The sequence below is a fragment of the Schistocerca cancellata genome, chromosome 9 (genome assembly GCF_023864275.1).
Source record: "Schistocerca cancellata isolate TAMUIC-IGC-003103 chromosome 9, iqSchCanc2.1, whole genome shotgun sequence".
NCBI lineage: Eukaryota > Metazoa > Arthropoda > Insecta > Orthoptera > Acrididae > Schistocerca > Schistocerca cancellata.
This window is the reverse complement of record NC_064634.1, coordinates 109,336,942-109,481,120: the sequence shown is the minus strand read 5'-3', so window position 1 is coordinate 109,481,120 and position 144,179 is coordinate 109,336,942.

Genomic DNA, 144,179 nt, shown 5'->3' with positions numbered 1-144,179 from the left:
GTGAAGCTTCGCTGCGTGAAACAACCGTAGAATTCAGTGAGGGACGTACGACGAATGTATCATTTATGACAGTGCGGCGAAATTTGGCGTTAATTGCCTATGGCAGCAGACGACCATCGGAGTGTCTTTCCTGAAACAACGACATCGCCCGCAGTGCGTCTCTTGGGCTCGTGACCATATTGGTTGGACCCGAGACGACTGGAAAACCTAAGCCTGGTCAGATTCCAGTCACAATTCCAAATGCTAAGTGCTGATGGTAAGGTTCGCGTGTGGCCAGATCCTACGAAGCCATGGGCCCAGATTTTCAACAAGGCACTGCGCAAGCTGGTGGTGGCTACATAATCATGTAGGCTGTGTTTATTTGGAATGGACTGGGTCCTCTTGTCCAACTGAACCGATAATTAACTGTAAATTATTCTTGGAGACATTTTCTGCCATTCATCGACTACACGTTCTGTAGTGTAACGACGTATAGATTTGTTTATAAATGATTTTCTTTCGACATATGACCATGTGTAGACTTCGTCACCTACGTCAGTTACAACCCACTTCAAAATTATTTATATTCTTTTTAAATTGTCTCAGAATGGTTCTTGAACGAAACTGTAAAACATCATTTGAGTCGTATGCACAGAATTACGTCACTCGGGCCAATTGGTTTGCGTAAACTTTTTCAATTTTAGATGTCGTTTATTTCTTCTCAGAAATTATATTGATACACGTAATCTGATTTAATCGATATTAGAACCACATTGAATAAACTTTCGAGATTCAAAGTCGCGATGAACGCAGTCAAAATTCAATAATCTTGTCAAATATATTATTAATTCATTCACATAATTCTTCATTAATAAATCCTCGGAACACGTATTTCAACTTTAGTAGCATCCACTAGTTTATTATCTTCCTACATACTGACGTGAACCTGAGCCTTGACGAGACAAAACTAACATTTTCAATAAGATTAAACTTCCTATGATATCATTGTTGTACAAAACATTACAAATTCTCAATTATTTGATTTTTAGAAGCACGACGCAACAACTCGGTTTCAGGGTCTTCCGTTGCTCTTTGGCTGTCGACCCGCGACGTATAGTGGCCAGCAATGTTCTCTCTGGTCCCGGCAGCGAAGATGCTGTCTCCGTTCGTTGCGCCGCCCTCTCCGTACATGAAACATAAAAAAATAAATACAAAAACTTTAGACAATTCACAACCATTACAAATATTACAAAAATACAAAAGCAAAACTAAATTAAACCTATATTCACCTGCTAACTGGGCTGACACTGGTGGAGGGGTGACGCTTCAATTTCGCGTCACACTACAGTTCCCAAACAACCACGTGCCATGTCACCGGGCTGCAATTGTTCGCCATTGCTTTGGAGAACATTCTGAACAATTCGAATAAATGATTTGGCCTCCCAGATCGCTCGCCATAAATAATATCGAGCATTTATGGGACATAATCTAGAGGTCAGTTCGAGCACAAAGTCCTGCACCGGCAATACTTTCGCAGTTATGGACGGCTATAGATGCAGCATGGCTCAATATTTCTGCAGGGGACTTCCAACGACTTGCTGAGTCCAGCCAAATCGAGTTGTTGCACTACACCGAGCAAAGAAAGATCGAACTCGAAATTCGGAGTTATTCCTCAACTTCTGTCACCCCACTGTGGACTGTCCATTGTTTGCTTTGGCCTCATGCCGCAACTATTCATTATTCACAGTGTTGAGAATGGCTGTGATGTGGGGTCTGAGTGGGGTACAGTCAGAAGGGGAGGTGGGGATGCCCCAGGGATCAGTGTTGGGGCTACTCCTGTTCCTCATTTATATAAATGATATGCCCTCTAGTATTACGGATAATTCTAAAATACTTCTGTTTGCTGATGACACTAGTTTGATAGCAAAGGATGTTCTGTGAAGCATTGGCACTGTTCAAATAGTGCCGTTCATTACATAAGTTCATGGCTTGTAGACAATAAACTAAAGCTAAATCACAGTAAGACTCAGTTTTTACAGTTTGTAACACACAAATCGACAAAAGCCGACGTTTTAACTTCACAGAATGTGCATATGATTAGCGAAACTGAACAGGTGTTCAGATAGATAGTAAACTGTCGTGGAAAGCCAACGTTCAGGATCTTTCTCGGAGACTTAAAGCTGCCATTTTTACTATTCGAACGGTATCTGAAGTAAGTGATCGGTCGGCTCGAAAATTAGTCACAGTTCGAGCAATAAGTTGTTTAAGTACGCGAACCTCTTGTCGACCTCTGTTCTCTGGTCTGGGAATTTTGACATTGCCCTCTCAGTATATACACTCCTGGAAATTGAAATAAGAACACCGTGAATCCATTGTCCCAGGAAGGGGAAACTTTATTGACACATTCCTGGGGTCAGATACATCACATGATCACACTGACAGAACCACAGGCACATAGACACAGGCAACAGAGCATGCACAATGTCGGCACTAGTACAGTGTATATCCACCTTTCGCAGCAATGCAGACTGCTATTCTCCCATGGAGACGATCGTAGAGATGCTGGATGTAGTCCTGTGGAACGGCTTGCCATGCCATTTCCACCTGGCGCCTCAGTTGGACCAGCGTTCGTGCTGGACGTGCAGACCGCGTGAGACGACGCTTCATCCAGTCCCAAACATGCTCAATGGGGGACAGATCCGGAGATCTTGCTGGCCAGGGTAGTTGACTTACACCTTCTAGAGCACGTTGGGTGGCACGGGATACATGCGGACGTGCATTGTCCTGTTGGAACAGCAAGTTCCTTTGCCGGTCTAGGAATGGTAGAACGATGGGTTCGATGACGGTTTGGATGTACCGTGCACTATTCAGTGTCCCCTCGACGATCACCAGTGGTGTACGGCCAGTGTAGGAGATCGCTCCCCACACCATGATGCCGGGTGTTCGCCCTGTGTGCCTCGGTCGTATGCAGTCCTGATTGTGGCGCTCACCTGCACGGCGCCAAACACGCATACGACCATCATTGGCACCAAGGCAGAAGCGACTCTCATCGCTGAAGACGACACGTCTCCATTCGTCCCTCCATTCACGCCTGGAGGCGGGCTGCACGATGTTGGGGCGTGAGCGGAAGACGGCCTAACGGTGTGCGGGACCGTAGCCCAGCTTCATGGAGACGGTTGCGAATGGTCCTCGCCGATACCCCAGGAGCAACAGTGTCCCTAATTTGCTGGGATGTGGCGGTGCGGTCCCCTACGGCACTGCGTAGGATCCTACGGTCTTGGCGTGCATCCGTGCGTCGCTGCGGTCCGGTCCCAGGTCGACGGGCACGTGCACCTTCCGCCGACCACTGGCGACAACATCGATGTACTGTGGAGACCTCACGCCCCACGTGTTGAGCAATTCGGCGGTACGTCCATCCGGCCTCCCGCATGCCCACTATACGCCCTCGCTCAAAGTCCGTCAACTGCACATACGGTTCACGTCCACGCTGTCGCGGCATGCTACCAGTGTTAAAGACTGCGATGGAGCTCCGTATGCCACGGCAAACTGGCTGACACTGACGGCGGCGGTGCACAAATGCTGCGCAGCTAGCGCCATTCGACGGCCAACACCGCGGTTCCTGGTGTGTCCGCTGTGCCGTGCGTGTGATCATTGCTTGTACAGCCCTCTCGCAGTGTCCGGAGCAAGTATGGTGGGTCTGACACACCGGTGTCAATGTGTTCTTTTTTCCATTTCCAGGAGTGTATATTCTTTACTGTTGTTTCTTGTTAACAATATCAGCTTATTCCCAAGAATTAGCAGCTTTCACTCAGTAAATACTCGGCAGAAATCCAATCTGCAGCTGGGTCGCACTTACTTAACTCTTGTGTAGAAAGGTGTGCTATATACTGCTGCATCAATTTTCAGTAAGGTGCTACAAGGATTAAAAGATGTTAGCAATAACAAAAGCGCTTTCCAATCGAAACCGAAGAGTTTCCTCATGGGTCACTACTTCTATTCTGTTGAGGAGTTCCTTGAAAAATGAAGCTGACTCGTATGTTATATTGTTGATTGGGTTTACTTAAAGTTATGGCTTGACTTTTTTGGGTTCATAAAGATTTTAATATATCTGTTATTAATTTTACGTTGTAATTTCATGTACTGACACGTTCCATGACCTTCGAGACTTACTCCTCAATTTGGTCCTACGGAACTATACGTGTAAATAAATCAAACAAAAATCATTGTTTTCAAGTGTTGGTCGGTATTCGTGCGACAACCCCTCTTCCCTGCGTCTAAGCCTAGGTTTTCGCCTTCACTTGTTTCACTTATCCGCCAACTCCCTACGCTATACACAATGGACGCAGCTGAGAGCTCGCACGATATTCCTCCAGTACAGGTCCTCTGAGTTCATGCAACAGGGAGTTTCGGGAACTACATTGCATTTCGTCCAAAGATTCCAGTTTTAAGATCCCCTAGCACTTCTCTTAGGCCGTGTCCTACGTGAGCGACTTCTTGTTATGCGACACTCCATCAACAAGCAGCAGCGTCGGGCGAAAAGCACGGGTTTCCTGAGTGAGGGCGACCATGTCGTGCTACAAGATGGCTGCTTAGAGCCAACCAGCTGTTTCTATAAAACAGCGTCTAACCTGTAGAATACTGTAGTTGGAGAATAAGGCTACAGAATTAGGTTTACTTGAGAAAATAAAGCGAAATGGAATGCTGTGCATGAAATTTACAAAGGGAGGAATCTCCATGGAAAATTTCATAAATATCATCAACTATGAAGATCACCAGACAAATTCTTCGAGTACACGTGAATGAGCAGAGGAGCATTCGACTATCTCATCAATAAATTAAATACGAATGTTTTTTTTACATGATCAAGAACTTTTAACAGCCAATATATGTGGAGGAATACTACTACATGACTAACTACGCTGAACAAAAACGTAAGTACACAGATTGATACCAGTGAACAAAAGCTAGCTGTGGTGTGGGACGCTGGTATGGTAGCTCAGCGTGTTCGGTTAGATGACTGTTCGCCCTCTGTAATAAAAAAACTGAGTAAAATAATCGACGATCAACTTGAATGGATGTCTTGTGACGTCCGCCAGACCCTATATATATATATAAAGTAGGGGTCAGCGCACACAGTTCGTGATTAAGTGGTAATGAAAGGGTCCTTGGTTCGATTTGGACCGTTCTTATATTTTTGAAAAGAATGTCAAATGTTTTGTGTAATGATTTGTTTAAAGTATGAAATAAAAAATATTAGGGAAACGTTTGGTGCACCTCATTTTCTGTTCATAATTTCGAGCATCATTCAGAGGCACGTAGAACGTTTCTCTGATTTACTTTTTATTTTTTACACGAATCATTTCATAAAATATTTGGCTGATTTCTTTCATTTTTTAATTTCAAGTTTTATTCAGAAAGCATGATCTATCTTTCTGACTCCTCATTTGCCTTCCTAACAAACTTGATTCGAAGGAAGCCTTTTTGACATTTAAATACTCCACCAATGTATCTTTTTATGTGCAAAATAGCTAGGTCCTAAACAGATGAAATTTTTACACTTCATTTACAGCAGCTTTTCGTGAAATTTTTTCAACTTTTCCTCAGGTTATTAATTAAGTTTTTGTTAATTATCCAGATTACTTTCAAGCAGGTAAATATTTTCATGTCAAACTAGACCTCATGCTGGTCACTTTGATACCCAGTTTACCTGTTTCTCTCCCTTTGTCTGGCTATGAATATTTGGACAAAACCTCATGGAGTAAGTTATAGGGAGTCTTGTTTTTGCTCTGCTCACGCGTTTACAAAAACGTATCGAGTGTTAATCATATGATAAAATAGTCCTTTCTGCGTGCTGTCATTTCCAAAATTCGTTGTTTCGACATCTTGAACCTTTTATGAGATACGACGATTTTTACTACCACTTGATTCCCGAAGCGCAGAAAATGTTCGGACGCACCGCGAGCGACCCGTCCGCGGATATAACAACTAATACCTCAAGAATGAAAAGAGATGGTCTCAACTTTAAATACAATTTAGATATATTGGTTACATTTCATTCGCAATAACGTATGCCCTTAAATGAACTATACGGAAAGTCTATACTTTGTGATTTTACCTCCTCAAATTCTTAAAAGTTTCGTACAGCCATGTACTCAATTTTGTGCAGCACAGTAACTATGACGAACAACGAAAACAAATTCAGACCTTTATAGTTTAAAGATATCAAGCTAGAGGTTGTGGAAGAATCAAATGTTTTCACCGAATAGGTTTCTTAAAATCGGATGTTAAGTAATTCATAGCTGTCATCGCGTCCGCTCCATTGCTCTGCCGAGAAGACACGTGGCTGTCGCTCTGTTTCGCGCGTACTGCAGCGGGAAGATTCAAACACGTTTGGATTCAAACGTCGCCAGATGCAGCGGGAGACAGGCAACGACACAGATGTCGCTCAAGTAGGACACTTCCTCAGGTATACCTGTGGTTGTGTTTTGTCGCCTGAAGCTGTTACGCGCTGTCGCTCGCTGCTGTCGCTCACGTAGGACATGACCTTTTACACTTTCGCATGGGCTATAGAGACCTTTCGTGATGCTAGCTCGCGTCTTTGAATTAATTCGATGTCGGCTATCCTGGCCATTAATAAAATACTCCAAACACTGCTAGAGTATCTATGAAGTGGTCGCTATAGCGTGTTAGGAGCGGTATCCTTCGTACAATGTTTACCAGGAGGAAATGCCAATATTGAGAAGTGTGACAGGAACCATCACTCGGAGCACAGTAGTCTAGTGAACAAGGGCTTTAAAATATATACCTTAAGAGCTACGAGCATTTCTTCATCTTTGATGTGAAACAAATCTTTTCTACTGCAACTCTTTGCTTTCCATACTTCGAGAGGTGATAGTGTCGCCTGAAACAAGAAAAAACTATGCAGTATACAAGGGCTCTACGGTGCATACCTTATGAGTGACGAACACTTGCTCACTTTCGCTAGTGTGAGGCACATCTTTTCTACTGAACAAGTGTCAGTAGGTTCTAAAGTATGCATTTAGAGCCCATCTTTACTAGACAAGTATTCTTGTTTAGGTTCATACTACGTCTTTCTAAAATATGGAAAGCAAAGACCTTCTGGAAGAGGAATTTGTTTCACATAATCGACCATGAAGTGCTCGCATCTCTTAGGGGTGTATTTTAGATCCAGTGTTCACTAGACTCTTTCGCTTCGAATGACCGTTCCTATGATATTCCTGAATATTGACTATTTCTCGTATGATAAACTGTACGCACGCTGCTCTTTCCTAGAACGCTCTCGACAAATCCCAGTTTTTCAGTTCTGCTTACGTATTATGAATTTTACATGTTTATCCCGTATCATATTGCGTATTAACATTATCTGTAAATATGTTTAAATAATGTTTACGGAGGCCTGAAGCACTTCAGCCTCAACTGGCTCCCGCTGCTTCAGGCGAAGTGAACGCGAGTGGATGCTGGTATACTCAGGATGTTCTTCAGACATCTCCAGCGGTGCTGTTTATATGAGATGCCTCTGAACCACTTGCGGTCAAATGCCTTTCCTATATGGAGGAACGCAGCTCTAGGGCTTTGTTTAATATCCCCGGCGCTACATATTTCTTCCGCTAAACGCATAGCTCGGCTGGTGGTCCGGTTCGCTACTGAAGCGGACCTTTTCCTGTACGATACTTTTTTTTCTGCTTTGTACTGACTCAGTTGTGTTACCTAATACACCGAGGATGGCTCGCCAATGCCTTTCCTGCGATCAAACGGCCATACTTGAAGCACGGTACTGGCTGTAAGGGTTTACGCAATGGTCACGCTAATGTTCCCATTCCAAAGACAGACGTGTGCTTTTAATTCTGCACATTTTGACAATTTACAATATGTATTGCTGGAAACAACTGATTACAAATCTTTTCAAACCACATGAGTTAAGAAAACCGAGAAAAGTTCAAAAATTATTGTCACAAACATTGGAAAATGCTGTGTCTTTTTCGTTGTCAGGTCATAGCTTTGATCGATTTACAGTTATCTTGCTGCTATGTCGCAGTTTAACAAATAATATCTGATAATTGTTAATTAGTTCTAATTAATTAACATTATGAGTTGTTCGTGCGTGTGTACATACGTGGCTACACTCTACCGCATAGTCCTTCATTTACTGATTCTGAACTCTTAATTCTCGTAATTAATAAAATAATATGTGCAAAAATGGCTGCAGTTCTGGGCATTACAAAACAGCTTATTAATAATCAAAATATCCACGGGTGTGCTGCCGGTCTATAGTGTCCAACAGGCACAATATTTCGGCGATCGTACATGTCGCCATCATCAGGTGAACTGACGGACTGAGCTCCTGTGAAAGTGCCGGCACGGAGATCCGTACGCTATGGCTGCTCAGAGGGAACTGGGTTCGGTCGCGGCGGCGGCCGATTTAAATACCCTCCGCCCGCGGCGCGCTCCCTCCGCCGTCACCGCCCCGCGCCACGGGCACGGGCGGTGGAACAGATTGCGACGGCGTCTGAGATGACGTCGGTGTGATGGCTCTGTCCGCCGTGGTCGTCACAAATATACGTTTGCTAAATTTGCTCTTGATCAACCCAATCGCTGGTTCCCATGCCTTGCTAAGATTATAGCCACAGTCACGGTTTATGAGGTCGTCATTGGTGCAAATTTCGATGGCCTCTCTAACAACGCTGTCCCAGTATCTCGACGTCTGTACCAGAATCCTTGTGCGGTCATACTCCATGGCGTGATTTTCCGACAAACAATGTTCAGCGACCGCCGACTTGCTCGGATACATCAGTCGAGTGTGCCTCTGGTGTTCACAGCATCGATCCTCGACGGTACGCATCGTCTTACCAATATACGACTTGCCTTGACACGGAATCTGGTACACGCCGGCCTTCCTCAAACCGAGGTCATCTTTGGCGCTCCCCACCAGTGCACGAGTTTTATTTGGAGGACAAAACACAGTTCCGACCTGGTGTTTCTTCAGAATGCGGGCGATTTTCCCCGAGAGTGCGCCTGTGTATGGAATAAATGCAGTGCCTACCACCTCCCTCGTGACTTCATCCATCTCAACAGGTTGTGCTGCAGTGGTTGGGCGGAGAGCACGTTGAATCTGCCACTCTGAGTACCCATTTTTTCGAAATACAGTTCTCAGGTGTTCCAATTCCTGGGGAAGACTATCTGCGTCAGAGATAGTGCGCGCCCTATGTACTAGAGTTTTAAGTACCCCGTTCCTCTGTGAAGGGTGGTGGCAGCTGTCTGCGTGCAAATACAGATTAGTGTGCGTTGTCTTCCGATACACCCCATGACCTAGGGTGCCGTCAGCCCTTCTCTTGACCAAGACGTCAAGGAAAGGTAATTTACCCTCCGTTTCAGTCTCCATAGTGAATTTGATGTTGGGGTGTATGGAGTTTAGATGTGCAAGGAAGTCAAGGAGTTTATCCATACCATGTGGCCAGATGACGAACGTGTCGTCCACGTAACGGAAAAAGCAAGTAGGTTTCCATACGGATGACGACAGGGCTTCCTCCTCGAAGTTCTCCATGTACAAATTCGCTACCACTGGTGAGAGTGGGCTACCCATGGCGACTCCCTCCGTTTGTTCGTAGTATTCTCCATTAAAAAAAAATACGTGGAAGTCAAGACATGCCTAAAAAGTTCAGTGGTCTTCTCGTCAAACTTCTGACTAATCAATTCTAGTGACTCTCGAAGGGGTACCCTCGTAAACAAGAAAACGACGTCAAAACTCACCATGATATCTGACTCATCCAACCTGAAGCTATCAAGGCGTTTAACAAAATCCACGGAATTACGGATGTGATGAGGGCATTTACCCACATAAGGACTTAATATTCCCGTCAGGTATTTGGCCAACAAATATGTAGGTGCCCTGATGTTGCTGACAATGGGGCGTAATGGTACCCCCTCTTTGTGAACCTTCAGGAGTCCATATAGTCTAGGCGGTACCGGACCTTGGGGTAACAATTTCTTAGCGTGACCCTCCGGTAAAGCTGCATCCATGAGAAGCCTCGTCTTGTTCTCCACCTTCTTTGTAGGGTCAACGCTGATCTTCCGGTAGGAATCGTCATTTAGCAGGCTCTGCATCTTATCAGTGTAATCCTTATGGGAGACAACAACTGTAGCATTGCCTTTGTCAGCCGGTAAGACAATAATTTCAGAGCACTCCCTCAGATCACGAATGGCCGCCCTCTCTTTACTGCTGATATTTGACTTCATCGACTTGGATTTCGTCAACGCACGACAAGTTTCACAACGTATTTCCTCGGCTGATTCTGGCGGAAGTCGAGCTGCAACCTGTTCAATAGCACTAACAATTTCTGCGACCGGAGTGAACTTGGGGGTGGGAGCGAAGTTGAGACCTTTCTGCAAAACCGAGACATTGTTTGTCGGAAAATCACGCCATGGATTATGACCGCACGAGGATTCTGGTACAGACGTCGAGATACTGGGACAGCGTTGTTAGAGAGGCCATCGAAATTTGCACCAATGACGACCTCATAAACCGTGACTGTGGCTATAATCTTAGCAAGGCTTGGGAACCAGCGATTGGGTTAATCAAGAGTAAATCTAGCAAACGTATAGTTGTGACGACCACGGCGGACAGAGCCATCACACCGACGTCATCTCAGACGCCGTCGCAATCTGTTCCACCGCGCGACCGTGGAGCGGAGCGCAGACGGCGGAGGGAGCGCGCCGCGGGCGGAGGGTATTTAAATCGGCCGCCGCCGCGACCGAACCCAGTTCCCTCTGAGCAGCCATAGCGTACGGATCTCCGTGCCGGCACGTTCACAGGAGCTCAGTCCGTCAGTTCACCTGATGATGGCGACATGTATGATCGCCGAAATATTGTGCCCGTTGGACACTATAGACCGGCAGCACACACGTGGATATTTTGATTATCAAATACGCCGGGAGAAACTCAAGAATCACAGCTTATTAATACTTTTCTCTTATCATTTACGATATTATGATTTAATTTTGTTGATTCTATCGCAAGTATTCGAGCTGCTTCTAATTGGTTGCTCTTTGTTCACCATAGCATAAACTTCGAAAGCCTTCTACTTATTTTGCTTGAACTAACCAGAATACATAAGATATGCGACTCCGACAAAATTGCCACTTAGTGGAATGTTTGTTTAGTACACTTAGTTATAAACTAATTGCTTGCAAATAAACTGTTGATGCCAAGGAATCGTTTTGTAAATCTTATCTCGTGCGACCCTCGTGCACTTGCACGAATAAAAAATTAAATCCAGCTAAAAGTCACTGTTCATAGGGCCTCCAAAAGCAAGGCTGGTATAAATTATATCTCTCTTTAGAAGTCAGATCTGGAAGCTGGAGAGATCTGGAGAGATTGAAAAAGAGTTTCTGACCGTTCTTTGCACCAACTTGTCGTCTTCTGAAGTTGTGTCCCCAGCGAAGAAGACAACTCGTCGGTCGTGGGATCTTCTTCGGCGGAGGCTGCTACGCTCTCATTCTGAACCCGTGATTGTGCTTTTTGCCACTTGCCCAGGTTACTCTTTGTATCTACAGAGGGCAAGATCTATAGTACTGACAGTGATGGTAGGCAACACTTCTCGTTAATGTATTCTGTTTGGTTATTATTCATATATACACACACTTACCGTGTCTTTTGCAACACTCGACATAACTTTCTTAATTGTATGGTAACTCTTCCACCCAACTTCCAAAATATGATACCCATGACCGGCTCTCCGGAACGCACTAGACAAAGTAAGTAATACATATTCACAACTAGCTTACGCCCGATATAGAGTGCAGCATGTCAGGCTCTCAAGGACACACGAAACAGAGTTACGTGTCTGGCCCTCCAGAACGCCCGAACCAGAGACACCAGCGCAGCCGAAGTACTTCGTCTCCCAGGCACAAGGCGACCCGAAGGTGTCCGAAGCACCTCCGTTGCAATATCGTTACTCATATGTTTCTCAAAACTAGTGAAATTTAATAAACAAAAAACGATAGACTCGTAGGGTAACCATGAGAGATTGTCGTACTAAAGACTAGGTTAAATACAATGAAAAGTATATAAATAAGTATTAAGAGGAGTTAGGCTTTTTGGTGCCTAGCACCCGAACGTGCCGACCAATCAGAAGCAAGTTCAGTACAATCGGCGGACTCTCCCACGGGGCTGATACACACTGTACCATCTGCCGCTTGTACCTTACTCCGCTTTTGTACCATATGCTACTTCACGTGTATCAAGCTGCATCAAGGCGAGCTTCTATCAAAATAAGATACTGCCGGTCACTGCCAGGACTATCACACTGGATTTCTGAGAGTTGAGTACACTACATTTTATGAGGCAATCAGTGCATTTGTCGCACTTACTCAAAAAAATCTAATGTAGAATTTCAAAATACATGCAGAAAGGAATTTGCGGTGAAAAATAATGTTCGTAATTCAGAAGTTTTACGATTTCACAAAACTGCATCTATTCACCTTTCTTCATCGTTTCTCACCTTGATATTTGTTTCGCGTTAAATTACAGAGAGAGAGCTTTAACTAAACTGGAGCAGCATCTCACATTATACATAGTGTTCGAAAAATAGTGTCGAATACTTTGAGAAGTGGTAGTCGTTGTCGACGCAAGAAAAATAAGTCCAATAAACAGCGACCGGAAATGTATGCTTCCTGCGATAAACACTTGTTTACAGGAGGTGTTCAACGTAGCGTCCGTGCATGACAATGTACCTCTCTGCCCTCCGGCGTAAGGAATGACGCACCCTTTGAAGTGTAACCGGTTGCCGTTATACCTGCTGGCACGCAATTACGATGCGACCCTGTACTGCCCGCACATCTTCGGTTTGCGTGGTGTAGACCAACTCCTTCAAGTGTCCCCGTACGAAAAGTCTGGGGGACTGAGGTCTGAGGAACGAGCAGGCCAAGGTGTGGGGCCCGCACCTCGACCAATCCAGCGGTCCTGAAAGGTTTGCGTCAGATGTTCGCGCACATTGCGAAGAAAATGTGCTGGTACGCCACTATACGTGAAACTCGTTTGTATTCGTTGCTGCAGTGGCACAGCCTCCAGGGAGCTAGGCAACATATTAATGAGAAAGTCCAGATAATGCACCCCAGTTAATCTCAGCCGTAGCTCATATGGCCAAGTACACCTGCCCATCCGTGATTGAGAACGGGTGTTGGTGCCCTCTTTCCTGATTGACTTGGGAATTTACATCCGTCCGTACATGCTGGTTACGGATATCCACAACACCATCTCTTGTGTACCCTGCCTCATCGGTAAATAAAATCTTGGCTACGAGCAGTGAATCTGCGGCACACTTCTGCAACAGCCATTAACAGTATCGCCATCTGCCGTGATGATCCTGTGCCCCCTTAGGGCGTGAACGCACTGTAGTTGGTACGGGTACAGCAATTGTTCATGAAGTGCCCCCCCCCCCCCAGGTAAGGGAGTTAGACACGCCTTCTGCTGATGCTATCGTCGCACACTGGTCCCATGGCTTTCTTCCACCGGACGTAGCACACGGTCCTCCGTGTAGACGTTTGGACTGTGTGGGGCCTTCCACTGTTAGTATTTCGACGTGTCCCTCACATTTATTTATTATTTATTTATTTATTTATTTATTTATTGTTACATGGGAAGAAATTAAGGAGAAGTCTCCATGGTCATAGAACGAGTCAATACATGAAATTATAACACGATATTAGAAACAGATAAAATGAAATATATATAAAAAAAACATATTCAGGTGACAAGTCGTAAGTTTAAATAAAGAAAATCAACAATGGAACACTAGAATTTGCTTAATTTTTTAGCTCTTCCAGGAGCTCCTCGACAGTATACAAGGAGTGAGCCATGAAGAAACTCTTCAGTTTAGACTTAAAAGAGTTTGGGCTACTGCTAAGATTTTTGAGTTCTTGTGGTAGCTTATAGCAGAATAGTGCACTCCTTTCTGCACAAGAGTCAAGGAATTGCATTCCACATGCAGATTTGATTTCTGCGTAGTATTAACTGAGTGAAACCTGCTAACTCTTGGGAATAGGCTACTGTTCCTAACAACAAACGACATTAAAGAAAATATATACTGTGAGGGCAATGTCAGAATTCCCAAACTATTGAATAGGGGTCGACAAGAGGTTCTCGAGCTTACACGACATATAGCTCGAACAGCCCGTTTTTGAGCCAAAAATACCCTTTTTGAATCAGAAGAATTACCCCAAAAAATAATACCTTACGACATAAGCGTAAGAAATTATGCGAAGTAGACTACTTTTCGTGTTGAAGTGTCACTTATTTCTGATACTGTTCTTATGGTAAATAAAGCAGCATTTAGTTTCTAAACAAGATCCTGAACATGGGCTTTCCACAACAGCTTACTATCTATCCGAACGCCTAAGAACTTGAATTGTTCCGTCTCGCTTATAATATGCCCATTCTGTCTGATCAAAATATCGGTTCTTGTTGAATTCTGAATTAGAAACTGTAAAAACTGAGTCTTACTGTGATTTAGCATTAAATTATTTTCCACAAGCAACGAACTTATTTCATGAACTATATTATTTGATAATGTTTCAATATTTCACACAAGATCCTTCACTACCAAGCTGGTGTCATCAACAAACAGAAATATTTTTGAATCACCTGTAATACTAGAAGGCATATCATTTATATAAATAGGAAACAGCAGTGTCCCCAGCACCGACCCTTGGGGAACGCCCCCACTTAAGAGTACCCCATTGGGACTGAACATCACTACCACTCTCAATATTGCGGAGAATTACCTTCTGCTTTCTGTTCTTAAAGTAAGAGGCGAACCAATTGTAAGCTACTCCCCTTACTCCATAATGGTCCAAATCCTGCAGTAATATTTTGTGGTCAACACAGTCAAAAGCCTTCGTTAATTCAAAGAAAACATGTAGCGTTCGCAACCTTTTCTTTAATCCGTCCAAAACCTCACAGAGAAAACATAATATAGCATTTTCAGTTGCTAAACCATTTCCAAAACCAAACTGTACATTTGACAGCAAATTATGTGAATTTAGATGCTCCAGTAACCTTGTATATACAACCTTCTCGATAACGTTAGCAAACACCGATGGCATAGAAATAGGTCTAAAATTGTCAACATTATCACTTTCTCCCTTTTTATAAAGTGGCTTCACTACCGAGTACTTTAATCGGTCAGGAAACCGACCACTCCTAAAGGAAAAGTTACAGATATGGCTAAGTACTGGGCTTACATACATAGAACAATACTTCAGTATTCTGCTAGATACCCCGTCATATCCAAGAGAGTTCTTGGTCTTTAGTGATTCAATTATTAACTCAATCTCCCTCTTGTCAGTATCATGGAGGAGCATTTCAGGTAACAATCTCGGAACACTTTTTTCTACAAGCGCTATATGATTCCCTGTTGGGACTAGATTTCTATTTAGTTCACCTGCTACATTCAGAAAGTGATTATTAAATACTGTACATACATGCGACTTATCAGTAACACGGACATTCCCACTATGCACTGATTCTATATCCTCGACCTGTCTCTGCAGACCAGCCACTTCCTTTGCGACTGACCAGATGGTTTTAATTTTATCCTGAAAATTGGCTATTCTATCTGCATACCACATACTTTTTGCCTTCCTAATAACTTTTTTAAGCACCTTATAATACTGTTTGTAATTGGCTGCTGCATTGAGATTTTGACTGTTTCTAACGTTTTGATGTAATTGCCACTTTGTTCTACAGGATATTCTTATCCCTATAGTCAGCCACCCAGGCTGCCTGTTTGTGCTAGTACCCTGATTTGAACGTTCTAACGGAAAGCAACTTTCAAAGAGCACGAGAAAAGTCTTGAGGAAAGCATTATATTTATCGTCTACTGTATCAGCACTATAAACATCTTGCCACTCTTGTTCCTTGATAAGGTTTACAAAGGTCTCTACAGCAACTGGATCAGCTTTTCTAAAAAGTTGATAAATATATTTAACATGTGTTGCAGCACAAAAATCTTTTAGAGTTAAAACTTGTGCATCATGATCTGAAAGGCCATTCACCTTTTTGCTAACAGAATGCCCTTCTAGTAATGAGGAATGAACGAAATTTTGTCTATGGGTGTTCAACTGTCGCATACGTATCATAAAGACGAAAATAGCCCTCAACCGAGAACTATTAATCCGGTCTTTCATATCCATTCCTGAACAAAAACCACAATCGAATACACTTAATAACAAACTCAGCCGACGTACAGCAATCATCATTACATTAACCATCACACAAAACCGTTAACTCACTAATACAAATTCCGCTTCAAAAAGACGCACGCAGCACTCACCACTGACCAACTGCAAACTGAGCCCAACACACCAAACAAACGAAAACCATGAACATACCACCAGAGGGCACAACAAACAACAACACGACATCTACAAACACGCCACACTCACAAACCAAACTCCGCGCCGTAATGACGTCACACACCACAACACCCTTACGTCACGGGTCAAAGCCGACGCGTGAGATCGGATGTTTCTGTTGACCCATCAAACGTCTAATGACACAGTAACTAAACTGAAAACAGTTCCCAAAAATTTCTTCTGAAATTATTTCACCAAGAACACCGGTTGAAGACTACTAAAGTTCCTAAATAAACCACTATACACAAACAATTAATTAGTACTTAGCTTTCGATGCGCCGCTACAGCTGCAACTGGTCAGCGCGGAATGTAAACACATGTAAGAGGTTAAGTTTCTCCATACGAAACACTCACAAATATCAGGTCACAACACAAGAAAGGCGGCGGTGAATGAAGAAACCACTAATAAGTCACTTATATAGTATATATTATCACACAAACCGTTAAAATATGTATCTGAAACCTAAAAATATATGAAAACTTAGAGAACGATCTCACACGCAGTCACGCGCTTATGATGTCACACCAAAGATCTAGTCTGCCGAACAGCTTACCAGACGGCATTCTGCGCTGTGGATATTTTTCAGCGTAGAAGGTACAGGCTTGCAAGCTACGTCCATTTGCTAAGCCATAGTAGAATATCATATCCGCCGTTTCACTTCTCGTGTAGTAGACTTCCATTGCTAACAAGTGGTGGAAGAGAGAAAGTGTAAATTTGCTACGCCATTTGTATGTACGAACAGCGCAATGACAGCAAACGTATAAGTTAATACGCGTTTGGAAGAATGTAAAACAGCACGATACGTACCCAGGGTTCAGAGTACTGTACAATAAGGCACTCAAACATGAACCTGCAACACGACTCGAACCACATAACTGACTGTAGACCACCGAAAGGCGGGTAGAGTACTGTGGGTAAGACATTATAATATCCTGTAGACACATCTGACGGAGCGCCAGTGCAAAGATACGTCTTACAACCCTTCCTACAGACACCTGTTTATCTCGGAAAGTATGCGTTTGCGGACCCATGTTTATGGGAATTATTTCTCTTGTTCTGATGTTTACTACCACCTCTCAAAGTACTAGACACTTTTTTTGAACACTATGTATATTGTTTAAACTTGCGGAACGATCTCGGAAAATAAATAAAAGTTCATTTAGGGCAAGTTTGAAGCTAAAGTTCCACAGTGGCGAAATAGTTGAAATTTCAACTTTCAGAGTTCACACTAATTCACCTAATGTAAAATATTCAGTGTTCACGAGCTGGAACTATTTCAGAGTATTCACTAGCGACGTATGCGAACATCATGTCTGTGATACAGCACTAAGAGAAATTTCGACACAATAAAGAAACAACCTACTGTTGCTTGTATGTACTGCACTCTCCCAACAGAGTACCGAGTAACAGGAACAAGAAGTAAGTCGATACAGAGCTTTAAATTAGCGATGGGTGTTTCCTTGCACATCTGAACTAATATTGGTTCCCTTTTGTCCTGCTTACTATTGGATAGGATCAGTTTTAACGATAATTACGAAAACAGGTGTTCAAGCTCGGTACTGCAACAAAAACTGCTAAATCTGCTTTCGGTGTTAATAAAGCATAGCAGGGAAAAAACTGTTTCATGCTCGCCACAAGAAAAGCTTTTCGAGTCATTTAGCTGAAATATGCTGAGTTTTTTTGTTGCTAAATATCCGACATGTTCCGTTTGAAGCCACTGATCAGTTTTAGCAATGCATTAGACGGTTGGGTGCACTTCTTTAATATACAAGGCTAAATACGCTGCAGAATTCAATGTATCTTCAGCAGCGCAGTAGGCCCAAAATGGCGGCCACTGGCAATTTGGCCGTACTTTCCCTATACAGAGCTTCATCGACTAAGACTGTGCACCACCCTCTAGCGTGTGTTTGCTACAGGCGGTGACGACGCTAGGGCTGAGTCCGTACTACAGGGAGGCCCGCAGACAGAAGCGGAGTGTTCTGCCTGGGTGGTCTGACACACTTCACGTATTCGGCCGCTGCCACGGCCACAGCAGACGCTACGAGTCCGTGTATTGTCTGACAATACACTCGACACGCTCGTTGCGATCGCTAGTGCCTGATGTGGGGCGGAGTCCAGCAAATATGTCTCCTTACTAGGCATCCGGACATCACTTGGGCCAAAATAGTGCAAACGGGAAGAATTGTTTGTAGGTGCCGGCGCGAGGCTAACGATAGCGGAATTTCAATAGAATTTAAAATTCTCTGACGCTGCAGCGCTAGAAAATTGGCCACGCAAAAGTGCGCTGTTTCTGTTGCTCCGTATCAAGGCATGGTCCATTTTGTGATTGGCACGGCCCTTATCAAATGGTTAATTTGGCTGTGAGCATTATGCGACTTAACTTCTGAGGTCATCAGTCGCCTAGAACTTAGAACTAATTAAACCTAACTAACCTAAGAACATCACAAACATCCATGCCCCAGGCAGGATTCGAACCTGCGACCGTAGCGGCCACTCGGTTCCAGACTGCAGCGCCTAGAACCGCACGCCCACTCCGGCCGGCACGGCCCTTATCCCACACACCTGCAGCGCGTGTGGCTTTCAGAAAGCAGTCGGTGCATATCAGAGGAAATTTGTTCCTCAGAACACTTCCTTTTGAAGTGCATTAGATACAAGCACTTTTGTAACAATGGAAAACGTGCACTACACTGCGCGAAGCACTAATGAACCCAGATACTTGGAAACAGTTGGGCCGGCCAGGGTGGCCGAGCGGTTCTAGGCGCTACAGTCTGGAACCGCGCGACCGCTACGGTCGCAGGTTCGAATCCTGACTCGTGCATGGATGTGTGGGATGTCCTTAGGTTAGTTAGGTTTAAGTTGTTCTAAGTTCTGGGGGACTGATGACCTCAGAAGTTAAGTCCCAAAGTGCTCAGAGCTATTTGAACCATTTTTGAAACAGTTGAACGCAATCGCTAATAACACTTCAAAAGCCGAACATGACATATACAAACAGACTCGTCAATTCAGAAGCCGCAGAAGCCAAAGACAGGCCGACATAGACAGTTCTAGTAGCTCCTCTACTGACAATAACAACACTGACATAACATAGACACTCAAAACACAAGTAACCTAAAACACATGAAACGTGCACAACAAGTAATACGAACATTAGCCAGACGTCGCCAATTATATCTCATTATGCATGAATGTAATTAAAAGCAGAAGTAATTAGAATAGTTCGTGGATAGATACTGTTGTAGAACGCATGTTAAAATTCTACGCATTCCGAATAATACTGAAGACATTATTCTCCGGACTCACGACCACCGAAGTAGTCACGCAGATTATGGGATGTGTCTCACAACTCCTCACGCAGTTGATGTCGGGCTCGCTGAAGTGGACTAGCATCCAAGCCACTATCAAGCCACTATTGACACCAATACATGGATAATACACCACACCAGTCCCGAAACGCTGACGCCAATACAAACTCACAGATCCTGTCTTGGAATGCCAACGGGATCGCAAACAAAAGAGCCGAAATGGTTGCGTTCATGGAGCGAAAGAGTATCCGAATCGCCCAAGTGAACGGAACACTACGTACGCCTCACAAACAGCTAAACATCCCAGGCTATTGCGCTTATCGTGCAGACCGAGAGGACGGCAGGATTTGAGGCGGCACAGCAATCATCACACACAATGACACAATGACATCGAGCTCCCTGCACTTGAGAGAGTAGATACCACGGCTGTCAGGATCAAATTCAACGGAGCCAACACTGGTATCACTGGTATCTCTACACAGTCCTCCTAGAAACATACTGACACGCAATATCAGCAGAATTCTCAACATAGCACCGCGGGTAATCGCCGCTGGAGATCTAAACGCAAAACACCCCGACTGGAACGTACCGCCAACGGCAAGAAACTATACGAACACAACGTATGCCTAAACTACATTATACACTAATGGCCATTAAAATTGCTACACCACGAAGATGACGTGCTACAGACGCGAAATTTAACCGACAGGAAGTAGATGCTGTGATATGCAAATGATTGGCTTTTCAGAGCATTCACACAAGGTTGGCGCCGGTGGCGACACCTAAAACGTGCTGACATGAGGAAAGTTTCCAACCGATTTCTCACACACAAACAGCAGATAACTGACGTTGCCTGGTGAAACGATGCTGTGATGCCTCGTGTAAGGAGGAGAAATGCGTACCATCACGTTTCCGACTTTGATAAACGTCGGATTGTAGCCTATCGCGATTGCGGTTTATCGTATCGGGACATTGCTGCTCGCGTTGGTAGAGATCCAATGACTGTTAGCAGAATATGGAATCGGTGGCTTCAGGAGGGTAACACGGAACGCCGTGCTGGATCCCAATGGCCTCGTATCACTAGCAGTCGAGATGAAAGGCATTTTATCCGCATGGCTGTAACGGATCGTGCAGCCACGTCTCGATCCCTGAGTCAACAGATGGGAACGTTTGCAAGACAACAACCATCTGCACGAACAGTTCGACGACGTTTGCAGCAGCATGGACTATCAGCTCGGAGACCATGGCTGTGGTGACCCTTAGCGCTGCATCACAGACAGAAGCGCCTGCGATGGTGTACTCAACGACGAACCTGGGTGCACGAATGGCAAAACGTCATTTTTTCGGATGAATCCAGGTTCTGTTTACATCATCATGATGGTCGCATCCGTGTTTGGCGACATCGCGGCATGGGCAACTGTACCTGTACACGCCATCCAAGCTCTGTTTGATTCAATGCCCAGGCGTATCAAGGCCGTTATTACGGCCAGAGGTGGTTGTTCTGGGTACTGATTTCTCAGGATCTGTGCACCCAAATTGCGCGAAAATGTAATCACATGTCACTTCTAGTATAATATATTTGTCCAATGAATACCCGTTTATCATCTGCATTTATTCTTGGTGTAGCAATTTTAATGGCCAGTAGTGTACTTGGGCATGACGTCCCCACGTTCGTGCCTACACAGGCCCGACACAGGCCAAACGTGCTAGACATAACCCTCATCAAGGGCATCACATGCACACTCAGTCTTGTGGTTGAAAACGATCTGGACTCAGACCACATGCTTGTAATACTGCACACGGAAGAAACACTGCAGGACACAACCACGCACGATACTGAACTACAAGCGCGCGAAATGGACACTGTTCAAGGAAACACTTGATAGTTGTGTTCCTGACACCCACGAAATTAACAACACGCAACAAATCGATGAGGCTATGGGGGCTCTTACTACTGCGGTCCAAGACGCAATGACTGATGCCATTCCACGTACAAAACCAAAACAACACTCGACGGCCCTGCCCAGGAAATCCTGGGTTCAAAATGGTTCAAATGGCTCTGAGCACTATGGAACTTAACATCTGTGGTCATCAGTCCCCTAGAACTTAAAACTACTTAAACCTAACTAACCTAAGGACATCTCAAACATCCATGCCCGAGGCAGGATTCGAACCTGCGGCCGTAGCAGTCGCGCGGTTCCGGCCTGAGCGCCTAGAACAGGGAGACCACCACGGCCGGCGGAAATCCTGGGCCTTATGTCAATGAGGAACCACCTCAGGAGATACTGACAACGTACCAGGCACCCGTTCTATAAACTGCACGTCAACAGACTCCAGGGTATAGTACGGGACACACACGTCCTGGCGTGTGGAAGCTAGCCAGACACTTCACGAGGGAGAACCATTACATTCCCACTCTACAAGGACCAGACGGCCCAGATTACTCCCCGACGGAGAAGGCAGAGCTTATGGCCACAACACTTGCAGCGTCTTTCATGCCGAATCTGGCTTCTTCAGATACAGTAGTCACACTTGAAACGGACCAGGAGGTTACATGACTTGTAGCCCAGCGTGACTAAATTAGACTCACTAGCACCAATGAAATTACATGGGTTATCAAGCATACCAACGCTACGAGAGCCCCTGGGCCTGATGGTATTCAAAACCGTGTGCTTCAGGAGTTCACGGATAGAGCCGTAGAATACCTTGCACACATAACGAATGCCATCCTAAAACACCAACACTTCCATGGCCAAAGTCCTGATGTTCAGGACGTCAGGGAAAGACCACTTCCTCCCACGAAATTACCGACCCATCAGTCTGCTGTGCTCGCCCAGCAAGATTGTTGAGAAGGTAATATTAAAACTCATCACTAGGCACTGCATCGCTAATGACACCCTAAGACCGGAATAATTCGGGTTTAGGAATCACCACTCAACAACACAACTCCTCCGCGTATTCGAACATATAACACAATGCTACAAAATGAACAAAGACACAGGGCTCATGTTCCTGGACATCGAAAAAGCTTTCGAACGTCTTTGGCACAATGGCCTTATACGCAAACTAAGCGAAGCTGGTTTCCCGGACGGGCTCGTGAGTCTCATACAATCATATCTCACGAACAGATGTTTCACCACTGACCGCTACGGTCGCAGGTTCGAATCCTGCCTCGGGCATGGATGTGTGTGATGTCTTTAGGTTAGTTAGGTTTAAGTAGTTCTAGGTTCTAGGGGACTGATGACCTCAGAAGTTAAGTCCCATAGTGCTCAGAGCCATTTGTTTCACCACTGACGTGCAGGGCAAACAATCGACACAACACGGTATCCAAGTTGGAGTACCCCAGGGAAGCAGCCTAGGGCCCATCTTGTTCAACCTGTACATTAACGACTTCCGAGCAACACAAAACACGACGATAGCCATCCACGCGGATGACACAGCCATCCTTGGGCAAGATTGAAAACGGTCGAACATTAACTCACGAATACAGACGGTACTCAGAACTGGTTGGAACGATGGCGTATTAAAGTAAACGCCGATAAGTGCGAAGCAGTTGTGTTCACACGCAGACCGAAACTACTGCGCAAACATGAACACTGTAGACAGGTAGCACTACAAACACGCCCAATACATTTCCAAGAGAAAGTGAGATATCCCGGTGCCTGGCTGGACCGGAAACATGCATGGGGCGACTACATCGAATAGGTTGCCAACAGAGAGCACGTGAAGGTCAAACAACTCTATCCATTGCTCAACAGGGAATGTACACTGAAGAGGAGGGTGCCGAGGACTATATGCATGACACTGATTAGACCTCTGATGACGTACGCAGCTCCCGTCTGGTGATATGCAGCTCCTACACGCCTGAGCCACCTGCAGATCATACAGAACAAAGTGCTACGCATCATTAGCAACGCTCCTCGCTACACACGCACCGTGGATCTTCACAATGAATACTGCCTTGAAACCCTCAAGGAAGTATTCAACAAACACGCCACACAACTATATGGGAAATCGAGACACTCGAACAATCCTTTCACCACGCTTGTCCGCCCTATTCTGGAGTCTTGCTGTGCGGTGTGGGATCCGCATCAGGTGGGACTGACGGGTGACACCGAAAAAGTTCAAAGAAGAGCAGCTCGTTTTGTATTATCGCGAAATAGGGGAGATAGCGCGACAGACATTATATGTTAATGGGAATGGCTATCATTAAGACAAAGGCGTTTTTCATTCCGACGCCGGCCGCGGTGGTCTCGCGGTTCTAGGCGCTCTGTCCGGAACCGTGCGACTGCTGCGGTTGCAGGTTCGAATCCTGCCTCGGGTATGGATGTGTGTGATGTCCATAGGTTAGTTAGGTTTAAGTAGTTTTAAGTTCTAGAGGACTGATGACCACAGATGTTGAGTCCCATAGTGCTCAGAGCCATTTGAACCATTTTTTTCATTCCGACGGGATCTTCTCATAAAATTTCAATCACCAGTTTTCTCCTCCTATTGCGAAAATATTCTGTTGGCACCCACTTACACAGGGAGAAGTGGTCATCACAATAAAATAAGAGAAATCAGTGCTCGCACAGAAAAATTTAAGTGCTCGTTTTTCCCGCGCGCCGTTCGAGAGTGGAACGGTAGAGAGAAAGCTTGGAGGTGGTTCATTGAACCCTCTGCCAGGCACTTTATTGTGAATAGCAGAGTAATCAGGTAGATGTAGATGAACGTCACAAGGGTATTAATGTACTTGGAAGCAGTTTTCAGCATTCCGAACCGTTTAAACAGCTTTCTTCAAGAGCTTCTACATTTCACACTACATCTTATCCCCATTACACGCTTCTGTGAACCAAACACTTCTTTCCTCAGTGAAGACTTGTCCTGAAAAGATTCCCTAAGACATTACTGAGTGGGAATAGGACAGCTAAGGAGACTTTTTTTACCGCCTACAACGCTCCAGCTGCCGACCACTTTACTCGACTCCTTGCGTGTCTCGAGGTCTCTGCCCCCTCCTTGTCTCTTGCATTCTTTATGCTGCGAGACACGCCCAGAACATCACTCCCCCACACTTGCCTCGCACAGTTTGCCGACGACACCGACTACTATCTCGCTACCAGCCACTCCCTCCAGCCTTGGCGTGACTTCGTCTCGTAGTACACCCAACTCTGCTAAACAGGTGGTGAAACACGAGGAGAGGCCATGCCACCGTCTTCGACGCCAACATACGATAATTCCATGTGTCATCTATCTAGGAGACAATTTCCTCTATACACACTCTGATGTAAAACTATCACAAGTTGTACATTTTGCTATTATTCTGGTATTACATTCGACGTTAATGGTATCACATGCCATTCCTGAACCTGATCTATAGTAACAGCATACAATTTTATTACGAGAGACACATGATGTGACCTGATAATGAGTGTCATCACCAAGCACTTACTTTCAAAATTTTTGTAGCGTATAGCACACGACTGAAGTTTTAACATACAGAAAATATCTGCTTAGAACAGTGAATATAGGTGCTGCTGTAAACATCAAGAGATACAGCTGAACTCAGATGCTTTACATAAATGACAATTACATTTCGCATTGAGTCACAATGTGCAGTACATGATCGTCAAGCCCAGAGCGGTGAAAAAGAAAACAGTGTCCAAGGGACGAAAATTGGTAGATGTGACGTACATGTACAGGCAGACAAACTATTACAATTTCAGAAAAATAGGATAACTTTTCAATAGAAAGAGCTTCATAAATTAAGCAACTGGTGGTCCACCTCTCGCCCTCATGCAAGCAGTCATTCGGCTTGACGTAGTTGTTCGACGTTTTCCTGAGGGATATCCTGCCGAATCTTGTCTAATTGGCGCCTTAGGTCGTCAAAATCCCGAGGTGGCAAACAATGCTCCAAACGTTCTCAATTGAAGAGAGATCCGGTGGCGTTGTTGGTCAAGGTATGGCTTGGCAAGCACGAAGACAAGCAGTAGAAACTCTCGAGGTGTCCGGGCAGGCAATATCTTGCTGAAATGTAAGCCCAGTATGGTCTGCTACGAAAGGCAACAAAACGGGGCGTAGAATGCCGTCGACGTACCGCTGTGCTGTAAGAGTGCCGCAGATGACAACCGCAGGAGTCCTACTATGAAACGAAAGGGCAGCCCAGACCATTACTCTTGGTCTCTGCGGCGTATGGCGGCCGACATTCAAATTGGTATCCCACCGCTGTCTGGGGCGTCTCGAGACACATCTTAGCTGGTCATTGGGGCTCGTTTCTAAGCGGGACTCATCACTGAATGCAATTTTACTCCAGTCAGTGCGACTCCAGGCGGAATGTGCCCGACATCACTGCAGACTGCTGGCTTGGTGGCGTACTGAGGTCGATTGCAGCCGGCTCAAGGGGCGCTGTGAGCTCAGCACCCATTGTGTGAGTCGCCTTGTGTCCCCTGAAGCACCAGCTGCACGTCGGATCGATTACAATGATGAGACCATGCTGTGAGTGTCTGTCTGCCGATTGGTGTGTTCTCTCGTTCTGTCGTGTCTACAGGTCGACCGCTTCCTTCTTGACGCTGTATTCGGCCGATCCTGTCAACTTCGTCGGATCGTGGCATCGCTCCTGTTCAGATGTCGAGCGACTCGACGAATACTCCGGCCGTCTTCATTGAGCCCAACTACCCGTCCTCTCTCAAATGCTAACATCTGCGTATATTGTTCACTCTCCTATCTGCGAGGCATAGCCACTGTCCAGCTGAGTACGCGGACTGAAATTCGCAAAGACTTCATGCCCTGGTATCGACGCGTCCCCTGTTTACTGACCTTGCAAGCCGCGCGCTTAAATTGCGCTGCAGCATCCCACACTCAACACATTCATGAATTGACCACTAAAGTTTACAATTTTGCATTTTACATAGATACTTGTGTGAATATCAGTTTATCACCAATTTGCATAGATCCTTCGTTGCGCGTCTTTTTTCTGTCTTTGACTGTAAACGAGGACTCTGTACTCAGTCTATAGACCAGACAAGGCACATTTACGCGAATATGTTTCATAGATATGATGGAGAGATGCTAAACGGTCATTCCATTAAAAGTGAAGGTTTCGTTACATTTTCTGTTCCGCTATTTAGTGGCAAATCAAGACAGCTCGTATCATCAAACCTACGCTGTATATCGCGCATATTCAGATCTACCTGTTTTTCACTGGAAGTATGAATTAACAAACGCCTTCAGTCAAAACTTTTCGTGTTTTATTAAGTGTACGATGTATTTCAGACCCTGTAGTGACATCTTATTTATGTGACGTGAAGATGAGGTAGTAATGTTAACAATACTATAGCATGTAAATAAGATATATAGCACCAAGATAGCAGCCATATGTATCAATACCACATGGCACTCGTTTGTAATTGTATCTCATCATCCATTAACAAATATTAGGATATCCCTACTGTTTATATTATGTTAAATTTAAATGTGCTGTTTAACATGATCTTTTGATTCTTTTATTTGCTTAAACACTTTCATGTACATGACATGTTTCACATACCTGTGTTATTTGCACTTATTCCTAAGTAATGTTCCACCACATATAATAGGATTTACACGCCTGATGATATGTACATCATAAATATCACTTCAAACCTCACTGGTTAATTAATGAGTGACTGAAATAAGTAATTGCACTTTATTATATTGATTTTGAATGGAGGCAAAATTACACAACTTAGGCTTCGCCATGTGTTAATTTCACGTACAAAGCTGTATATTCACCTACTAAAATGTACTTTAAACAACATCAATGACTAGCTGGACTACTATACTTATGGATGCAGCAAATATTATCGAGAGGTTTGTTACTGTTTATGTTTATGAGCAGGCAACTTCATAGTATAGTAAGATAAATAGGTACTGCAAAGATGTAACAACAGCCAAAGAAAATAAATTGCTCCTATCCTTTCCTATCCTACCGGACACTGAGTCCAAAGACTATAAAAAAGTCAGCTGCTTGTAACAGGAATTTCTTTGACCAAGACAATTTGACACTTAGCCAACGGTCATTCAGTCAAGATGGTATACTTTGTAATGAAACAAAGCAGTAGACTCTGCCAGAAATATCGACTCTTAGACAATATGTCTAATAGTGTATTTTAATACGACAGTATGTCATTTAGGCAATTTATAACACTTGTTAATAAGCATTACAAACATGGATTCTTATATGGTTATATCACTTGTTATGTGTTTCACTGTTACCTGCTTTCAGAAAACACTTGATACTGTCACTTTCAAGACGAAATCAAGATTGTGTAAGTGTAAATGTAACACTGTAAATAAACAACAGTATAATGGTGTACTGACTTTAAAGAAATATATTATGGCTGTGGCCACGCATTATGAAAAATTATTAAACTTTAGAATAGATCTTTAAAATTACTGAAATAACTGTGGCTTGCGAAATCTGTTTGTTCATTTAGCTCAGATTCTGGTTTTATGACCTTGTGGAAGTATATCTGCAGTTGTTCTAACAGATTTAGTGTGTTACCAAATGTTTCAACATATGTTGTTCAATGACTGATTTTTCGAAGCGGTTGAGCCTCAACTGAACGCTGAAAGGCATAATCAGTCTTAAATGATGATGATGATGATGATGATGATGTTGAGCCTCAAAGCATTTACGTGTTCTTGAAAATGGGTTTTGAAGTTTCTGCCTCGTTTTCCCTACATAGTAGATAGGACAACTGGGGCATGATACTTTGTACACTCCACTGTCGTTGATTTTATATTATGGACGAATAAGTTTCCTAACTTATTAGTTGAGAATGCGACTGTTACATATGTTTTTTTGAAAAGGTTAGCGATTTTTTTTGGTACGGGAACAAGGTATGGGATACTGGCAAATATTTTCTCTTCTTTCACAGTGTGACCATTAGTTGTCTTACTTTTGTGTATTTGTCTGTCTAAATTGTCAATTGTTTTGTCTGCATACAAATTCATAATTAATTGAAGACATCAAGTCTGAAAATGAGCCTGTGATCAAATTTTTTTGGCGCTTTATTTTACAGGTCCGTCTTGATCACCCAAAATTTTACATTTCACTATTACCGGTTTCGGCTGCTGACATCTTCCGATCATGAAATATTCTGATGTAATATCAACATCAAACTAAACATGTAGGTACTTACTACGTGCCTACATATACTTACTATGTACCTACAAGTTTAGTTTGACGTTGATACTACATCAGAATATTTTATGTTCGGAAGCTGGCAGTAGACGAAACCGATAATAGTGAAGTGTAAAAGTCTGTGTGATCAAGATGGACCTGTAAAATAAAGTGCCAAAAGAAATTCATAACCTAACAACAAACCTTTTTATGACAGGAATACGCATTTCACCTCATTCAAGAGAAAAAAAGCATGTATTACGAGAAATTACAACTGATGATGGGCCCACAGGGTCCGAAATGCATCGTGTACTTAATAAAACACGAAACGTTTTGACTGAGGGCGTTTGTTAATTCATACTTCCAGTATATTGAATACAGTCACATTTGAATCTGCCAATATGAATAAAATTTGAAAAGTGTTTCTTCATATTCATCTTGATACTTAAATGTAAATTGTACAAATGTTACGTTTCTAGCCGTGGAATGCCCCTAAAATAGTTTTTCGTCCAGTGCCAGGAGATGTTCCACAAAGAATGAAACCATTATGAAGTCTCAAAAAGTTTATACAGCAGCTGATGGTCTGTATAATCACGTCCTCCATTAAATATGTTATTGCAAGTTAAGCGCGAACCGAGCTATAAAGCACAAGCCTCCGGCTTCTATAAGCATCTGCATCAAATGGGCTACTGAGAGCTATTTAGATCCCTAATTAACTCGGATACTGAATCAAGAACTATCATCGAGATCAAATGGATGGCCCTGGTAAATTATTCCTTGATGTTGGTCTTCACAGAAAGCATCACTGGAAAAATTCACATAACACTGAATTAAAATCGTGGCCGAAGTGAACCTAAGTATATTACAGTCTTCCTCAGTGTGCACAGGTCAAATAGTGACGTTACCATGGATGTTGATTAAGCACACGGCAAAGAAACATCTAATTAGAACAAAGAAATCAGATACACCTAGTACTGATTAACATATCAAAGCTCTGGAGAAGGATGCAATTTTGACATATGATGACATATTGGAGACCGTGGCTGTTTTTGAAGACAAATGTTGATGGTGTTAGGACAGCAAACAGCCACAAATTTACTTTGCGTTCCTTTATTCAAAGGAAACCGTTACCGGTTTCGAATCGTTGCGATTCATCATCAGACGGTTTACATGCTTTCTGTCTGACATTTGGTGTGTTTTTATAGATTAATTGTCCTAAAATATAAATAAAACATAATTACAAACACGCCACACACAGATGGTTGCGTTGCAGATTTTCGTTGCATGTGACTTACGTGAAACGTCGGTTTCGAGTGATTGTTTCCATGACGTTCATCCAATCGATGTAAATGCATTCCCACTGCATCCTTGTTGTTGCACACAACAAGGATGCAGTGGGAATGCATTTACATCGATTGGATGAACGTCATGGAAACAATCACTCGAAACCGACGTTTCACGTAAGTCACATGCAACGAAAATCTGCAACGCAACCATCTGTGTGTGGCGTGTTTGTAATTATGTTTTATTTATATTTTAGGACAATTAATCTATAAAACACACCAAATGTCAGACAGAAAGCATGTAAACCGTCTGATGATGAATCGCAACGATTCGAAACCGGTAACGGTTTCCTTTGAATAAAGGAACGCAAAGTAAATTTGTGGCTGGTTGCTGTCCTAACACCATCTGGAGAAGGAGTCGGAGTTCAGAAATAATAATCGTGCAGAAGCATAAGATATCCCCCTGGATTCGCAGTGATTGTAGTAGGATCGTACCAATTGGTGAAACGAGAACAACCTGCAACTTCTCCTGTTCACCTGGTCATGGAAGAGCCCCCACGAATTTAGGTAAGAGTCGAAAAACGCTTAACTCGTCTCCTTGCTAACCATCTGATGCCGACAGACCTTAATCACTGTGAAGGAATGGTGTAGGAACGTAAGCTGTGTGGGATGCAGATGTCTAGAACCGCTACTGTTCAGTAAAATACAGGCTGCCCCTAAGAGCAGAACGTCCGCTCGCTGTTGCACCGTGTCCTGGAAGACTGAAGTTTCCTGTCTTAACACTGAGCATGTATTCTGTGTCGAATGTCCACTCAGAGTATTCCTTACACTTTCTCTCCTGTCCCTGCACAGGGCTGAGTCTACGTCACAAAGATAATCCCCCAATGAAACATGTGATATTGCAGTGCAAGAGCGTGTCCGAAGGAACAGGCACTTCGCTGAATACAGTTCTTACGACATTGAAAATTTGTGCCAGATTGGGAGTACAACTCTGGTTTCCCGCTTGCGAGCGGTCGCTTTAATCGTTTCGGCTATCCGGATATGCTTCACTGCCAGGTCCATGGACGACGACACATGGATGACGAGACATGAACGACGACATACGGAAGTTGGGGAAGTCTGACTGGCAAGTGTGCTCGTGTTCCAGTCCCGGTCCAACATAAATTTTGAATGTCGTCATTCCATTATACAGATCAATAGTGTCCATATTCGCAACTGCGAATACATTTCGTGGTATTCCAATGAAAAAGGTGCGCCAAGCTCTGGTCAGTGAGGTAATGGTTAAGGTGCTGTCAGTTCTCCCACCAAAGTATCTGTGTAAAATCTTCTTCAATCAATCGGCTTATAACCGACACTGTTTGTAGAGCATTCTATGTCGTGTTCCACTAACATCGATTTGTTTTTTAATCCGTCAGTGTGTGGTCTTTCCCCCACAAAATTACCAGTAAGTTGGCTCGTACCTTCCTCCTCTCCAATATTTTTTTAAGAAACGTCCGATAAGCTCGTCTCCCGTCTTTTGGTGTGGCTGAATTACCGCACTACACTGGTGCGGCGTCTATATGATTAAACTCGCTTTCACCAGGTGACAGAAAACACGTTTAACAAAGCTGAACAGCGTCGCTTCCTCCAGGTGATCAGGGGAGACGGATCGGTTCAAAGTGTCCCCCACTCCACCTGCCTTTCGAGAAGTCACTGGGCTGAGTAGAATGTCTTCTGCATACCGCTCTCTGGCCGACCTGAACTTGATTGTAAAACGCCCGTTTATTTGTTACGGGCCACTCGTCCCCCGATTCATTTACTGAAACGTCGGACACGTGGTGCATGCACTGGCTGCTGCCTATAGCTCATGGGAAAACAGTGCCATGACCGCCGAAACAGCACCCAGCACAACAATGTGGGGTCATCTGCGTACGTGTCCGCCTCCGGTAGCTGAGTGGTCACCGCGACAGAATGTCAGTCCTAAGAGACCGGGTTCGACTCCCCGCTGAGTCGGAGATTTTCTCCGCCCAGGGACTGGGTGTTGTGTTGTCCTAATCATCATCATTTCATCTCCATCGAGGTGCAAGTGGTCGACGTGGCGTCAGATCGAAAGACTTTCACTCGGCGAACGATCTATCCGACGGGAGGCCCTTGTTGTTGTTGTTGTTGTTGTGGTCTTCAGTCCTGAGACTGGTTTGATGCAGCTCTCCATGCTACTCTATCCTGTGCAAGCTTCTTCATCTCCCAGTATCTACTGCAACCTACATCCTTCTGAATCTGCTTAGTGTATTCATCTCTTGGTCTCCCTCTACGATTTTTACCCTCCACACTGCCCTCCAATGCTAAATTTGTGATCCCTTGATGCCTCAAAACATGTCCTACCAACCGATCCCTTCTTCTAGTCAAGTTGTGCCACAAACTTCTCTTCTCCCCAATCCTATTCAATACCTCCTCATTATTTACGTGATCTACCCACCTTATCTTCAGCATTCTTCTGTAGCACCACATTTCGAAAGCTTCTATTCTCTTCTTGTCCAAACTAGTTATCGTCCATGTTTCACTTCCATACATGGCTACACTCCATACAAATACTTTCAGAAACGACTTCCTGACACTTAAATCTATACTCGATGTTAACAAATTCCTCTTCTTGAGAAACGCTTTCCTTGCCATTGCCAGTCTACATTTTATATCCTCTCTACTTCGACCATCATCGGTTATTTTACTCCCTAAATAGCAAAACTCCTTTACTACTTTAAGTGTCTCATTTCCTAATCTAATTCCCTCAGCATCACCCGACTTAATTTGACTACATTCCATTATCCTCGTTTTGCTTTTGTTGATGTTCATCTTATATCCTCCTTTCAAGACACTGTCCATTCCGTTCAACTGCTCTTCCAAGTCCTTTGCTGTCTCTGACAGAATTACAATGTCATCGGCGAACCTCAAAGTTTTTACTTCTTCTCCATGAATTTTAATACCTACTCCGAATTTTTCTTTTGTTTCTTTTACTGCTTGCTCAATATACAGATTGAATAACATCGGGGAGAGGCTACAACCCTGTCTTACTCCTTTCCCAACCACTGCTTCCCTTTCATGCCCCTCGACTCTTATAACTGCCATCTGGTTTCTGTACAAACTGTAAATAGCCTTTCGCTCCCTGTCACACGAAATTTACATTGACATCTGCGTACATGCGACGTGGCTGACCACAGGTACCACCCCTCCTCCTGTTGGCAGATCATCGAAAGTCCCAAGAATAAAAATGGCTTTGAAATAGCTGGGTGGTCGCGAAAAATAATCACAGGATGTTTCTGGACCTTTTTTATTTTCATTACATGGCTGTCCCCTTCAGATGACCTGGTGACAAATGTATGTTTTTTTTAATCTTGCAAAATTACACACGCATATAAATGGAGCCCGTATACTTCTTGTGATTATAATGGTCGCACGCGTCTACCACGACTTTCAGGCACATCTACGATAGACCTCAGAAGGCACTGTCTATCCATTAGAGCGTACAACTGCCGGTATCTCGGCCCTCAGCCCCCCTAGGGCTTACCATTGGCCCCTAAGACAATGGCTCACCAGAAGTGCCCACTATTGCGCATTCAAAATTCCGGATCAGAGTAAAAAAACTTAAGAGGTATGAAAGATGATTTGCCATTTTCGACAGTGATGGACGTCCCTCTTAGGGTGACATGAGCGACCACACTGGCATGCCCGTTCGCTCGACTTAATTTGCTTCGAGCATTTGTTGAATATGTTGGGGACATCTAGCGCATCATATCCACATGCACCAGCGACCAGTTGTCAACATGGGAACACGCTGTAGAGCGTGCGTTACCTACCCTGACGATCACACAAAATACTAGATACAGAGTCCCACTTTTTCTTTTGCGAAGGGTATAACAACCGTTCACAATGGTGTTTCTGACAATAACTGAAAAAAAATGAATCGTGTACTTTAGGGAATCATTGCATTGCTACAAAATTAGAAAAGTCCTCTGAGTGACAATGATAGACAGCATCGATCTCGACTTACAACTTTTTGATAGCTTCAATGATCCAGGAGCTGAAATTCATCCATCGAAAATTTGCAATATGCAAATCTTGGTTTTGCTTTGTAAATGACATAATACTAATTGTTTGTTGTTGCTGATTTATTCCGCTGTTTCCTTGAATTAGAAATAGCCCTTGTCACGTACTCTCTATCTCATGCACTCCAGCACTCCGCTTTCAGGCCAACAAGTGGCCCATCGGGACCATCCGACCGCCGTGTCATCCTTAGTTGAGGATGCGGATAGGAGGGGCGTGTGGTCAGCACACTGCTCTCCCAGACGTTATGATGGTTTTCTTTGACCGGAGCCGCTACTATTCGGTCGAGTAGCTCCTCAATTGGCATCACGAGACTGAGTGCACCCCGAAAAATAGGAACAGCGCATGGCTGCTGGATGGTCACCCATCCAACTGCCAGCCACGCCCGACAGCGCTTAACTTCGGTAATCTCACGGGAACCGGCGTATCCACTGCGGCAGGGCCGTTGCCACTCTATCTCATAGTAACTCGGTAATTCACGTAGCTCTTAACATTAGATTCTTGTCTTCATCAGTCATAACACACAATGCACATACGCCATAAATTGACGCTATAGATAAATAACATGATTTAGCTGAGCAGAGCCATGCCACTTAACAGACTGCCCCACATGGAATCAACTTACGACCAAAGACCATATTACACCAATGATGATTATCAAAAAAGTCGTGCATTTTTATATATTCGCTGTGCAAAGTAAAAGTTAGTTAAAGTTAGGCATAAGTTAGTAAAATTAACACACACATCATTTTAATAGTCAGTTATTACGTTTTTGTACTAGTTTATCATGGAGTTTCAATGCTTAAGACACTAAATTAAAGAGTGTATTTACGAGTTCAGCACACAAATGTGTAACAGTGTATCTTATGAAATCTGGAAAAAAACTATATATTTTTAACCGAAATGTTTTCAGCACATGTGCAAAATCAAACCATAGTCGGGTTGAGGATGAACGTGACTTTTACGTGCCAAGTAACGTAGTTACATGAAACCTAGACCGTATACGCAAAGAACTGCTATACTGCAGTGTAGTACATTACAGTACAGTACAGTACAGCACAGGAGGTAACTGAAAGAAATACGCAATGAGCCAAATAGAAATGTTACTTTTATTCAAAGACTATAATTACACTGAAGCCACCATGATGCATGACGATCGCCTTGTAACAACAAGAGGACGATTTTCTCTTTTCGAAATTGATGCCATTGACGGAGGTCTCATTTTAATGAACTGTCTGATACCATTTTAAGTCGTCGTTCACGTAATTCTTGAATTTTGCTGGGGAGCTGGTTCTTATATCGTGTTTATCCAGTAATTATATTCCTTTATCTTGTTGGATGGTTATGAAAATATTCGATATGTTTTTTATACGAAAATATATGCAGTTTAAAAAACTAGTCATCTAGGTATTTGTGTGGTGTCACCGCCAGACACCACACTTGCTAGGTGGTAGCTTTAAATCGGCCGCGGTCCATTAGTACATGTCGGATCCGCGTGTCGCCACTGTCAGTACTTGCAGACCTAGCGCCACCACATGGCAGGTCTAGAGAGGCGGACTAGCACTCGCCCCAGTTGTACGACGACTTTGCTAGCGATTACACTGACGAAACCTTTCTCTCATTTGCCGAGAGACAGTTAGAATAGCCTTCAGCTAAGTCCATGGCTACGACCTAGCAAGGCGCCATTAGCGTATCGTCAAGAGCGATGTACCACAATGATGGAATAAAGTTAAGTATTCGAGGAGCTGCATACTTTTCTCTATAGCATTCACAAAGTATCCTGTTCCAGACTTCACGCCAGTCGGCGTGTGTGTACGCGTGCCTTCGGGTACTCGTCACTGTGGACTGGCTGTCTTGTCAGTCCACTACAATTTGTACATTTAACTTCAGCAAAGTCGGATACAAATAATTATTAATAGTAGTAGATGTTATATTTTACAATAGTACATGAACCTCTACTTCTCTAAAGTACAAAACTAACATCTTTCAATGTTCCATAAAATTTCTGGCGTTCAGCTGCATTAATTTCACTTGTTCTTCTGATATTTCGGTTGTGTACCGTGCAGCCATCTTCAGAGGAGCAGGTGACCGACGCTCCAGTACTTGCTCCGTGCCGGCTGTTGTGGCCGAGCGGTTCTAAGCCCTTTAGTCCGGAACCGTGCTGCTGCTACAGTGGAAGGTCGAATCCTGCCTCGGGCATGGATGTGTGTGATGGCCTTATGTTAGTTATTTTTAAGTAGTTCTAAGTCTAGTGGACTGATGACCTCAGATGTCAAGTCCCATAGTGTATAGAGCCATTTTGAACTTGCTCCGTCCTTTTAAACCCGCGGGACGCGCCACTGCGCATGTTGCCTGATATTTAAAGCGCCAGAGACGTTGATCGACGGTAAAGATGTGTAACACATACATGAAATTGAAGCAATGGCTGTAAGGTCGATCCACACGGTGATATCAATGTACCACTGCGACCTGCACCGCTGCGACATCTCTGTGGGTTTATTACAGAAAGAGCCGGATTCCATGATTGTCCAAGCTGAAGTCGCTACCTCTATTAATTAAATTGGTCGCCAACCCAATTTCAATTGCTTCTTTCACTACTGAGTCTCAGAAAGATGAAGTCGAGACTAAAATTTCGTCATTACCGTACTCTATAGAGGACCCAGTGTCAAAACAGTGCTCTGCCACCGCAGGTTTTTAGGCTATAGGAGCTGGATGTACCTGCGGTGCTCTGTGCGTCTCTGATGGACTGTACGTAGCGGCTGTCCGATGTATGAACGGTCACAGTCACAATGGATCTTGTAAATCCCAGGCTTCCGAAGCGCAAAATCATCATTAACGGAACCCAGGAGAGCTTCTGTCTTTGCTGAAGTTCGAAAAATCACTTTCACTCTATCTTCGCTGAGGATCCGTCCTATTTTTGACGATAGGCTTATAACGTATGGCAGGAAACCCAGGGATCTAAAACATTCCTTGTGTTTCTCTACGTTCCTTATCCCACTGTTGGTCTCATTTGTAGTGCCTTACTTATCTGCTGTGAGGAATAGCCGATGGCTTCAAAAACTCTTCTCCAGTGTAGAAACTCGTCCTCCAGACTGCCGTGCGGCGTAGCCGCGTGGTCTGAGACACCTTGTCACGGTCCGCGCGGCATTCCCCATCGGAGGTTCTAGTGTAGTGCTCCCTTGGGAATGGGTGTGTGTATTGTCGTTAGCGTAAGTTAGTTTAAGTTAGATTAAGTAGTGCATAAGCTTAGGGACCCATTACCTCAGCAGTTAGGTCCCATAAGACCTTACCACAAATTTCCAAAATTTCCTCCAGACTGCTGTCGTCAGCAATGACGTGTGTAACAGAGTTCTGGGAACACTTTCCATCTGCGAAGGATGGCGGCAGCTATTTACACGTAAATATAAATCCGTAAGTGTCGGTTTCCGATACACTGCATATCCGAAGGTACCAACAGCTTTGCGTCATACCAAAACATCCAAAAATGGGAGGCATCCATTTTTCTGAGTTCCATTGCGAACTAAATTTGTCTGAGTATGGAATTCAGATGATTTAAAAATTCTTTTTATTTATCTTTACCATGCGGCTACACTACAAACGAGTCAATCAACATATCTCCAAAATACTGTGAGCTTCAAGCTAGTAAATTCCTTCGTAAAAAAGTTGGGCACCAAGGGGGCAAAGGACTACCCTTCGCGACACCGTCAGTCTGTTCATAAAATTCGTTATTGAATAAAAAATACGTCGAGGTCAACAAATTTTTAAACAAAAAGGAAATCTCTGTAAAAAAGGTTTTGGGAATGAGGGAGAATGATTGTGAAAGAGGAACCTTTGTGAGTAACGACACTACATAGAAGGTGACTAATGCACTAAAGCGCCAAAGAAGCTGGTATAGGCATGCGTATTCAAATACAGATACATTTAAAGAGGCAGAAGGCGCTCCTGCGGTCGGCAATACCTATAGAAGACAAGTGTCTAGCACAGTTGTTATATAGGTTGCTGCTGCTGCAATGACAGGTTATCAAGATTTAAGTGAGTTTGAACGTGGTTTTATAGTCGGCACACGAGCGATGGGACAAAGCATCTGCGAGGTAGCGATAAAGTGGGGATTTTCCTTTACGACCATTTCACGGGTGTACCGTGAATATCAGGAATCCAGTAAAACATCAAATCTCCGATATCGTTGCGGCGGAAAAAGATCCTGCAAGAACGGGACCAACGATGACAGAAGAGAATCGTTCAACGTGAAACAATTGCAACCCTTCAGCAAATTGCTGCAGATTTCAGTACTGGGCCATCAACAAGTGTCAGCGCGCGACCCATTCAACGAAACATCATCGATATGGGCTTTCGGAGCCGAAGGCCCACTCGTTTACCCTTGATGACTGCACGACAAAAAGCTTTACGTCTCGCCTTGGCCCGTCAACATCGACATTGGACTGTTGATGACTGGAAACATGTTGGTTGCCTGGTCGGACGAGTCTCGATTCAAATTGTATCGAGCAGATGGACGTTTACTTGTATGGATACAACCTCATGAATCCATGGACCCTGCACGTCAGCAGAGGACTGTTCAAGCCGGTGGAGCCTCTCTAACGGCGTGGAGCGTATGCAGTTGGAGTGATATGGGACCCTAATGCGTCTAACAATGACAGATGACACGCACGTAACCATCCTGTCTCGTCACCTGCATCCTTTCATGTCCACTGTGCGTTCCGACGGACTTGGACAATTCCAGTAGGACAATGCGACACCCCACGCGTCCAGAACTACTTCAGAGTGACTCTTCTGAGTTTAAACACTTCCGCTGATCACCAACTCCCAAGACACGAACATTATTGAGCATATCAGGGATGCCTTGCAACGTGCTGTTCAGAAGAGATGTCCCATCCCTCCACCCCCCTCCACCCCCTCCCATCGTACTCTTACGGATTTATGATTATTGGAGTCCATGCAACGTCATGTTGCGACACTTTTACGTGCTCGGGGGGGGGGGGGGGGCCTACACGATATAAGGCAGGTGTGCCAGAACTGTTCAGTTTCAGTGATTTTAGTTTGCCAGTGAAGGGCGCCGAGTTACCTATGGGGTGAGCGCTTTTTCCCACAAGAGATCTCAATAACGGCGCTAAGTGTATGGCGCAGTCATAGGTCGAGAGCCAATGATACTCACTATCGGACGCAGGAAAACAACTTTCTTCAGGAACTTTGTAAGTTCATAAAGCCTCTGAGGAACCGCACTATTTGGTTTCAATCTTCTCACAGCCTCTGGTGGAAGGAGAGGCGTTCAGATGCAAAGCATTCTTAGGTACCATCTGGTTGGGTAGTAAACTGTTCATTTTATCAGTCATCACGAGACATTGAAACAGTGGTATTACCTTTATCATCTGAAAGAACCAACGTCTCTGTATCCTGGCGAAACTTATGCAGTGCACCCCTCTCCGCCACAGAAATGTTTCTCCTTTGTGGGAAAGCATTCATCACTGCTTGGCAAGATTCTCGTCTTATTCCTTCTGCTGAATCCGTGGAAATAGGTCTAACACATTTTCAACGTCGCTAATGAATGCAGGTATTCCTAAAGCCTTTGGCGTGGATGCAAAGTTCAGTCCGTTACTTAAACCCATCATCGTAGCGTCGTCCAGATCTTTATATGTCATATTAATGACGGAGCGTCGAATAACAGTTTCTTTCGAGGAAGATGTCTCAAGCCAGCTGAGCTTTGCCGTCTGTCTCGATGTTGGCCACCGCAAGAAGCCACTCTACCTTGGCCCACATTAAGCCATCTATAGAGTTCCATGAATTGTATGGTTAGTTCACAACTATATTCAGATGCAGACGATAAAGTTCTTCAGAAGCCAGGTCCCAGCACCAGATTTACTTCAGATCTTATTCTTGGCAGTCGATTTTATAAAGTGTGCTAACCTGGCAAATTTCGGAACTATACAATGGTCACGGCACCTTAATAAAAACTTAAAGAGCTCAGTAACCTCGTTCTCAATCGTAACTTATCCAATCGTCGAACACTTAAAACCATGTTCTCCCCGAAGAGGTACTTGATGTGTATTTTCATATATTCGCGTCCCAATGATTGTTCCATATAATTTCGGGCGTGGGAAGCCTATTGTCATAATAGGACGGATCCTCAGCAAACAAAGTGAAAGTGATTTTTCAAAAATGGCTCTGAGCACTATGGGACTTAACATCTATGGTCATCAGAACTACTTAAACGTAACTAACCTAAGGACATCACACAACACCCAGCCATCACGAGGCAGAGAAAATCCCTGACCCCGCCGGGAATCAAACCCGGGAACCCGGGCGTGGGAAGCGAGAACGATACCGCACGACCACGAGATGCGGGCAGTGATTTTTCGACCTACACCAAAGACAGCAGCACTCCTGGGTTCCGTTAATGGTGATTTTGCGCTTCGGAAGCCTGGTATTTACAAGATCCACTGTGACTGTGGCCGTTCATACATGGGGCAGCCGACACGTACAGTCCATGAGAGATGCACTGCAGGTAAACCCGTCTCTTACAACCTAATACATCGCCGGTGGCAAGGCACTATATTGACACTAGGTCCTCTGAAGAGTATGATAACGTCGGAATTTTGGTCTCGACTTCATCTTTCTGAGACTCAGTAGTGAAAGAAGCAATTGAAATTCGGATTGCGACCAATTTAATTAACAGAGATTGCGGCTTCAGCTTGGACAATCATGGAATCTAGTACTTTCTGTAATAAACTCACAGAAATGTCGCAACGGTGCATGTCGCAGTGATACATTCATATCACCGTGTGAATCGGCCGTACAGCCATAGCTTTAATTTCCTGCATATGTTACTCATCTTTGGCGTCGATCAACGTCTCTGGTGCTTTGAATATCTGTGGCAGCATGAGTAGCGGCGCATCCCGCGGGTTTAAAAGGACGGAGGAAGTACTGGAGCATCGGTCACCTGCTCCTCTGAAGGTGGTTGGACTGCACACAGCCGAAATATCAGAAAAACAAGTGAAATTTATGCAGCTGGGCGCCAGAAATTTTATGGAACAATCAAGGAAGTTAGTTTTGTACATTAGAGAAGTAGTGGTTCATGTACTATTGTAAAATATATAATCTACTCAAAGGAATAATTATTTGTATCCGATTTTGCTGAAGTTAAAAGTACCTAGATGACTATTTTTTTTTAAACTGCATATATTATTGTATAAAAACATATCGAATATTTTCAAAACTATCCAATAAGATAAAGGAATATACTGTAGTTAGTGGATAAATACGATATAAAAACCAGCCCTCCAGAAAAGGTCAAGTATTACGTAAACGACGACTTGAAATGGTATCAAGACAATTCATTAACAATGACATCGCCGTCGATGGCATGAATTTTGAAAATAGAAAATCGCCCTTTTGTTGTTACGAGGTGATCGTCATGAGTCATGGTGACTTCAATGTAATTATAGTAATTGAATAAAAGTATCATCTCTATTCGGCTCATTGCGTATTTCTTTCAGTTGCCTTCCGTGCTGTGCTGTGCTGCACTGTACTGCACTGCACTACACTGCAGTATGGCAGTTCTTTGCGTATACGGTCTAGGTTTCATGTAACTACGTTACTTGGCACGTAAAAGTCACGTTCATTCTTAACCCTACTACGGTTTGATTTTGCACATGAACCTAAGACATTTGGGCCAAAATGACAAAGTTTTCTTCCATTTTCCAGAAGATACACTGTTACACACTTATGTATAGAAATCACAAATACAGTTATAAGTTATATATTTTAACGTCTTAAGCATTGAAACTACATGTTCCAATAATACAAAAGTAAAATAACTGAATGTTAAAACGATGTGTGTGTTGATTTTACTACCTTATGCCTGACCTTTACTTACATTTTTTACTTGTGCTTCTTGCAAGTGAAGTTTTTACACTTAACAAACTTCACTGAACTTTTGTTATTAGGTTTTCCATGCAGATGACATATGTATCTCTTCTTATTCCTAGGATTATTTTCTTCCGATGTGAAGAGTGTAGTTTCAGACGATGTTCTCCTACAGCTTTTGTGCCAGAATTTCCTTTATCTTGTCTCTTGATTTCCCCTCATCAGCTACTTGCCAGTCTTCTTCGATGTTGGGTGTTTCTTTTCTGTTGATGCTAACTTGCCTTGAACAGCACTTACCAGTTGTAGATATGTCGAAGGTATATTATACCACAACAATACGCCATCTCTTTGTGTTCCTCTTTGTTGAGTCATGGACAGCCAAATTGTATAATGTGAACACAGCTCCTTTCGTAGCTTTGTAGTTTAAAATAATTTGAGGTTTCATTTTGGAACCATTACTGACTTTTAGACTGTGATGCAGACTCATTTGCGGAAGAACACTTTCTCTTTCCGTTTTTTCTTTTTTTTTGTCGTGTATGATACAAGCATTGTTTCCTTGATCTGCAGTAATTTTGTAGGATGGAAAATGTGATTTTTAAGCACATTTTAATATTTCTCTTCATCAGCATTTATGCTACTTTGTAGGAGGTGAAAACGTAGTCACAGGTAATGTCAGCCTTTTCAAGCCGTAACACAATTCAGTGACAATCTTTAGGTCTTGGCTCGCCCCAAGGATGCTACCGTATCATCTACCCCGATATACGAATGAATATTACACATGTAACTTGTTTTGTATTCAAAACTTGATGCCATACTTAGCTGGTTTACTAGGCGGAAAGGGAATTTTCCCCTGAATGCAACATGTTGCTCATTTACTGTAAAAAAACATATTGGGATTGAATAATTTAGGTAATATCTCCTCCGATTCTTCCCTCAAATCCCTTTTAGGTGCAAACTTATCTTGTTCACATCTTCGTAGTCTTGTCTCACGGTCATCAAATGAAATAATCCTTCACATTTTCTAGCGACGCTATAGCTCTGAGAACTGGAGATCTTCGTATTCATCCTACAAATTTTCAGTAGACTCTAAGTAATTTACGAACTCCTGCTAATAAAAACAGACTTGTCTAAGCACCTAGGCCAACAACATCTATTTTTTTCACTTATCTTCAAATAAACGCAGTCCTTAAACATTAGTGTGGATGAGTATAACGATTCCAAATGATAGAGGAAGGACCAGTATGAAAGCTGAGTATCATTTGTTATGCGAGAAGTAGCATACCTTGTTGGGCGTCAAATCAGGTGTACTACGTTACATGTTGCTTGTCGTCACGTTTGAGGTAGGCGCTCTGCTTTTCATTCAATTGATTTCTCCTCTGAAAACAGTGTTGCACTGTTTTGCACTTGCCGTTCCGGTGAAGATAAAGTGCTGTATTCCGAAACACGATCATCGTCCTTCGAAACTTCTTCATCACTATCAGATTCTTTCAGCAATGTGTATGAAAGAAGAAAACGAGTGACCTCATAGCAGTGAATCACTTTATAAGCTGACTTGCTTACACCAAGAAACAATGACTTGCGCTCTCCCCTTCCTGCTTCCTACAGAATCAAACGTTCTGTTGTTCGAAACAAGAATTAATTCATTTCTTTATACCCATCTTACTGCACAAATAAGCCTTCCATTTATGACAAACGGAATGTTGTAGGAATTTACTGTAATGATGGTTAAAATACGCAGTTTTTGAAAAGACTTGAGCAGCGTGAGAGGTACTATTGCTGTGAAAGCCAAACTAAAACTCTAAAACATTTTTCCCTGTAGGAATATACTTGAATAAAAGACAAATAGCATCATTGAAGAGACAGTCAATAAAATTCTTCTGAGCATGTGACAGTGCTCTGAATATGTAAAACCCTCCGGCGTTTCGGCCACTGTTACAAATGGCCTTCATCAGGGTGCTTTTTAACTGCTGAAAGAGAAACGTTTTGTTTCTTACATACTGGTCAAAGAGGTTGTAATACTAATCTCGTAGTGTATAGAGGATGAGGAAGAGGTGTATTAGTCGTCGTTTATTAGTGTTTACATTATTTCATTTCACTGACGGAAATAGTAAAAAACCCCTGAGGAATAGTGGCCAAAACGTTGGAGAATTTTTCTCATTGACAATGTGGTCACATGCTGGAAGGAATTTAATTGACCGGAAGGAATTTTTATTGACTGTGTCAACGGTCGCTTAAGCCGATACTGACAGTCAATGAATAGAACTTGTTAAAGCCAAATATTCTGGCGGAAAAGAATCGCGACACCAAACAGTAATTAGAGTAATAAAATTTCTGGAATAGATTTGTGTAAAAATTATATCTAAATGACTAACATTGTAAGAATGCGGGCTGATGTAAGCGCGAGATAGGCCAACGTGAAATGCTGGTACATTAATTACCGGCGTAACCGCCAGAATGTTGAATGCAAGCATTCTGTTGCACAGGTGCCGGATGTCAGTTCCTTGGAAGGGCGCCCAATACTGGTCGAGGATGTCACTGAAGTTGTCATCCGATGATGCACGTGTGCTCGATTGGAGACAGATCTGGTGATTCAGCGGGCCAAGGCAGTAAGTCGACACTCTGTAGAGCAGGCTGTTCCAACCGAGCTCCAGGGCGCAGGATGCTCCGGAGCGCTCACTGTGGCAGCTCGGAGCCCGCATGGAGGGGAAAGCGAACTCACTGCCCCCTGGCCGCATACAGCCGCAACAGACGCAATAATCCGTGTTCAGTGACAGCTATGACTAGCCGCGGGAGCCCTGTACTTCTATTGGAGGATACCTTTCTATTCATTGAGAGGGATGGTCGTCGGCAGTGTCTTGTATGTCATAAAGTATTTAATTCTGCGAAGAGGTACAATATACAACGACATTATACGCGTCTTCACGCAGCGCACTACGATCAGGTAGAAGGCGTTTCACGCAGAGAACTTGTAGCCAGGCTTAATAACGACATACCAGGAGACGTAAGTTTAAAAACGGTTTCGTAATACGGAAAGTATCAAAATATGCAACATAGTTCGTGTTCTGTAATGCGTGTATAATTTTCAGGTGAATGAGAGCGGAGAAAACACTACTGAATCTGCAGTTCGAGCAAGCTGCAGGGTCGCTCACATCATTGCGACGAGCGGCAAGCCGTTTTCGGTGGGACAACTCGTAAAATCGTGCATGGTAGCAGTTGCAGAATGTTTGTTTCCAAGGGAGGTGCAGGCAATCGATGGGGTTTGCCTGTCGAAGCAGACAATGTCTCGTCGAATCCTGGAAATGGCAGCGGATTATGAAACACAGATCAGGAAAAAGGCGGATAGCTTTGTTGAATTTTCGCTAGCGCTTGACGAAAGCACCGACATATCGGACTGTGCTCAGCTTGCAGTCTTTTTGCGTGGTGTCGACATGGAGCTGAAAGTAACTGAAGAACTCTTGGATGTGGTACCACTCGATGACACCGCAACAGGACGTGACATTTTTGAAGCTGTTTGTGAATCAGTGGACAATATGAATTTGCCGTGGGATAAGCTCCATTCTGTAGCGACATACGGTGCACCACAAATGATTGGGCGTCACCAAGGATTTGCTTCTCGTTTGAAAAATAAACTCAGGGATGAATTCGGGAAAGACATTTTGACTCTTCATTGTTTTATTCACCGAGAGGCACTGTGTGCTGCAACAGTAGAGCTAGGTGGCGTAATGAAAGATGTCGTGAAATGCGTGAATTTTGTGCGGCGTCACGGTATGAATCATCACCAATTCAAATGATTCCTGAAAGATATGGAAGCGGAGTATGGGGATATACCTTACCACAGTGCAGTTCGTTGGCTAAGTCGGGGAAAAGTTCTTGATGTTTTCTTTGCCATTCGTGAGGAAATATCCCATTTTCTCGAAATGAAAGGGGAAGAAATGCGTTGTCTGAAAGATATAAAATGGATATCTGACCTGGCGTTCCTATCTGACATAACTATGCATCTGAATAAATTAAATCTGTCATTGCAGGGCAAAGGGCAGCTAATCGTTGACATGCACGACGAGATCAAAGCGTTCATGGAAAAGTTACGTTTATTTGAGAGGCAGATGAGTAATGAACATTTAACGTTCTTCAATCGTCTTGCTTCTTTAAAAATACCTGAAGGTACTACTTTCGGCGATTACCAAGCAAAGTTAAAGCAGCTCATCACGTCGTTTGAAACACGATTCCGAGACCTCACTAGTTTGGAAATGGAACTTAAGGTGTTCAGCACTCGTTTTTCAGTTTCCCCCGATGCTTGTCATTGTCACTTCAATTAGAGATTATTGATTTGCAAAGTTCAACTTTGTTGAAAGAGAGGTACTACAACAAGTCGGATCTGTCACGATGGTATCGTTCATTACAGCAAAAAACATTTCCCAAGCTTCACAACAATGCCACTCAGATCATGTGCATGTTGGCACGTATTGTTGTGAGCAGCTTTACTCAGCAATGAGAAGAGTAAATAGTAAGGAAAGATCGTTTCTTTAGGATGTAACAATGAAGCTCATCCTCCGCATTAAATCTGTGAACACTTTGACGCCTGATATTTCCGATCTTGTAATGAAAAGAAAGTATCAAGCTACAGAGGCCCAATAAATTTAGTATGCAATTTCTTATAAAACAGTTGTTTCTTATTTATTTCCCGAACATCGTATTTCCTGGTGTAGCATGTCATCACGTCTTATCAGCTAAGAGTATGAGGTTGTCGATCTTGTAAGACGCAACTGGCACATCAAAACGCTTGCCTTGCCGCCTGCCTCAGGCAGCCGTGCCACGCGCCGGCGTGCCGGCCCACTCGAGTGGCCACAGCGAGCGACGCGGCTCCCTGGAGCAGGGAGCGCTCCGCGGCTCACACCAGAGCCGACCAGCTGGAACAGCCTGCTGTAGAGCATATTGGGTTGCAATAGCCGTATGAGGGCGAGAAATGCTGCTCATGAGCGGCAGCGCAACACGTGGAATCACCAGACTGTCGTACAAGACAGCCGCCAGGGTGTGTGGGGTAAGCACGAGAGTGCTCCTGCTGTCATACGAATTCGCACTCCAGACCATGGCTCCAAGTGTAGGTCCAGTGTGTCCAGCACACGGAGAGGTTGGTTGCAGGGCCTCAACTGGCCTCCTAAACAAAGACGGCCGCTGTGGCCGAGCGGTTCTAGGCGCTCAGTCAGGAACCGCGCTGCTGCTACGGTCGCAGGTTCGAATCCTGCCTCTGGCATGCATGTGTGTGATGTCCTTAGGTTAGTTAGGTTTAAGGGGCTCCGGAACGCCCTATACTTGCAATGTTAAAATAACGCTTATAAATTACATCTTTCCTCACAAAGTATTTGAGCTAGGAAGTTGAACTTTTTACAGATTATTTATTGGAATATGGGCTACAACTTAACACAGGGATTTTACAAAATTTTAGTTCAGTTATTAAAGATGATTTTTTTTCAATTGTAATGAAAATTCACAACATTTTTTTGCAATTTTGATTTATATATTCAAAAATATACAGTTTTTTGGAAAAAGGCTGTGTTAAATTATGCAGAAGGTACTGTGTAACATTTACTGAAAGTTTGAAACAAATATGTTTGGAAGATCCTTAGAAAACATGTAATTAGTATGAGAAAATACAAGTTTTGGGAATCGAGCGACAAAGATTGGATTAACTTTTTAGTGCATTCCAGGTCCATAGGATGGATTATCTTCATCCTCTGCAAACTCCTCCTCCAGCTTCCTCTTGTTCCTCCTCCTGTTTACTCTTGCTTGTATTTCTAGACTCTTTACAGCCCTGTCTGCAGCCCGAAGGCGTTCCTTGTCTAAAGCAAGCATCGCTCGTACCATGTTAGAACCTATCTTCATTGTTTACAGTAATAACACATACCTTTGGCTTTCCAACATTTCTCCTTTTTTTTAAAAGCCTTCAGAGGATTTCTAACAACTTTACTTTTACTCATTATTATACTTCAACAAAACAGAGACTCAAGAAACAGAATTAATTACGAATAATTTCGAGATAACGACAGAGTAAATAAACATGAAACAATCGACAATCACACCAGCGATATATATTGAACCATCACAGGTTAGCCACAACACACACTTTATCTCACATCACTAAAATGTACCTGATGAACACGGACGTTAATAATAACACCATTTGACAGCAGTTTAACAGCGCCACAGTGGGTCACGCCCATGTAGAACACATTTCAAAAAAAAAATTTAAAAATAGTTGTAGTCTTCGGAATTGAATAAATTATATATCTATTAAAAGGTAATAGTCTGCAGATTCAGAAAACGCAAAGAAGTTAAAATAGAACTTTTCATGATTTTGAGCCTTTCCGGAGCCCCTTAAGTAGTTTTGAGTCTAGGGGACTGATGACCTCAGATGTTAAGTCTCATAGTGCTCAGAGACATTTGAATCATTTTTTTTCTATGCAAAACATCGAAACATCGCCATCACTGGAACCGAGGCACAGCATGCTTCCATTAGAAAACACGAAAGACCCCCACCTTACCCTCTAATGAGCTCTCGCTTGACACGACTCAACTAGCCAATGGCGGTGGTTCGGGGTGAGTGGAATGCACGGCGCAGGGCGTCTGGCTCGGAACTGTCCTCGAACTAACCGATTTGTAATAATTCATTGTGTCACTGAGGTACCAAACGCGCTTGAATTGCACCAGAGCCATACGCCGAACTCGATGGTCTTCCCTCTGGGTAGTGCCACGTAGGCATCCGAAGCCCGGTCCTCTTCCGTCTGACATTCTCGTAAACACCGCTGCCAGCAATCATGCACAATGTCTACATTCCTGCCAAGGAACAGACAGCTTGTCGTGGCCCTATTACACGACCTCGTACAAACTAAAAGAGGAGTTAATATTGGTGTCTTCGTTCTCTTAAAGGCATTCTTGACCCACATCATCTCATCACGTCCAGTCTCCAAGGTGACTGACTTTCACGACCGTTACAGCGGGTATTTAGAGCGAACCTCTATAAAAATGAGCATGGATTCCGCAAACAGAGATCCTGCGAAACTCAGCTCGCTCCATTCCTCCACGAGATCCACAGCGCAGTGAACAACGGCGCTCAGGTTGATACCGTGTTCCTTGATTTCAGTAAGGCAAATGAAACAAATACGAGCACACGGAGTATCGGAGCAGATTTGCGATTAGATTCAAGACTTTCTTGCAGATAGAACTCAGCACGTCGCGCTTAACGGAACAAAGTCGACAGGTGTAAAGATAAAACACGGGTTACCACAGGGAAGTGTGACAGGACCGTTGCTGTTTACAATATATATATAAATGATCAAGTAGAGAGCGTCCGATGCTCTTTAAGGCTATTCGCAGATGATGCAGTTGTCTATACCAAAGCAGCAGCGCCAGAAGATAGTAACAATCTACAGAACGACCGGCCGAGAATTGGTGATTGGTGCAGGCACTGGTAATTTACCCTGAATGTAAATAAATGTAACATATTGCGCATACGTAGAAAAAGAAATCCATTACTGTACAGCTACACTATTGACGACAATCAGCTGGAGACTGCGTCCGCCGTAAAATATCTAGGTGTAACTATCCAGATTGGTTCAAATCGCTCTGAGCACTATGGACTTAACTTCTGAGGTCATCAGTCCCGTAGAAATTAGAACTACTTAAACCTAACTAACCTAAAGACATCACACACATCCATGCCCGAGGCAGGATTCGAACCTGCGACCGTAGCAGTCGCGCGGTTCCAGACTGAAGCACCTAGAACCTCTCGGCCACAACGGGCGGCCGTAACTATCCACAGCGAACTAAAATGGAATGATCAAATAAAACAGATAGTGGGAAAAGCTGACACAAGACTCACATTCATGGGAAGGATCTTAAGGAAATGTTGCTCATCCACGAGAGAAGTGACTTATAAGGCCCTTGTTCGCCCGATTCTTGAGTATTGTTCATGTGTCTGGGATCTCTATCAGGTAGAGATAGAGGAGATACAGATTTCCAACAAAGAGGGACGCCTTTCGTCACGGGATCGTTTATTAGCTAGCGAGAGAGCGTTACGAAGATGGTAAACAAACTCCACTGGCAGACGTTACAAGAGAGGCGTTGTGCATCACAGACAGAGTTAGTACTGAAATTCCGGGACAGCATTTTTCAAGAGGAGTCGGGCAACACGTTACTTCCCCCCACATACAGCTCGCGTATTGACCACGAGGGGAAAATTCGAGAATTTAGAGCCAATACAGAGTCTTACACAACAATCATTCCTCTCACGCACTATTCGCAAGTAGAACAGGGTTGGAGGGATCAGATACTGCTACCGAATGTACTCTCCGCCTCACACCATTGGGCGACTTGTTGAGTATGATGTAGATGTAGATGGACGTGATTCGCATCCTCATAGTGTCGCTACTAACGCCACTGTGATGCGGCTGGCGCGCATTCTGAACAGACAACATCTTTTACATTTAGAAACACGCCTGCCAACTTTGGTTTATGTCACAGAACTATTTCTTAGTATTGTGATTTTTTTTCCGTCAGTGAATTTTCAAAACGATAGATTATCAAGGATCCTTGTGGACAAAAATAGACCTGAACACTTAACAAAGGTTAAGTTGAAATATTCAAATGTGTGTGAAATGTTATGGGACTTAGCTGCTAAGATCATGAGTACCTAAGTTTACACACTACTTAACCTAACTTATCCTAAGGACAAACACACACACACACCCATGCCCGAGGGAGGACTCGAACCTCCGCCGGGATCAGCCGCACAGTCCATGACTGCAGCGCCTTATTCCGCTCGGCTAAAAAGGTTAAATTCGCACACCTGTGTATGTTCACCGGCTACGCGATACATGACCAGTCATCATTTTTTTCTGTCCTAGCACCATTTGCGGGTGTCTAACGCCGATAAGTGTGTGGAATTTGTAGCAGTGGCAGATCTAGCTTGAAAAAATTGCCGTCGTCGTCGGTAAAGAAAATAAGAGGTTTGGCAGTTACTTGAAGCGTACTTGCGCTGAGGAGGGGGGGGAGTGGAGGCTGAGAGAGACAGAAAGAGGGAGAGAGAAGAAGACGACGAGAGTGGAAACGAGCGGCCTGGTATTGTGGGGAGTGCCGCCGCGGATTTGGGACAGAATCGAGTAGAGTGGCGGCGGCGCCTGGATCCGCGCGGTGAGTGGCGGAGGGTGCTTCTCGTCGCGGCGGCGGCGGCGGCGGCGGCGGCTCCAGTCTGCCGCAAACTCCATTAGGTGCACGTGGCAAGGCGCGCGCGCAGCGGGACGGAACAGCCATTTCACAGTAAATAAATTTTCTCCGTTTCTTTTCGGTCTCCGCGAGGAGTAAATGCGTCAGACGTCGTCTCCACTCTCGGATTTCGCGTCCGCCCTTCCAAACGCTGCGGTCGCGCCGTCCCCCGTCCCCCGGCACTGCAGTTACTTCGCCACATTTCAACGCTCGCCGAAGAGCCGTGGGTGGACATGCTTCTTTTTCCGTTCTTTCAAAATTAATATGCAACATGGAAAGTACCGAGAACTCTACTGCCAAGAAGGTGACCTTTTGTTTCTTTTGGTTGGCTCTGAGCACTATAGGACTTAACATCTCCGATCATCAGTCCCCTAGAACTTAGAACTACTTACACCTAACTAACCTAAGGACATCACACACATCCATGCCCGAGGCAGGATGCGAACCTGCGACCGTAGCGGTCGCGCAGTTCCAGACGGAAGCGCCTCCGCTCGGTTTTTTTTTTCTATTAAGACATATATATTGGTGGACTGCTACAGGACTAGGTGGAGATGGCCAAACCACGGGCTGCTGTATGCTGATGCTAGACAACTGTAGAGGTGGAAAAGACATACAGAGACTCCACAAAGTATTCCTCGGAGCCGGCCGCCGTGGTCTCGCGGTTCTAGGCGCTCAGTCCGGAATCGCGCGACTGCTACGGTCGCAGGTTCGAATCCTGCCTCGGGCATGGATGTGTGTGGTGTCCTTAGGTTAGTTAGGTTTAAGTAGTTCTAAGTTCTAGGGGACTGATGACCACAGATATTAAGTCCCATAGTGCTCAGAGCCATTTGAACCATTTTTTATTCCTCGGACCATGGCGCATAAACTATAATATGCACAGTCGTACACATATAGCTGCGAAACGAATAATAACTATTTTCTTGCATTGGTTCACTTCTACACTTGTAAATAAAACGCCCTTTATGGTTCATACGTCGCTTAATTTGTGACCAAATACACGTTATGTAAAATCACGCTGTAATTGACACCAAACAAGTATTCGTGCAGTGAGCAATATCTGCGATATTGGGCCACACTGACTTACGCCCCTCTCACGTTCGTTATGCAGTTGTGTTCCAACCAGCACAGTGAATAGTTTTCTCTCCGGTCTGAAAGCCGTTAAGTGATATTTACGTAATATGGGTCGGAAACGTTGCGGAACTACAAAGGAAAAAGAGACAAATCTGCGTCAGGTTGTTTCGACAAGGAAAATGTTTTCAAGAAATCGAAGAAACCGTCGGTGGACCTACGGGCACAGTGAAGAATATTATATACAGGTTTAATCAGACCAAAAAGTACGAAAAGAAATCAACGGTCGTCTTGCAGTTCTGTCTAAAATGGAGAAGCAACAGCTACTTCGAGAAGTCATCAAAAATCCGAAACTGAGCGCTCCACACGTTACTACCGCTTTTCATATGCGTACAGGAAGGTCTGTTTCAGTACAGACTGTAAGAAATATGCTTCGTGGATCTGGGTTTGGAGGCCGAACAGCCAACAGAAATCCGTACATCAGTAAAATCAACAGATGAAAGCGACTTGCATTTGCAAGGGAACATAAATCAGATGGGTTTGATTTCTGGAAGAAGGTTGTATTTACCAACAGGAGTCGATTTGAGCTGTTTAAGTCTAACGGGCACGTAACAGTGTGGAGAAAAAAGAATTGTGAACTTGAAGAGAGAATTATAACAGCCTCAGTTAAACATGGAGGAGGTTCAGTACTTGTGTGGGAGTGCACGAGTGGAAATGGTGTGGGAGATTTGTGTTTTATTGATGGTATTACGTACCTCAAGATCCACATAAATATCCTAAAAACACATCTATCCAGTAGTGTTAATCATATGAGTCTTAATGTGGATTATATTTTTGCACAAGATAATGATTAAAAACATACGCCTCTAGATACAAAGCTGCGACGGTTGTATAACATGCCCCACTGGATGCACAGACCACCGAATCCCCCCAGACATCAATCACATCGAGAATTTGTGGCATTTGCTCGACCTAACCCCATGAATCGTTAGATATCCGGTATAAATGATCAACAGACAGCTCTACAAGAGGAATGGCGTAAAAATGACAGTGCAGACAACAGAATCTCTGGTGAAATCCATGCCAAGAAGAATGCAAGCGATTATAAAGAGGAAAGAAGGCGTTACTAAGTACTAACAACAACATTCTATGTTAAAAGTGTGATTTTCAAAAGAAATTCAAATGGCTCTAATTATTATGGGACCTAAAATCTGAGGTCATCAGTCCCCTAGACTTAGAACTACTTAAACCTAACCAACCTAAGGACGTCACACACATCCATGCCCGAGGCGGGATTCGAATCTGCGACCGTAGAAGCAGCGTGGTTCCGGACTTAAGCGCCTAGAACCGCTCGGTCACAGCGGACGGCTGTGATTTTCAGTACTGTAGAAAATACTTATTTTGCGTCTTACATTGCTTATTTGTACTTCTGAATGCTTGACCATGTTTATTTACATAGCAATCTGTGTTTTTTGATTGTATTCTTATTTTCACTGATCAATAAAGACGTCCTTGTCCCTGCTTTATTTCAGTCCGGCAGTTTTCGACCCTTTATACACCCTTAAACATACAATTATGTATTCTGCGAATACTTTGTGGAGTAACTGTACTTCTGTTTTAGAACCATTAGGTCTAAGTTGCCCTGTCTTAAAAAAATTAAAACAGGAAGCAAGTCAGCATACAGTTGCTATTGAATCTGTGCCTCATTGTGGATCGCCGGCCGCTGTGACCGAGCGTTTCTAGGCGCTTCAGTCCCGAACCGCGCTGCTGCGACGGTCGCAGGCTGGAATCCTGCCTAGGACATGGATGTATGTGATGTACTTAGGTTAGTTAGGTTGAAGTAGTTCTAAGTCTAGGGGACTGATGACCTCAGATTTTAAGTCCCATAGTGCTCAGAGCCATTTGAACCCCATTGTGGATCTAAACTTCAGCTACAGTGTAGCTACCATCAGTGCCTATGAAGTGGGTCTTAGAGGTTCAACAGGCTTCAAAATGCACGAGTTATCACACAACCTTAGCGTGTACGTAGCTTAATTCGGCTACGCACACGTGCTAAGCTCGTGTAATACTGTGTCAATTGACAATCCTGCTGAGTTTATTTAGCTCGCCATTTCCTACGCAGTTGTGGTAGCTACACTGTAGCCGAAGCTCATATCTGCAACAAAGTGCAGATTCAGTCACGACTAATTGCTGACTTTCTCCTGTTTAATTTCATAACAGTCGCTGTGCACATCGGTTCTAAGCAACCTGATCTTGAAAAAATTCATAAAGGTTAGTGAAAATGTTTGTCGGAACTATAAGCCAAAATATCTTGGTGTCACAGTAGACAGAACGCTGACGTGACATAATCTTTCTAACACACTAAGAAGACACAAACACGCCTGAACCTGGTAAAAGCTGGCAACCAGTATGTAGGGAGTAAATACAGGGTGTATAAAAAAATTACCCGATTTAAAAAAATCATAACTATTATGTTATTTGAGATACGTGCGTGAGCAACATACTGTTGGAAAGAGCCAATTATCGAGTTTTACATGGTTCCCGCTAGGTAGCAGCAGTGTGCACCCACTTCAGTTCTGGTAAAAATTATGTCGGGACAACAGAAAGCGTTTTTCATTCTACGTTTTGCGCAGTGCGGCTCAGTAATAACTGTTCAGCGTGACTTTCATACTAGGTTCGACGTGGATCCTCCTACAGCACAGAGCATTAGACGATGGCGTGAAAAATTCCGAGAAACAGGTTGTTTGTGTAAAGTCAAATCGCCGGGCCGTCCTCGAATGTCAGACACAGACGTCGAACGCATCCGCCATAGTTTCACAAGTTATCCGCATAAATTCGTTCGCCGTGCAGCTCGACAGCTCTACATGTCCCCGATGTCCGTCTGGCGTGTGTTGCGTCTACTTTTACACGTGAAACCATACAAAATTCAGCTACTGCAAGTTGTTCGTGAAGGTGACAAACAACAACGTTTGGAGTTCTGTAATTTCGTTTTTAGCAAGATGGAGGATAACAGTTTTCTTCCAAGCTTAGTGTTTAGTGACGAGGCCACATTCCATTTAAATGGAAAGGTGAACAGTCATATGTGAATATGGGATACGGAAAAACCACATGAAGTTGTACAACATGAGATGGACGCTCCAAAATTTAATGTGTTTTGTGAAGTTTCACGGGAAAAGGTGTATGATCCATTTTTCTTTGCCGAGAATACTGTTGCAGGAAGCATGTCTCTTGATATGCTTGAGAACTTTCTTTTCCCACAGGTGGAGACTGATCCGAACGACTTGATTTACCAACAGGATGGGGTAGCGCCACACTGGCATCTGGAAGTGTTGGAATTTTTAAATGGATCGGTCGCACTGGACCAAATGATTCAGCCTTACATCACTGACTTCCAATGTCACCGGACCTGACTATATGTGATTATTTCTTATGGGGGTTTATAAAAGACTGTTTATGTTCCTCCGTTACCAACAACAGTGAATGAACAGACACCTCGTGACAGCAGCTATGGAAATTGTAACTCAACACACGCTCGCTGCAGTGTGGGAACAATTTGAATATCGCATTGACGCATGACTTGCAGCTCAAGGTGGGCATAGTGAACGCCTATGAAAACGTGTAAAAAAGGAACTTATTGAGTTTCCCGTTCATGAACATACAAAATACATTGTATATGTTTAATAGTTTCAGAAATATAGATGTGCCAAATAGTATGATTCTTTGTGATACACCCTGTACATTAGTTCTCCGTGGAACATCCCATGCGTTGGTTTCCTCTGCAGCAGAATAGAGCTCAGTTGTTAGGCTCCACAGTGCTCGCGTGAAGAAAGTTGACCTGAATTTTAACGCAGCTGTGAGAACCATTAGTGACACAATCTGATCTGTACCTACACGCTGGCTGTCAATACCAACAAACATCTGTCCAGCTCAGATTCGTCGGAAGGAGAGACAGGGCCGACCACGGCGTGCCGAACTCCACGCGTGAAGCGTGTGCGGCCCACGTGGGATCCAAGTCAGGCCTGTCACTCGGCTTTGCTCGGTCCTTCTCGGAAGTTCCCGGAACATTTCATTTAGCACTGCGGTGCGGCATTTTTCTAGTCGGTACAAGTTTCTTCAGTTTGGAGAATTCTGCCGTCAGCGCTGTTTAACCTTTACTATTTGTTCGTGGTGTGGAGCACATTCAATGGTCCAGTGCCCTTTTGAACAGAGGAGGCAGTCTAGCAAATCCATGGTCGGAATCCCTGGGGATGACAGAAGAGAGGGATGAGAATTCTCAGTTCACGTAAATGACAGGTAGTGCATATGTGTTATGAAACGACAGAAGAGTACCACTCAGAAAGGGTTTAAAGATGTAGTTGACAATGGAAGAGCAAAATATAGCGAATATAGACAGATGGTATTCATTGTTTTATACATCAAAAAGCACTTTGTCCTAAATTTGCAGTTGTGGAGCACGTGAAGGAATTGGTGGCACGAATAGTAAAATTTTTGAAGTAATACGCATTATTGGAAAGTCAGTTACAACAGTTTCCAATGCAAATGGAAAGAGCATAGAGGCCTCATATCTACATCTACATCATACTCCGCAAGCCACCTAATGGTGTGGGGCGGAGGGTACTTTCCATAGCACTCTCTGATCCCTTCAACCCTTACGAATAGTGCGTGGGAAGAATGATTGTCGGTAAGCCTCTGTGTTGGCTCTAATTTCTCGAATTTTCTTCTCGTGGCCATTCGCGAGATGTATGTGGGTGGAAGTAATGTATTGTCTGACTCCTCCTGAAAAGTGCTGTCCAGAAATTTGAATAATAAACTTCTCCAAGATGCACAACGCCTCTCTTGTAATTTCTGCCAGTGGAGTTTGTTTAACATCTCCGCAACGCTCTCTCACCAGCTAAACGATCCCGTGATGAAACGCGCCGACCTTCGTTGGATATTCTCTATCAGTCCTACCTGACAGGGTCCCAGATAGATGAATCTGGCAAACAAGCGCTTTATAAGCCACTTCTTTCGTGGATGAGCTACATTTCCTTAAGGGTCTTCCGCTGAATCTGAGTCTGGTGTCTGCTTTTCCCACTATCTGCTTTATATGTTCATTCAACTTAAGCTTCCTCTGGATAGATATTTTACCGCAGACGCGCTCTCCAGCTGTTTGTCATCAATAGTGTAGCTCTACGGTAGCGGATTTCTCTTCCTATGTATGCGCATTATGTTTCATTCGTTTACGTTCAGGGTCAACTGTCAGAGCACTAGCCATCAATTCTCTACGTGGCCTTCTGCTAATTCTTACTACTCGTATCGTCTGGCATTGCTACTTTGGTATAGACAACTGCATCATCTGTGAATAGCCTTAAAGAGAATCCGAAGCTTTCTACTAGATCATTTATATATATATCATAAACAGCAACGGTCCTATCACACTTCCCTGTGATACTGTAGATTACGTAGGCTAAGTCAAAGGGCATGACTGGAACGATATTTCGGTTTGAAACTCGCTACTGTTCAATTTATAAAGGAAAAAGGAGTGCAGTAACGAAAATTATAATATCCGGAAGGGAGTGCTGACTTCGCATTTTAAGTGGACTTGACTGCACTCTGCCAACAGTAAGACTTTGCTAGGTAACTTCTTACTGATCTGATGGGGACGCATTTAGAAATTTAATCGCTTTGTAGAGGGGGCACATTCTGACAAAGACAATCCATTTCCCTACCCTCAATGGCGTTAAAGAAAATACGAGGTCTCAATATTTCACATTGACCTAGAAATAATTACGAAGATAGTTTTATACGGCTTTTGAGGATACTGTCAATCTTCCATGTCTTTCCAAGCTGTTTTCGAGACCGTTCGCCTTTTCAGTTGAAAACGCCCCTGTTTATGTACAGATGTAAGTGATTGACCTGCAAGGTAATCCCAGTTATGACAAATATTTTTTCGTTAGAGCTGTCCAGGACGTCTACATTGATTTCCTCAAGTAGAGTTTCCACGTCTTCGTAATGAGACTACAAAAGTGCTGCAATATTCCGATCGAGATATTTGTGTGAAAGACCTTTTTTGGGTTATGATGTAAGGAGGGTGTCAGAACTCTCCATTACATTGATTAAATATTACACTGAGTATCGAGAACAATATAGCCAGCTTAAGACTATTCTTTGCATTGTGTGAGATTCTGCAATTCTCCATGGAAATAAGCACCAGATATCGATAGCAACAATCTGAGGACGAAACGTGAGAACGCGATTCTAAGCATTGCTGTGAGACGAGGTCTGTCTGCGAGAGTGGAAATTCAGTAGTGTTGGTCGAGAGCTCGGAGACAGAAAACGCGTCACGCTACCGTCACGTCGATAATAGCAGATCTTTCCACACTGATGTCCTGATTTAATTTATATGGCCGGGAGAGATTTAGGTAGCTTAACTAACCTTGAAGATGGAATTCAAGGTAAAATTCGCAAGCATAGCGTGAAGCGCAATTGCAGGGTTAGGCTCGTGATTGTTAGTCCGAGTTTGCAATAATCCCATGTTTTGTTTGTCAGTTAAAGAAGCCTCCTTATCCTCCAAATAATGATAATTATTCCCAAAATCTAATTCATAAATATGCTGTGTTTATTAAATGTTAATGTAACTTTGAAATTGAAATAATCTGTCAATCTGGCACTCAGCCATTATTGATAATAAGGTCATTGTCAGGCATTTCGCCATTATCAATACTTGTCAAACTATTATTGGTCATGATGATTTCTGAAGTTTTTAAATAGCCTTAATTTATGAAATTCCCTCTTACGAGTTATTGAGTAGACAACATGACTGAAGCAAACTGCTTTTTATTAAATTCATTATTAGTAGCAATAAGCTTTAGCCTGTGCTGCTGCATGCTGCTTCGAATTGCCGTAAACCACTTGGAAAAAGGCAGTCATCTAAAGAGGTAAATGCAAAACTTAGGGCCAAAACAGAGACACTGACACAGCACAACATGTCATGTACCGTAATCCGGTAAATTCCGTTGCAGAAGCCAGATTCTGTATCACCTGTAAATTTTTATTCAAATACGCAGTCAGATAGATTAGGTGTTCATTGTTGCAGGTTCATTTGTTCCTGTAGTTTTTCATATCCAAATACGCAGTCAGATGGCTTATCCAAATGTTAGTTTTAAGTTTTTCATGTAACGATCTGTTTAGGGCTTAAATGACAATGAAACTGACACTCATACAACGCACGCACAGTGTTATGCAAGTTAAATTCGGATTACTGACAGCTCAGGTTGCTTATCTAGTCCGTTTTCACAGACTAACATAGGCTATATTTATAGTAGGTATGTTACAATGAAATTAAATAAGTTACGATTACGTGGCAACTTGAATGCGAAACTCTGTGAAATTGTGTGCGAGTGTCCGTATGCCGGCAGTTTGTACCAAATAAAAAGTATATTATGGCTTCAGCTCGCAAAAATAATTAAATAACACTGTAAATCTGTTTTGCTTGTGACGTATGTTGTCGAGAAATGTGAAATATAAAACCAAATAACATGCAGTACGACTGCACTGCTATTTAAATTAGGCGCAATCGATATTTGGCCCTCTCCCCCTCCTCATGCTCAGACAAAGTGACATGGTAATGGGTAGTGGGGGAAGCGGTAAGCAAGGCTGAGAGTTTCGGCACTTATGCCCAGGCGTGGCCCGTGAGCCGAAATATTGGTCGTTCCTGCTCTAAAACTTATGCCACCAAGTTTCTAAAAACGAATCAATAACATGTTGCACTACCTCTGGCCCTTATGCAAGCGGTTATTCGGCTTGGCATTGACTGTTAGTGTTGCTGGACGTCTTCCTGATGATATCGTGCAAAATTCTGTCCAATTGGAGAACTACATTGTCAAAATCCTGAGGTAATTAGTGGGTCCTGTCCATTATCCTCAAACATGCTCAACTGGGGAGACATTCGGTGACCTCGCTGGCGAAGGTAATCTTTGGCGAGCAGGAGGACAAGCAGAATAAACTCTCGCTCTATGCAGTTGAGCATTATCTCGCTGAAATGTAAGCCCAAGATGGCTTATCACGAAAGGCAACAAAACGGGGCATAGAATGCGGTCGACGCTCCTCTGTGCTGTAATGGCGCCGCGGATGACAAGCAAAGTGGTCCTGCTACGAAAAGAAATGTCAGCCCAAACTGTCACTCTCGGTTGAAACAGGTAGACAAGAAACGTGCAGTTTTAAATCTGATGGCAGAAATATACATTTTTCAAAACGTTTCTTATTCTCTGTACTTGATTCAAAATAACTTTTTATTAATTTCATGGCTGAGTTGTGTCTATATGCCATTTCCCCAGTTATCCAACACGGGGAAGGGGTCCTCCAGTTTAACGTGGAATCAAAACCACCTTTCCTTTTGGTCTGACGACTCCTCACGTCGTTGGGAAGTGAAGGCGAAATTAAAAGTAGACTGAGAGTTTCCGTGTTTCGACCAGGATTTGATCCTGCGACCTCTCGCTTTCCACATACTCCCTGTGCCGCCAGAGCATCAGGACCGACGTTTATTATTGTCTGAAACAGATATATAACGAATCTGGAACGTTATTTCCAAAGCAGAATCGTCAAATATCAGCATCACGTCTCTCTGTCGCAACATTATCTTTGAATCGTGCAAAGAGGTCAGTTGCAGCTAAAGTGGAAATTTTTGGAACAGACTTTGAATCAGGATTTTCTGTTATGTGTTTTATATTGAAAATAAAATGTTGCTCCACTTGCGTTATTGTCTCACATTGACAGTATTACGATGAATAGCCGCAGCATTCCCGACATGCGGTATAACCTACACAAGTCTTCTCTCAATATGTACAATAGCAGCAGCAACACGTGCTCTCTTTCTTAATTCAGTGCTTTTGCCAGGTTCCGTAGATTATGACTTCGTAATAAGTAATTTAAACTGCGAACAGATAAGCGAACCACCATTATACGGCTTACTCGCAAATGTTTCATATATGTGCTTTATCCAGACAGGTCCAGAACCGCAGTATGCACTGCATTCAAATCTGCAGTGCACATAATGTGACTGAATGGATTTCTGGGTGCATACATACTTGTTATTCAACAATATTGGTCCTGTATACTTTTGCCAATTACATTCAACGCCAGAACATGATGTTTATTTAATGTTATTGTTCCTGCTTTTTTCATACTTGAGTGAAGGTACAAGGCGAGTATATGAATAAGTCTTTATGGATTTTGATTTGTAGAGTAAATTTACATTAATTTCTTTTAGTACAGAATGTCGTAAACGGAATTATTCACTTTTGAGTAACAACTTTAATTTCTTTCAGTGTAATATAAGCGGATGAATCGCTCATTTAAACGACTTACATTTAGCCGGACCATCCAGAAGTATATAGGGTGGAGAAAAACTGTGTCAAGAAATTTTAACCCAGGATAGCTGATGCCAATAGGAACCAAAATTACTAATGTTCTGTAGGTCGAGAACGCACAATCTTTAAACTGCGGAAACTTGGCGCCACGCGCACCCATAGGCCGCGGGATTGCCCTGTTGCCTGATGCTCTGGACAACACATGACCGCTAATGCTTTGCCTGTCGGAGATCGCGATGTATCCATGGCGGTCCGCATGCTCGGTGGTAGCGCGCAACCCCTTTACTCTGGGGGAATGGGGGCGAATCCGCCGAGGTCTCGAAACACCCATTTCATGAACTCGTCAACAGCTGTTAGTTCGCGTACAGAAAGCCTTTACAAATTGTGTCGATCCTAAAAGGGCCTTTTTTGTAGCTAGGACATTGTTTACTTGAAGCGGTTGATCGAACTAGCGACCCTCTGACGTGACACAAGCTTGGGTACTTCGAACGGTGTTTCGCCGAACTCTTTCAAAGATTCCTGGCATTGCCCAGATGTGATTGGCGTCATGTTGAATGCGATCCATTAATTCCTCTTCGTTTCTAGATGGTTCGCGTCTGGTTGGGTGAACTAGAACCTTGGAGAATCCCCACAGGAAAAAGTTTGGTGGCGTGAGGTCTGGTGATCGTGGAGGCCATGTCCTGCGAGCGCCTGACCAACTACCCGCCTGTAGAATTCATTTAAATATCCGCGCACAGCACGACTGTTACGCGCGGGCGCCTCATCATGCTGCAACCACGTACGTAGCCGTATGTTCAGAGGAACATCATCCAGCAGGTCGGGTAGAGTTTCTTGCATAAAGTGAAGGTAATTTGCCCCAGTAAGTCGAGGAAGTAGACGGACCGACCCGATCAGATGGTCACCCACAATGTCTGCCCAAATGTTGAGCAAAAATCGTTCCTGGTGTCCGTGGACGTACGTGACGTGAGGATTTCCCTGGCCCACTAACGAACGTTTCGAGTGTTGTAAAGGCCATACCGATGGAATGTGCACTCCTCGGTAAACAACACAATAGCAGGGAAGTCGGTATCTCGTGCAACAAGTCGCAGAAACCACCGGCAAAACCCTACCCTGCGTTCGTAGTCCGCCACAGGATTTAGGTCTTGGACAGAGTGGAAACTAAATGGATGCTGGTCATCATCATTCAAAACCTCCCAGACTAACCGATGAGACACCCCCAGGTGGTGTCCAACCGCTCGAGTACTTGTCGTAGGTGCTTCCTCGAAGCGCTCGAGAACAGTCTCTTCAAATGCAGCATTTAGTCCTGTTCGAGGTCTTCCAGCATCACCATGATATTCCGCTAAGGAGCCTGTTTCGCCAAGTCGCCGGTGAATTGCTGTAAACGTTTACGGGTGTGGGTGGCGTCTTGCTGGGTACCGTTCCTCATACAACCGTCGAGCTTCATGCGATTTCCTGTCGGCTAGTTCATAAACGAAAACCATATCTCGATGTTCTTCAAATGAATACTGTGCCGCCATACTTACTGTGTGACTAAATCCCAGGTGAACTGTATGCTCCGAAGCGAAACTTACGTGTGAATGAAGACAAACAGCAAGACGTTTTCGACGCCTGTGCGTATCATGTTGGGGGCAGTGACGGCGCTAGGGACGTTGGTATGTGTGAACCGATAACCATAGCGCTGCCCGATAACCGACGAATGGCAACAGGGCAATCCCACGGCCAAACGGAGCGCGTGGCGCCAAGTTTCCGTAGTTTATAAATGGTGCGTTGTCGACCTACAGAACACTAGCAATTTTGGTTATTACTGGCATTAGCTATCTAGGCTTAAAATTTCGTGATACAATTCTTCTCCACCCTGTATAATGGATGGGTCATGCTGGAGGAATACACTCATTCTTGTAGGCAAAGGACAGTGTGAGACTATGCGATAACGCAACAGTCCCAAACAGCTGATTCACTGTCACAAAACACGACAGATTTATAGTATAGCGGTCTTGAAAGTCTGTATCAGCAAAGGCAAGTGGATTTTTGTCGGCCCACAGATGTGAGTTACGGGGGCTACGGGTGATACTCCCACCGTCACAGTCGCTTTATCAGCAAACAGGAATAATGGGATTACTCGGCGATTCGCAATTTGCCAACGACAAAATTCCTATCGTCTACTCTCATCTCGTTCTCGAACTAGCTGAATCCGCTGCAGACGACATTGATAGAAGCCGTGCATACGTAATGTCCGCTACAATCTCGTACGTGGAACACCAATACATGTAGATGGTTTACTTGTGCTTGATGAAGGACTATTTCCTACAAACAGAAAACGCCTTCTACTAAATCCACAAACTCTTCGTTTGCGCTTTCAGATGAAGTAACACTGTAGGGCACGGCAACAGTCTCAAGAACTTTAGCGAAAAAGCGAGCAAACACTCTTGAAATTGGTACTCTGAGGTTAGGAGATCGTCTTCCGTATTCTCTATAAAGCAGAAGCACCATTTACACAATAAAATAATACCACAGTGGCGTACTCCGCAATTGTATATACGTGAAGCATGGTGAAACGGTACAGCAGAACTGTCCAACAAATCACAATCGCTTGACAGCTTGAACTACAAAACAAAAATTACAATCGAGAAACAAGCCCGTAGCAACTGGGGTAGCGACAGGCGAAATGAAACCTTCTTTCTGTATCCAGTTGTATCTCTGTATCCAGTAATAGCTACAGACATGTTATATGGAATTTATTATTCAGATTAGTCTACATTACCACTATCTAAGATATTTACTGTTTCGCCTGAAAGACTCTGCACGTATCAACAAATCATTCACAAGCCAAGAATTCGTGTTTCTACATGTTGGCCTGTTTTCCAAAATCTAATGTACCATATTGTAATAAATACAGATAGGTACACGTAATTTTTTCAGTTTCTTCTGTATACGAATCCCACCGGATCAGTCATATAACGAAAATCCATACCCCACAGATAAAATACCCTAAAGAAACACAGTACTAAGGAATTGTCCGAATAGGGCGGAAATCGGTAGATGTGATGTACATGTACAGACAAACAAAGGATCTATGTTTCAGAAAAAGTCGATGACTTATTCAAGAGAAAGAGCTTCACAAATAGAGTCAGTAAGGCATTGGTCAACCTCTGCCCCATATGTTATTCGGCTTGGCATTGCTTGATAGGAATGTTGAATATCCTCCTGAGTGATACCGTACCAGTTTTCTTTCTATTGGTGCGTTAGACTGTCATAATCCTCAACTGATAGCAGGGTCCTGTCCGTAATCCTCCAAACGATCTCACTTAATCCGGCAAACTTGCTGGCCAAGGTAGGGTGTGGCAAGCAGTAGGAAACTCTCGCAGTGCCGCGCGGGATTAGGCGAGCGGTCTAGGGCACTGCTGTCATGGACTGTGTGGCTGGTCATGGAGGAGGTTCAAGTCCTACCTCGGGCATGGGTGTGTGTGTTTGTCCTTAGGATGATTTAGGTTAAGTAGTGTGTAAGCTTAGGGACAGATGACCTTAGCAGTTAAGTCCCATAAGATTTCACATACATTTATTTTACTCTCGCCGTGTGCAGACGGACATTATCTTGCAGAAATGTAAGCCCAGGATGGCTGGCCACGAAGGGCAACAAAACAGGGCGTGGAATGTGAAAGACGTACCTCTGTGCTGAAAGGCTGGCGCGGATGACAGCCAATTCGGTTCTCCTATGAAATGAAATGGCACCCCAGGCCACACATCCGGGTTGTCGGGCCGTATAGCGGGCTACAGACAGTTTGGTAACCCACCAGCGTCCATTTGCTCTCCTGTCACATCTATGCCCTGGAATCACATTGAATATAGTAGAATTATCTCTTCGGACTGAGCCCCAACAAGCAGCGTAGACGTGTCTCGAGATGGTCCAGAAAGTGGTGGGACACCAACCTGTGTGTGGCCTATTATATGGCCTGACAACCAGGAGTGATATTCTGGGGTGTGATTTCATTTCACAGCAGAACCTCTTTGGTTGTGATCTGCGCCAACCTTACAACACTGCGGTACGTCGACTTCTTTCTGCTCCCCTTTCTGTTCCCCTTCAAGGAAAGCCATTCTGGGCTTACATATCAGAAACACAATGACCTCCATCACACGGAGAGAATGTCTGATGCTCGTCTTCATACTTGCCACACCGTATCCTGGGCAGCAAGTACACTTGATCTCTCGTCAGTTGAGAACGTTTGGAAGATTATGGACAGGACCCTCAAACGATCTCGGTATATTTACGATCTAAAGTGCCAATTGAAGGGACGTTATTACTCAAGAAGGCATCCAGCAATTCTGTCAGTGAAATGCCCAACAACTGCTTGCATAACGGCCAGAGGTGGACCAACGCGTTATTGACTTGCTCAATTTGTGAAGCTCTTTCTCTTGAATGAGCAATGCAATTTTCTGATATTCTAATTATTTGTTTATTTCTACGTGTACATCACTTATGCTAACCATACAGTAAAGCTGCACGCCACAGGGAAAAATTACGGCTGCAGTTTCCCCTTGCTTTCAGCCGTTCACAGTACCAGCACAGCAAGGCCGTTTTGGTTAGTGTTACAAGGCCAGATCAGTCAATCATCCAGACTGTTGCCCCTGCAACTACTGAAAAGGCTGCGTCCCCTCTTCAGGAACCACACGTTTGTCTGGCCTCTCAACAGATAAAGCTCCGTTGTGGTTGCACCTACAGTCCAGCTATCTGTATCGCTGAGGCACGCAAGCCTCTCCACCAACGGCAAGGTCCATGGTTCATGGGGGGTTAAATGATGATGGCGTCCTTTTGGGTAAAATATTCCGGAGGAAAAATAGTCCCCCATTCGGATCTCTGGGCGGGGACTACTCAAGAGGACGTCGTTATCAGGAGAAAGAAAACTGGCGTTCTACGGATCAGAGCGTGGAATGTCTGATCCCTTAATCGGGCAGGTAGGTTAGAAAATTTAAAAAGGGAAATGGATAGGTTAAAGTTAGATATAGTGGGAATTAGTGAAGTTCGGTGTCAGGAGGAACAAGACTTCTGGTCAGGTAAATACAGGACTATAAATACAAAATCAAGTATGGGTAATGCAGGAGTAGGTTTAATAATGAATAAAAAACTAGGATTGCGGTAAGCTACTACGAACAGCATAGTGAACGCATTATTGTGGCCAAGATAGACACGAAGCCCACGCCTGCTACACTAGTACAAGTTTATATGCCAACTAGCTTCGCAGATGACGAAGAGATTGATGAAATGTATGATGAGATAAACGGAATTATTCAGATGGTGAAGGGAGACGAAAATTTAATAGTCGTGGTTCACTGGAATTCGATAGTAGGAAAAGTAAGAGAAGGAAACGTAGTAGGTGAATATGGAATGGGGGTAAAGAATGAAACAGGAAGCCACCTGGTAGAATTTTGCACAGAGCATAACTTAATCATAGCTAACACTTGGCTCAAGAATCATGGAAGAAGGTTTATACATGGAAGAAGCCTGGAGATACTGGAAGGTGTCAGATAGATTATATAATGGTAAGACAGAGATTTAGGAACCAGGTTTTAAATTGTAAGACATTTCCAGCGGCGAATGTGGATTCTGACCACAATATATTGGCTATGAACTGTCGAGTAAGACTGAAGAAACTGCAAAATTGTGGAAATTTAAGGAGATGAGACCTGGATAAACTGAAAGAACCAGAGGTTGTAGAGAGTTTCAGGGAGAGTATTAGGGAACGATTGACAAAAATGGGGGAAAGAAATACAGTAGATGAAGAATGGGTAGCTCTGAGAGATGAAATAGTGAAAGCAGCAGAGAATCAAGTCGGTAACAAGACGAGGGCTAATAGAAATCCTTGGGTAACAGGAGACATATTGAATTTTATCGGTGAAAGGAGAAAATACAAAAATGCAGTAAATGAAGCAGGTAAAAAGGAATACAAACGTATCAAAAATGAGATCGACAGGAAGTGCAAAATGGCTAAGCATGGATGGCTAGAGGACAAATGTAAGCATGTAGAGGCGTGATTCAGTAGGGGTAACATAGATACTGCCTACAGGAAAATTAAAGAGACCTTTGTGGAAAAGATAACCACTTGCATCGATATCAAGAGCTCAAATGGAAACCCGTTTCTAAGCAAAGAAGGGAAGTTTAGTATACAGAGGGTCTATACAATGGATATGTTCTTGAGGACAGTATTATGGAAATGGAAGAGGAGGTAAATGGAGATGAAATGGGAGATATGATACTGCGTGAAGATTTTGACAGAGCACTGAAAGACCTAAGTCGAAGCAAGGTAACGGAAGTAGACAACATTACATTAGAACTACTGATAGCCTTGGGAGACCAGCCCTGACAAAACTCTACCATCTGGTGAGCAAGTTGTATGAGACAGGCGAAATACCATCATACTTCAAGAAGAATGTAATAATTCCAATCCCAAAGAAAGCAGATGTTGACAGATGTGGAAATTACCGAACTGTCAGTTTAATAAGACACGGCTGCAAAATACTAAAGCCGACCTTGGGGAAGATCAGTTTGGATCCCGTAGAAATGTTGGAACACGTGAGGCCATAGTGACCCTACGACTTATCTTAGAAAATAGATTAAGGAAAGGCAAACCTACGTTTCTAGCATTTGTAGACATGAGAAAGCTTTTGACAATGTTGACTGGAATAGTCTCTTTCGAATTCTGAAGGAGGCAGGGAAAAATAGAGGGAGTGAAAGGTTATTTTTTCAATTTGTACAGAAACTAGATTGCAGTTATAAGAGTCGAGGGACATGAAAGGGAAGCAGTGGTTGGGAAGGGAGTGAGACAGGGTTGTAGCCTATCCTCGCTGTTATTCAATCTGTATATTGAGCAAGCAGTAAAGGAAACAAAAGAAAAATTCGGAGTACGAATTAAAATCCATGGAAAAGAAATAAAAACTTTGAGATTCGCCGATGATATTGCAATTTCGTCAGAGACAGCAAAGGACCTGGAAGAGCAGCTGAACGGAAAGGACAGTCTCTTGAAAGGACGATATAAGATGAACATCAACAAAAGTAAAACGAGGATAATGGAATGTAGTCGAATTAAATCGGGTGATGCTGAGTGAACTAGATTAGGAAATGAGACGCTTAAAGTAGTAAATGAGTTTTGCTATTTGGGGAGCCAAATAGCTGATGATGGTCGAAGTAGAGAGGATATAAAATGTAGACTGGCAATGGCAAGGTAAGCGTTTCTGAAGAAGAGAAATTTGTTAACATCGAGTATAGATTTAAGTGTCAGGAAGTCGTTTCTGAAAGTATTTGTATGGAGTGTAGACATGTATGGAAGTGAAACGTGGACGATAAACAGTTTAGACAAGAAGAGAATAGAAGCTTTCACAATGTGGTGCTACAGAAGAATGCTGAAGATTAGATGGGTAGATCACGTAAGTAATGAGGAGGTATTGAATAGAATTTGGGAGAAGAGAAATTTGTGGCACAACTTGACTGGAAGAAGGGATCGCTTGGTAGGACATATTCTGAGGCATCAAGGGATCACCAATTTAGTATTGGAGGGCAGCGTGGATTGTAAAAACCGTAGAGGGAGACCAAGAGATGAATACACTAAGCAGATTCAGAAGGATGTAGTTAACGGTAGTTACTGGGAGATGATGAAGCTTCCACAGTTTAGAATAGCATGGAGAGTTGAATCAAACCAGTCTCAGGACTGAAGACCACAACAAGAACAACAACAACAACACTTTTACCAATTTACGTCCCATTCAGATAATTCTTTCGCGGTTGCTCCTTTTTTGTCTTAGAGTGTATTTTCTTTTATTTCGCACCTACCTCCGTTTTGTTGAAACTGACTACCTAATCTGTTTTATTTAGTCGTGACTCGGTTTCCTTGATGGTGAAAGCCGGGAACCAGTCGGGGTAATAAAGCGTTAAACGCAGCCGAGAGATGTTCCTCGAAATCAAATGTCGTTTCTGGAATATGTAAGCGTCGCACCCATACAGAAAATACAAAATGGTACAGAGAGCGAGTCGTGCCGTTCCTACAGCTATTCCGATCTGCGTACTTTGTTATGATCATTTGTGTGAGTTTTGGAAAGCAGCTTAGAAACGTTATGGACTTCTGACTGAGGGCGCTGTCAGTGGGTTTCAGGAACTTTTTACTGAGAAGTGCGGAGCAAACCACAAGGTCGGGCTAACGACATGGATCGCTTTAACGAGGCTCCACTTCGATTATGCCTTGCTGTACACGCAAGTAATTTACCACAGGTGGATACTGTGGCATTATCAAAGGCGAGTAGCACGGCAATTCTGAAACTGCAGAAAACAACATTAAGAGTGGTAACCAAAAATAGTAAGCGGCCCCATTCTAAAGATCGGTTCAAAACCTTGACGACTTTGGCTACGTCATGTGGGTACATCGACGAATCTGTTATGCAGGTGAAAATTGACTTTGGCCATTATTGTACAACCAGCTATGTTTCTGAGCGTAGAACAAGATCAAGGATGAACTTAAATGTGCCAAGGAAGAGTGAACTCAAAACAGCATTTTCTACCAAGGAATGGAATTTTGTAATAAATTGCCCAAGGTGATTAAAGAGTTACTAAAACGCACTTATCTAAGAAGACAGTTACAAAGTAGATATTATGTAGGAAATTATGGAAATTATAGGTACTGAAGGAGTAGTTAGATAGCATAAAGTAGGTGTTTGGTAAAAAGATCTAAGACAAACAATAATAATAATGATAATAATAATAACAATAACAATAAACATTTGACATTTCACTTCACACTTTGGCACTATTTTTTGTTTGTTTTCATTTTCTCGAAAAGCTTACTACAGAGCTTTTCACTGGTACTACCAACAACCTTCTTTCTAAAATCCATGTTTCACTCATTATAGGGGGATATCAACTCGAATGTTTAGGAAAGTAAATGAGAGGTTTCGGTACACAACTTGGATACTAAACACAGTCGCCGCGGTCCTAATGTCTGCCGATGGTGTGCGTAGCGTTACACTTATCGCGTAACCTTGCTAACTACAGACAACAACGCCAAAGAAGGAATAAATAGCAGAATACAGAATGCCAACAGACCTTATTTTGCGTTACAGGAAGTATTAAAAGCAAGTTATTTCAAGAAATTCAAAGATTTCCATATATAAAAGTCTGTTATACCTTTTTGACATATGCCTATATAATATGAACATCAAGAAAATCAGAAGAAGGAAAATTAAGACTCTCTGAAAAGAAAATTTTGAGGTAGATGTCGGATTCGAGATAAGAACACAGTCGAATGGAGAATGTTAATAAACAAAGCAGTAATGATCCATACAGAGAACAAGACAATATATCCAACATTAAAGCTAGAAAACTTCGTTGGAATGGACACACACTTCGAGCTCCATAAGAAAGGAAAATGTATCAAGTTTGTACAGAACATCATCAACGAAGATACCTCTCGGAAGACCAAGACTATGCTATTACCACAACGTCGAAGAATGTTTCAAAATCTTTCATGAGATCACCTGCAAAACTAAATGCCAGGATTGAAGTACCTGCCAAAGCATTGTGACGTCATAAGCGAAAAACATTCATTGCATGAGAATTGTGCTAGTAATAATAGCAATAATAATAATAATAATAATTGAGCTCCACAACTGTGAAGTGCCATCTGAGACATTCAGGTACAACGAGAAAGATCCAAAACCCGACCGAGAATCACCAGCTGTAGAAGAGGTTAGGGGCTTCAGAAATACCTTGAAGAATAATAAAGCTTCTGGGCACGATGGGATCATTGCACAACTCTTTAATTATGTGCTTGATAAACTGATCATAGAGTGGCGACGAGAAATGAAACGAGTGTGTGGAACACGACTGGGGAGCAAGAAAAAACTAATCGGGTAGATTGTCTGGAATTCGCAGAAAATATTGTGGTACTGTTGGAATCTTTAGAATAGTCGGTTAAACAAACCACACAACTACAGAGACAACTGACTTAAGAGGCCAACTCCTACGTAGATCACAGTAGAAGGAGAAATAATTCAGAAAGTAGAGAGGCTTGAATACATGGGAGAATGGGTTGAAAGTGGGCTGACAGAAAAGGAAGCAATGGGAGCACTAATGCAAGAATGAATTTAAAATACAAACTATTAATATCTACAATAAGAAGAATATTTCGATCAATGTAAAATTATGACATTACCACACAGCGATCCATCCTGAAGCATTTTTTTATAGGAGCAGATATGTAAACGTTATCCAGCGACTTCATTGAGGTAAGAATTTTCAGTCGCGAAGTGTAACCTCCCAACATTTTACTTCCGAAACCTCGGAATAATAATGGTGACTAGCCTCTCAGTAAAATTGTGACACACACACATATATATATATATAACCTTTCAATAATTAACTGACTGTGAATTTAAACTGGTAAATTTTGGACGTCAGCAGTGCTGCGTCATGGCCCTGAAAGATCATTCTGAACAAACTGAAAATTCTTACCTCAATGAAGTCGCTGAATAACGTGTACATATCTGCTCCTATAAAAAAAATTTCTGGCACAGCCCAGTGCAGTGCTGGCTACTAGATTTGTTATGTATAAAAAGAAACAACTGATTTTTCTTTACGATAATAGGGATGACCATGGATAGGAGAAATTAGTAAAATCCTAAAATTCAGATGAATCATTGTCAAAAGTTATCTTTATAAGAAAGATTATTATCGAAAGATGTTTTTAAAACATTTACACGGGACTTGATATAACAATATTACAAAATCAGTTGTTACAAATTGCATATGCGTGCGGCTATGAACAGTAATTATTGGTTTTACCTTATCGCTCAGGCACCGCCATCGCTCTCCACCACTGGCTACTAATACTACCGCTGCTGCCGACACTGCTCTCTGGTCTGCGATTCTACTGTAGCTCACATATCGCAGGCAGCGCATGAGCAATCCATCGAAATTACATCTGCTCGAGTGCACTAGCAATAAATTCCTTAGTCATGGACCTCTTACATACGCTCGAGTGCGCTACCAATAAATTCGTTAGTCATGAACCTCTTACAAACTGTTAAATTGTAAGGATATGTAGGACCATCACCATCATCATCACAAGACGTCCTGCCCATAGCTGACCGTCGCGACCCTGTGAATCAAGCTTCTCCATAACAGACAGTTAGCAGTTTCTGTTAGAGCCTGATGAAGCGGTAGACCGGAAATTTTCTGGATTCTATTTTTCTACCTGGTCGCTGTTCTTCTTCTTCGTATCTTGCCCTCGAGCTTCCCTTCCATCATCATTCGCTCTTAATTTCTCCATCTCTTCGTAGCTGCGCGGTCTAGGGCACCTTGCCACGGTTCGCGCGGCTCCCCTCGTAGGAGGCTCGAGGCCTACCTGGGGCTTGGATGTTTGCGTCGTCCTAAGCGTAAGTTAGTTTAAGTTAGATTACGTTGTGTGTAAGCCTTGGGAACGATCACCTCAGCAGTTTGGTCCCATAGGAGCTTACAACCACCACCATCTCTTCTCAGAATATGGCCAAAGGACTGGCGAATTCCTTGGCTGACACGAGAAGAAAGGTGCCTGGAGGTGGTGAGTTGCCCAATAACGGACACATTTGTTCCTCTTTCAGTCCATTTTATGTGCAGCATTCTGCGCCAGCACCAGAAGGCAAATGCATCAGTACACTACTTCTCTCTGGCCTTAAGCGTCAAAGATTCGCAACCATAAAAGACGAAGAACACGACCGTTTCAACAAACCGAAACTGTGTGGAGTTCGTTACCGTCCCGCTCTCCTCTACCAGATCTGGGTGAGGTGCTTCGTAGCCACTAGCTCTAGCGTGACTAGTCCTCTTATCTCCACCAGCTTTCCGTGTCGCATATGGTTGAACTAGTACAAGTGAAATAACGCACGATTTCCAGTTCCTTTAATCGACATTTGAGGTGAGCTTATGCTCCATAATCAGTTATCACAAGTTTGGGCTTGTTGAGATTGAAGTCCCGTCCGAATGACACATGTCCTCAGTGTGGTTGCATATCGAACTCTTGTAAGCATCTACCGCAACTTCGACCATAGTCAATGAAGCACATGAAAACAGGAACACAAAACTCTCATCGTTTTCGTTTATTTGTCATATGTTAAGAATCTGTTTATGAGTTCACTTTCCTCGAAAATATCCAGCTTTTTCTGTGAACATAACCTGCTTGTTCTGTGGATATGTCAGGCTGGATGTGCGGCTTCAAACGTTGGTTCAAGGTTTGGAGCAAAATTTTGGTTGCGGTAAGGGATCAATAGCTCGGTAGTTGGAGCGGTTTCCGATTGACCCTTTCTGGTGTAGGGGGATGAAGAGAGACTTCGACTATTTTTCAAGTCACTCCCCAGTTTCCCATATTCTTGTACAGAATGAATAATGCAGCACATCAGCACCTTCCTGCCCCATTTGTTTGATCATCTTCGCAGATATATCATCTAGACCAGGAGATTTATAGTTATTCAGATGTTGGACTACGTTCTCCGTTTCACTGAGTCAGATTGTAGGTATTGGTGTAAGTTACTCATCTGCTTGACTGTCCGTATTGTTGTTAATTCCCGGATATAGTTTTCACAGTACTATTTCTTCCTCGCAACAGCGTCTTCGTTGTCTCCGATGGGGTTGTCATTCTCATCGTCTACCACCCACGTACGAGTATTAAATTCACCAGCAATGACGTTGAGTATCATGAAGAGATCAAGTACTTGACTGCGATTATGACATTGTTCTGTCTCCTCACATATACTTTTAATGAATGTGACCTGTCCTTTCTGCAAATCCGATGTATTTATGTGGACATGTTCTAATATCTATCTTGATCCTGGGTGATCAGGATACCATTTTTCTTCATATTGCTTCTCTCTTCAATTAACTGCAGTGTGGGCTGCAATATCCAAGGGTATTTTACACATTGTCGTAAATCTGATGTTGGAAGTGACAAGGAATCGGACTCCTTCATTGGGTCCCATGTTTGTGACGCTGCGGCCCCCTCATCAAGACTGATGTTGTGGAGTTTTGGTCTTACATGCTCATAGAATTCCTGAAGAGCTGCCTTGTTTGTGAATATCAGATGTCCTTTCTCCACTCTGCTTCGTAGATTTGAGCTTAATACGCATTTTAATTGGTAGCAAACTGCAATCACATCCACAATCAGTACCATGTAAGGGCTTGCAGTCTACGACTGATGTCTTCCAGCGTCTTAGCAACTAAAACGTCAGTCTGGTTTCTAAACCAATCACCAGGTAATATCGAATTTTATAGTCATCTTGGGTGATGCTGAAACATAGTGTTACAGACAGTTAAGTTGTTAACTGCGCAGAAATATAGTTAAGTTCCTTCCTCGTTCATTTCTCTCATCTAAACCATAATACCAAATACAGGTCGATCTCCAATTGTAGCACTGAAATATCCTCAAATTATTGCCTGTTCCTCGTTTGGGTTTTATTAATAACATGTTCCAGTTGTTCATAGAACTCCAATGCTGCAGCAGTAGGAGCATTGTCCTGAAGGATGTTGAGTTTACAGGGTGAAGCATCAGCTTGATGGAGATGATCCTTTCATTAACGGGTTCATAACCAACAGCACAGTCGTTCAGATTGCTAGGAACGTCAATTGCAACTTCCTTTCTGCTTCTGTCGCTACTCCTGAGAAGTACAGTGTTTCTTCCTTGGATCATGAAATGGCCATTTCTTCTCCAGTTAGCGTCGCTGAGCCCGAGAATAGCCTGCCCATTCGCGCTCATTTCCCTTCTTACTACTGCAAGTTTTTGCCGTCCGAAGTATGGCTGTTGGCTCAATGAGTTCTTTCAATCCTGTTTGTCCCCTCCCCCAGAGTTTCGACTAGGGGACTTGAAGCTCATTCAGATAATTTAGAAGTGATGAAAGGAATGGGGTTCTCAAGAGACACATTTCTGTGGGTTTTCGTGCTCAGCTGCTCAGTTTCTCGCTGCGTTGGTTGCACAAACTTCCACTGAATTGTTCGGCTTAACTGCGGCACTACGTGTGTGTAGGATGCTGGAGAAATGGAATGACAGATGCTAACAGAACTCCCTCGCTGAGATCTTGTAATCGTGTATCACATCCACTTTCCCTTGCCAGAGTCGTAAGGTGTTCTCAGAGACTCCTCGAGGTCATGTTGTCAATAATGATCAAAATGCGAACATGAAAATTAAGTAACACGTATTTAAAAATTATAAATAATTAAAAAGTTGGTGAAATATTGTCAGTGTACAATAAAGACAAAAAGCTGTAACATTCAGAAAGACACTTGCCATTTTTTACTATTTTTGTTTTGTTACTGGCACCATCGTGGCCGTTGGCAATGAGACAGCACAGAAAGCCGACGTAGATTAATTGCTGGTATTATCGAATACCATTTACTTCTGTCGTTGTATCTCCAAACTGAAGTCTTTTTAGATCTGAAACGCTGTTGATCATGAACTTCAGCCACTGGACAATAAGGATTTGTATTTATCTTAATAAAACTTACTATCGAAAAAGGTTTTAAAGGGGGTAGGGCGTGAAATGCGCCGACTTGGAACAGGAGAGGCACCACAGGACATTTTAATTTCCACTGTTTATACTTTTACAAATAAATTCATAAGGCTTTGTCAGCATGACCAGGAAGGATTTAGGATTCACACTCATAGCAGTGGAAGTTCAAAAACACAACAAAATAATTTTTTTACATGTGAAATTTCACCGTTTTTCACTTACTATTGGCTGCATTTGTTGCTATAGGTGCACTTTTCTTCGTAAGTATGAGAGATTTTTCAACGAATTTTGCACAGCATACAAAAACCATTCTTACAGGTGTATGAAACTCTAGAAATTATTTAATTTATAAAAAAATGAATGAGCTGTTACATTTTAAACTTCAGGTTCAGAAGAAACTCGAATTTTATACTTAATTACCTCAATTTCTACAAGAGTTTTTAATAGATTTATAAAATTCTAGAGTTTTGCATTAAAGAGTTTGTGTTTAATAAGCATACCAAGTTTGAAAGTAATGAGATAGTTATTTAGGATGTTACATGTACATAAGTACAAAACTTTTTGGTTTGCAGAAAATGCCCGTTAAGTTTCTGGTTGTATTTGGAATTCTTTCAGAACTGTCCAGCACCATAAGCAGGTCCTTTTTCATTTTGCAAATGAATTTTCTTCGTTTTCACATTCCTATGATGCACTCTTCTCGATTTTATCACATCCAAAAATGATTTATCTGTTTCACTAGACGCTCTCTGTCTATTGCATACAAAACTTCGATGCAGTTCACTCCGGGCTTAATTCCCATTTTCTCTAAAACATTCCCTGCTTTGAACACCATCATTAAAACATGACACTGAATCATAAACACCAATAGCAAGTGCATTTCTTCCCACAAAAAATGGTTATTGGCTATCTCTCCCATACACATCGATTAAAACTTTCATTTGGGTTTAGGGTACCACAATGAAGACATTTCTTCAATGAGTTTTCGTTTGCAAGGTCCCTGAATATAGGTGTGATGGCTTTCATTACAGCAGTTGCTAGAGAATTCCTGTGATGATATTCTTCACTTACGTATGAAAGAAGAATGCTATGCAAAAGGGTGTGGCACTGCATCTAGATACACTTAAGACCAAATAACCTGCCTCATAATCTCTCGAATATATATGTTTTGTACATCAAACTATTCAGGAAGACATGTGATACAAAATAGGCATGTGTTTCAAAAGTAGAATTTATTAAAATTTTGGCTTCCTACCCCCCTTAAAAAGAGTTGCACCTGAAGGTTAATGTGGAATAGTAGGAAAATGTGGAATAGGGTGATAAAAATGCAGATAATCAGGTAAATCCAGGATAGAAACATATTAAATGTATACAAAATACAATTCTAAAACTGCTAGTAATTTGAACTCTTAAAGGAATTACTTACCAGTAACAGAAAAAACTAATTTGGTCCAGTAACAAATACGTTAAATTGTTTAACTTCAAAACAAGGTTCTGAAACAATAATTTACTTACGTAATGGAAGTGATTTGTTTTACATTGATCTATTTGCAACAACCCTGGTTCTCAGCGCCTGCACAGCCAAGTAATTCCAAGTATTCCATATTGCCCGACAAGCCATCTTGCACTTTAACATAAGAAAACAACACGTTGAATACATGACGAAAAAATCGTGCAATACGTAGTGACCTTCTACTCTTCTACTTTCTACGTTGCACAGTTTTAAATGTTAGTGTAAATTTTGTTTAACGATTGCATATTTTTGAAATTTAATCTACAAAAATGTTGTGAAACTACGTAAACAATTTCTGAACCGTAGCTCACACAATGTCTGGAGTCAAACTTGACTCGCTGCAGAGCATAAAGGGAACATCCTGAGGTAACCAGTGCGTCTCCCACTTGTGAACACGTCAGCGAATGAGAAATCAAGTTGTTTCATACCATTCAACAATATCCAAAGTTCCTCTAAAAGTTGTGATAGGTGGAGAATTATCACCAATGCACTGTGTAATGCAAGTGAATTTCAATATGCATAACTAAAAGAAATTACGGTAATGACGCATTCGAAGAAAGTGATTGTTTACAATACCAATAAAGTGTAGATCATTATTGTCATTCAACACAATTAATCTTGGAAATGACGATACTGGAACTAAAAAAAACGAACGTTGGTCTGGATGAATAGAAAAGGTAATTATTATTTTTTAGTTAATGTTGTGCTGCCTAATATGACAGATAAATCTTTCACATTAACATGCACAATTAATCTTGGAAATGACGATACTGGAACTCAAAAAACGAACGTTGGTCTGGATGAATAGAAAAGGTAATTATTATTTTTTGTTAATATTGTGATGCCTAATATCACAGATAAATATTTCACATTAACGTGCATAAGTTTGGAATAAGGCACTATTTTTGACTATGGAGCCTTTGGGAAATTTAGTAAATTAGACAATGAAATAACACCTGCTTCTAATAAGACACCTTACCTTAGGGGAAAATTTCTATTAAAACGACCTACAGTTTACAGAAAATGACTTATTAGCTTATGTTCAAGAGCAGACTGGTATTGTATCCTGAAATAAAGTAAGAATATGTGCCATCCTCCATTTGCGATTATAAATCCTTATGCAGTCAGTAACAGATGTTCCCAGAGAGCAGACAGCTTTGAACCTATCTGTCGGAGTACTGTCTCTCAACCGGTAGTATTGTAAGATCTCACTTTTATGGATGTAGTATTTTGCATTTTTCTAGTAAATCAGAAAGCAGCGTATAAAAGGGGCCTCAATCAACGAAGAGGGATGTGGAAATGTATACTGGGATCATAGAGCCAAAAGCTGGGGGAAATTTATGTTTCCAGAGTACATTAACAATCTAAGTGAAGAGCTGACATCCATCCAGTAAGTTTTCTTCATATCATGTGTCACAGCCAAAAACTTCATGAAACTTCGGGACATTTTCCATTTTGGCTATAGTGGGGTCGCAGTCACTTATTTCAAACAGTTACCTGATTTCGGAACTTGATAATGTCACATCACAGAAACGACCTGATTGTGGGAAATACACATTTCAGATTCTGATGAAATGATTAAGGATTAAAACAAATAATGGAAGTAGAGCGTCATTTCAGTATTACATTCACAGTGACAAAAGAAGTTCAGTTAGGGAAATTGTTTTCAAATCATTCGCGAAAAAAGTTCAAAACTGCCGGTAATTTTCACTTTAAACTTTTAGGTTTACAGTTCACAACTTCTTGACGCAGATTTGATTTTTGTTAGAGTGTTTAGGTATTTCCTGGACTGTATTCAGGTAATACACATTTATAATCATTTAATTGAGGAATATATATATATATATATATATATATATATATATATATATATATATATATATAGAGAGAGAGAGAGAGAGAGAGAGAGAGAGAGAGACAGAGAGACAGAGAGAGAGAGAGAGAAAGAGAGAGAGAGAGAGAAAGAAAGATTTTTCTCTGGAAAAAGTAATATAAGTTACTTTCATCGAATCATTTGCTTGCTAACCCAGAAAGTTGATATTGTAATGTTAGTTGTCAAAACAGGAAGATGCATTTTCCTGAAGTGACGATTAGACTTTAATAATGTAGGAAAGTACAACAATGTTAAGTAAAAAGATGTAATTAAGTGAACTTAAAATACAGAGTCCGCCAGAAAATGTATACACACTGTGTCAGCCTCTATCGAGATATCGATATGGTCGTTCGAGTTGAGTTATAAGTGTGTTGTTGTATGGCCTTTGGCTCAACAGATGTCAGTACTTTCATCTCGGTATTGAGAAAACAAGATGGGTGGAGCACGCTTGACATTCGAGCAACGAAAATGTGTTGTGAAGTTGTTCTTCAAATTTGATAATGCCGTTGAAGTGCAACGTCAGTGAGGCGGGAATTTGAAACAGAACCGTCAACCTGCCTAACAATTAAGCATATCATTGACAAGTTGGAATTGCATGGAACAATTTGTGACATTCACAAAGGAAGACCAGGAAGACAGTGTGCAGCTTCCAGTCTTGCTTCGTCAACTCTCGTGTTTGAAATGTTTGTTAATTCTCCGCAGAAGTGTGCTACGCAACGTGTACGTGAAATGGGGGTTAGCAGTACAAGCGTGCGAAGAATTCCGAAAGCTCCAAAGTGGAAAGTTTACATTTCATCATTACTGCACGCGATTAATGAGGACGATACTGATCGCCATATGCAATTTTGCGAATGGTACCAGCAAATGGTAACTAATGAACAATTTGTGCCGAAGGTAGTGTGGAGTGACGAGGCACGATTTAAACTTGCTGGAACCCTGAATCAGTATAACAGTGTGTACTGTACACCGTAAAATCCTCATGCTTATATAGATAAAGCGGTCAATCTACCAGGGGTTCATGTGTGTTGTGGACCATAATCTAGGGGCTTAGTAGGGCCCTTTTTCTTTGATGCTACTATCACTGGAGAAGTGTACCTGGAAATGTTACACACATCAATTTTGCCAGGAATACGTGTGCTTTATGGAGCTGATGAAAAGGTCTTCTGCCAACAGGACGGAGTGCCACCACACTACCATCCAGCGGTACGAGCTTTCCAGGATGACAATTTTCCAGTGCATTGGATTGGACGAAGAGGGCCTCCACGGTCGCCAGATCTAACGCCTATGGATTTTTACTTGTTGGGAACTGTGAAAGATAATGTCTATCGATGTAGGCCACGCACGCTGGAGGAACTTTGCCAGGCCGGCCGCGGTGGCCGTGCGGTTCTAGGCGCTCCAGTTCGGAGCCGCGCTGCTGCTACGGTCGCAGGTTCGAATCCTGCCTCGGGCATGGATGTGTGTGATGTCCTTAGGTTAGGTAGGTTTAAGTAGTTCTAAGTTCTAGGGGACTGATGACCACAGCAGTTGAGTCCCATAGTGCTCAGAGCCATTTGAACCATTTTTTGAACTTCGCCAGGAGATTACAGCGACATGTGCAGCCATCTCCATTGTAACGCTTACTTACGTAGTTGTTCAACCGCTCGTCGTTCTGTTGTGTGTTAAGCCGCGAACGGTGAACATTTTGGACATTTAAGGTAACCACGTGCTAAACTGAAGATTGTACAACATGTGTTATCAATTATTAAATGTAAAATAAAAACATATGCAATACTTTTCGTTCCTTAAAATGTGTATACATTTTTCTGGCTGAGTCTGTAGTGTGATATTCGTTGAGTAACAACCTGTTATTGCTGTAAACTTTACATACATTTGCGTTTCGCGGAATTAATTTGTAGCTCTGATTCACTTAGTAGCTCCAGCGTGTAAAATACATTGTAACTCAACGTCTTCACACTAATGGGGCTTGTTTTATGAGCTGTCTGATATGGTGAGAGCATCGTCGGATAGTGGGGATGAATTACAAACTCTACCGTTGTTCGCTAAGTAAATCATGATCGTCGTAAGCAGGTCTCTAGTTTCGAGGTGATTTTTCCAGTTTTCTGATATCTTTTGCAGATGCTGCGGTACTTAAATTCATACAAATGAACGTCTAAATGAAACCAGTAATATGATACGTACAGAAATGTGTAGAGGTTTCTTCCTAAGCACAAAATGGGAATAGTGAATAAAATTTTTTGATAAATGTTTTGGATTCAGTTCACTGAAGAAAGCAGGGGTTCACATCAATAGTATGATTAAGAACTAAAAGGCAAGGAGTTGTTTTTATAGCGACTTGTTTAATAATAACTGTCGTGCCAGTATACCTTGGAGCGTTTTGGGCCATACTGCTTCAAACAAAGCGTATTTCTATAGTATGGCAGAGCAGAATTTATCTCGTCAGAAAATCAATTATTTCTAACGTTTATTCGTCCTAGATACTCACCAGCTTGTGAACTTTAATTCTTAATCACAGAACTTAACGTTTCAGCTACACTGCCTTTGAATTAGTAATCCACGTGCCTGTGGATAATTTTTCAGAATTCTACTGTACTTTCCCATACAAGCACAAACTCACGTGCATGATCAAAAACAGTTTTTGCCATAATATAAGTGAATTTTTAATACCAGTAATGTATGATAAATTAGCTTTTATGATACTTAATTTTAAGCTAGTACTTTTTTTGTCAGCTTGTATCTAGATTATATAAAAATGTTTAGTTAATTATTTTAATTTCGGCACAGATCTGAGTACTGTTGTCGTGTTAATCGAAACTGGTTATTTAGTGCAAGGCTTGTGGTTTTTGCTGTTGAGTAAACAGCGAAACAGTACAACTTAAAAATGAAGTGATACAGTTATTTGATGTGTCATTGTGTTTAAGTTAGTTGAAGACGACTAGATGGTTTTATTATTTATTTCAGTAGGATACGGAGATAATACAGAAACTCTAAAGTGAATGACACAGATAATTAAGAGACAAAAGGATTATGTGAAAATGTTATGAAACTCAAGTGCAGAGTTGAGATCCTATTAATGACCAAGCAGCTTAGTCGTGCAGTATTCTTTCGAGAGGAGTTCGTAAATTCTCCTTGGAATCTTGTTACTGGACACTCGTGGCTAATTAATTGGTCCTTTGCTTGCTCCACTGCGTCACAATCGCATTAAGTTCCTGATGGTCAAGCAAAAAATTGTATGACTACAACAGGCCTGTAGTACACTAGGACGGGAATGCCAATGTTTCACAACTAAAATTATACGTCTTAAAGTCAGTTATTATGTCAGTTATTATGTAACTTCAGCTGAAAAAACTTTACGTGCTATCTCCAAAAGTAATCAATAATCAAACACTAAATGAAATATTATGCATAAAATTTTATGATGTACAGCTCGATCTTAGAAGTATTTCTCTTAATGTTGACCTAAGGAGAAGGCTATGCTATCTCTCCTTGTTGCCCTAATGAAGTCCGCTGAAAATAATACTACAATTAAGAGAGAGTTATTCAGGATATGTGAGGTGTAAAAATATTGTGCAAAATAGATAATTACGCGTCTTGTGGAAATTCCTCTAAGAGTCTTGGAAATCATACTGTCAGATGACAATGAGCAGCTACTTAATACAAATGAGGAAGCAGGAGTGTTCTTTTTTTTCAAATTTAGTGGTTATTTTTTGCTGGCAAGAGCACGAATAGTACCTACTAAGAAATACAGCGAGAGTATATTGTTAATACTGAATACAGTAGCAGTTTCTACGAGCTATGTGCCTTCTGTTAATATATACTTCAACTTGCTGCACACCTATGAAGGTTTTACTCCTACATGGGATTTACGGAAGGTGTAGAATTAATGTATAAATAGGTGCAGAATCCTGTCAACTGATTTCTCGAGACAAGTGTTTCCTAGGTAAACTACTCACATGATGGACTTAGTATCAGTAATTCTGGTGAGAATAGCAGAGTTTATCAGTCAGACATCAAGAGAATGCCGTACTTTTTCATTTTAGTAATCTCTTATTCACAACTACAGCTGATCTAAATAGTCACATACTCCACGCCTGAGTGTGTCTTTAACAAATGTTGCAGATATAATATTCTCATACGTATACATCACAGGATAGGTACTGTAGTGAGCTATAATGTGAGCATATTGAACATACCGATAAACAAATCTACTATTTCTTATAAATAAGTTACAAAATCAGTTGTTTACTAATTGTCAAATTAAGAGTTCTCTACAGTTACACTAAAAGTTTAATTCAGTATAAATTAGTTATACTCCTGCTTATAACTGTTAACGTTTATTTGATAAGAAAATTTGTCTATAAATGTTTATAAGACCGATAGGTGAGTAACTTAGCGGGAAGAAACAAGGTAAGTTGCCGCTTGCCTAGCTTTTGCTGTTCCAGTTATGTGATACATGAAAATGTAACTTATGGTTAATTTATTTGCCAATATTTAACTGTCTTTAAATACTATTTGACTGTAATAATTCAAACATATATAATGAATATATCTGAAGTATTTAACAGTTGGAAAAAGAAACTATTGCCTAAGAGAATGGTGGTGAAGCTTGCATACGAGGGTTGGAACTTAAATAGTGACATCTATTTATTCACAACCGATACAAAAGAGTTACATGTTTGCAGCTGTTACTGTCCTTCAAAGTAGTCACCAGCATTGTGTAGAACCCGTTGCCAGCGATGTGGAAGGCGTAGTATATCGTTAGCAGAGCCTCTTCTGTTGATGTGACTCCTTTGTATCGGTTTTGAATAAGTATTTGCCACTATTTAAGTTCCAACCCTCGTATAATCACTTGGTGGATGTTGTTGGTCACGTGACAGAACTCGTAAGTGAGCGAGCGGTGCGTTACTTGTGGTTGTTGATGATGTCTTTCGACAATGTAAGACTGGTGAGATTTGTGCGGTCTGTGAACTGCGTCTGCTGAGGTGAATACGTGGCTTGTACCGATTCTGGGCTTAGTCGTATCAGTGACACAGTTTGGTACGTAGAGAGTTTATGATCAGTGAGGGCTAGTATAGATTTTCTATTGAGCTTTGCTTTGGTGAATCATTTAACGCATTTACACTTAATCTTAACACTGTGGTCAGGATACTTCCTTGTTCTGAGAAACTGTTTTTATATTTCTGTATTTATTAAGTGTCACTTATTCGATGTTTTGTGTATTATTCGCTAATTGTTCATTAGGTTGAGCTAATGACATTTAAATGACTTCTTGAGACTCAGTGGAACAGTAGACAACCGAACTCCTGCGTTAGCACAGGAGCGACTAAATTGATTTAAGATTACTTACTTGCCCTCTGGTGATTAGTTAGCAAGAAGATGATTTCATGTGTTGGTGAATCTCATTATAATTTTCTGTAACCTTAACCTAGCCGGTACTTTAGTAGCGTCGAGTAAGTTATTTTACAGATAACTCATCCCACTATCATCTTACGTAAATTTGAATGAACGTCATAAATCTATGCAATTCCAGTACGCTAAAATCAAACGAAGTGGTACTACGATGAATTTTAGTATCGCACAACAAACATTATTTGTAAATACGGTCGCAATTCCAGTTGGAGAATCTCTGTTCGTTAACCGATTATCACAACAGTGATTATTACGGAATTATTATGAAGGAAGGCGTGATGACATAATGGCTAACATGAGACACCAACAGAAAATATTCTCGAAATAGTAAAGAGAAATTTAGCTGTTGATTGAAGTTTCTAAAGAAAGACAGGTGTAATAATTTGGAACGATGAACAAGGAATCGTTACTGAAATCAGTAAACGCCGATATCTCTCTATTACAGTCAGCTTACGTTATCTCGCAGTAACGTATAACTATATAGGCTAATTTCATTAACTTCCCAAATAAAACTTACATAATATTACTTTTTAAATGATTTGAAAACATTGGCATTAAATAAACCAGTGAAGGTACAACACAGCTGCAATGCAAGAAAACGAACCACTAAGCCAAACAGAAAACACTTATACTAACAATTTTTGATGGGAAAATTTAAGGAAACCATGGTATTACTATTAATCTTTGCTTTGACAATCTTATTTTATTCCACTTTTAATTTACTTTCATTCAAAACTTTGATTATCTGTATGACAGAGTGACTGACTAATTTAAGCGTCATCATTTTCAACACGGCAAAACTCACGTCGGATTTTTTTGAAAATTAACTTCTTTCTGATAAAACTAAATTAGAGAAGGTACAGAATCCTAATTCACTTAAGAATGACAGATCAATGAGAAACTCAGGGAGCTAGAATTTTTAACATTAATATTTAAATAAAAAGACAAGTCACTGAAAATTTCACTGGATACGCATTGTAATGATGGCAGTGAAACCTGGACGATAAACAGTTTAGACAAAAAGAGAATAGAAGCTTTCGAAATGTGGTGCTACAGAAGAATGTTGAAGATTATATGGGTCGACCACATAGCTAATGAGGAGGTAGTGAATAGAGTTGGCGAGAAACATTTGAGGCAGAATCTGACTAAAAGAAGGGATTGATTGACAGGACATATTCTGAGGCATCAAGGGACCACCAATTTAGTTTTGGCGGGAAGTGTTGCGCTAAAAATCGTAGAGGGAGACCAATATATGAATACTGTGGTGTCACCGCCAGACACCACACTTGCTAGGTGGTAGCCTTTAAATCGGCCGCGGTCCGTTAGTATACGTCGGACCCGCGTGTCGCCACTATCAGTGATTGCAGACCGAGCGCCGCCACACGGTAGGTCTAGAGAGACTTCCTAGCACTCGCCCCAGTTGTACAACCGACTTTGCTGGCGATGGTTCACTGATAAAATACGCTCTCATTTGCCGAGACGATAGTTAGCATAGCCTTCAGCTACGTCATTTGCTACGACCTAGCAAGGCGCCATTACCAGTTACTATTGATACTGTGAATCATATACCGTCAAGAGCGACGTTCACCATTAATGGATTGAAGTTGAGTATTCCACCAGCTACGTCCGTTTTTTCTAAATTCTAATTTCCTTGTCCTGTTCCAGACCTCACGCCAGCCTGCGTAAGCTAAAACGCGTGCCTTTCGGCTTCCTCTAGTAACACGGTGTTGGCTCTCCTGCCAGCCACAACAAATACAGTAAGCACATTCAGAAACATGTACGTTGCTGTATTTATTCGGAGATAAAGACGCTCGCGCAGGATAGAGTTGCATGGCGAGCTGCATCAAACCAGTCTTTGGACTGAAGACCGCAACAGCAACAACAACGCAATGTAAATGCTCCAATGTAATCGGAATGTGAACAACGTTACAAGTTCTCGATGCTGTTGACACTACGGTGTTTGCGTCGCCGATTCTGTTCCAGTTGCTGCAGTTTCTACGAGAGACATCTGATTAGATGCTTTGTGTTATTTGGAGCGTAATGCGTATCCTCACTATCGTACTTGAATGTACTCGAGACAGTTCGGCTTCTGCTCCACGTGGAACGCAATCCAATGAGGTTGCAGCAAACGCGGAAGAATACATAGTGCAATGCTTATATGAGGTCTATTCTTATGACAAACGGAGTATAGTACTGGAACCATGGAAGTACCCATTCCGTTTACTGTGTGACGTAACACTTGCAGCGCCCAGAGGCACTGTCGTCATTACACCTCACTAGAACCGCAACGATAATGATCACCTGTGCTGTCGTCTTGTATCTTCTTAGCGTCATTTAACTTCGTCACTTTACCATACACCACACTGGAAATAACAGTAGATTTCCGCCCATCCTATCCATCAAATCGTTCATGTATATAAAGAACTACAGCGGTCGTATCACAATTCCCTAGGACATTCCTGACGATGCCCTCGTCTCTGGTGAAATTCGCTATAGTATCACTTCATAACTTGAAATATAGACTGTAATACTTATCTAAATACTCGCGTCTGCAACGCATCCAACAACGATTCGTAATAACAGTATTCTTATTGTTCAACAGTGCGTTATTATATGGACGTCTACTTTTAACAGCAATTCTATACTAAACCTTGAAGCATCATGACAACTCTCAGTTATAAACACCCTGAATTATCGCTTTCGCCTGCGAGAGCGAAATTGGCTTGTTACCAAAAATTCCTTTAAGCGTCACCAATATTATGGAAATGGAATAGGATGTAGATGCAGATGAAATGGGAGATACGATACTGCGTGAAGAGTTTAACAGAGCATTAAAGACCTGAGTCGAAACAAGGTCCCCGGAGTAGACAACATTCCATTAGAACTACTGACGGCCTTGGGAGAGCCAGTCCTGACAAAACTCTACCATCTGGTGAGCAAGATGTGTGAGACAGGGGAAATACCCTCAGACTTCAAAAAGAATGTGATAATTCCAATCCCAAGGAAAGGAGGCGTTGACAGATGTGAAAACTGAACTATCAGTTTAATAAGTCACAGCTGCAAAATACTAACGCGAATTGTTTACAGGCGAAGGGAAAAACTGGTAGAAGCCGACCTCGGTGAAGATGAGTTTGGATTCCGCAGAAATGTTGGAACACGTGAGGCAATACCGACCCTACGACTTATCTTAGAAAATAGATTAAGGAAAGGCAAACCTACATTTCTAGCATTTGTAGACTTAGAGAAAGCTTTTGACAATGTTGATTGGAATACTCTCTTTCAAATTGTAAAGGTGGCAGGGGTAAAATACAGGGAGCGAAAGGCTATTTACAATTTGTACAGAAACCAGATGGCAGCAATAGAGTCGAGGGGCATGAAAGGGAAGCAGTGGTTGGGAAGGGAGTGAGATAGGGTTGTAGCCTGTCCCCGATGTTATTCAATCTGTATATTGAGCAAGCAGTAAAGGAAACAAAAGAAAAATTCGGAGTAGGTATTAAAGTCCATGGAGAAGAAATAAAAACGTTGAGGTTCGCCGATGACATTGTAATTCTGTCAGAGACAGCAAAGGACTTGGAAGAGCAGTTGAACAGAATGGACAGTGTCATGAAAGGAGGATATAAGATGAACGTCAACAAAAGCAAAACGAGGATAATGGAATGTAGTCGAATTAAGTCGGGTGATGCTGAGGGAATTAGATTAGGAAATGAGACACTTAAAGTAGTAAAGGAGTTTTGCTATTTGGGGAGCAAAATAACTGATGATGGTCGAAGTAGAGAGGATATAAAATGTAGACTGGCAATGGCAAGGAAAGCGTTTCTGAAGAAGAGAAATTTGTTAACAGCGAGTATAGATTTAAGTGTCAGGAAGTCGTTTATGAAAGTATTTGTATGGAGTGTAGCCATGTATGGAAGTGAAACATGGACGATAAATAGTTTGGACAAGAAGAGAATAGAAGCTTTCGAAATGTGGTGTTACAGAAGACTGCTGAAGATTAGATGGGTAGATCACATAACTAATGAGGAGGTATTGAATAGAATTGGGGAGAAGAGGAGTTTGTGGCACAACTTGACAAGAAGAAGGGACCGGTTGGTAGGACATGTTCTGAGGCATCAAGGGATCACTAAATTAGCATTGGAGGGCAGCGTGGAGGGTAAAAATCGTAGAGGGAGACCAAGAGATGAATACACTAAGCAGATTCAGAAGGATGTAGGTTGCAGTAAGTACTGGGAGATGAAGAAGCTTGAACAGGATAGAGTAGCATGGAGAGCTGCATCAAACCAGTCTCAGGACTGAAGACCACAACAACAACAACATCACCTAATTTTACCAATTTGTCGGTGGAGGACTCTCCTTTTGTTAAACCATATTCCATTCCCCCAAACTCCCTTCCCCTCGTTAGCCCCTCTTTCACCGACTTCTAGAATCGCCTCTGGTTACCACAGTCCATATCTCGCTACCATACAATGCCGTGTTCCAAACGTACATTCCCAGAAATTTCTTCCTCAAGTTAAGACCTATGTTTGTTACTAGCGGACTTATCTTGGCCAGGAATGTCTTTTTCGCGTCTGCTTTTTACGTCCACCTTTTCCGTTCGTCATGCGTTATTTTGCTGCCTTGGTAGCACAATTCGTTAAGCGATCTGAAGTTTTCCCGGCGTATTTACAATCTGAACAGTTCTCGGCTATCCGACCGGGTAGCGTCGTAATTTCTCCACAATATTTCGGCAGCCGTACACGCTGCCACCTTCAGATCTGAAGCGATGTAGTCTTTCGTGTCTACAGTTCAATCTATGGTCGAAGAAGCAATGAGAGAAGTAAAATGAAGGTTCAAGAGTGGGATTAAAATTTAGTTAGAAAGGATGTCAATGATAAGATTTGCTAATGAGATTGCTATTCTCACTGAAAATGAAGGATAGTAGGATGTGTTCGATGGAATGAACAATCTAATGAGTACAGTATTCGATGGAATGACCAGTCTAATGAGTACAGTATATGGACTGAGAGTAAATGGAAGAAAGGCGAAAGTAATGAGATGTGTTAGAAATGGGAACAGCGAGAAAGCTAATATTACAATTGGGGATCGCGAAGTAGTCGAAGTTAACGAATTCTTAATTTGAAGAGTTCTCGGGTATCCGACCGGGTAGCGTCGTAATTTCTCCACAATATTTCGGCAGACGTACACGCTTCGGATCTGAAGATGGCAGCTATTCTGCCGAGTAAATGACATTCTTAAAGAAAACGGAGAAAAGAACCTGTCCATACTTTGTGAAATAATAGCATTCCTATCCATAAGAAGCAATCTACTGCTCCGAAAAGAATCCGGAAAGTTATTAATTTATAAGAAAATATTTCACTTGATTTCTCAGAATTTTTTTGCAATAAATACTATTTTTCGTTCGTTTAATGTTTTTCTTACAGTAAATAGCAATACTCCAGTACCAAAGTATTCCACTAGTTACGTATGAATATAGAATATTTTTGTGCCTTTTCCTTACAGCGAACGACTCCAGAAAATATTTGTTGCTGAATGTTTTTCAACCAGTTCTTGTTGGTACATTAGGAGGGTCTGTCTGACTTCTGTAGTAGTGTGAGGTGGAAATTGTTTCTTGCAGGAGCCAAAGGGTACTCGTTGGATCAATCCATTGCGCCACTTGACAAAATAAAACCCACACACTCACACTAGTAAGTTGCTTAGTTTTTTAATACCATTGCTCCATTTTAACTATAGAGGGATATATGTATCTACCACAGCCAGTCACATGTTTTAAGGTGATTGGTCTTCAAATGCTCTAATTTATTATGGACACATTTCAGGCTACTAGTGCGCATCACATTGTGATATTCTGTGCAGATGTAACGTATTAATAATCCTTAAAAACACATGTATATAGTGTTATTATGAATTAGTAAAATTTGCTTTGATAGAATCGCCTTAAAACGTTATGGGAACTGCAAAGCGACTGGAAACAGCGACAGAAGCTCTACGGAAATGAGGAGATATGACTGAGCACCGCAGTAAGTCAAAAGTATATTACCACCATACTCATTTTGTAGCACTACGCCTTTGTGAAGAAATACACCATTATGCTTTCGTTTCTACGTAATGGGACATGTCCTGTGGTCCTAATATGTTCAACCATTAGTAGTTAGGGTTTCTGCCTGATGATGAACACCAGTATCTCAAAGTGATTACTGTTATAAGATTAATCTCAAACACTGTGACTAGTTGCGTCACATGAGCACTTGGTTCATCTTCACTACTGTGAAATGCATCTCTTCTAGACCTACAAAATAAATTGAAAAAAGGATGAGATCACGTCATTCTGTCACTGTGAAACAGCAGAGCTTCTGACTTAATCTACACTCCTGGAAATGGAAAAAAGAATACATTGACACCGGTGTGTCAGACCCACCATACTTGCTCTGGACACTGCGAGAGGGCTGTACAAGCAATGATCACACGCACGGCACAGCGGACACACCAGGAACCGCGGTGTTGGCCGTCGAATGGCGCTAGCTGCGCAGCATTTGTGCACCGCCGCCGTCAGTGTCAGCCAGTTTGCCGTGGCATACGGAGCTCCATCGCAGTCTTTAACACTGGTAGCATGCCGCGACAACGTGGACGTGAACCGTATGTGCAGTTGACGGACTTTGAGCGAGGGCGTATAGTGGGCATACGGGAGGCCGGGTGGACATACCGCCGAATTGCTCAACACGTGGGGCGTGAGGTCTCCACAGTACATCGATGTTGTCGCCAGTGGTCGGCGGAAGGTGCACGAGCCCGTCGACCTGGGACCGGACCGCAGCGACGCACGGATGTACGCCAAGACCGTAGGATCCTACGCAGTGCCGTAGGGGACCGCACCGCCACTTCCCAGCAAATTAGGGACACTGTTGCTCCTGGGGTATCGGCGAGGACCATTCACAACCGTCTCCATGAAGCTGGGCTACGGTCCCGCATACCGTTAGGCCGTCTTCCGCTCACGCCCCAACATCGTGCAGCCCGCCTCCAGTGGTGTCGCGACAGGCGTGAATGGAGGGACGAATGGAGACGTGTCGTCTTCAGCGATGAGAGTCGCTTCTGCCTTGGTGCCAATGATGGTCGTATGCGTGTTTGGCGCCGTGCAGGTGAGCGCCACAATCAGGACTGCATACGACCGAGGCACACAGGGCCAACACCCGGCATCATGGTGTGGGGAGCGATCTCCTACACTGGCCGTACACCACTGGTGATCGTCGAGGGGACACTGAATAGTGCACGGTACATCCAAACCGTCATCGAACCCATCGTTCTACCATTCCTAGACCGGCAAGGGAACTTGCTGTTCCAACAGGACAATGCACGTCCGCATGTATCCCGTGCCACCCAACGTGCTCTAGAAGGTGTAAGTCAACTACCCTGGCCAGCAAGATCTCTTGATCTGTCCCCCATTGAGCATGTTTGGGACTGGATGAAGCATCGTCTCACGCGGTCTGCACGTCCAGCACGAACGCTGGTCCAACTGAGGCGCCAGGTGGAAATGGCATGGCAAGCCGTTCCACAGGACTACATCCAGCATCTCTACGATCGTCTCCATGGGAGAATAGCAGCCTGCATTGCTGCGAAAGGTGGATATACACTGTACTAGTGCCGACATTGTGCATGCTCTGTTGCCTGTGTCTATGTGCCTGTGGTTCTGTCAGTGTGATCATGTGATGTATCTGACCCCAGGAATGTGTCAATAAAGTTTCCCCTTCCTGAGACAATGAATTCACGATGTTCTTATTTCAATTTCCAGGAGTGTACTTGCTATTAGATATGACTAGCACTTGCCAGCCATTTGTACGGAAGGTACTCAATGTGCTGTCCATTCACAGTAAGGCAACCTTCTGTCCAATTTCTTTGGGAACCACGCAGTCGCTGAAGACCTCCACAGTATACTAATGACAAGTACCTTTAGTGATTGTACAACACTGATAGGGCTTGCAAACAATAAAGATTCCAGGTGTGTCCATAACCACAAGTGATTAAGTTCGGGGGAACGATCATTCCGACGAACTGCAGCTCCCTGGCCTAACCACCGTTTATTAAATGTTATCTGTGAGGCATTCTCGGACAATTCGGAGAAAATGGGTTTGTGATCTGTCGAGCATTATCTACGTCTCCAGCCGTTCTTGGAATGGTACCACCCTTAGCTGGGCAGCAGCCATTTCCTTTGATAGGAACTGACGAGACACCGATCAAACTGTGTGGTAGAGCGTAAGGTCGTGTTAGTCTACTGCCAATAACACCTGACCATACAGTAACTGAAAATCGGTGCTGATGTCTTGTTACTTCAAATGTGAGTTTTCTTTTTTTTTGCATTAGGCAGCACATGTTTGTTACGAAAACTGACAATCCCATCTCGCTTGAAACCAGCCTCGTATGTGGTCGGTACCTTTGTTGTGAAAAGCCGGTTTGTACCACATCTTTGCAACAGCCATTAGCAGAAAGAGTGCTCAAAGCTCTTAAGGCAGTGATTCAAAACCTAGGTAATTACCCGCTGAGGGGGAAAATGTAATTTCCTGAGAGGTAAAAACTTAAGGGTCCAACTGTATTTCGGTCACGAAGATAAATTATTTTTGAGAAGTCATCACTGTCATCACTATTTTGTAACACTGTAAACGGACTGCGATAGCAGGACGGCAGAAAGTCTACACAAATGGCGCCCGAACTAGATCATTGACCTCTCACGGTCACACACAGCGAAAAAACAAGAAAAAGAAGAATGCTATCATCGAGAAAGGCTCTTCTGAGAGACAATAGATTAAAGATATTGGACCCATCGTCCATGTTCTGCAAATTAATGTAGAAGGCCTGACAAGGGATAAATGTGACTACATAAGCAAGCTGAATAACGATCATAAAATCGACATCATAGCACTCCAAGAAAGTCATCAAGTGCAGGAGCGCATAACAGCATGCACCATTCCAGGCTACAGGATGGTCGCTGCGCTGCCATCGCACATTCATTGATCCGCTCTTTATCTTGGTAATAACATTGCTGGGTACAAAGAAGTGATGTGCCAAGAAATTAATGACATAGAAATAATTGCTATTGAACTTAATGGAATGACCATAGCAGCCGTTTATAAGCCCCCACAAAGTAAGTGGCCAACACCAGATTTACCAGTGCTGCCCAACCCCTGCGTGTATGTGGGGGATTTTAATAGCCGTCACACTCTCTGGGGGTATGGCAACGTCGACGAAAACGGAGAAAATCTGTCTGAGTGGATTGAAACACAAGACATGTACTTAATATATGATGCCAAGGACCCTAAGACATTCCAATCGGCCAGATGGCAAACAGATACGAGTCCTGATCTCTGCATTGTATCCACTGATCAGAATAGAGTGCCACTATACCATACAAAAAGAGTCCTGAAACACTTTCCAAAGAGCCAACATCGTCCCACCATACTTAACATAGGCCTCCAAATCCCAGTAGTGAAATCTAACAATAAAACGCGATGGAACTTTAAGAAAGCTAATTGGGCAAAATATGCTCAAGAAGTTGATCAAAATTTGCGCTGGATTACCCCAGAGCAAGAAAACTATAAACGATTCACTGGAGTCGTCATCGCTGCAGCTAAAAGGAATATACCACGCGGAATTAGACAACAGTATATTCCTTGCTGGGACAATAATATTAACAAACTTTACGATAAATACCAAGAAACCCTGAAACCGGTGGACAAATATTAGAGGGACTAAACACACACAGAAAACATAAGTGGCAGGAACTCACGTCCCAGCTGTCATTACCTCCCTTTTCTGTTCCAGTCGCGTATGGTTCGCGGGAAGAACGACTGTCGGAAAGCCTCCGTGCGCGCTCGAATCTCTCTAATTTTACATTCGTGATCTCCTCGGGAGGTATAAGTAGGGGAAAGAAATATATTCGATACCTCATCCAGAAACGCACCCTCTCGAAACCTGGCGAGCAAGCTACACCGCGATGCAGAGCGCCTCTCTTGCAGAGCCTGCCACTTGAGTTTGCTAAACATCTCCGTAACGCTATCACGCTTACCAAATAACCCTGTGACGAAACGCGCCGCTCTTCTTTGGATCTTCTCTATCTCCTCCGTCAACCCGATCTGGTACGGATCCCACACTGATGAGCAATACCCAAGTATAGGTCTAACGAGTGTTTTGTAAGCCACCTCCTTTGTTGATGGACTACATTTTCTAAGGACTCTCCCAATGGATCTCACCCTGGTACCCGCCGTACCAACAATTAATTTTATATGATCATTCCACTTCAAATCGTTCCGTACGCATACTCCCAGATATTTTACAAAAGTGACTGCTACCAGTGTTTGTTCCGCTATCGTATAATCATACAATAAAGGATCCTTCTTTCTATGTATTCGCAATACACTACATTTGTCTATGTTAAGGGTCAGTTGCCACCCCCTGCACCAAGTGCCTATCCGTTCCATATCTTCCTGCATTTCGCTGCAATTTTCTAATGCTGCAACTTCTCTGTGTACTACAGCATCATCCGGGAAAAGCCGTATCGAACTTCCGACACTATCTACTAGGTCATTTATATATAGTGTGAAAAGCAATGGTCGCATAACACTCCCCTGTGGCACGCCAGAGGTTACTTTAACGTCTGTAGACGTCTCTCCATTGATAACAACATGCTGTGTTCTGTTTGCTAAAAACTCTTCAATCCAGCCACACAGCTGGTCTGATATTCCATAGGCTCTTACTTTGTTTATCAGGCGACAGTGCGGAACTGTATCGAACGCCTTCCGGAAGTCAAGAAAAACAGCATCTACCTGGGAGCCTGTATCTAATATTTTCTGGGTCTCATGAACAAATAAAGCGAGTTGGGTCTCACACGATCGCTGTTTCCGGAATCCATGTTGATTCCTACATAGTAGATTCTGGGTTTCCAAAAACGACATGATACTCAAGCAAAAAACATGTTCTAAAATTCTACAACAGATCGACGTCAGAGATATAGGTCTATAGTTTTGCGCATCTGCTCGACGACCCTTCTTGAAGACTGGGACTACCTGTGCTCTTTTCCAATCATTTGGAACCTTCCGTTCCTCTAGAGACTTGCGGTACACGGCTGTTAGAAGGGGGGCAAGTTCTTTCTCGTACTCTGTGTAGAATCGAATTGGTATCCCGTCAGGTCCAGTGGACTTTCCTCTGTTGAGTGATTCCAGTTGTTTTTCTATTCCTTGGACACTTATTTCGATGTCAGCCATTTTTTCGTTTGTGCGAGGATTTAAAGAAGGAACTGCAGTGCGGTCTTCCTCTGGGAAAGAGCTTTGGAAAAAGGTGTTTAGTATTTCAGCTTTACGCGTGTTATTCTCTGTTTCAATGCCATCATCATCCCGGAGTGTCTGGATATGCTGTTTCGAGCCACTTACTGTTTTAACTTAATACCAGAACTTCCTAGGATTTTCTGTCAAGTCGGTACATAGAATTTTACTTCCGAATTCACTGAACGCTTCACGCATAGCCCTCCTTACGCTAACTTTGACATCGTTTAGCTTCTGTTTGTCTGAGAGGTTTTGGCTGCGTTTAAACTTGGAGTGAAGCTCTCTTTGATTTCGCAGTAGTTTCCTAACTTTGTTGTTGAACCACGGTGGGTTTTTCCCGTCCCTCACAGTTTTACTCGGCACGTATCTGTCTAAAACGCATTTTACGATTGCCTTGAACTTTTTCCATAAACACTCAACATTGTCAGTGTCGGAACAGAAATTTTCGTTTTGACCTGTTAGGTAGTTTGAAATCTGCCTTCTATTACTCTTGCTAAACAGATACACCTTCCTCCCTTTTTTATGTTCCTATTAACTTCCATATTCAGGGATGCTGCAACGGCCTTATGATCACTGATTCCCTGCTCTGCACTTACAGAGTCGAAAAGTTCGGGTCTGTTTGTCATCAGTAGGTCCAAGATGTTATCTCCACGAGTCGGTTCTGTGTTTAATTGCTCGAGGTAATTTTCGGATAGTGCACTCACGATGCTCTGTCCCTACCACCCGTCCTAAACATCTGAGTGTCCCAGTCTATATCTGGTAAATTGAAATCTCCACCTAGGACTATAACATGCTGAGAAAATTTATGTGAAATGTAATCCAAATTGTCTCACAGTTGTTCTGCCACTAATGCTGCTGAGTCGGGAGGTCGGTAAAAGGAGCCAATTATTAACCTAACTCGGTTGTTGAGTGTAACCTCCACCCACAATAATTCACAGGAACTATCCACTTCTACTTCCCTACAGGATAAACTACTACTAACAGCGACAAACACGCCACCACTGGTTGCATGCAATCTATTCTTTCTAAACACCGTCTGTGCCTTTGTAAAAATTTCGGCAGAATTTATCTCTGGCTTCAGACAGCTTTCTGTACCTATAACGATTTCAGCTTCGGTGCTTTCTATCAGCGCTTGAAGTTCCGGTACATTACCAATGCAGCTTCGACGGTTTACAATTACAATACCGATTGCTGCTTGGTCCGCGCAAGTCCTGACTTTGCCCCGCACCCTTTGAGGCTGTTGCCCTTTCTGTACTTGCCCGATGCCATCTAACCTAAAAAACCGCCCAGTCCACGCCACACAACCCCTGCTACCCGTGTAGCCGCTTGCTGCGTGTAGTGGACTCCTGACCTATCCAGCGGAACCCGAAACCCCACCACCCTATGGCGCAAGTCGAGGAATCTGCAGCCCACACGGTCGCAGAACCGTCTCAGCCTCTGATTCAGACCCTCCACTCGGCTCTGTACCAAAGGTCCGCAGTCAGTCCTGTCGACGATGCTGCAGATGGTGAGCTCTGCTTTCATCCCGCTAGAGAGACTGGCAGTCTTCACCAAATCAGATAGCCGCCGGAAGCCAGAGAGGATTTCCTCCTATCCATAGCGACACACATCATTGGTGCCGACATGAGCGACCACCTGCAGATGGGTGCACCCTGTACCCTTCATGGCATCCGGAAGGACGCTTTCCACATCTGGAATGACTCCCCCCCGGTATGCACACGGAGTGCACATTGGTTTTCTTCCCCTCTCTTGCTGCCATATCTCTAAGGGGCCCCATTACGCGCCTGACGTAGGAGCTCCCAACTACCAGTAAACCCACCCTCTGCGACAGCCCGGATCTTGCAGACTGAGGGGCAACCTCTGGAACAGGACAAGCAGCCATGTCCAGCCGAAGATCAGTATCAGCCTGAGACAGAGTCTGAAACCGGTTCGTCAGACAAACTGGAGAGGCCTTCCGCTCAGCCCTCCAGAATGTCTTTCGCCCCCTGCCACACCTCGAGATAACCTCCAACTCTACCACAGGTGAGGGGTCAGCATCAATGTGGGCAGTATCCCGGGCAGCCACAGTCGTAGTCCGATCGGGGGATGCGTGGGACGAGCTGACCGTCCCCGACAAACCCCCATTCGGACCCCCACAATGATGCCCATTGGCAACAGCCTCAAGCTGTGTGACCGAAGCCAACACTGCCTGAATCTGGGAGCGAAGGAATGCCAACTCAGCCTGCATCCGAACACAGCAGTTGCAGTCCCTATCCATGCTAAAAACTGTTGTGCAAAGAACGTCTGAACTAATCTGCAGAGAGCACAAACAATTCGACACAAAAGTTAAACGGTTATTAAAATACAAGACTGTCTAGTAAATGCAGTAATTCTGCTACTTGCGCACTGCTGACACACTGCTCGGCGGCGGAAGGAGACTACGCGATTTTACACTATTCAGGTACTAAAACGCGATGCTACAACACTCAAATACTATAATACGCCAGAAATTTATGAATTAAACAATGCAAGTACCAAAAACACGCAAGGAAATTAAGAATTAAACTATGTAACAAATAAGTGAGCTAAGAGTATACGACTTGCTGCTGGCAGCTGCTTATCCAACGGCGGCAGGGAGCACACACCCTGCAATTCAGGACATCATGGATGGAATAACCCCTCCATATCAGGTAGGTTTCAGAAACAAGCGCACCTGTTGCGAACAAGTTTTAGCCCTAACGGAACATATAGAAAGCGGATTCCAGAACAGGATGATCTCAAGTGTAGCTTTTGTTGATCTGTCGTCGGCATACAACACTGTGTGGCTCCAGGGTCTTACGCTTAAGTTGAAGAGACACATACCTAGTGTAAAACTGACAACTTTAATGAACAACATGCTGACGATCAGGTCTTTCAAAGTGAGCATCGGCCACAACACCAGCAGATCGTATAAAATAAAAAATGGCCTTCCTCAAGGATCTGTGTTGGCTCCAACCCTTTTTAATTTGTATATTAGCGACTTGCCAAATACAGTCAGCAGAAAATTTTGCTACGCCGATGATTTGGCACTAGTTGTACAAACTAAAACACTTGGGGAAGGAGCGAACGTATTCACAGAAGATATGGAGTCCTTGAATTCCTATTATAAAAAATGGCGACTCTGCCCTAATCCAACCTAGACTGAGGTGTGTGCTTTCCACTTGAACAATAAAATGGCCCACCAGGAACTTAACGTAAACTTCTGTGAACAAAGAGTGAAACACAACTTCAACCCCAAATACCCTGGCATACACTAGACCGCTCCCTGACTTACAAAAAACATCTAGAAAACGTAAGCCAAAAGCTAAAGAGTAGCAACAAAATCCTGAGAAAATTGGCTGGCTCGACTTGGGGAGCTCAAGCATCCGCCTTACGTACTGCCGCAATAGCCCTGGTATATCCTGTTGCCGAATATTGCTCTGCTGTCTGGCATTCGAGCACTCATACTAAGAAAATCGACGTCCAGTTGAGCGAGTGTATGAGGATAATAACGGGTACTATTAAATCCACCCCAGTCCCTTGGATGCATACTCTAAGCAATATCCCACCTCCACAGTTGAGAAGGCAAGAAGAAGCAGCAAGAGAGTGGTCAAAAATTCATGACTCAGATTACCAACAGAATCTACCAATCCATGATGTTTTGAACGTAATACCATCGACCAGCCTTTGAACGAAATACCATCGACCCACTTGAAGTCACGGAAGCCTATATGGGTTAATACACAAGAACATCAACCTGACATCAAGGAGCAATGGCGGCACTTTTGGAATGATTCTGGAATTAATAAACAAGGTATCCAAGATCCTACTCTGGAATTACCGGGCTTTGATCTGAAGAGATGTACCTGGACTAAATTAAACCGTATCAGAACGGGCCATGGAAGATGCAATGCATATAAGTACAAGTGGGGTCTATGCGACTCACCAGCCTGTGACTGTGCAGTGCCAGAACAGAACGTCCGCCATATTATTGAGGAATGCCCCTTAAGAAGATACGCCAGACCTGTCTCTGAGGTTATATATGTGAAATCCTCTGCTTTGGATTGGCTGTGCAATCTAGATATTGAGCTTTAAATATATGAATGAGTTTCTAGTCAGGCTTGCCAAGCTTTTAACGTGTAGTTATTTGTCTTGAGTGTTTGCACTTTATCCTTTTGTGCTATTGCTTGTTTTTTACGCATGTACTATTTACACTTTGTTTTGTTTTATACATTTCGTTTACATATTGTTGTACTTATTATTATTATTATTATTATTATTGGTGTTTTGCCCTTAAAGAGCGCATTTGGACTAAACTACATGGCCAGTTCCTTTTGCTGCCTTCCTTGCTGCCCAAACTTCCCTCATTCGCTCGCTGTGTTTCTGTTTCCGGTCCTCTGTCCATGCTTCTTGTCGGCTTCGTGTCTTCGGCTTCATCTTGATTGCCTTTTTGGTTGCCCATATTTCTTTCATCTTCTGGCTGTGATCTTGCTTTCGTTCTTCGGTCCATTTTATGCCTGTTCGTTTGTCGCATTGTATCTCATGTAGTTTACTTTTCTTAATGATGTTTCTGAACTTTATTCTGTCGTTTATTGTGTCTGCTGTTATGTTGAGCTGGTTCAGGTCGTTTTCTACCTCTGCCACCCATTTGTTGTTTCTAGTGGTTACCCAGTCAAAGATCTGTTTGGTCAGCCTGTGTGATGGCATTCGATATAGGTGTCCATAGAATTGTAGTCTGCGTTTTCTAATCTTTTCTGTGATTGTCTCCGTATGTTTGTACAGTTCCTCTGTAGGTTTCTTGATCCATATTCCATTGTTGTTAGTTGCGCCAAATATTTTCCTAAGTATTTTCCGTTCTACTTTTTCTAATTGTCTGATACGTGTATGCCCTCGGATTAGTGTGGTCTCTGCTGCATATAGTGCCTCGGGGAGCACCACCGTGTCGTAATGCCGTAATTTGGCTTTTTGTGAGATAGACTTCTTGTTGTAATGATTCCACACTACTTTGTGTGCCTTGTCCAGTTTAGTCTTTCTTTCTTCATTTGAGTCTCTGTTATGTCCACTCATTTGTAGTGTTTCACCGAGGTATTTGAAGTTTGCTGTTTTGTGAATCGTGCCATACTTTGTGTTCAGAGATGAGAGTTTCTTTGTGCTCATAAACTGTGTCTTTTCGTAAGAGATCTGTAGTCCAGTTTTGGAAGCGATTTCGTGCAGTTTTTCAATAGCGTCTTTTGTTTCCTTTATACCTTTCGTGACAATCGCCAAATCATCTGCAAAAGCCAGGCATTTAATCTGTAGGTTTCCTAATGTTATCCCCTGTTGTGATGTTTCCCATTCTTTTATGACCTTATCTAACACCAGATTGAAAAGGAGAGGTGAGAGGCCATCGCCTTGTCGGACACCTGTGCGAATTTCGAAGGGCTCTGATAGTTCCCCACAGAACTTTACTTTGGAGGTCGTGTTGGTTAAAGTTTGCTCTATGATAGCTCTTGTTTTGTTGTCTACTTTGTATTCTGCTAGAATTTTGAAGAGAGTTTTCCGGTCGATAGAGTCGTACGCCTTTTTGAAGTCAACAAAGGTAATGATCAGGTTCTGTTTGTGTTGTAAAATCATTTTCAGGTTCCAAATTTGTTCCGCACAAGACCGCCCTTTACGGAAGCCTGCTTGGTATTCCCCAATCAAGTGGTCGGTTTGGCATTCTAGTCTGTTCAGTAAAGCTTTAGAGAGGATCTTGTATGTGACCGGTAGTAGGGATATTCCTCTGTAGTTGTTCAGGTTAGTCTTGTCACCTTTTTTGTGTAGTGGGTGTATCAGGGCAGTTTTCCAGTCGTCAGGAATTTTCATGGTTTTCCAGATGTCTTCCAAGATCCTGTGGATGTCTTTGGTGAGTTCTGGGTCTTGTAACTTCCAGATTTCCGCGATGATGCCATCTTCTCCTGGTGCTCTACGATTCTTGAGTGACTTTATTATTTCTTTAACTTCTTCTAGAGTTGGAGGTTCACTATCTGGATTGTATGTGCTCGTTTCTGTCATCATTTCTTCCATGGGGGGGTCCGTGTTGAGCAGTTTTTCAAAGTACTTTGCCAGAATGTCACAATTGTTTTTGGTATTGGTTTCTAGGGTTCCATCCGGTCTTCTGAAGCACAAGTTGGGTGGTTGATATCCAGTCATATTTTCTCTGAACGTTCTGTAGAAGTTTCTTGTATTGTTCTTCATGAAGTCCGATTCGATCTCTGTCAGTCGCCGTTTGTCATACTGTCGTTTTTCACTGCGAATGATTTTGCTTGATTGCTTCTGTGTTTTCAAGAAGTTCATCCAATTCTCTTGGGATTTATGGCAACTAAATTTTTTCCATGCACTGATTCGTTGGTCAATAGCTTGGTCACATGTGTGGTTCCACCACCGGTGTTTCCGTGTTCGTGGTGCTTGTGCTAGTTTCATGGCCTCTCGGATTCTTCGTGAAAGTTGTGTCCAGTCTGTCGTTTTCTCCATTTTAATTTTGTGTAATATTTGTGTCTGGTTTAAAGTAACGTATTCTGGATCTGGTCTAACAATTTTGTTCTTCTGGAGCTTTTTCTTGGGCAAAAGACGAATCCTGATCTGTAGTAGGTGGTGGTCTGAGTCGAAGTAGCCTTTACGGGTGTCTATGTTCAAAATTTCTTTTTGTGAGTCTTTCTGCACTATTACGTGGTCGATTTGTAGTTCTTGCTTTCCGCTGGGGAATTTCCATGTGGTAAGTTTTCGTGTTGGTTTCTTGAATTTTGTTGACATAATGGCGAGGTCGTGGCTTTTGCAAAAGTCTATCAGATGTTTTCCGTTTTTGTTGGTGTCCTTGTGTGGAGTATGTTTTCCTGTGATATGTCTGTATATCTTTTCTTTTCCGAGTTTGGCGTTGAAGTCTCCCAGTATTATTTTGACTCTATGTGCAGGAATTTTTCTGATAGTTTCTTCCATTGTCGTCCAGAAGTCATCAATTTCGTTCGGGTTTTTCCTGTTGTAGTCATTAGTTGGTGCATGTGCGTTGATTATTGTGTAGGATTTATTGGCTGATTTCACTGTGATGGTGCTGATTCTTTCGTTTGGTGACGAAAAGTCGATTATGCTGTCCGTCATGGACCTGTGTACTGCAAATCCTGTGCCAAAAAGCCTTAGGTTTTTCAGTTGTCTCGATGGTTTTCCTTTGTATATTCTGAAATTCTCCGTGTTGAAATGGTCTTCGTCTGTGAATCGTGTTTCTTGCAGTGCACATATTTTGATTTGAAATTTTTCGAGAGTGTCTGTCAGTTGTTTCATCTTTCCTGTCTTCATCAGTGTGTTCACGTTGAGTGTGCCGATGTAGTGTTTGCGTTTGGTCTTGAGGGAGTTTGAGAAGCTCCGATTCTTCTCATGATGTCCGTGAGCCCCCGGAATCCGATGCTCACGACAATCCCAGTCTATTGACTGGGGCCCGGGGTAATGAGATTTTTCTCGTTGTACCATCATGATGTTTAGTAGTTGGATGTATGGCATGCTGCCGAGAACAACCTGACTTTCCAGATCAGGAGGTTGGTTGAGGCCGCCACTGACATGTGGAGCAGACGCCTTTTGTAGCCGCCCACTGTGGGAACAGACGCTACTAGTAGTTTTGGTCCGCCCCGAGTATTTCATTTCCTCGGTACCACCTATATCTAGGAGGCATTCCCCTATCCGCCACCTGGGGAGGCGCTCGGTTGCGGGTCTACTAACCGCCCCGAGATATTGTTGTACTTATATAAAATATTGTCGTTGTATTGCCATACGCAAAATAAAATAAAATAAATAAATAAACTGGTTACGTACTATTACCATCAATCACATTTACTCAAATAGAAGCATTTATGCGTGCCACGCCCCTCTTTCCAACCAATCACCTCTAGTCGAATTGCGTGAGTAGTAGCAACACTGTCTCGAAAGTTGGCTACACTGCATTTCGTCAGAAAGTTGAATGCAGCTGTGTTTTGCATTAGTTGCTGTGTGAAGCTCGTATTTGTGAGTTATTACGGAAATACGGCAGTTTTCTTTAGAACAGCGAACTGCTATAGTCGAGTGTTACACAAAGACAGGCTCCATCAAAGAAATTAAAGAAATGTTTCAAGCGAAATATTCTGGAGGGAACGTCCCCACGCCCAGCATTATTCAAGATCCTTACCAGAAATCGAGGGCTTTAGGGTCGTTCATAATGTGCAGAGCAGTAGGCGACCGATAATGAAGCTATAGACAGAATTCGCGTGCACATTACGAGAAGTTCTCAGTAATCGGTAAGGAGGCTATTGCGGGAGGTTGGTGTACATCGTGTCATCAGATACTAAAAGCTTCGAAATTAAAAGCCTACTCTGTAAGTGTGGCGCGAGAGTTGAAATTTGAGGACCAGGAAAAAAGAGTTCGCTATTGTAACTGGCTGTTAACATCAGCTTCAATTATTACTTGATACCCTTGCTTTACTAACTTCGAGAGTTGCTGATACTGGTCGTTGGCAATCCACATATTCTGCATAAAGAGAAAATAGGTGTTTGCTGTGCGTTGTCCGTCATGCGAGTTATTGGCACCAGACTTTCCAATTACATCTTAAACAGTCCCAGATATCTAGAGATCGTCGACTCTTTCTATACACAATTAATAGAAGGAGAGAAGCTTTATACGGTATTGCAACAAGATGGAGTAATCACTCACACTCTCAACCAAAATATTGCTCACACCACCAAAATGTTCCTGGAAGATGGACTTATCAGTAGAGACTTCCTGTACCCACGCTCCCCGGACTTAACACAGTGTGATTATTATTCACGCGGCACACTAAAAGCAAAGTGTATGCTAACAATCCTCGTACAATGGACGATCTTAAACGGAACGTTACTAGGACAATTAACAGCATTACTCCTGCAGAATTACAGCGTGTTGGCGGTAACGTCATCACATGAAGTCAGTGATGCCTGGATGCCGATGGCAACAACATCCAGCATCTCATGTAAACAGGTAACTACATGTTTTTTTAACTTTACTGTTTTAGCTAGACCATTGTTACTTGAATCTCGGGTGTGAGGCACATGGGTAGTTTGTGAAACTGAGATTTAGCCATCGCTTGTGCTTAAACATCTCGTGAAAATATCTTGTCTCAGTTATAGCTAGTCCCCGCAAAAGATCTAAAATTGCTTCATTATTCGCTTCGCAACAATAAACGAATTGACAACACAACAACAGCAACGTAAGGGCTCTTGCACTGCTGTAGGCCTTACACTGACTGTATTTTTGTTGTTCTTTTTCTCATTATTATTAATTCCAGCTGTCACATACAAAGCATTGACAGTCTGAAGTCTTCCAATTTCTGCCAGTTCAGAAGTAAGGAGTCCGACAATCAAGTGAATTACAAACAGTAGGCCTAAATAAATAAATGAAAGAAATTATTCAGATAGTGAAGGCAGACGAAAATTAATAGTCATGGGTGATTGGAATTCGAGTGCAGGAAAAGGGAGAGAAGGAAACGTAGTAGGTGAATATGGATTGGGGCTAAGAAATGAAAGAGGAAGCCGCCTGGTAGAATTTTGCACAGAGCACAACTTAATCATAGCTAACACTTGGTTTAAGAATCATGATAGAAGGTTGTATACATGGAAGAACCCTGGAGATACTAAAAGGTATCAGATAGATTATATAATGGTAAGACAGAGATTTAGGAACCAGGTTTTAAATTGTAAGACATTTCCAGGGGCAGATGTGGACTCTGACCACAATCTATTGGTTATAACCTGTAAATTAAAACTGAAGAAACTGCAAAAAGGTGGGAATTTAAGGAGATGGGACTTGGATAAACTGAAAGAACCCAGAGGTTGTACAGAGTTTCAGGGAGAGCATAAGGGAACAATTGTCACAAATGGGGAAAGAAATACAGTAGAAGAAGAATGGGTAGCTTTGAGGGATGAAGTAGTGAAGGCAGCAGAGGATCAAGTAGGTAAAAAGACGAGGGCTAGTAGAAATCCTTGGGTAACAGAAGAAATATTGAATTTAATTGATGAAAGGAGAAAATATAAAAATGCAGTAAATGAAGTAGGCAAAATGGAATACAAACGTCTCAAAAATGAGATCGACAGGAAGTGCAAAATGGCTAAGCAGGGATGGCTAGAGGACAAATGTAAGGATGTAGAGGCTTATCTCGCTAGGGGTAAGATAGATACTGCCTACAGGAAAATTAAAGAGACCTTTGGAGATAAGAGAACCACTTGTATGAACATCAAGAGTTCAGATGGAAACCCAGTTCTAAGCAAAGAAGGGAAAGGAGAAAGGTGGAAGGAGTATATAGAGGGTCTATACAAGGGCGATGTACTTGAGGACAATATTATGGAAATGGAAGAGGATGTAGATGAAGATGAAATGGGAGATACGATACTGCGTGAAGAGTTTGACAGAACACTGAAAGACCTGAGTCGAAACAAGGCCCCCGGAGTAGACAACATTCCATTGGAACTACTGACGGCCTTGGGAGAGCCAGTCATGACAAAACTCTACCATCTGGTGAGCAAGATGTATGAAACAGGCGAAATACCCTCAGACTTCAAGAAGAATAAAATAATTCCAATCCCAAAGAAAGCAGGTGTTGACAGATGTGAAAATTACCGAACAATCAGTTTAATAAGCCACAGCTGCAAAATACTAACACGAATTCTTTACAGACGAATGGAAAAACTAGTAGAAGTCGACCTCGGGGAAGATCAGTTTGTATTCCGTAGAAATACTGGAACACGTGAGGCAATACTGACCTTACGACTTATCTTAGAAGAAAGATTAAGGAAAGGCAAACCTACGTTTCTAGCATTTGTAGACTTAGAGAAAGCTTTTGACAATGTTGACTGGAATACTCTCTTTCAAATTCTAAAGGTGGCAGGGGTAAAATACAGGGAGCGAAACGCTGTTTACAATTTGTACAGAAACCAGATGGCAGTTATAAGAGTCGAGGGACATGAAAGGGAAGCAGTGGTTGGGAAGGGAGTGAGACAGGGTTTTAGCCTCTCCCCTATGTTATTCAATCTGTATATTGAGCAAGCAGTAAAGGAAACAAAAGAAAAATTCGGAGTAGGTATTAAAATCCATGGAGAAGAAGTAAAGGCTTTGAGGTTCGCCGATGACATTGTAATTCTGTCAGAGACAGCAAAGGACTTGGAAGAGCAGTTGAATGGAATGGATGGTGTCTTGAAGGGAGGATATAAGATGAACATCAACAAAAGCAAAACGAGGATAAAAGAATGTAGTCGAATTAAGTCGGGTGATGTTGAGGGTATTAGATTAGGAAATGAGACACTTAAAGTAGTAAAGAAGTTTTGCTATTTGGGGAGCAAAATAACTGATGATGGTCGAAGTAGAGAGGATATAAAATGTAGACTGGCAATGGCAAGGAAAGCGTTTCTGAAGAAGAGAAATTTGTTAACATGAAGTATAGATTTAAGTGTCAGGAAGTCGTTTCTGAAAGTATTTGTATGGAGTGTTGCCATGTATGGAAGTGAAACATGGACGGTAAATAGTCTGGACAAGAAGAGAATAGAAGCTTTCGAAATGTGGTGCTACAGAAGAATGCTGAAGATTAGATGGGTAGACCACATAACTAATGAGGAAGTATTGAATAGGATTGGGGAGAAGAGAAGTTTCTGGCACAACTTGACCAGAAGAAGGGATCGGTTGGTAGGGCATGTTCTGAGGCATCAAGGGATCACCAATTTAGTATTGGAGGGCAGCGTGGAGGGTAAAAATCGTAAGGGGAGACCAAGAGATGAATACACTAAGCAGATTCAGAAGGATGTAGGTTGCAGTAGGTACTGGGAGATGAAGAAGCTTGCACAGGATAGAGTAGCATGGAGACCTGCATCAAACCAGTCTCAGGACTGAAGACCACAACAACAACAACAGGCCTAAATACAATGCGCACATTTTAGTTTGGCTGATTTTAAATGGTGATATAGCCTGTGATTGAAGGAAGGTGTAGTGTCTTGCTCACTCGTCGCTAATAGGGAGCGTACGGGATACAGCGTTCTCGGAATGCTATACAACAATTTCAACCAAACAACATTAGTAATTTTATTTCCAGGAAAGCAAATTGACAATACTTAACTTCTATTACGTCAAATGTCGCTAGCGAGTGGCGACATGAAAACAACACAGTTCTTGCTATACACGAAGTCCAAGGAACCACTTGATACGGATCTGTACAGTGGAGCACCAATCACGTTGCAGACTAGGGCCGATGTTCTGCGGCCGAGTCTGGCAGGGGCTGCGTTTATACGCAGCTGTTGCAGGTGGCGCTCCTGGACTGCCGATTCTTCTTCACTGCCTCCTCTGGTCTATCGTTTCGCCTCTTCGCTCCGGCGTTTATGGTTACGCCAGAACAGAAGAGTCGCTAGGTAGAGAAGTTTAGCAGAGGAACTACGTTTTGTGTGTAGTGTCTGGCTGCAATAGGGATAGCTTGCTTTCTTTACATAGAAGGGGTTGTAGGTAGCACGTGCGATGCCCTGACAATAACTTAGTGATTCTGTAAAACATGTAGTTAGAAGTAAGCAGCACCAATTTTTTCACTGACTCTATAGTTCATGGTTTCATAAAACACCTACGAGTACTAAATACCACTTCTCTCGACATTTTAAAAATGTAAATCTTCAAAGGATATTATTTTTCATTCCAAAGTGTAGTCTGGCGCTAATGTTGAGGATGGTTGAGGGAGTGAGGGTACTAGCTAATATCTAATGGAAGTCAAGGGAAATGCTCTTAGAAAGATTTGGAACCCATGTCTTAGGCTATGCATTTTAGAGCCGATGTTTAGTGGATAGTTCGTCTTGTTTACGTGCATAATACCATCTCTCAATACGTTTCGTAATACGCTGTGTATCCTGATAACAACAGAGTCACAGAAAAGTGACTGTCAATATGGTTTACCATTCTCAGAATACACTGACGGAAAAAAAATCACAACACAAAGAAGGACTTCTCTGTCATAAACGAAAATCGGTATGCGTGTTTCTACATCTGAAAGATGATGTCTATTCAGATTCCACGCCAGTCGCATAAGAGACTGAACAAGCTGAGTTGATGGTACACAAGCAAGCCTTTAAGGTGACAAAGACGCCATTATCAGCACCTCTCTAAGTTTGAACGAGGTCGTGTAATAGGGCTAGGAGAAGATGAATGTTCCTGATGCGGATACTGCAGAAAGACTTGGCAGAAATGTGGCCACTGTACATTATTACTAGCAGCTATGTTCACAAGAATGTACGGTTGCAAAATGACCGGACTCTGAGTAACTACGTGGCACTACCGTGAGGGAAGAGAATCTTGTTTGGCGTTTGGATCTGGCGCATCGTTGTGCATTTGCAGCAGCAATTTAAGCAGCAGTTGGCACCACAGTGAGACGACGAAATGTTAAAAACTCGTTACTTCCTGGGCAGCTCCCAGCCACACACCCTGTAACATGCATTACACTGACCCCAAACAACTACCATCTGTGTCTTCAGTGGTATGTGACGAGAGTTCCTTTGGAGGGCACAGTGGACGTCTGTTTTGTTTTTTGACGAAAGGTGGTTCTGCCTAAATGCCAGTGATGGCTGTGCGTTCGTTAGGAGGTGAGCGCCAGTAACCGACCTGTGTGCGGCCTTGAAACGCTGAACCTACACATCAAGTTATGTTCAGCACTGCGATTATGTATGGCAACAGGAGCACTCTCGTGGTTATCCGACGCACCCTGATGTGAACCCGGTGATTCTACCTGTTACGCTGCCGTTCATGAGCAGCATTCCAGGTGGTATTTTCCAACAGGATAACGCTCGCTCACATACAGCAGCTATCCGACGCAGTGGTTATCCGACGCACTCTGACGTCAATCTGGTGATTCGACCTGTTACGCTGCCGTTCATGAACAGCATTCCAGGTGATGTTTCCCAACAGGATGACGATCGCTCAAAAAAAAAAAAAATGTTCAAATGGCTCTGATCACTATGGGACTTAACATCGGAGGTCCGGTCCCCTATAACTTAGAACTACTTAAATCTAACCAACCTAAGGACATCACACGCATCCATGCCCGAGGCAGGATTCGAACCTGCGACCGTAGCGGTCGCGCGTTCCAGACTGAAGCGCCTAGAACCACTCGGCCACATCGGCCGGCTAACGCTCGCTCACATACGGCGGTTGTAGCCTAACATGCTGTACAGGGCTGTCGACATATTGCCTTGGCCTGCACGATCACCAGATCTTTCTCCAATCGAAAACACGTGCAACATCATCAGATGACAACTCCAGCGTCATCCACAAACAGCGTTAACCGCGTCTGTATCAACCGACCATGTGCAACAGGCATGGAATTCCATTCTGCTAACTGTCACCCGTGAACAATGTGACTCAACACATTTACGTCCGCCTGTTTGAGTTCAACATTGTGGTGCTTAACACCGGTTACTAGTATACCAGCATTTCACGTTTGCAATTTTTTTATCTGACACATAAAGCAACCTGTCAATTTGCAAATGTTAAACATTTAAGTACACTACTGGCCATTAAAATTGCTACACCAAGAAGAAATGCAGATGATAAACGGGTAGTCATTGGACAAATATATTATACTAGAACTGACATGTGATTACATTTTCACGCAATTTGGGTGCATAGATCCTGAGAAATCAGTACCCAGAACAACCACCTCTGGCCGTAATAACAGCCTTGATACGCCTGGGAATTGAGTCAAACAGAGCTTGGATGGCGTGTACAGGTACAGCTGCCCATGCAGCTTCAACACGATACCACAGTTCATCAAGAGTAGTGACTGGCGTATTGTGACGAGCCAGTTGCTAGGGCACGATTGACCAGACGTTTTCAGTTGGTGAGAGATCTGGAGAATGTGCTGGCCAGGGCAGCAGTCGAACATTTTCTGTATCCAGAAAGGCCCGTACAGGACCTGCAACATGCAGTCGTGCATTATCCTGCTGAAATGTAGGGTTTCGCAGGGATAGAATGAAGGGTAGTGCCACGGGTCGTAACACATCTGAAATGTAACGTCCACTGTTCAAAGTGCCGTCAATGCCAACAAGAGGTGACCGAGACGGCACCCCACACCATCAAGCCGGGTGATACGTCAGTAGCCGGCCGCGGTGGTCTAGCGGTTCTAGGCGCTCAGTCCGGAACCGCGCGACTGCTACGGTCGCAGGTTCGAATCCTGCCTCGGGCATGGATGTGTGTGATGTCCTTAGGTTATTTAGGTTTAAGTAGTTCTAAGTTCTAGGGGACTGGTGACCACAGATGTTAGGTCCCATAGTTCTCAGAGCCATTTGAACCATTTTGATACGTCAGTATGGCGATGACGAATATGCGCTTCCAATGTGCGTTCACCGCGATGTCGCCAAACACGGATGCGACCATCATGATGCTGTAAACAGAACCTGGATTAATCGGAAAAAATGACGTTTAGCCATTCGTGCATCCAGGTTCGTCAGCCCATGCTGCTGCAAACGTCGTCGAACTGTTCGTGCAGATGGTTGTTGTCTTGCAAACGTGTCCATCAGTTGACTCAGGGATGGAGACGTGGCTGCACGATCCGTTACAGCCATGCAGATAAAATGGCTGTCATCTCGACTGCTAGTGATACGAGTCCACTGGGATCCAGCACGGCGTTCCGTATTACCCTCCTGAACTGATTGATTCCATATTCTGCTAACAGTCATTGGATCTCACCAACGCGAGCAGCAATGTCGATATACCGCAGTCGCGATAGGCTACAATCCGATCTTTATCAAAATCGGTAACGTGATGGTATGCACTTCTCCTCCTTACACGAGGCATCACAACAACGTTTCACCAGGCAACGGCGGTCATCTGCTGTTTGTGTATGAGACATCGGTTGAAAACTTTCCTCATGTCAGCACGTTGTAGGTGTCGCCACCAGCGCCAACCTTGTGTGAATGCTCTGAAAAGCTAATCATTTGCATATGACAGCATCTTCTTCCTGTCGGTTAAATTTCGCGTCTGTAGCACGTCATCTTCGTGGTGTAGCAATTTTAATGACCAGTAGTGTACGGTACCTAGACACACGTAATTTCGAAATTTCATTACCCCACATTAATTACTTCTTGGTATTCAGATTTTTTCCCGGCAGTATATAAATGAGAAACAGGGTCAGCTCCACTTTGGACAGCGTGGATTTACAGAGTCTCTACCTTATTCCACCTGCTATGTAACTCTGACATTCATTTCAAAGCTGAATGCGGCTGGGGTGGTTTGCATGCGTGGTCTGTACGTTTATGTGGTCTAACTCTAAGCCAAGCATTCAAGTTGTTTCGACTGCATCCTGTTTTTGCTTGCATTTTGTTTTTCCATTATTGAGGTTGTATTGCCATTTGTAGAGGCATGACCAAACGAATGTGTGTGTGTGTGTGTGTGTGTGTGTGTGTGTGTGCGTGTGTCTATGTGTGTGTGTGTGTAAGCGCACCGATTTTAGAGAGGGCGAAAGGTAGGAGGGAGAGAGATTTATGAGTACATTTCGCACCGCCATTTCTCCGTGCGTGGGCAGACACGGTTCCCCGTTGGCTGGCGTGCCACGCCTGTCCCTACTACAACAGCACGACCACGGACCACGACCACTACCAGCGCTACGAGCCCTGCCCCGCTACCCGGAAGCGGACACGACACTCTAAATTTGTGGTCATTCGTCTGGCGCACGCGCTGAGCGGGACGCGAAATAACTGCGTTAACATTTATTGGGCTCGGTGTCGTTCCTCCATTAGGTCTGTCCTGTCCCTTCCTCTCCTATCCTACCCTCCGTTCCCCCGCGTTCCGCAGTGTTAACACGCCCCTCTTTTTCGCGGAGCTTAATTGGGTTCCAGGCTGCGAAGCCCTCCATTCGTTCTGTAGCTATTTATTTTTTTTTCCTCCTCTTATATTGGGCTTTCTGTCGTTAAAGAGAGCATTTACCCGGCTTATTTGTGAGTGAAATGTTTTGGCGTTCCAGAAATTCGTTTTGCGGACTTTGCTGCACTGATTTTACAAAGAATTCAAAATATCATTGTTGTACAGTGAAATTAGAGGACATTCTAGATCTTGATTTCTTGTTTCTGAAAGCATATCGGTGTTGTTTATAGTTTCCTTAGTTAGCTAGTTCCCTATTCCATAGACATTTTGATCGACTCTTATCGAAATGATGTGGGAAGACTCAATTTACAATATATGTACACACAATTAGTGCTAACCTTAATGAACTCATTGTAATTTTATAGCTGATCACGTATCTACACTTTAATAACATTGTTTTTCCTTTTTCTTACTGGCTACAAGTTTTTAAGTAGAAACTCGTTGGTGGAATAGAAGGATTTGTCCAGGAAAAAATGATTTTAAATTATACCTAAAACTTGCTTTGCTGTCTGTCAGACATTTTGTGTTATTGGGCAAACGGTGAAAAAATTTTGTTTTGGCACATTAAAATCATCTCTGAGCCACTGACAGCTTTAACAATGGGTAATACAGGTCATACTTTCTAGTACTGTTGGCATGTACATTACTGTCTTTCTCAAATTGTGACGGATTATTTATGGCGAATTTCTTTAGCGAAAATATGTATTGTGAAAGCACATTTAAAATGCCTGTCTCCTTGAAGTGCCTACACAACGTCCGTGGGTGAATAGCACATATTATTCTTAGTGCTCGCTTTTTTGCAATCTTCTTTCCAAGTGATGAGTTACCACAGAAAATTATTCAGTGCGACGTTACTGAGTGTAAATATTAAAAATATGTTAAGAGGGTGAAACGTTTGTTCCGAAGATTACGAATTTTATGAAGGGCAGAAGTAGCTGAACTTTTTTGTTTGAGAAGTTCAGTAATATTCTTCTTCAAGTTTTCCTCAATACGTATACATAAAAATTTGGAGCATTCTACCCTCCTTACTGCCTCCTGATCATTTACTCCATCAATTGTCGGCACAATTTTACTTGTTGTACAGAACTGACCGTTGTGTTTTTTTTTTCAAAAATTTTGGAGAGTCCAATTTGAGTTAAGCACATGATAATTCTCTGGAAAGAAATCAAAAGAAATCATTTACTGACTCTTCTTTTGCCTTCTGTCTAATGGGATTTACTGTAACACTGGTATCATCTCCAGAAAGTACGAATTTTGCTTGTTGAATGTCAAGTATAAGACCGTAAAGTGTATAAGGAATAGGGCTGGACCCAGAATCCAATCCTGTGGGACTCCCCTTGTGTCACTAAAATTTACTACTTTCTAACATTGTGCGATTCAGTAGAACCGTTTGTGTTCTGTTTGTCAAGTATGAATCAAACCAGGTTTGCGTAAAGCTATCAATTCCATAATATTCGACTTTTTCTAAGAGAGTGTCGTGATCTACACAATCGAAAGCCTTGGAGAGGTCACAAAAAATATCAGCAGGCGATAAATTATCATTTAAGGCTTTTGATTTTTTGATAAGTGCATGTATAAACAGCATTCTCAGTCGTTGGAAAGAAATGTGTTAATTCTGTGTAAATGCGTCATAGAATGCATCATTTGAGAACAAATGGCAGATGCTTTTGCACAAGCTTTCTGTCTACATGGAACGTAACAGACTGATATTTTATATTTAATTCAAAATAAAAGCTTACAATATTGTACTTCAGCCAACTACTGTTGTTACACTACCATCTATTTTCTGTGCGAGTATCTCTATGGCATTTGCTTAATTTAACTATCCATCATAAATTGACACCTCTCCCCATCTCACCACGTTTAAAATGTTACTTGGACGCTGCAAATTTAATCAAAAGCATCAGAATTTATTTTAATTGGCGGTGAATAAGTTACATGTCGATGACTAAGGACAGATCAAGTCTTCTGATCGTGTGGCTGTTACCGATCTTGTCCCTGTTGGTTATTTATTCAGCAGACAATATTTTTGGCACTGAAATTTAGTACGTAACGCACTGTGTTTGGTTATAGTTAACGATTAAGAAGGGGTACTAGCAATGAGCGTCACTATTTATTAGACAGCAAATTTAATCTAACAATAATTCATGTTCAGCCTCACATTCGTGATTGTCTTAAAACACTGATTTCATTTGCATCATCATCAGTTAGGAATATTTCCTGAAATTTAGTGAATACTAAATTAAGTAACGTTTCGGGCAAGTACATCTCTCATCATGTGCGTGCTAATTTTAATCTTGAACATTTGCGCCACTAATTTTCTGACGCGTTTAGTTTATATCTCAGCATTGCGTTACTTTCCACGGAATTCCTTAAATAACATGTTTCCTTTTAGTGAACTACCACTTCCCACGTCCGGTCGATGTTTACACCAATTTGAGAATCACAATATTCAATATAATTGGTTAAACTCACGTCTCTCTCTCTCTCTCTCTCTCTCTCTCTCTCTGCTTTCCATTACGTCACGCTTCCATATACGATTTCCGGTTCCAACCCCGCAACTCGTTCCACAGAACGCATGTGGACTCAGCTCAAAAAATTCACGTTGTCGATATGGTACCGTAACCCTACCACTACTATTGTCATTTAGTGTGCTCTTCCTTAAATAACAGAAAACCCTGTCTCTGTGTTCACGTATCACCCTCGTACTAGATTTACTTTAGTTTCCAAATAAAGTACACTATGGGAGGATAATCCTGTTAATAGGAAAAGCTAATCAACAGAGTTACCCAGAGGCACTTTCGTTTCAGACAAAAGCACACTGACTTCTACGTAACATCGGTTTTAAAATTCAATTCAAATACGTTTTTAACTCCCGCAATACAACCTTCCTGAATTAAGAGAAAAAGCATTATTTGAGTTTGTGTATTTTAATGGTGAATATGAAAAGGGGACAAGAAGAAAAAGTAGAAGAAGAAGAAGAAGAAGAAGAAAGAGTAAAAGCAAATCTGATGCCATCTGTGGCTCCGGGAGATGCAAAGTGCTTCTTTCAGACATTGCTCTTATGTAGGGTGATTCTGAGCTGGTGTTAAAAACCTTCAAGGGTGATGGTAAGGGACCCAGGTCCGAAAATGACCGAGTCAAAATTTCTGAGGGATAATCTTTTTGATACCTCTGAAGGTGGAATACACGTACCGGTACTGTTGTTGCTAAGATTGTAGGGCAGGCAACTTCAAGAGTGGCGGCATGGACCAAAACAAGAATAAAAGTCTAATAAACATATTCTCCAAAAATATGGAAACGAAAGAACTTGCAGTAGAATAGATGTGTTTTACAGTATACCTCTCAAGGTGTGAACTTTACAGCCCCTGTTTGCTATACCTTTTTGCCTTTTTCAGTCCATACTGCCTCCTCTGAAAGTTACCTGCCATACAATCAACAACAGTATCAGTACATGTATTCCACTGTCAGAGGTATCGAACGATTTTTGCTTATAACTTTCGACTCGCTCGTTTCGGCACCAGGGCCGCTTATCACAAATTGGTACATTTACCCTACTCCATCATCCCTGACAATTTGTGACGTCATCGTGCAATCACTCTGTACATAGGTGTTCAAAACCGAAGAACGAAAGGAGCTTTGGCTTGATGTTTCACTCCCAAGTAACATAACTTGAATGGTGGACCATCCATAGAAAGAGCTGCTACAGTATCGTACAGAAGATAACTAAAAGAAATACGCAGCGAAACGAACAAAACAGATACTTTTATTCAGAGATTCATGATGGTCTCCTGGATGTTACAAAACATGACACTTGTTTCTTAGTAAGGAGTGTGATCACCACGGACAGTAAGTCATACGCCTATCCAACATTGTGGCACCTCCACAGCATAACACCTAGACCAGCAAAACTATCATATTCGACCGTGCTGGACGTATCCTCATGTGGCGAGAGGTGGAAAACGTGAGTATTTACATTTAAGAGAAGGAGCTGCATTTCGTGGTCTCATACGCCAATGGGTTTTGTAATATAATTTTGTTCATTAGATCTTTGTATAAAGATATTATCAACGGGTGTTCGTGGACAATTGGCTACAGTGGTTGGTAGGCGTACAATAGGAATTAAATTGAATTACAGTATTACTGACGATTAGGAGTTCCTTCTGGGGGTTTCTTAGGAAAATCTACATTAAAATCACCAGCAACCATTACTTTTTTTCTGTCAAGTAAGTCAGTGGAGATTCAGCGTGATGCAGCAACACATTAAAATTATCTGCAGATGCTCGGTATACTCTTACTGTTATGAAGGATTTATAATGAAACTCTACTTCTGCCGCACGTGCTTGCGTGTACTGCGCTATGTAGAATTTACGCTTCTCCATGCCATTAAATGTATGACAATTCCTGATTAATGTGACGCCTCCTCTCTTCCATATCTGCTAGACGAAATTCAGATAATAACCTACATCCTGTAACACTTAATTCATCTATATCCATCAGAGAAGCAGATCATGTAAGCTGTATTTGCTGACTTTTTCGTTATTACAAATAAGTAGTTCGTTGATTTTACTTCTTGGTCTGTGCATATTTTGATGCACTAAAGCTAGCTTACATTTCACACTGCTTGAGATAAAATTTCGTGGAAATGATAATTGCGTTGGTTTCTGAAAACTTTTTAACCAACAGATATTTGTACTGATGCGATATACTAGAATTATATTGTTATATTTGTATCTCAAACTAAAGGTTTATTTCAGTCCTAACCCCTCCAAAAATTTTGTTTCCTCTTCTTCCTATCCTAAAAAGGTACTGCTCTGCCACCTGCAGCGACTGGTATTTTACCACTCACGACATTGCCTCCACTCCCCCTAAAGTTTTCTGTTATTATCCCAGCTAGTTTACACTTGGCTTTCCTTTTGAGGTGAAGGCCATGCCTAGTATAATCACTACTACTGACAAAATCAACAGCAACCACGCCAATATATGACTGTAGACCTGACATAAACAGCCGTTCCAAATCCAGATTAACTCTCCTGATTGAACAATCCCTCAGAACAGATGCAGAATCAACACTAATATTTTTAAGTCTCACTCTTCATTGTACCCACACACCCATTGTACCTAGTATGGCCATGGTGCCTTCCTTTACTTAGTGATCCAAAATCTTCTTACAACGCCCTCTGTGGCACTGTAGCGAGAAGGAAGCGACTCTGCTTGTAAGTAGGCTTTTAGGTTTTCTTATTGGCAACGTTACGTAGCGCTCTGTATGAAAAATCACTGGCTGTGCTGTGCGCAGTCTGTGGGTAGTTTGCATTGTTGTCTGCCATTGTAGTGTTGGGCAGCTGGATGTGAACAGCGCGTAGCGTTGCGCAGTTGGAGGTGAGCCGCCAGCAGTGGTGGATGTGGGGAGAGAAATGGCGGAGTTTTGAATTTTGTAAGACTGGATGTCATGAACTGCTATGTATATTATGATTTTTCAACACTATTAAGGTAAATACATTGTTTGTTCTCTATCAAAATATTTCATTTGCTAACTATGCCTATCAGTAGTTAGTGCCTTTTATTTAGCTGGCAGTAGTGGCGCTCGCTGTATTGCAGTAGTTCGAGTGACGAAGATTTTTGTGAGGTAAGTGATTTGTGAATTGTATAGGTTAATGTTAGTCAGGGCCATTCTTTTGCAGGGATTTTTGAAAGTCAGATTGCGTTGCGCTAAAAATATTGTGTGTCAGTTTAAGCAGAGTCATGTATAATTTCTCTACGAGGACGTTTCATGCCTTACTTCTCTGTTTTCTGTTTTACTAACCTGGTGTCCTCTGCTTAGGTAGTCCCTCGTAGCACAGTAGTAGCGCTCTGGCGCCAGGTTCAATGCAGGTTTGTGATCCTGCTGAAGTGGGGTGTGTTGGGATGCCAGTTGTTAAATGTTAAAAACGTTTTGTACTATGCTCGTTTTAATAAAGAGTACTTCGACACACATTTAGCAGAATTTCCAATATGGCGGTTCTAATCTACGCTGTTATATTCAACCCTTTACAATACATTAAGACATTTCTCACTTCCCATACTCGTGATAAAAACTGCCCACGACACGTGGCGTTCACCGATAACTAATACGTTCACTTTATATCTTGTTTAACAGCTGGAATATTTACTCGCGACCGCTCTTTTGGAGCCGCCCTGGTTACTAGACCATGCGTTTTGAGTGCCGCCTCGCTACTAACTCACCCTGTCTTCACCACGCACAAGGGAGACCCCACCTTTCTCCCTCAGCCAATAGAGACACTTCACTCGTCTCCTACTTACACACACACACACACACACACACACACACACACACACACAAACACACACTCAGCCGATGCGCGTTTAGATCGCTATTGCCAGGCGGATCTGATGTCATGTTCGCGGACATTGTGACGGAAATTTGTCTCGGAACACTATCTCAGATTGTAAGAACCTACTCCCGAATAGTCTTATCTTGTTCCTACTAAGGTTGCACAACATTGCCTCCTATGATATTATCGCTAATGCTCCTTTCTGACGCATAATTGTCAGATGTACATGTAGCCTGGCTGCTATGGGGCATTCCCGATCGCATAAACGTTCATAATGCTTAGTGTAAACATGTGAAGGGAATGCATGTCTGCATTACACATTGCCCCCCCCCCCCTTTCTTTTATTTTCAAAATTCAATAAGCTCGAAGACCTTGTTTAATTTTGAAACATAGTCGTTGGGTGTCTCTTGTCTTTGGTTTACATCTTTAATTATTTGTGTTACTTAATCTGGCACATACTCTAGTATCATTGCTTATTGATTACTGTTCTCATTATTACACTATGCTCAACATGATATAGCCATACAGATATATGTCCTATTACATTGAGTACGTATTCTATCTTCAACTATACTTCTGATCTTTATCTGATGCCTTCAGAGTGGCACCTTTCCGGCTGTAATTCTCTTCTGAATATGCCATGAACACTATATAACCCGTACCTTATTTAAAATTGAACATTTATTCAGATGTACTTTGTCTTATCTGAGATAGAACATCTACTCATATACCACTTCCTCTTAGTTCACCTACAGATTTACATGTTAATCAGTTCTGTATACAATACAAAATGAGGGCTTTTAATAACTTATCAAATTACCATTGGGCTTATTTTAAAATGCCTATTTTCTACTATGTACAAGACCATGTACCTTAACCATGGGCTATGTAATTTCTGTCCTATTAGTCACTGGTTCACTATTTTTTTTCAGCGAATGCCGTCCTCACTCTTATACCTTTAAAGCGTTGGCCATGTTACTGGCGTTCTATTGGTCATAAATCAACTTGAAGTTCACTACACTAGAAATATTTTATGAAACCTACAATTTGTGATGGGGTAAGCTGGGACACGAGAATAAAGTGTGGTGGTTACGCCCCTGTGAGTGTGGCAACAGCGATCGATGTGGACTGAGCCGTTGTTGTGGCTTTGCAGATCGGCTGTCTCGCTCCATTGTGCTCTGCCTCTCTCCTCTTATACCTTTAAAGCGTTGGCCATGTTATTGCCGTTCTATTGGTCATAATTCAACTTTAAGTTCACTACACTAGAAATATTTTATGAAACCTACAATTCGTGATGGGGTAAGCTTGGAGACGAGAATAAAGTGTGGTGGTTACGCCCCTGTGAGTGTGGCAACAGCGATCGATGTGGTCTGCAGCCGTTGTTGTGGCTTTGCAGACCGGCTGTCTCGCTCCATTGTGCTCTGCCTCTCTCCGGGCCCCAACCATGAATTACCTGTAACAATTTGCACATACATTTAGTCAACAGTTAATACTATTTTAATATAGCTTCCAAGTAACATACGATATACACTTTTTTTAAATTTCTATTTCATTCTTTTTAGTCAATTCTGTGTGATCGAGCAACGCAGCTGCGGTTTTGAGATCCTGCCTTCCGATCTTTCATTCCTTCATTTCGTGTATGTCTTACAATTATCTACGACACTTTTATAGGTACGACTTTTTTTCATCATCTTCTTACAACTTCATGGGAGATCAGTTCCCTTTATTGCCTACTCTTTTTGTTTTCTTATTTTGTTCCTATTGGTGAATCATTGAATATCTCATGATCTCGACTTGCATCAAGATTTTTACATAGTATGGATTACCTTCTTCTACTTTTACATTGGAGACCATCATTTCATATCCATGGGAGATCAGTTCCCTTTATTGCCTACTCTTTTTGTTTTTCTTATTTTGTTTCTATTGGTGAATCATTGAATATCTCATTATCTCGATTTGCATAGATTCTTACATAGTATGGATTACCTTCTTCTACTCTTACATCGCAGACCATCATTTCATATCCTTCCAAGACTTTTACTTGTCTTAAGTGAAGCATTGAATATCTCTGTTCCACCGTTAGTAGTTCTCGCCTGTATTATTCTATAATGTTTAATGACCCTACTGATAGTGTGAGTGTGACTATCATTTCTTCTTTACCTATTCTGCAGCCTACTAATTCCCTCTAACTTATATCTTTGCTTAAGGTAACTCTCTGGTTACCATTACCCATTTTTGGATGTGAGGACGCTTTCGGCTGACTCATCATCTTTATACTTCATAACTTACAGCGATACAATCCTTGGCTGCTCATTAACTTATACCTTTTCTTTCTTTTATTCTATGGGGGTCGGGCCTACTTCCCATGATTTGACAACTTCAGTTCTTCTCCTTATTCTGTTGCACTTACCTCTTTATTCTTTGGTCATGACTTACCTTGTCAGTTGGCAAAACATACGTTTTGCATTTCGTTACCATTTGATCTCGTTACTGTTCACTTATCTAAGCACAATTGCAGAATAATACACACATATATCTATTTTCCATGTTTTAGCTAAGATGTTTGTTCCTGTCTCCACAGTGTCTTTTTACAAATTTGTTGAAGTTTTTTTCAACAGGATAACATATTTGTCTCTGTATACCTTGTTTATTCTTTTAATAGGTTTTTCCTTGTTTTACTGACTGTCTCTTAGGGTCGTTACATGTTATAATCACATAATTTCAGAGTTTGCTAAACATTTTCCAACAGGATAACACAACGTTATAGATAGCTTTTCCCTTTTTGTTCCGTCTCTTTTTCTCACTTATCTTTGTTACTCGCTATTCTCATGTTCCCATATTCGAAGATGAAGAGGGACTGATGATAGAGTATCGTTCCCAGAGAAAGAAGGGAATACTACCAATGTGACGAGAATTGTAAGTAATATTGCCAACTAGTGTGTGTGTCACGCACTCTACATTGCAAAGAAGTAATACACTCTGAGACTGGATAGCGAAGAATTAAAGATCATAGTAAATAGTTCTGACTGAAAGAAACGGAAGACTGACAATATGAACAGGAACTGAAGTAATATCGTCAATAACTTGAGTACCTGGTGTTCGTCAAAAACCTAGCGTTGCACAGAACACAACACCGTTTGAGGTTTTCAGTTAATCTGTGTATTACCATAGTGTTCTCTTGTGTCTTGGTTGTGATAGTTTCCTCTTCCTCTACCTCTGTAGTATCCTCCTCCACCTCTTCCAGCTGTGTCATTAAGATATTGTTTTTCACCCTGTGTGTCCTGTCTATCATTGTGTTATGTCTCCTGATGATTTATTCTATTATCCGTGGGTTGAGGATATTTTATCTGTCGGTTTGTCGGTTCCCCTTGTATCCTATTTTCACTAGGTCTCTCATCTCCCCAGGGGCTTCTCCTCCAACCTTATAGATTGTGATTGTTCCCTGCTAATGAATCCAATTGATCCAGTGCTTGCACAATTGCGTTTACATTTGACTTGCATATTCCAATTAATTTTTCTTGTACCCTTGGAGGTATGTCACGTATTCCCCACCGCACACCCTTTTTACTTTATATGCAGTTTATATGGCATAAAATTTTAATTAATTTTATATTGCTTATTGTTGCGAGCACGACAGATAAAATACGATTATCACTATTAGTTTCTGCAGTTGAAAATATTTTAACTTTATGCACTTTGACCTATTATGTGGGGATACGCCCAAGACTGAAAGATTTCCTGCTGTGGAGGTACGATCTTTAATTTGTAATCTATTTTTATATAACACTGATACGGCTTGTTAGGTATGGAACATGGTATCATTATTGTAACTAATTATGGAATAAAAAAATGCCCTTTGCTACTTTCATCTCGTGAATGCACAGAAAAATGCTCTTATTACCTGTACAGAAGTTACAGTATGTTATGTTCATTAAACGTAAAAGCTGCAGTGGATTTTTTAAAAATATGTGAACACTATTAACTGCCATGACTAACATGAGAGCATGAAACTAAAACTAAATGAAATTTGATTATTATGTTATTAGCCAGAACAGGTTTTGCACAGCAGTCTTTGATCACACACTAGTAAAATTTTATCACTCATGAATTATTTAAGTAACTGATAACATAATAGCAGCTGCCCATGTCCACCTGAAAATGACATAATAAAATTCACAATTTCCCTCTGAAGTCTCCAGGAAGCTGACAGATATAATTTTAATGTACCGTTACCTGCCCGCCATATTGCGGGAAAACTGCTTTCATTCAATTTAATTTGAATTTGTCGCGGCAGTGGCTCTCACGAGTCCTGCACGGCTCTGTGGCATGAAAAACTCCTAATATGCTGAAAACAGCTAAGAATGTGGAATGAAATCTGGGGCAAGCTAGCAATAAATTATTACAGGTAATAATTTTAACAATTTCTGTATTCAAAATATCAACGTAAATTGAACGTAAACAGCTTTCACAAATATAAACCTCCAATAGCGTCTGTCTCGATCAAAGGACAAACGAAGGCTACCTAAGCATTCAAGCTAGCGTCACAGTCTCTTACAACTCTAACGGCTTCAAGAAGACAGAGAGAGTAATGTTTTAACCTCCACTATTTATAGGCAATTTAATATGCATCTTTGTTATCTCTTTGAATTATCATTGTCTGCTTCAATACATACATTCGCCGACCGCAGACGTTATTTGTGAAATATAAATACATAAATATTGCACAAACATAAAAGTGAAAAATTGTTATTTCCTTTTATACATAATCTACAGCCATTCATACTTTGATGAAATAATAGCTATACAGATAAATAGAACTTTGAACATAGCTGCTAAGGTTCAGTGACCGTGTCAGAATTATATTAGAACAAATAAGCCCTCGGTCACAAAAATTAAGTCCAAATTGACCAGGTTTCGACGCTACTGTGAGCGTCGTCTTCAGAATTAGACTAACTGTTCTAAAATATATTAGGTATATAATACATTAATAAAATTAAAGTTTGTACTGACTGGAAAAAGATGCAGTACTTACAAGTCACATATTAAAAAAGATCTAAGTCGGAAAGGCGACGTCATGAATAGTTGTAAGTGAGATGGCGAGCCGCTAAGGGCTGCTCGTACTTGTTCAATCTGTGATGATCAGAATAAGTAAAGAGAGAAAAGTCTGAGTACGTTCAGTTTTCCTCAGCTGTTTGAAAATCAAATAATGTAAGAGATTTATCAGCACAGTAATTCACTAATTTTTCTAAGGGGACGTTTCAGAACTACTTAAACCTAACCAACCTAAGGACATCACACACATCCATGCCCGAGGCAGGATTAGAATCTGCGACCGTAGCAGCCGCGTGGTTCCGAACTGAAGCGCCTAGAACCGCTCGACTACCGCGGCTTCGAGTCCTCTCTCGGAAGTGTGTGTGTGTTGTCCTTAGGATAATTTAGCTTAAGTAGTGTGTAAGCTTAGGGACTGATGACCTTAGCATTTAAGTCCCATAAGATTTCACACAGATTTGAACATTTTTTTTAACATCTTATTTCCTTTGTAATCCTAACACTTCTTTCTTGGCCTTCCACTCTTATTTTTACCTTTTGGTTCATGTACATACAGGGTGATACCAAGAGAAAGAACAGATTTCATTTGTTTATTACAGACAAACTACGAAAGGCAGAAGGACATAGCGCATGTCACTGGATAGAGGAAGGTTCAGAGCTTTATGTTCGCACACACACTGTACCACACGCCACATGACCACCATGCACTGCTCGACAAACATTGAAATAGTTGTCCGTGTCATCCCACACACGAATCAACAGGTCCCTGATTCTTGAATCGACAGCTCCAGTCATTCGATTTCACTGGTCTTGGAGAGCAACTGCCATAGACAGGGCAAAGACTCTGTCTATGTAACCCCACAGAAAAAAAAGCAAGGTTTGTGGTTTGGTGACGTGGGAGACCAAAAGCAGTGAACAAGATGCTGTTGTCCACCTCTTGCAATCTAACGTTCCGGGATGGTGTTTTTTAGATAACGCCACACCTCAAGGTGAAAAATGAAAGCACTAGAATCTTCGTGAAGATGGGGAAACGACCCATTTTGTAGCATGTCCAGATATGACATTCCCGTCACAGTTTCCTCCACAAAAAAAAGGTTCACTAACTGTGTGAACAGAAACGGCACAAAACGGATCCAGTTTCGGTGAGCCTCTCTCATGTTCGACGACGACGTCACGATTTTGTAACCCTGAATTTCTTACATTATGGCAATTTACCTTACTTGACAGGCGTTGATTCGTCGGAAAAGATGAGTCGTCTGGGAAAAGTGTCCTGTGCCATATCCTGGACAACTGAAATGCAAAACCTTCCGTTATGGCTGCCAGGACGATATTTCTGCAGGTAGTTAGTTAGTAAGTTACGTGTTCCATTGATCACTCTCATGGTATCCGTTATGATGTGGAACGTGTCAAGTGCACAAGGAATGCCCACATCAATGAAGGTTAGTATTTTAAAAAAAAGCTTAAAATTTTTATTACTTACCCAATTCTCTTCAACGGCACAAAATGCATAAATTCTACCTATAGATTTGTTTATTCCTACTCAATAATTTATCTATGGTATAGAAGGAATTGTCAAGGAGATTATATTTCAGTTTATTTTTAGAACTCTTACTACTGTTTGTCAGATACTTTATTGCATCTGGTGATTGGTGCAAAAGTTTTACAGCAGCATACGTCACCTCTTTCTGTGCCAAAGATAAGTTAAGTAGAGGATAGTGTAAGTCTTTCTTTCTTCTGGTGTTATAATCAATCACTATGGGACTTAACATCTCAGGTCATCAGTCCCCTAAAACTTACAACTACTTAAATCAAACTAACCTAAGGACATCACACACATCCATGCCCGAGGCACGATTCGAACCTGCGACCGTAGCGGTCCCGCGGTTCCAGACTGAAGCGCCTAGTACCACTCGGCCACCAGCGGCCGGCGGTCCATGCTGTTGAGAACAAATTTCATTACTGAGTGAATGCATTATGAGGCTGTTGTAAGAATTCCTAACCTTTTAAACAGATACCTACAAGATGTGCGACTATGAGCTCTGCTAATTATTCTGTCCACTTTGTACTTTTTTCTAAAACTGGTATGTTGGTACCTTGGCTGTGTACAATTAATGTACCGGTAGGTACATTCTTACAAAGAAGAAGACAGCAACCAGCCAATACTTATAATGCTATTTATTTAAGTAAATAGCGCCGTAACCGGTTTCGAGCTGACAACTTCACCATCAGACGTTTGCTTACAAGATTCACAAGATGCACTTTACATAATAGTCAGTTTTCAATTTGACCACTGACTTTTATGTACTTCTCAGCGCTGATCTTTGGGTATGATAACAAAATTTAAGCAATTTATCACATTTTTTCCAACGTTATAATCTTTTATTTTATATATAAATCATGTTCTAAACTACATTTCCAGTACACTTCCATTTCTCTTTAAGCTCATAAGTCCTTATAATAACGCTTTCGCTTTCTGACGAATCTTCTTTTATTGCTTTTCCGGCTGTGGACTCGTTGAGGATCATCTCTTTTTATCATCCAGCGGTAGTCCGCTGTCACGTTGACGTTCCATCTTCCTTGATATCATCTTTCCATTTCTTTCATATCTTGGTGGAATCTTTCGACGTGCTCTTCGCTTACATCACCAAGTTTTGTAAGGAAGTAGTCAAGATGTGAGCGGAGAAAATGAACTTTAATGCTCATGTTATAGCCCAGCTTCTTTAAGTTGTCGAGCATGTCTGCGGCGATTATCTTGTAGTATGTATCTCTTCTGTTTCCTAGGAAACCGGTAACAACTAATTTAAAAGATGTTCATGCTGCCTTTTCTTTTGTTTCCATTTTGTCCACAACGTTGGGATCTATCATTAGTTTTCTATATGTCTGATCCGACAAAGATTTCTTCCTTTAGCTTTGCCTTGGATAAACCAGGAAATTGTCCACAAAGATATCTGAAACACTCCCCTTCTTTTGACAATGCCTTAACAGATTGTTCATCAGCCCCAACTTAATGTGAAGTGGTAACACCTTTTTGGGATCCACAATTCTTTTCCTCTCAACATTTTAACCCCTACCTGTAAGGTTTTCCTCAAGTGCCAACCTTTTTTCATGTAGTGTTGCTTTCTGTTCACAGAGAAAGCAAGGGAACTTTGTTGACCAAGCAGCATTGAAATTACTTTTAAATCACCACATAGTGCCCATTTGTGGTCTGAATAGCAAAGTTTTCTTGAAACCAGTTCAAGGTTTTCGTAACATTCTTTTAAGGGAGCCGAGTGTCCAACTGGAATAGAAGCACACTTATTGCCATTGTGTAGAAGTACTGTTTTAAGGCTTCTTTTTGAAGAATCAATAAAAAGTCTCCACTCATCAGGAGCATATTCTATTTTGAAACTTGCCATAAGTCCAGGAACATCACTACTAAACACCAGGTCACCATCTATAGAGAAGAAAGATACAAAGTCCTTTTCCTTCGATCGATACCAAGAAAAGGATGTACCCGAAGCCAACATATATTTATCTTTCAATCTAGATCCTAAGACCTCTGCCGATTCCTTAGTAAGGCCTAGGTCTCTAACTAAATCGTTCAGTTCACATTGTGAGAATGGAATGGGATCGGTTGTGCCATGATCGTAGCGATCTCGGTCTTCCTCACTGTCACCTTGCTGAGCCAATGGCTCGTGATCATCTATAAAGAAGAAACTGTAGGAGAGGGTATTCGTATTTCAGGTCCACGAGGAACAGGACGAATGGCTGACTGAATGTTAGGGTAAGAAATATCCTTTTTGTTTTTCAGATTGAAACCTCGTACGTTGCAAGAACAAAAATAGCAGTCATCACTATGAATTTTGGGCTCCCTTCAAACCATTGGTATTCCAAAACGTAAGGACTGCTTTTTACGTTGAAACCATTGTCTCAGCTCTTCAACACACACTGAGCAAACTTTGTGTGGGGCTCACGGCTTATCTTGATCGCCTAACTTTATACCAAAATAAGCGAAACATACTTTCTTAACAAATTCGGAAATGTCTCTTTGTTACTTTTTAACGCTATAGTTACCACAAATGTAGCAGAAGCAATTTCGCGAGTTCATACATCCTCTCGTAGCCATTGTCCATTGTCCATAAAACAACTTCACAACACAAGAAAACAGTCACTACTTTAAAGCACTAGTAACAACACTGCTTGGTGATGGCGGGGGAAGGGTCAGCGTGACAGACAGTCAATGACACGAAAGTACTGCTGGTTTTTCCTAAATACTCTTTATTTTACGTAAATCTCGTATAAAAAAGGCTAAAAAATTTATGGAGATAATAAAAACCAAAATTCAAACTCACTAGAGTGCTGAAATATCGGAAGAAGCTAAAACTAGACAAACAGTTTGTGAAATAACTGTACGTGATGGAATTTTTTCACTAATTTTCCCGAAATCAGCGTTGAAAACACTATAAGAATCACTTAATAAATTTGAAACAATTTTTATGTCGCAGACCTGTGTTATGTGAGGTTAAGTGGTTATAGTACTTACATCGAAAAATTCCGCGAAATTTTGTTGCAAAGTTGCAGCACTGTATTTTTGAAATATTGTAAAGTATATTGTGTGATTTGCATATCACCATATTGTGCAAACCACACCACACACACACACACACACACACACACACACACACACACACACACAGACCAAACGGTATTGGCCACTGTGAAGTTGACACAAATATTGCGGTTTCACAGGTACAAGTGCTAGAGATGTTCTCTCACAGAGATATTACAATATACAGATTACTTTGATGTCACAGTATGAATGTTTATAAAGAATAAACGTAACATCATGAACAATTAAAACACAAAGATAAACCTTCCATTATGAGCATATACTATTACAGATGTCGTTGACAGATGTAGTAACCCGTTTTTATGAATGCTACTTACATAGTATTATGTAAATACTATGCTACATACAGGGAGCAACATAGAGGTGAGACAAAATGAATAATTTGACAGTAGAATTTTATTAACATCATTTGGGACACTGAAAGTTTGAATCAATTTTACAATTGCAATATTATGTGACTGAGCAGGCAGCTATATTTAGGTGTAAAGGAGTGCCAAAGAAGTTCATGTATTACAATATACACATTACTCTGATTTGACAGTGGAATTTTTTACAAAGAATCAAGGTAACATTACAAGCATTTATATTACAAAGAACAAACGTTACATTGTGAACATACAATATTCAGAGAGCATTAATTACAAAAATATTGGGAACATGTAGTAACCAGTTCGTGTGAATGTTACTTATATGGTACTGTGTAATCACTGTGCCATAAACAGGCAACAACCTAGACAAGAGATAAAATGAATACTGTGACAGTAGAAATTGTACTAATGTAGTGTGGCTCACCATTTTTTTTGACAGTAATGTGTGATTGAGAAAGCAGCCATATTATGATGTAATATTTTGTTTGTATTATTTGTTTCATGTTGTTGTTAAAAGGAGTAGTGTTTATTTATGTGTTAAATTGCAAAATAAGTGAGTAAGACTGTGTAGAAAGGATGCATTGGCTAGCTCTGTCTGTTCATTGAGGATATGGTGTGGTGATTTGCTTTTGTGTGTATATATTTCTATCTCTTCAGGCAGAGTAATGAGGCTACCTTTCTCATCATGATGCAATATTTGGATGTGGTCTTCAATGTTTTTTACTCCATGTTTACTAAGAGTTGTTTGAATTGCCAATGCAGATTTTGAAGGATTGTTCAGACTTATGGCATCTAAATGTTCTTTGAATCGAATCTCAAAGTTTATCCCAGCCTGTCCAATATAGGAGGGGCAATTTTGGCATCTTAATTTATATATACCTGATCTTTTGTGTGGGTGGTCGTTAATCTTTATGTTATGCATGGTTAGTTGCTGAAGTTTATGGTTTGTGTGGAAGCTTACATTTATATTTGTGTTTTTGAAAAGATTACTTATTTTTTGGAATATGCTCCCTAGAAAAGGAAGTGAGATATATTTTCTGCTGCTTTCTAACGTATTTTGTGTTTACTGCATAGGTGTCTGGTCTGGGGCTACGTTGTCTGCTGTTTTTTTGGATTTTTTGTGATAATTTATCAATCATGTGAGGGCTATATACATTGTTTAGAGCTATGGCTTTGGCGATATTGGTTTCTTTATGTTGTTCAAGTGGTTGAAGTGGAATTTTATGCAGGAGATTCAGCATGGACCGGAAGTATGCCATCTCATGTTGATATGCATGGCAAGATGAGCTGTTGATGCACACATCTGTTGCTGTTTGCTTTATGTAAACTTCAAAGTGATGTTTCTGTTTTTTGCTAGAAATTTTTAAATCTAAGAAATTGACGCTATTATTGGATTCATGTTTAACTATGAATTTGATGTTACTGTGCATACTGCTCAGCTTGGTTGCTAATGTGCCAATTTCTTCATTGGTGCCATCAAAATGACTAATTGTATCATCTTCATACCTTTTATAGTAGATGATGTATCTGTTGATGTGACTATTAGTGTGAAAAATGTGTGCTCTGAGTGGTTTATGTAAATGTCTGTTAACTTCCCAGCTAGGCTGCTACCCATTGTCAACCCATCATTCTGTTTGTATATTTTGGTATTAAAACACTAGTAATTGTATGACAGCACCAATGTGAGTAACTCAATGAGCTCATAGATTTCTGCCATGCTCAGTTACTCATGTCATCAGATTGTTCTCTATTATATTTATGGTGTCCTGTATAGGGTTGTTAGTATAAAGATTTACAGTGTCAAACAATGCAAATCTGGCTATCAGTGGAATGTGCACATCCTTAATTTTGTCAATGAGCTAATATGTGTTCCTAATGGAGTAGTTGGTTCCAAAAGTATAATTGGTGTTCAGAAGAGCTAGCAGTTTTTAATTTAATCTAAATGAAGGGCTGTTCATAGAGTTAACAATAGGCCTGATCGGACAATGCTGTTTATGTATCTTATGCTGTGACTGAAGGCGAGGTGCAGTGAGGCTCATAGCAATGTGGTCACACACTTACCACTTAATTAGGAGGAAATTACAGCTCTTAAAGAGTTTTCTTAAGTTTGGTCTGAAATTTAGAAGTGGGATCAAAGTCTAATTCGACTATATTATTGATACCTTGATTCTTTGTAAAAAATTCCACTGTCAAATCAAAGAAAAGTATATGCTGTAATTCATGAACTTCTTTGGCACTGCTTTACTCAAAAATATAGCTGCCTGCTCAGCCACACAATATTGCAACTGTAAAATTAATTCAAAATTTCAGTGCGTTATATCTACATCCACATCTACATCTACATCCATACTCCGCAAGCCACCTGACGGTGTGTGGCGGAGGGTACCTTGATTACCTCTATCGGTTCTCCCTTCTATTCCAGTCTCGTATTGTTCGTGGAAAGAAGGATTGTCGGTATGCCTCTGTGTGGGCTCTAATCTCTCTGATTTTATTCTCATGGTCTCTTCGCGAGATATACGTAGGAGGGAGCAATATACTGCTTGACTCTTCGGTGAAGGTATGTTCTCGAAACTTTGACAAAAGCCCGTACCGAGCTACTGAGCGTCTCTCCTGCAGAGTCTTCCACTGGAGTTTATCTATCATCTCCATAACGCTTTCGCGATTACTAAGTGATCCTGTAACGAAGCGCGCTGCTCTCCGTTGGATCTTCTCTATATCTTCTAGCAACCCTATCTGGTATGGGTCCCACACTGCTGAGCAGTATTCAAGCAGTGGGCGAACAAGCGTACTGTAACCTACTTCCTTTGTTTTCGGATTGCATTTCCTTAGGATTCTTCCAATGAATCTCAGTCTGGCATCTGCTTTACCGACGATCAACATTATATGATCATTCCATTTTAAATCACTCCTAATGCGTACTCCCAGATAATCTATGGTATTAACTGCTTCCAGTTGCTGACCTGCTATTTTGTAGCTAAATGATAAAGGATCTATCTTTCTGTGTATTCGCAGCACATTACACTTGTCTACATTGATATTCAATTGCCATTCCCTGCACCATGCGTCAATTCGCTGCAGATCCTCCTGCATGTTAGTACAATTTTCCATTGTTACAACCTCTCGATACACCACAGCATCATCTGCAAAAAGCCTCAGTGAACTTCCGATGTCATCCACCAGGTCATTTATGTATTTTGTGAAGAGCAACGGTCCTATGACACTCCCCTGCGGCACACCTGAAATCACTCTTACTTCGGAAGACTTCTCTCCATTGAGAATGACATGCTGCGTCCTGTTATCTAGGAACTCCTCAATCCAATCACACAGTTGGTCTGATAGTCCATATGCTCTTACTTTGTTCATTAAACGACTGTGGGGAACTGTATCGAACGCCTTGCGGAAGTCAAGAAACACGGCATCTACCTGGGAACCCGAGGCCCTCTGAGTCTCGTGGACGAATAGCGCGAGCTGGGTTTCACATGACCGTCTTTTTCGAAACCCATGCTGATTCCTACAGAGTAGATTTCTAGTCTCCAGAAAAGTCATTATACTCGAACACAATACGTGTTCCAAAATTCTACAAGTGATCGACGTTAGAGATATAGGTCTATAGTTCTGCACATCTGTTGGACGTCCCTTCTTGAAAACGGGGATGACCTGTGCCCTTTTCCAATCCTTTGGAACGCTACGCTCTTCTAGAGACCTACGGTACACCGCTGCAAGAAGGGGGGCAAGTTCATTCGCGTACTCTGTGTAAAATTGAACTGGTATCCCATCAGGTCCAGAGGCCTTTCCTCTTTTGAGCGATTTTAATTGTTTCTCTATCCCTCTGTCGTCTATTTCGATATCTACCATTTTGTCATCTGTGCGACAATCTAGAGAAGGAACTACAGTGCAATCTTCCTCTGTGAAACAACTTTGGAAAAAGACATTTAGTATTTCGGCCTTTAGTCTGTCATCCTCTGTTTCAGTACCATTTTGGTCACAGAGTGTCTGAACATTTTGTTTTGATCCACCTACCGCTTTGACGTAAAACCAAAATTTCTTAGGATTTTCTGCCAAGTCAGTACATAGAACATATGATGTTAATATAATTGCTACTGTCATATTATTCAGGTTGCCTCACCTCTATGTTGTTTCCTGTATATAGCACAGTATTTACACAATACAATGTAACTAGCATTCATAAAAACTGCTTACTACATCTGTCAACTTCATCTGTAATATTATATGCTCATAATGGAAGGTTTATCTTTGTGTTTTAATTGTTCATGATGTTACGTTTATTCTTTATAAATATTCATACTGTGACATCAAAGTAATCTATATATTGTAATATCTGTGTGAGAGAACATCTCTGGCACTTGTACTTGTGTAACCGCAATATTTCTGTCCACTTCACATGTGGCAAATACCTTTTGGTGTGTGTGTGTGTGTGTGTGTGTGTGTGTGTGTGTGTGTGTGTGTATGTGTGTGGTGATTTGCACAACATGGTGATATGCAAATCATACAAGTGCTTCATATACTTTGCAATATTTCAAAATTCAATTCTGCAACTTTGCAACAAAATTTCGCGGCATTTTCGATGTAAGTTCTATAATCACTTAACCCCACATAATTTTTTTCTCTGTATTACATGGTTTGGAAGTTAGTTTCCGTTCACATAGGGCGCTTCTAACATTGTTTTGTACCGTAGGGCACCAACACACCAAGAATATTTCGCTACAGTGGGTGAATAAAAATCGTAAACAGACGATTATGTAAAGTGCATCTTGTGAACAGCTATTTCGGCGCTAATTACTTAAATAAAGAACAGTATAAATAGAGGCTGGTTGCTGTCTTCTTCTTTGTAAGGATCAACCTACATCTATCCACTTTCTTTTCAGCAGTGAATATTTTTTGCCAAAGTGTTGAGTTACCCCAAAATATTGTTCTGTATGACATCAGAGAGTGGGAGTATGCTAAGTATGCTAGCGTTCTAATTTCTATATCCACAAAATTAGCAATTATTCTGACTGCTAAAGTTCTTGAACCTAGTTGTTTTAGGAGACCCAAAATAAGTATTTTCCAATTAAGATTCTCATCTATATGTACACCGAAAAACTTAGTATGCTCTACCCTGGCTACTGACTTCCGATGACGTGTTATATTTATTGAAGGAACTGCACGCCTTGCAGTAGAGAATTGGACACACTGTTTTTTCCCAAAACTCAGAGCAAGCCTATTCGCAGAAAACCAATCACAAACTTTTTCAGAGACATTATTTGTATCATTTTCTATTGGAGTTCCCTTTGCTGAATTAATAATGATGCTTGTGTCATCAGCAAACACTGTCAGTTTAGCTTTTTGTTGCAGATAAAAAAGGAGGTGGTTCACATATATCAAGAACAGAAGGGGACCCATGATCGAACCCTGTGGAACATCTAATTGAATTCCACGCCGATTAGATGAAGAAGGAAACTATTAACTGCAATTTGTAAGGCTTCATATGCAGAAATCGTTCCAGAACACGCCACATCGCTATCTGAGGTAGTTGAAGTCCCTGGTCTGTCAGTCTTGCGGATTCCTCAGACACTCTCGACATTTTCATCAGACGTGCGTGATCGATCATTGCTCTTCCCTTTGCATAAGCAAACATAATTCAAGAATTTCACCTCCTAGTCATAAATCTGTTCGTGCAGAGACTGCTACTTGCTGAATCGACGGCGGAATGTACTTAGCAATGAACAAAGGAATGACTTCTCGTGAGTTCCAACACCCAAAACGATTTCTCTTGTGGTGTAGTCGCCGTCTTGTTGTAAATTAACAACACCGCAGCGGTGTCATGGCTTTGTACCTTCCTCCATCCAGAGGCATGTGCTGTGCGAACCATCTTATAACGTTTGTAATAAACAGCTGAAGTCTGTTCTTTCTTTCTGAATCATCCAGTATTGTACAGGGCTCAGAAAAATTGCGTCAGAAAATTTTAACACTGGGATAGTTGAGGCCAGTAGCAACCAAAATTACTAATGTTGTGTATGTCGACAACCCACCATTTTTGTTGTTGTTGTTGTGGTCTTCAGTCCTGAGACTAGTTTGATGCAGCTCTCCATGCTACCCTATTCTGTGCAAGCTTCTTCATCTCCCAGTACTTACTGCAACCCACATCCATCTGAATCTGCTTAGTGTATTCATCTCTTGGTCTCCGTCTGCGATTTTTACCATCCACGCTGCCCTCCAATGCTAAATTTGTGATCCCTGGATGCCTCAGAACATGTCCTACTAACCGGTCCCTCCTTTTTGTGAAGTTGTGCCACATACTCCTCTTCTCCCCAATTCTATTCAATACTTCAGCATTAGTTACGTGATCTACCCATCTAATCTTCAGCATTCTTCTGTAGCACCACATTTCGAAAGCTTCTATTCTCTTCTTGTCTAAACTATTTATCGTCCTTGTTTCACTTCCATACATGGCTACACTCCATACAAATACTTTAAGAACAGACTTCCTGATACTTAAATCTATACTCGATGTTAACAAATTTCTTTTCTTCAGAAACGCTTTCCTTGCCACTGCCAGTCTACATTTTATATCTTCTCTACTTCGACAATCATCAGTTATTTTGTTCCCCAAATAACAAAACTCCTTTACTACTTTAAGTGTCTCATTTCCTAATCTATTTTTATCCTCGTTTTGTTTTTGTTGATGTTCATCTTATATCCTCCTTTCAAGATACTGTCCATTCTGTTCAACTGCTCTTCGAAGTCCTTTGCTGTCTCTGACAGAATTACAATGTCATCGGCGAACCTCAACGTTTTTATTTCTTCTCCATGGATTTTAACACCTACTCCGAATTTTTCTTTTGTTTCCTTTACAGCTTGCTCAATATACATATTGAATAACATCGGGGAGAGGCTACAACCCTGTCTCACTCTCTTCTCAACCACTGCTTCCCTTTCATGCCCCTCGACTCTTATAACTGCCATCTGGATCCTGTACAAATTGTAAATAGCCTTTCGCTCCCTGTATTTTACCCCTGCCACCTTCAGAATTTGAAAGAGAGTACTCCAGGGAACATTGTCAAAAGCTTTCTCTAAGTCTACAAATGCTAGAAACGTAGGTTTGCCTTTTCTTATTCTAGCTTCTAAGATAAGTCGTAGGGTCAGTATTGCCTCACGTGTTCCAATATTTCTACGGAACCCAAACTGATCTTCCCCGAGGTCGGCTTCTATCAGTTTTTCCATTCGTCTGTAAAGAATTCGCGTTAGTATTTTGCAGCTGTGACTCATTAAACTGATAGTTCGGTAATTTTTACATCTGTCAACACCTGCTTTCTTTGGCATTGGAATTATTATATTCTCCTTGAAGTCTGAGGGTATTTCGCCTGTTTCATACATCTTGCTCACCAGATGGTAGAGTTTTGTCAGGACTGGCTCTCCCAAGGCCGTCAGTAGCTCTAATGGAATGTTGTCTACTCCCGAGGCCTTGTTTCGACTTAGGTCTTTCAGTGCTCTGTCAAACTCTTCATGCAGTATCGTATCTCCCATTTCATCTTCATATACATCCTCTTCCTTTTCCATAATATTGTCCTCAAGTACATCGCACTTGTATAGACCCTCTATATACTCCTTGCACGTTTCTGCTTTCCCTTCTTTGCTCAGAACTGGGTTTTCATCTGAGCTCTTGATATTCATAAAAGTAGATGTCTTTTCTCCAAAGGTCTCTTTAATTTTCCTGTAGGCAGTATCTATCTTACCCCTAGTGAGATAAGCCTCTACATCCTTACATTTGTCCTCTAGCCGTCCCTGCTTAGCCATTTTGCACTTCCTGTCGATCTCATTTTTCAGACGTCTCTATTCCTTTTTGCCTGCTTCATTTACTGCATTTTCATATTTTCTCCTTTCATTAATTAAGTTCAATACTCCTTCTGTTACCCAAGGAGTTCTACTAGCCCTCGTCTTTTTACCTACTGGATCGTCTGCTGCCTTCACTACTTCATCCCTCAGAGCTACCCATTCTTCTTCTACTGTACTTCTTTCCCCCATTCCTGTCAATTGTTCCCTTATGCTCTCTCTGAAACTGTGTACAACGTCTGGTTCTTTCAGTTTATCCAGGTCCCATCTCCTTAAATTCCCACCTTTTTGCAGTTTCTTCAGTTTTAATCTACAGTTCATAACCAATAGATTCTGGTCAGAGTCCACATCTGCCCCTGGAAATGTCTTACAATTTAAAACCTGGTTCCTAAATCTCTGTCTTACCATTATATAATCTATCTGATACCTTTTAGTATCTCCAGGATTCTTCCATGTATACAACCTTCTTTCATGATTCTTGAACCAAGTGTTAGCTATGATTAAGTTATGCTCTGTGCAAAACTCTAACAGGTGGCTTCCTCTTTCATTTCTTAGCCCCAATCCATTTTCACCTACTATGTTTTCTTCTCTCCCTTTTCCTACTCTCGAATTTCAGTCACCCATGACTATTAAATTTTTGTCTCCCTTCACTACCTGAATAATTTGTTTTGTCTCATCATACATTTCTTCAATTTCTTCATCATCTGCAGAGCTAGTTGGCATATAAACTTGTACTATTGTAGTAGGCATTAGCTTCGTGTCTATCTTGGCCACAATAATCCGTTCACTATGCTGTTTGTAGTAGCTTACCCGCATTCCTATTGCTTTATTCATTATTAAACCTACTCCTGCATTACCCCTATGTGATTTTGTGTTTATAACCCTGTATTCACCTGACCAAAAGTCTCGTTCCTCCTGCCACTGAACTTCACTAATTCCCACTATATCTAACTTTAACCTATCCATTTCCCTTTTTAAATTTTCTAATCTACCTGCCCGGTTAAGGGATCTGACATTCCACGCTCCGATCCGTAGAACGCCAGTTTTCTTTTTCCTGATAACGACGTCCTCCTGAGTAGTCCCCGCCCGGAGATCCGAATGGGGGACTATTTTACCTCCGGAATATTTTACCCAAGAGGACGCCACCATCATTTATCCATACAGTAAAGCTGCATGCCCTCGGGAAAAACTACGGCCGTAGTTTCCCCTTGCTTTGAGCTCCCATTTTTAAGCTATGCAAACTTGGCGCCGCGCGCTCCGACTGGCAGTAGGATTGCCCTGATGCCGTTCGTCGGTTGATGGGCAGCGCTATAGTTGTCGCTTCACACATACAAACGTCCTGAGCTGTGCGCGGCTCGCGTTCGTGCCGTTTACTGCTTGACGGCCTGTCTTTGCGGTCCCGCATTCTCCTTTTTTTATTCGATTTGCTGGCGTCACTAAGTTGCTGGTTTGCTTGCCCGTTAATGGGAGCAGCAGCGCTTATCGATAAGTGTCGTACTATATTTGGAGCGACCGTTAGTATTTTCGGGTCGTGGTCTGTCGGAGGTCAGTCGGGACGCAGCGCCAGTGAGATCCGGACAGCCAGTGCTCACCGACCGCTTGCGACACACATGCACTGCCCGACGGAAGGAGACTGGAGCGGGAACAACCGTTGGTTGGTCGTTCGGTCGGTCGTCTCATCGGGCGACGTGTGTTTGGTCTTTTGACCATTTCTGGGCCTCGTCAGTTGGTCATCTTGCTGGACGTGGGTCGGTTCTTTCCGTGTGCAGAGATGTCGTGGCCAATGGGTAAGTGTTACCTCTGCATGGATGGGTCCGACACAGTGTGTCCAGGTCGCAGTGTCTCCGAGTTCCGAACAGACGTCAAGGGAGTCGGGATGCAGCTGCAGTGATCTCCCGACCTACATGACTCGCCCGACCGTTGCCGACACACATAACGTGAGTGGGGACGACCTTGGTTGGTCGTTCAGTCGGTCGTCTCATCGGACGGCGTGTACTTGGTCGCCGACCGCTTATGGAAACTCTGTGTGTGCCGACTTGTGATTTCTCCTTGTTGTTCCACAGTGATTGGTTTTAGGATTGTCGGCGTTCTTGGTGCAAGTGTTTACGTGGAACTGTGTGTTGCTTCTGTGATTTTCAATGAGCAGCTGTGTATTTTTGAGTGGTTATTGTGCCTTAGTTGTTTTTAGATGCCAATTTTGAAGACGTAGTACTGCTGGTGTCTTCGTCCTCGGCTGGTATTTCCGTTGTCGTGCAGTTGTTCGTCTCAAGGGAAGTGATTAGGTTGTTGGTCGGGCCTTCAGCCGCCCCTGGGTTGGGTTGCCGTCTGATTACTTAATACTATTCTTGGCTGCCTATCTCACCTAACCATACGTTAGAGTTATCTCCTCAGGCAGACCCTTGGAACACTTCTGAGCACCACTGTTCTGTTGGTTTTAGATTGAGATTTTCTTTTGGTCTGAAGTACTGTGCGAGGCCTTCAGCCGTCTATTAGTTTAGTTTGTTTTAATTTTAAAATAAGACCTTCAGCTGACTTAAACTAAGTTTTCAAGATTGATTTGTTTAAAACTATTTTAAAAAGGAAATTTGGCTCGATTTGCAATCTATGTTATCCAGGTCTTAAGCCTTGAGTTGTTCAGTGTTCAGTATGTGCCTTTCAGCCTGATTTTACGTGAAATGTTTTTAAGATAAGGCCTTCAGCCGTCTTAAATTAAAACTTTGAAGATTCTTCTTCTTGTTCAAAATAATTTTGTTAAAAAGAGGAAGAGAAATTTTGCTCTATTGGAAAGGCCTTAAGCCTTGAGTTGTTCTGTATTTGGTATGTGGCCTCTAGCCGAAACTTTTGCTTGAAGCCGGCCGGTGTGACAGAGAGGTTCTAGGCGCTACAGTCTGGAACCGCTCGACCGCTATGGTCGCAGGTTCGAATCCTGCCTCTGGCATGTATGTGTGCGATGTCCTTAGGTTTAAGAAGTTCTAAGTTCTAGGGGACTGATGACCTCTTAAGTTAAGTCCCTTAGTGCTCAGAGCCATCTGAACCATTTTACTTGAAATATTTTTATGTAAGGCCTTCAGCCTCGTGTATTGCTTAAGGCAATTTTAATAACTTGTGTTCGGGTCTTCAGCCGTGCAACTGTTTACGTGGAACTGTGTGTAGCGTTTTTGAATCCTTTTAAGGCCGTGTGTGATTTAGTGTTTTTAGGAAAATAAAGTTAGTATTTTTGTGCAACTAACAGCAGTTAATTTGTGCCGCTTTCCACAACTATAACCTGATCCGCTTTGCCCTGCGAAACCATATTTCACGTCCCTCACCCCGTCACTGCCTCAACGCATACGTCTAGAATAGGTTTTGCTGTTTCTCTCCATCCTACGTCAGAGGCATTCACACCTAAGCTTCGCTTAGGGGAACACACACGTCATCTGCGATTTAGTCATATAGTAAGCATGGCGGCTCAGTACTCGCTAGAAGAACAACGAGATGTGGTTTTTGTTTAAGGACTAGCCGACGGTAATGCACACGAAGCTCGACGGTTGTATGAGGAACGGTACCAAGAAAGACGCCACCCACATCCGCAAAAGTTTACAGCAATTCACCGGCGACTTGGCAAAACAGCCTCGTTAGCGGGATATCGTGGTGATGCAGGAAGACCTCGAACACGACGGGAAGCTGCATTTGAAGAGACTGTTCTCTTGCGCTTCGAGGAAGCACCTACGACAAGTACTCGAGCGGTTGGACACGGAATGGGGGTGTCTCATCGGTCAGTCTGGATGGTTTTGAGAGATGACAGCCAGCATCCATTTAGTTTCCACCTTGTCTAAGACCTAAATCCTGTGGAAGGCCATGAACACAGGCTAGGGTTTTACCGGTGGCTTCTGTGACGTATTGCACGAGATCCCGACTTCCCCGCCATTGTGTCGTTTACCGACGAGTGCACCTTCCATTGGTGGCTTTTACAACAAAGTTCATTACTGGGCAAGGAGAAATCCTCACGCCACGTATATCCACGAATACCACGAACGATTTTCGCTCAACATTTGGGTTAGGCATCGTGTGTGACAATCTGTTTGGACCAGTCCGTCTACCACCTCGACTTACCGGGACAAATTCAGTTTTTGGCCTGCTGGAAGACCTTCCCCTGGATATACGGCTACGCTTGTGGTTGCAGCATGATGGGGCACCCGCACGTAACAGTCGTGCTGTGCGCGGATATTTAAATGAATTCGACAGCCGGGTAATTGGGAGAGGTGCTCGTAGGACATTACCCCCGCGATCACCAGACCTCACGCCACAGGACTTTTTCCTGTGGGGATTCTACATGGTTGTAGTTCACCCACACGGACTCGAACCACGTAGAAACGAAGAGGAATTAATGAATCGCTTTCAACATGCCGCCAGTCACATCAGGGATATGCCAGGAATCTTTGAAAGAGTTCGGCAAAACACCGTTCGACGTTACCAAGCTTGTGTCGCGTCAGAGGGTCGCTAGTTCGAGCAACTGCTTTAAGTAAACAATGTCCTAGCTACAAAAAAGGCCCTTTTCAGGGATGACACAATTTGTAAAAGACTTTCTGTACGTGAACTAACAGCTGTTGACGAGTTCATTCCCGGTACGTCTTATCATGAAACTACAATGGATGTGTCGGGACTCCTACGGATTCGCCCCCAGGCCCCCAGAGTGGAAGGCTGGCGCGTTACCACCGAGCGTGCGAGTCACCTTGGGTACATCGCGATCTCCGGCGGGCAAAGCATTCGCGGTCATGCGTTGTCCAGAGCATCCGGAAACAGGGCAATCCCGCGACCAGTCAGAGCGCGTGGCACCGGGTTTCCGTATTTAAAATGGTGCGTTGTCGACCTACACAACATTAGTAATTTTGGTTCCTACTGACATCAGCTATCCAGGGTTAAAAGTTCGTGACACAATTTTTGTCCACCCTGTACATTGCACCTACAATGAGGTGACAAAAGTTATGGGATAGCGTTACGCTCTTTGGAAGTACTATCTCGTAGACAGTGCACTGCCGGAGCTGTCATTTGTACTCAGGTGTTACATACAAATACGTTTCCGACGTGACTGTGGGCGCACGACGGGAATTAACAGACTTTGAGCGCGGAATGGTAGTTGAAGCTAGACATATGGGACTTTAGATTTCGGAGATCGTTAGGGAAGTCAATATTCTAAGATCGACAGTGTCAAGAGCATCCCGAGAATAATAGAATTCAGGCAATACCTCTCACCATGAACAACGCACATAACGACCGACAGCAGAGGCATTTGCGTAGATTTGTCAGTACTAACACACAAGCAACACAGCGTGTTGTAACCGTAGAAATGAGTGTGAGTCGTACGACGAACGTATCCGTCAGGATAATGCGGCGAAATATGGCGTTAATGAGCTATGGAAGTAGACGCGAGTGCCTTTGCTAACGGCGCGACGTGGTCTGTAGCATCTCTCCTGGGCCACTCGGGGTAGCCGTGCGGTCTGGTGCGCATTGTCACGGATCGTGCGGCTCCTTCCGTCGGAGGTTCGGGTCCTGCCTCGGGCATCGGTATGTGTGTTGTCTTTAGCGTAAGTTGGTTTAAGTTAGATTAAGTAGTGTGTAAGCTTAGGGACCTATGACCTCAGCAGTTTGGTCCCATAGGCTCTTACCACCTACTTCCGATTTTACCACTTCTGGGCTGGTGACCATATCGGTTGGACCCTAGATGACTCGAAACCAGCGGCCTGGTTAGCCGAGTCACGATTTCAGTTGGTTAGAGCTGATGGTAGGGTTCAAGTGCGGCGCAGACAACACGAAGCCACGGACCGAAGTTGTCAACAAGTCACTGTGCAAAGTGGTTGTGACTTCACAAAGGTTTGGGCTGTGTTTCCGTGGAGTGGGCCGGGTCCTCTGGCCCAACGGAAACGATCATTAACTGGAAATTCTTCGTGGAGACATTTGCAACCTGTTCGAGGAGTTAGAGCCAATACAGAGGCTTACCGACAATCATTCCTCCCACGCACTAGTCGCGAGTGGAAATGAGTTGGAGGGATCAGATAGTGGTACAGAAAGTACCGCCCACCACACACCATTAGGTGGCTTGCGGAGCATGATGTGGATGTAGATAAATGACTGTATGTTCGGCTACTTGGAGACCTATTGCAACGATTCATCGGCTTCATGTTTCCAAACAACGATATAAATCTTGTGGATAACAACGTAGCATGTCAGCAGGCCACAGTTGTTCACGATTTGTCTGAAGGGCACTCTAAACATTTCGAGCGAATGATTTGGACACTCAGACTGCCCGACGTGAATCCCATCGTGCATTTATGGGACATAATCGGCAGGTCAGTATGTGCACAAAATCCTACACCGGCAACATTTTCGCAATTATGGACGGCTGTAGATGCAGCATGGCTCAGTGTTTCTGCAGAGGACTTCCAATGAATTGTTGAGTCCATGGCACGTCGAGTAGCTGCTCTATACTGGCCAAAGGGATGTCCTACACGATATTAGGACGTATCCCATGACTTTTATCGCCTCAGTGTATACATCGTACATACAGCCGCCTTTAACGTTTTGCGTTAGGGTGGTTGTTGTTGTGGTCTTCAGTCCTGAGAGTGGTTTGATGCAGCTCTCCATGTTCCTCTATCCTGTGCAAGCTTCATCTCCTAGTACCTACTGCAGCCTACATCCTTCTGAATCTGCTTAGTGTATTCATCTCTTTGTCTCCCTCTATGATTTTTACCCTCCACGCTGCCCTCCAAT